The 144,179-nt window shown below is 39.3% G+C and overlaps 4 protein-coding genes and 1 long non-coding RNA gene across 8 annotated transcripts; 2 read left to right on the forward strand and 3 right to left on the reverse strand.

Annotated features, from left to right (window-relative positions):
• Positions 1–30,586: 30,586 nt before the first annotated feature.
• Positions 30,587–66,121, reverse strand: LOC121953280. Its single transcript, XR_006106499.1, has 3 exons — positions 66,060–66,121; positions 64,470–64,592; positions 30,587–30,794 (listed from the first exon to the last, which is right to left on the reverse strand). It is a non-coding gene; the product is annotated as an uncharacterized LOC121953280 (long non-coding RNA).
• Positions 66,122–70,636: 4,515 nt separating this feature from the next.
• Positions 70,637–90,296, reverse strand: wdr43 (WD repeat domain 43). The gene is made up of 18 exons (XM_042500920.1): positions 90,037–90,296; positions 88,994–89,128; positions 88,633–88,754; positions 85,290–85,410; positions 84,580–84,698; positions 84,344–84,446; positions 84,058–84,122; positions 83,427–83,586; positions 82,438–82,524; positions 82,140–82,265; positions 81,456–81,605; positions 81,018–81,104; positions 80,330–80,361; positions 80,061–80,124; positions 77,899–78,012; positions 75,489–75,558; positions 72,148–72,209; positions 70,637–71,727 (listed from the first exon to the last, which is right to left on the reverse strand). The coding sequence occupies exons 1-18, from the start codon at positions 90,241–90,243 to the stop codon at positions 71,593–71,595; spliced, it is 1,959 nt and encodes a 652-aa protein (XP_042356854.1). The 5' UTR covers positions 90,244–90,296; the 3' UTR covers positions 70,637–71,592.
• Positions 90,297–91,570: 1,274 nt separating this feature from the next.
• Positions 91,571–94,861, forward strand: trmt61b (tRNA methyltransferase 61B). The gene is made up of 7 exons (XM_042500083.1): positions 91,571–92,544; positions 92,621–92,723; positions 92,875–93,065; positions 93,202–93,293; positions 94,018–94,220; positions 94,303–94,386; positions 94,471–94,861. Exons 1-7 carry the CDS (start codon positions 91,837–91,839, stop codon positions 94,503–94,505), a joined length of 1,416 nt encoding a protein of 471 aa, XP_042356017.1. The 5' UTR covers positions 91,571–91,836; the 3' UTR covers positions 94,506–94,861.
• A 23-nt stretch (positions 94,862–94,884) lies between these two features.
• Positions 94,885–99,430, reverse strand: spdya (speedy/RINGO cell cycle regulator family member A). 4 transcript variants are annotated; one of them, XM_042500085.1, is made up of 7 exons: positions 99,371–99,430; positions 97,933–98,229; positions 97,747–97,805; positions 97,576–97,661; positions 97,276–97,447; positions 96,734–97,091; positions 94,885–95,477 (listed from the first exon to the last, which is right to left on the reverse strand). In XM_042500085.1, the coding sequence occupies exons 2-7, from the start codon at positions 98,183–98,185 to the stop codon at positions 95,416–95,418; spliced, it is 990 nt and encodes a 329-aa protein (XP_042356019.1). In that variant the 5' UTR covers positions 98,186–98,229; positions 99,371–99,430; the 3' UTR covers positions 94,885–95,415. The 4 variants fall into 4 exon arrangements, with proteins under 4 accessions (XP_042356019.1, XP_042356020.1, XP_042356018.1 ...); XM_042500086.1 differs by lacking the exon at positions 99,371–99,430 and adding an exon at positions 99,184–99,362; XM_042500084.1 differs by lacking the exon at positions 99,371–99,430 and adding an exon at positions 99,112–99,362.
• Positions 99,431–100,642: 1,212 nt separating this feature from the next.
• Positions 100,643–104,794, forward strand: pcare1 (photoreceptor cilium actin regulator 1). Its single transcript, XM_042500329.1, has 2 exons — positions 100,643–104,022; positions 104,671–104,794. Exons 1-2 carry the CDS (start codon positions 100,643–100,645, stop codon positions 104,792–104,794), a joined length of 3,504 nt encoding a protein of 1,167 aa, XP_042356263.1.
• Positions 104,795–144,179: the final 39,385 nt, after the last annotated feature.

The following is a 144,179-nucleotide window of genomic DNA, read 5'->3' on the forward strand; positions in this document are numbered from 1 at the left end:
TGTTCACCTCTTCCTTACAAACTGTCTTGTGAATTAGGTTTGAGTGAGGGCAGACGGGGGGTAAGGAGTGAGTCGGTGCAACAGGAGTTTATCCGGCAGTAGTTAAGAGTTCACGCAGGTCAAGTGGACGGCGCTTAATGGAGCATCGAGACTCTGACACTGTTTGTAATTTACGGGGTGGGACAAGTATTTGGATGCTTTAATTAAAGGGGCACTCACCAGATTTTACACATGAGTTTACTTGTCTCGAGGAGAACTACTCAGGCTTTGAAATGTCCTCTGTGGCCCTAGAGGAGGAGAAAATAATACTGTTGATGTCATCAGGTGATTGGGTGAGGATGCTATTGAGGGGCATTACAGAAGTCCAGTGTTTTGGAAGATTGACTCATATGACTCAACTTTTTTGGGGATGGCGGTGTTTGTTATCAACCCTCTGTTCCATCGCCATGGTCCAGACTAAAAAATCGAAACAAGTATTGGATGGAATGACATTAAATTTTGTGCAGATATTCATGATCCCCAGAGAATGGACCCTAATGACTTTGGTGATCCATTCACTTTTCCTCTCAGGCCACGATAAGGTTGAAGTCCTTTGGTTCAGAGTGAAATGGATGGATTTCCATGATTTGAGCTAGACATTGAAGTTCCTCACAAGATAATTTGTCATTCCTTCAGATCCCCTGACTTTTCACCTGGCATCATTGTGAGGTACAAAACTATTCCTATGGAAAATTGCTCAGTGGCACATGAAGCCAAAAAGTTTGTCTTCCTTCTGTAAAATTACACAGATCTTCCATTCCGTTTTTGCATTGCTGGTCCTGTAGATCAAAGTGCACTATTCATCAGCCATGTGGCTAACTAAATAATAATAATAAATCAAATCCCAATGGTAAAATAAGTCATTTTCTGGGAGTTGCTGACACGCAAAAAAATGTATCCAATGATTAACAAATGTCTCTTTTACAATGCAAGTGCATGGGACAACGCTTTTTAAAGTCACATCATGATAACCCTGGAAGTTGTAATTCCGCTGTTTACCACTATGTCAGACTGGCTTCAAGACACGGCACTCCTGGGGGGCTTAGTCTACACAGGAGGCGTTGAATGAGCACCAGAGGTAGATTGACAATAATACTTAGATACCAGAAGCCAAGATGGTGCCAATTCATTCTGATGCAGCTGCTCATCTAGTGCATACGCCAAAATAAAGTTTTCCTGGTTTATTTCCTTGGTATGTGTGCCACTAAATGAGCACAGTAGTGTTTCATAGCCCTGCTGTTGAGTTCCCACTCGGCTCATAGACTTCACATGGTGATGATATTGCAGAATTTTCTCAGCACAATGGAAGTTTTACAAATATAATATAAAAAAAATTTTTCCTGCAATATCGCGAGTTGCCACTGGAAAAAATTAGAGGCAAGGCTGGGCGCCTTTCCTGGGGTCCTCTTTCATGATGTAATTCTATGATAGAAAGTCTTTTTGGAGCCCAAAGCCACCATATACATTCCCAGTACAACCACTATGTCAAACTGTCTTCAAAGCCCAGCGCTGCTCCTGGGGCCTTGTACTACACAGGAGCTTGAACAGTAGTTTAGCAGAGAAGCAGCTTCAGTGCTCTGCAGGGTACGTTCAAGCACAGTTTAGAGAGTACGTCACCTGCACTTTGGCAACACTCAGAGGCCAATACAAAAGTGCTGTAGTTGTTCACGCACAACAGAAGAAAATAGATTTAAAGCGAAAAAATATAGGGTTGCGTTTAAACGTGTCTAGCAAAAATAAAATGCAAGCCATTAAGCAGCCTCGTCCGTAGACAGCTGTATCAATTATAATAGAAGTGCGTCTGTTGTAGGGAAAAAAAGAGTGAAGTACTTTACCCTGTACTAATATACAGTGCTTACAGTACTAAATATGGGAGGCTTTCATTTAATGTCCAGATGCGTCTGCCAGCTTTCCTGTCATAAGTAATGATTCTGTTCACAAATATCTGTATTCTCTGGTGTATTGAGAATAAAGAAATAATGTGTCTCCATTTATGCAATTTTTGAAGCAATTACCAGAAGCCCAGCTAATGTAAATGGGTTTAATATTTAGGGGAGCAATGTTTTTAACAACAGCCATTACAGAATGCCATTTGTCGGTTTGATTAATTGCTTAAATAGAGCCAAAGCAGAAGCTCCCACGCCAGTGAAGCTGCACATCCTGAGTGCCCTCCTGCTCGCAGCACAAGAATCCATGTCGTATATATTTTCCCCTGCTGAAAGTAGGCGTCATACATTCAGAACATTAAGCTGTCCTTTTCGGTATTGGTATGAGGAAGAAACTTTAATAAATGTAAAATGTTTCCATCAAAAACACAAGGTTACCAGTTAAATCAAACGCTTCAATGGTACAAAAGTGCTGGGAGGCAAGTTAACTGAGCAAGTATAAAAGCTTTTGTGTGATACTGTGAGGTCATGGTGGTGTACATTTTCTTTACTCAGACATTTTATTATGTCTGTGTGTGCCGGATTGTCCCTGATGCATTCAGTATGACCCTCATACTTGTATTTATTTCTGTAATTTAGGGCCACTCATCACAAAGGCTTTCAAGACATTGCGGAACAATACATACAGCTTTTATAGAAAAAAAAAAATAAATTAAATAAATTAAAAACATTCTGGTCTTTCACTCTTGGTCTTTTTTTACAGATACTTCATATTAACCCTATGACACCTAAGCAAATTGGCTAGATTTCTTTTAAAACCATGGGAAACAGTTATAGTTAGTTAAAAAGTTAGTTAAGAAAAAGGAAAGGAAAAGAAAAGGTTAATGAACAGAAAAGGTAACAAAACAAAATGACAAAAAATAAGTAAATATATAGAATACATAGTTAATAAATATTAATACTTTATTGTTTTATTTTTTTCACTCTTTAAAGAAATTATTTACTTCTAATAATATCTCCCTCAATCTCAATCTCTTTAAAACACCACAAAACATAACAAAAAAAAACTCATTTCAGGTCACATTCTTGTCACCTTTTCCTAATTTCTTTCTAATTTCATTTGTGGCACATGCTTAGGTTTCAAAGGTTTTAATGCACGTGAAAGGCGTCTCGTTGCAGCACAAGACGACTGATGTCATTCCAGGTTTGGAAGGGTTACAGTGCAATTGTATTATTTTTGTGCAGGACATCTTCAAAGACATTTGTGGATGCCATGAAAAACAAAAAGTCCTCGGTTTGTACGTCTACGTCAGGAGATCCATTCCAAAACGAAACACTGAATGAGTGTCTAGACTTAATTTGACCCCCTTGTCGTCCTGCTGTCCTCTGACTTCCTCTCAGTGGCTGCCTTCCAGGGCTAAAGAGGTTTTATGGCTGGACAGAAAGGAGATCTTTTCATGTTAACCGACTCTGATGGAGGTCGACTGCAACAATATCATTACTGCACAATGAAGTCAGATTGCGGGCGGGCTGTTTTCACTGGATACAGTTACTCACTTGGCTGTAAACCTTTTGTTGTCCCCTGAGGAGTCCCGCACTTAAGCTTTTACCAGAGTTGCATTAGGCCACTGTGTTCCTACAAGCAGACTTTGCATTGCAAGAGCAAGACCTGCAGACTTTACAAGGCTGACTCTGCACTTCTCCCCGGGGATTTAAGGGTTTTAAACTATAGCGCAGTCACATTCAAGCGTGATCCCTCCTTAGCCCCTGTAACAGCTCAGCCGCCTCTTATTTCACATCACGTTCCCCCCACGGGGGCGACTGTAAACAAGCCTTTCGGCATCACTCCACCCCAACACGAGCTTCCTGACAGAGAGGAAGACAGCCGCTAGACAGACAGCGTTCTCCACTGGGGGAAAAGGGAAAACAGCAGAGACCCGGGGAAGTACACCACCACCAGCATCCCTTCAGAAGCAACCCTTTGTGCACAGATGATAAGAGGTTTTTCATGCACGGGGTTGACACACGCATAGAACCTACACGGAGGCAATGAAGGCATGCCTCTTGCGGTTTGAAGATGCAACAGAAAACAGAAGAGTCGTTTGATCCGATTCATTTAACATCCCCATTTTGAAGACAGTCTCTCACATGTTTGCAGAGGAGTCTGTGTTGAAAGTGTCAAGTCGGCCTATTCCCACAGAGCATGTGTATAAAAATGGTAAAATAAAGTCAGTGGCCGCAGAATTCCTTCATACCTGCCTAAAAGACAGGTTCTTACCCAAAGTTTATACTTTTACAGCTTTGGAGAGATGACGATAGAGTACTTTTGGGAGTATTTTGACTTGATCCATGTAATCTCAGTCTCTCTATCTCACCCACATAAACTCCTTTAAAACCGCACTACGACAAGTCCATTCAGACCACTTTTCCCGAGCTATATCAACTTTCTTTCTATCACTTGCTTGTATTTTATAAAGTGTGAGACACTCTAAAAGCTCTGCTTGTTCCTCAAGAAGTCCAGAGAGCCTTTTTGGCACATTTTCAGCCTGTTTTCCCCTTCTATATATTTTTTTTTGTCCAATCACACTCGGCTATTTTTCTTATTTACTTTGAAATATTGCTGTCACCGTTTAAATTGAGCTATATCAACAAATCATTACCACATAAAAAAAAAGTTACAAAAACTCATTTAGTTTCATATTCAGCCTTTTTAAGACTTACTTTAATTAAAACACAGCGGGATATTCCATGTGTTTGCGGTGCAGTTTCTCGTGAGTCTTTTAGAAATGACAATCAAAAGCTTGAAACAAGATAGAAAAGGAAGATGACTGCACCGGTATCAAGAAAACAACACTTGATTTGACAGAAGTAATATAACTTAATTTCTTCTGAAATACAAAGGAAGTTATTTCAGTCTCTGCAGATATTAAGCACTTGTTTTTAAGTACAAGGCCTCAATAGATTAGACTTCTGGGAAATTTTTGCATTAAAGTTGACACACTTGTGTGCCGCACATCATTTGTGATATTTTATAAACAAAGCGACACTTTGTATGATAATGTCGGCCCAGCCTTCTTTCGAAGGAATCCTTTATACATTTCTGATGCAGCTGAAGTGTTTACATTCATCCATTCAGGCAGAAGTACAGAGAGTCGACTGAAAACATGAATAATTACCCAATCCAATAGTCCTGCAGTCAATTGGAGTTTGTAGTTGTTGCATTGGATTGCGTTTTACTGCAGACTGTTTGTTTTTTTGTCCATCCCTGTCTCTCACGCTTTATAGTTTAAAAGAAAAGAAAACAGTTTTGTCTCAGCAAGGCTTTATGTTTTTCCTATGACTTTAAAATGATTACTGTTTGGGAGTATCTTTTTTCTGGGATTTCTCACCACAACTGCAGACAGGTGATCATAAAATAGCATTTAGTTTATATTTCTTGGGGATCATTCTTTCATATTTGTTAGATTATGTCGTGATACTTTTATGAAAACAACACCTTTTTTTTAGTATACTTTGATGTGAATGCCAACCGTACAGAAGAACTGTTTTATTCTCTTTTTTCACTGCATATAATTTATTTTTCTAAGTCTGGCTACTTTTATTTTTCTGCCCTAAGGTTATTACTGCTGCAGTGGTATCCATGCAGCCTTTTTGAAATCATTTTATTCTTTCCCTGCTGAAAAAACCCATCTTAACCAGCTTAAGATGGCTGGTTCTGCTATACTTCCACATGGACTCATAATTTATTCTATTACATATGGTGGGAGTAACTTGAATAAATGATTGCAGATAGGCTACATCACCAGCGTTGATGTTCCAGTGATGTTCCCATAGGGTTAAGGATGAAATGCATGATACAATTTAACAATTAACATCCCATCATGCTCTGTGGCACGTATAAAAGGACTGAGTAGACCCAACTGACCTCAATTTTCTATCAAGATGGCAAGAGAAAGGGTCGCTGAACGGTGAGACGAGTGTGACAATTAATGGAATCGTGTGCTATGGCCTTCACAGTCACCACATCTCAACCTGACTGAACACCTACGGGAGACTTCAAGGTGCTTTCACACCGGTAACCTGTTCACTGTAGTTCTGAAAACATTTATTCTGAAAAATCTTATTTTATTGTCACAAACAAATTTCCAGTGTCGGAATAAAATCATGAGAGTTTTGCTACAGCTGTGGTGCACTCCTGTGATCTTGATCAGAAGGCGGTCGTAAAACTCAGTCTGTGCTTCCTTAAATCAGTCTTTTTTTGTCTTGATGTTTCAAAAAAAATCCAAAAAGTTATCATCGCGTTTTTAGTTTTGGCTCATGTATTGTATATAGTTATAGTTAGTTAAATTTCAACAACAAATTGAGAATATTTTTTAAAAAAAGTCTGGGTGAGGAGTGCTACTTCACACTTGTGGGTTTCAAAAACAGGTGTTCATTTGATTCAAGGGCATTACTGACCAAAAAAAGAGGGAGAGGTTAGACTTGTTTTGATAACAGAGCTTTTGTAAAATAGTGTGCCTTAGAAGTTTTTGATTTTGACTTGACAAAAGAAAAAACAACTCTAACCTCTCCCTCCTTTTTAGTACAAATTTATGCACTACAGAGTGCAAGAACATGGAGTCTTGGTTCTCTTGGACTACTGAAAGGAGAAGAAACTGGAGGACCTGTGGAGTGAACAAGAGCTGCTTTTTAGCATGCCCTTTCACTAAAGATATATATATGCACAAACTAATGTTGCCTTCATTTGTTGGGTTGGCTAGGTTTCGGCATGAGGAGTGAGATTGGTTAGCGTTAGGGTGAGAATATCTGGATAAGCCAATCAAAGGCAGAGTAAGGCGGGACAGTTAATGTATTTACCCTAATAAAACTTCTGCATTCAGGACTCTGGGTAGCTAATTAGGGTTAGCCACTTTGTCAGTGGACTTTTGCATCTATATATTATGCTCTAGGTATCTTCCTGCATCTGCTGTAGATGTTTCAGGATGCCGCAACCAATAGAGATGTCAACAAAAGCACATGTTAAGGTTTAGAAAAAAACCCCAAAAAACATCATGGTTTGACTCTACATTCATACGGGCAGCAATTACCAGGCTTCAAGGTGAAAGTCGAAGGTTTTTTGGAATGATCCACCACCACTCCTACCCGACCTAAGGGTACCTTACTGCTTCTTACATTATGTTGTTACTGGCAACCTGATGTCGTTCAGCGGCATATCATATGGCCACATCAGCTTCCATCCGGCAACATTATCAATTCAACAACACTATTTGTCATTGTATCATACTTCTATGCCAGGTACCATCCGGCTGAATGGCAGCATATCTTAACACAGAAAAAGGTTCTGTCCACCCTCATTACAAACTGACACCACCCGTCAGCATACCATGCTGCGGCAAAAGGTGTCTTTTGGCATCAAAATCGTTGATAAAGTGGTGGTAATTGATGACTTTGGATGGACAGTGGGTTGGCATACCCAAAGGCTGTAGCAATTTCTAGCCACTGTTTTCCTATTCCACTCCATCGGGTACCAATGGAAGGACAGGTCAAAGAGGCACTCTTCACTCCATGACTCCATCAGTTTCTCCTGCTTTTCTACAGTCCAAGAGAACCGAGATCTCAGTCTTTGCAGTATCTTATAGCCTATGACTTAACACTCTGCGACTTATGGCACATTGTCATTTGATGTGAGAGGGTGTCAGACTTCAGTCTTTTAAAAGTCTTTTCAAAGTCATCCAGTGTATGGTAGGCATTACAGGGACATTAAATATTGCTTTGTCCCCAAAGCTGTCACTCGTGTGTATTCCAGGTCTGTTGCACAGTAATTAACCTGTCTGTTTTATGTTTTATACAGCTGATTATTCTCACAAGTGTGTCATTGGGAGACAGGTATTAGTGTCTTTGGGACGAGGTCTGAGAATATGCATCATCATCATCAACATTTCTGTCCTGTGCTAACTCTGTGAAACAGCAGCTGCTCCGTGTTGTCTGACAGGCAGACAACTGATTAGCATTTACATCAGCTGTTTATTGCTCGAACAGCTAGATGATAGCTATTTAACTCCGATCTGTTTCTCTACCTTTGTAGTGCGGCAGCTGCTGGAGTTCACTGGCTGAGGGATGGTCGGAGAATGTGTGGTTGGAGTTCTATTTAGATATCTTTATTGCTAAAGGCGGTTGTCTTTTGGGTTTTAGTAACTTAACTCTGAATTATCACCTTAATTATTACCTGTAATCATAGCACACCCCCAGTTCCACTATCTTATTCTATCTGTAGACTAGAAAAATGAGGTTGTGTATCTGGTACAAAATTGTTCCCGGTCAGATGGCAAAAGTTGAAACATGCCCCAAAAAATGGACTCATGAAAATCAAGAAAGATGCATTTTAAACGCTTTCAAACCTGGATCGATATCAGTTTTCTAGAGCTGCATTTAGAAATCTTTCAAATGGTAATTAACCCTTTAAAACAGAGCAAATTAGTTTGATTCCTTTCAAAAACATGGAGAGAAAAAGGCAATGACCAACTTGACAAGAAATGTCCCACAAATTGCAATACATTAGTGAAAGGTGACAAGAAAATGAAAATGTGAAAATTATATATATATATGTGTGTGTTGGGGTTTTTTCAGGTCATTTTCTTGTTAGATTTTGGTTCATACTTTTATTTATTTATTTATTTATTTATGGGTTATTTACACTGCTCACTGCAGAAGTTGCCCATTGCCTTTCCCCATGTTTTTGAAAGAAATCAGTCCAATTTAATTAATGAATGTGTGCAAACTATTGGTTGTTGTATTTGGACTGATTGTTTTTGTAGAGTGGTTTTAAAATATATCTCAGTTTTTCTGAAGAATACCTATATGCATATCTAGTTGGATTTTTTCATACGAGAGGCAAGCAGAACGATTATATTTAATTATTTACTTTAACAGTTTTATTAAGACTGTTTGATTTATTTTAGGGAAACTTTAAAGCACTTTAGTTTTACACTGTTGTGAGATTTATCTGGGTTAATAAGAGGCTTGAATATTGAATCTCATAACTGGACTCCATTATTTTCTCATTGATGTTTGACTTCAACCGCCCTCACGAGAATGCGTTGCAGAGAGGAGAGTTGTGCCTTCACATAGTTGCATCAGCTTAGAGTTTGAAATGGGAAAGCAATAATATTGTTTGGTGGATGCGTTTTTATGTATTCTGTAATTAAGTTGAGTAATTTTAGAGCCTCTGTTTTCCCAACTAAGTTACAATGAGGACTGTTAGCAGCTGTTTGCTCCAGTTTCCATTGAGTCTCTGCAGCAACTCCAGCATAGTAAAGTACATCAGATTTAATTACGAGTGTTGGGATTGACAGGCATTGCTCTGTCTTAGAATATCTAAAAGCAACTGAACCTCTTTTATGATATTTTTAAAAGATTCAGTGAAATATTGTTAGTTGTGACTGGCTGTTTCTATAAGGATGATTGTGTATGTCTTATATTTCCAGAAATCACATGGGTGTGTGTATATATATCATAGATAGATTTTCATTATCTTACAAGGGGCATCTTGTTAAAAACACCTTCCAGATGTCTGAGTTAGACCAATTGGAAGACTCTAGAATAGGAATGGGCATTATATCAAATATACTTGATGTATAGCAACTCAAATAGTTACATAAAATAATATAAAATGGTAACAGTTTTAACTAATGCGTTCAACAATAGCATGAGCAGGTGAGGCATGTGTTGTATCAGCAGAGCTCCGATTGCGACTATTTAGTCAGATTATATGACCACGGAGTGCCAGTGCGACTCGCAAATCTTTGTAATATATAAGCAGCTCACAGTGGCTCTGCTGTCATGGTTTAACTTTCTGCTAACTGCTAAACTCTAACTGCTGACTGGAAGTTTCAGGTCCACAGCAAAAACATCGAAACATCTGGTCCTGGTAAAGCCTGGCGCTTCAAAATATAAGCATAATGGGTTATGCTTTGATTTATTAAACAATTTTTCTATTTAACAGTACTTTATTTCACTTTATTATAACAGTACTCTATTTAAGTTCATTATACAAGTACTTATAACAGTAATTTAAATTTATTATAATAGTACTCCATTTTACTTCATTATAATGGTACTTTATTATATCAGTACTTTATATAACTTTATTATAACAGTACTTAACTGTAGTATAATGATACTTTATTTAACTTTATTAAAACAGGTCTTTATTTAACTTCATTATAATGGTATTTTATTTAACTTTATTATATCAGTACTTCATTTAACTTTAACTTTTTTAAACGGCCCTTTACTGCATGTCATTCCCTCTCTCTCCCCCTTTCACACTTACTAATGTCATATCTAATAAAGGCAAAAGCCAAAATAATAATCTTTAAAAAACAAACTAAAATCCAAACTACTTTAGTCACTACTTTATTATTGTAACTGTAATGCATTTAAGAGTTTTGCATTTTAGTCATCTACTATAGTTTAGAGGAGTTCCAAAATTGAGATATAAATCATTCATCGCAATACAGCCTAAAAGTATCTCAATATTGTGTTTAAGGTATATCATCCAGCCCTATTATACATATTGCATATTAACTACTTAAAATGAATTTTATTTCTTCATAGTTTTCAATCCATTCATAATTGTGTCATACTGAAGTTTCAGTGTTAGACTGGACTGTTGCCTAATCGCTTCCTCCCTCTACACAAAAACCATGGCAGGAAAGAGATATACAGGCAGCTGCACGGTGACTAAAGGTTTTCTATTCCGCTGCCACATTAACCTCTAATCTATATAGCTCTCTCTATTTTTCAAGGCAGTCATGTAAACATGTAAACTGTCTTATTATCCTAGCCTCTATAAGTGTAAGTGCTTTACCTTCTAACACAGACTGGTATGGGCACTTGCAATTTAAAGTGAGGTAGAAAAAAGTGTATGTTCACATGTTATTTCCTGATTGAACACACCAGTAATCCATCTATTGTTTAAATGCACAAAAGAGGAAAAACACATGCTTAAGTTAAGCCTATCTGTGCACCCAGCTGTTGCATATGTATTACATGCCTTAACACTGGCTCACATTATGCCTGTCTTTCATTTAAATGTAAGCTGCAGTATCCTAGCTGAGATATATTCTCATTATTAAGCAGGGAGGGCTGACAATAAAGACCCCCTCCCTAATTTCCAGAGGTTTATACCTGGGATTGCAGGTTGAACCTGATTGAACCAGCTGAACCTATCCTGATCCTTCACTCTTCCTCCTACAGTGGCATTCAAGGTTCAGCACTGCCTTGTCTGCGCTACCCAAGCTGTAAATTGTTTGCACTTTCTACTTCCATTAATCGATGCCTCCATCTCCACAGACTGACATGCCCACCCACGAGAGCCCCACTGTCAGGATTCCACCACTCCTCTGTAGTACCATACACTGCATATGAAAAATTCATTACCTCCTGGCAACCAGCAAGGTTAGCCTATAGTGCATGTTGTTACTAAGACAGACACAAAACGTGGAGAGTGAGAGCGAAAAGATGACAATGGCGAGATCTGGATTATTGAAGATGTGTAGTGGACATAAATTCATAGTTAATCATCTTATTATGTTTTCCTGTCCAGTCCTGTTGAACTAAATATGCAGAGATTTGCCAAGATTGGAGATTCGTATTGACTGTCAGACAAAAAACTTGCAAGACCACAGGGACTGTCCTTTCTCTTTTTCCATAAAAAGTGAACATAGTGGGCCTTGGGAGGATGTTTGCAACCATAAATCACTGCAAACTGGACCAATGCACAGTTTCTCCGCTACAATAACTCAAAAAAACCCAATCTGCCTGTAAAATCTACTTTGACTTTATTATGTGTCGTTTTTAAAGCTGCGATTTAATGGGATACACTGTAATGAGTTGCTGTAAAAATGACATCATGATTTTACAGTAAGCTGGCTGCTTATCAAAAATACAGTAAATTGTTGTGAGCGGCAATGCAATGCATTCTAGACAATAATTCTAATACTTTTTTTTAGCAATATCCAAGGCATATAAAACTAAACAGAAATATGCCATGTGCTTTTAAGTGAGGATTGGCCAAATGCAATATTGTGTCCAAAAATTCCCACTCAAACTGGTTTTATAATGAGTGACAATCTGGAGCTTTGTCACAACTCTGCAGTGCTGATTTGACGATACCATAAAGAAAAGACTAAGCACAGTCTAACTGTTCAGGGAACAAGTGAGATTACACTTGTTACTTGAATACACACATACACACCGATATGTTGCCTGAAAATGCAGATGAAGATGTGTTTCCAAAAAATTCTGGCCCTGTTTTATCTCAAAATATGAGGCAAAATTGTTGCTTTCTTCATCTGTTGTTCAAGCTGTCATTTAAGGATTCCAGGGAAAACACAATATCAGACAGTCAAATTTGCTCAGTGAACTACAGGAAAAAGAATGGTCTTACTTGGAGTTCCTGGGGCAGATATAAAAGCAGTGATAGAAAAGGTTAAAATTGATGGTTTTTTTTTTGGGGGGGGGGGGGGTTGAAAGACTCAGTCATTCCAGTGTCTATCAGGGAGCACTACAAATGCACCATGACACAGACATAAATAAGGACACTTGGGAAGGCAAAGTCAAGCAGAAAACACTTTAATTCAGTGTCTTCTAAGCCATTGAGCTTTGGTTGGTTTATCAGGACTCATCTGGGGTAGTTGACCCATTAGGTTAGGAAAGAAAAAAAAGCACTTGCAGTCTACTTAACTTTACAGGACTTTTTTTTTTTTTGAGTTGATCGATTAAAAACTAAATTGTAAATTATTCTTATTTGCAGAGAGCAAGATTTTCAGTGCTTTGTTCAAGACTTGGGCATAATCCCAATGCAACCCTCACTTGGCCCTTACCTACCCCTTTTGCACATTTATGTCTTGCTTTAAGGTTTCTCAATTCTTGTTGGAGTAGAGGAATAGAGTATAAATGCTACATGGCCCATGGTTTTTCACATGCACACTTAAAACTGAATATTATGAGAAATCATTGGCAAGATTGCTGTGGAACAAGAAAATATCATTTCAATGTGTAATGGTTATTTTCTGATAACAACTATAACAAATGAAATTGCTAGTATTCCAATATCTCTGTAATTAATTAGCTAACTGGTTAGCTAGCAAATGTTAGCCTACAAAGACCCTACTAGTTGTCTGGCAATGAAGCTTTTTTTTTTTTTAATCTGATGACTTTTGTGATCAATTGTGAATGAATCACAAGCATCCTGACATAGTTTTCATACATGAATTGTAACTGGGCCTTGATAATGACACAGTTGGTCAAGGATCTCAAAGACCTTGAGGTCAGTGGCATCCAACTGATTTGGAAACAGACTGTATGTGTCATTGTGGGATATAATTTAGCTTCTATGCCGTTGGGAGTATCAGCATCAGTTTTTTTCTTTGTCAACTTCTGTAAAATATGTGGACCCACATTTGCAGCTGAGCTGCCTTAAAAGGACCCAACCAAACTGATCATTCATACAAAGATAATGTCCAGGAAGATGATGTGCACCAGAGCAGAGGGGAAAATTTGAATTTCTGATTCAGTGAGCTGTCTCACTACCATCTCTGCCAGCCTGGCTTGCCTCCTTGCATTAGGCATGATCTCTTTGAAGGTATTATGTCCTATGTTTTGGCTTCATGCATCAAACATCTAGTCACAGTTGAGAAACAATTCACATATTTAGACCTGCATGGAAGAATAAATCAAATCAAGTACCTTGGCAATGATGCATATGATAAACCACGTGGGGAATCTGCTGGGAATGACACACTGTACAGAACTGGTGTTTCCTAACATTGCTGCCAATTGGGAACAAGATTAGTAACCCAGCTGATAATGATGTGCAGCAACTTGTCTTGCAGCTTCGACAGATGGTGGAGTTCATTTATGCACCCACCAATTCTTCTTGACAGATCTGGACAGATCCCCTGCTTAATGGTAATAACAGAGGACTACTTTTCCTTTCAAAATAAATTATTCCCTGTTCCTCTAACGCCAAAGCACCATTACATCACTGAATACCCACAGCAAAAAGTCCAGTTTTAGCCACTTACTCCTCTGTGGACACTCAGGTTTGAGAGCATACACACAAATTTTACAAAGAAAGTGTGCTTTAACTCTTGCTAAAAGGTGTCAGCTACTTCAAAATCAATTGTGTGGTGGCACTCTGGTCCTGGACTGATTTTTTTAAAGCACATTACAAAGATGGTATCAGAGAAGCTCAATATGCACGAGTGAAAGTGACCAAATAGTCAAGCAAAGTGATGAGTGAATCATGTTTTGAAAAGCTATTCTTACTCAAGGAGATTCTGTCAGCTTCATCATAGAAAGTTCTTTCTCTCAAACGCTCACTGACCAAGGCCTTCATTGCCTTTGCGGGACAACGCAAGGAAAAAAATTGTGCTCTGTTAGTCATTTGACTATCCTTGCCCAAGTTTAAGTTGAGTGGTTGTCAGTACTTGCTCTTCACCACTCTTTTCATCTCTGTAAAATTATGTCATCAACTTTGGGGGAGGAAGTGAGTAACTTCCAAAGTACTGCCTGGTCTTCTTGGTGTAAAAATGGACCAGTTGCTGCAGAGATTTCTTTGCTAGAATGTGGAAATTATGGGTGATCCTCAGAACTGGCAGGTAGCACCTGGAGTTGACCTGGAGGCAGACTTACTCATGCCCAGATTTGTAACCTGCTCAACAGCAAACAACAAAATGTTGATAAAGTCTGTAGTGTATGATTTCATGAAGTGTTTTAAGTCATTATAGCTTAAATAAGCATTTTGCAGATCTGATTAATAGCAAGGAAACCCATTTCTACAACTTTTTTCATCTCTCTTGGCTGAGGAACAATATGAAACTGGTGTTATTACTCCACAAATGACATCCTCCTCTTCAGTACCTGTCACTTTGGACACCATGAGCCCACCGAGCTTTTCTTCACCTACAGCAATGACTTGGCCTGAGACATTTCATATTCCCTGGGACCGAATGCCAAATGAATTATGCAGTGCAGTAGCAAGTGAAAAAAGACAACTTCTCTCTGATTGCTGCAAAACAATTCTCAACCTCGTTGATGAAACATGAGGAAACATGAAAAGAATTGAAGTAAAGCAGAATGGCTTCACTGTCACTGTCAAAACTGTCAAACAGCCACCAAAGAGCTTTTCCAATTACAATTATAAACCTTAAAAAAATTAATGAAATCCAGCACTACTCCCTCTTGAGACAAATCTTGTGTTTGCATTGAGCATGTTAAAAGAGACAACAATCATGAAGGTGACGGACCACAGAAGCAACAGACATACCTTGAACACATGACACAGAGGACCCATTGTACACAATGACATCATGAACCTTAAACATGTTCTCATCCCAAGTCGTCACATATCGCCGCTTTGACTTTTTGTTTACATATTATGCTCTAGGTATCCTTCTGCATCTGCTGTTGAGGCCGCAACCAACAGCTGGATATCAACAAAAGCACAGTTAGGATTAGGCAACAAAAGCACAAGGCAATAAAGGCTGAGGTGGTTGGGTTTAGGCAAGAAAAGCATCTTGGTATAGCTTCTATCACACGGGAAGCAAATAGCAGGCTCCTGGGTGAAAGTTCAAGGTACCTTGGACCCATCCACCACCTTTACCGCTCGTAATATAGGGACCTTCCAGCTCCTCATATCATGTCATTACCAGCAGCATTTCAACCTGACACCATTAAGCGGTGTAATATATAGCCGCGACAGGCTCCGTCTGACCACGTTACCAATGACACCTGTCCGCATTTCAAACTTTCACACCAGGTGCTGTCTAGCTGACTGGTAGTGTATTATACCACCAAAAAAGGTGGCTTTTGGAGTCAGTACCCGACAGTTTTAAGGAGAGAGACACCTTGCGTCCCAGGGCTTCACTGTCAGTTGAGGGAGAGTCTAAGATCCTGAGCATCAACAGCCCAGCGTCAGGTGAGAGAGAGACCCCTACCTGGAGAATGGGATGATGTGTACTTGCAGAGCAAAGACAAACTTTAGACCAGAGAATGTGCACCAGCAGAATGAAACAAGTGGAGCTAACAGCTTTGTTTGCATGTCGATTATTTGCGAAAACACATGAATGACACAAAGCACCACCCTTCATAGACCTCAAAAACAAATGGCCTATTTGTGCTTAAAACCCCACTGTGCACATTTTGAGAAGCTTATCTTCACTGGTGTAAATAAAATGCTTCACCAATGAAGGAATACAGTAAAGCCCTAATTGATTTATTCAAGAGCAAACCCACTAATGAAGTTGTCAAAATAATCCTGTCACTTGAGTGACCAGAAAATGAGAAACACTTTGTACAATGTAATGCAATTTATTTCAACAGTGTGCGATAAATCCTAATGTTAAAATGATAACATTGCATTTTTGAGATGAGTTGATCACACACATCTCTGGGGTTTGTGGTTGTGTTAGAATGATTCACATTAACAGTGGTTATAATGTTGTGTTCTCCTCCAAATGGGAGTGGTGGTGGACTAAATATTAGAGACACCCATGAGTATAACGCAATGTAAGCTCACCAGCCCTCAAAAGGACAAGAGCTGGATCAACGCCTCTCTGACACAATCACAATGAAAAACTAAATCAAGCTTTATAAAGGGTTATCACTTGAGTATACTGAGGTGTCCGACTAGTATGCACAGGATGGTGAGCATTGAGGGTGAAGTTGTGTATGAGGGCACCCGGCCCACCCTTTTGTCTGGTTTCGCAATGCTTTTCACAGCCTACTCCACACTCAACCCCTGAACACCAGGAGGAAGCTGCATGTGCGGCAGAGTTCATTCAAAGGTAAGCGTTGAACTCTCATACACTGCTCCCTCTTCACTACAAACCATTATCTTTTATAGATGTGGATGTTGAGGTCAGCACTACACATATTCTCTGTACTGTGAACTGTACACATTCCCTGATCAATATTTTGGCACATCCAGCACAAATCACTCATGCACAGCTTTTGCATTCTTAAACAGTTATATCACAGATATTTCTTGGAGTTTTTTTTTTTTTAAATATATTTTTATTGTATCTTTTACACATTTATTTTCTTGACTTTTTTGTATCTCTATTATTTCTTTCTCTCTATCTCTCCATCATCTCTCTATCTGTATTTCTCAGTAGCACTGTACTGGCAAATGTGCCTCAGGTAAATTGCAGTTGCAACCTGGCTGCCAGAATTTTATTGAAAATGTTAGGGGTTTTTTTGGGGTTTTTTTTAACAACAGTGCTGACTTTTTTTTTATTATTGATTAAAACTCAGGTTGCTTTTGATAACACAATCATCTAATTTAATGTATTCTAAACTAATGGCCTGAGGCAGTATTTAATATGGCTATGAATAATATTGATGTCTGAATTCTTATCTATTCCGTAAACTAGCCAGCAGGTCAATGCTTTATACTAGCACATTAAATCTTTATATTTAAATGTGACCAAGTAATACTCAGACACAGGAGACCCAGATACAGCTCCTACAAACATACAGATGATATTTTACAATGCATTAAATCAGGGCTCTTTAACATTTTTAAGGTCAATCTCCCTTAGCTGAAAGATGGAGTAGGGACCCCCGACTACATATAATGTATAACACGGAGTTGCATATTAAATAAGCTGTGCCCACAAAAACAGGCAGTGTGACCTCAAGTGCCATGTGCAAACATAACCTTCGATGATGCATACAATACTAAGCTATTGCAAGAATAATTAGCAGCAGATTTATTTATTTATACACCATGTTTGTTTCTAAAGTAGACAGTATTTCAGAGTCTTTTGCTCAAAGAGTTACAAAACACTTAGCTGTGGCTCACAAGAATGTCTTGGAAAACACTTGGAATAATAATAATACAGCTACCTGGCCAATATGTCTTAATAGTATGCAACTGTTAGCTTTGTATACAAGTTAGCCCTGCTGTTATAGTGCCCCAGAGAAATTTAGTGTATGCTTGCTAACATGACTGCACAAGGACTCATGGATAACAGTTAGCTGCAATGTTGTGTATTATAAATCAAAAGTTTTTCTTGTTCTTATTATTATTATCATCATTATTATAATTATTATTATTATTGCATGTTAATCTGTATTTCTGATATATGTTAATTTTTGGAAAAAAACAACCAAACAAAAAAAACGACCACTCAAATTAAATCACCAAAACAATAATTGAATAACAAAATAACACTAGACTGAACCCTCTGGGAAGTCATTATACACATCATCCAATTTGAATCACACCACTCCACACTTACCCACACACAGTTAGCTGTGGTGACTCAAACTGCAAAGTAAGGCAAGCATTCAAAGTGGCTGCTCTATTACTCAGTCCCTCTTTGTCAGAAAGCCCCACAATATAATACACAAAAAAAGCCCATAGTTGAATTTGGAAAAAGGTTCACCATAAACTAAGAAACTTGGGAATAACAGTGGGTGGCTTTTGTAACAGTTTGTCAGCTGTTTTGAATACTTAATGACACACATTAAAAACACATGCCACTGACTGGATTTTTAAAAAAGGACTGTAGGTTAATGACATCACAAACTCAAAACCATCACTGTATGCTAAAACATACCGTGTTTCTTGGCTGATGTGCCTAAAAGCAGTCACTTTTAGTCCCTTACCAAACATGAAGAATCTAAAAAGTACAAAAAATGCATGGATAAGTAAGCCAAATGAAGTCTTAAAGTCATAATCTTAAGGAAAGTTAAAGGAGCCTACCATATCAAACACCAAACAAAGACTGGCCTCAGCTGCTCTCTCTTACATTTGTCACAATGCAGGAAGCAGATCCCAGGTGATACTCTTCCTCTTTATAGACTCCGCCCCTTGTCTGGGTCCTGGTATTGATCTAAGAACCGCCCCCTCCAGTAAAGGACCATTTCATCCAAATTAAAAATTATATATATATGGCATTTTGTCATTGTAAATGACCTCTGTCACACTGTCAGACACGTAGTAAAGTGACGTTTTGTTAATATAAAAATCAGACAATAGCAGCTTAAGTTGGAATGGAGGAGTACATTGTAGATGTGTTTAGGAGGTTTGATTGTCAATAGATGGACAATACTGAATATTATGCCAAAGTAATCAATCACTCTACAAAGTAACAGTAGAGAACATAATTGCAGTTGTGTCATAGTGACCCATTGTCCCACTTTAGCAAAAATAGAAAATAAAAAAAAAGAAGAAAACTCAGATGTCAACATATTCACATAATGGCATTCATTCTGTATACCTAAAATTCATTTTCCAGGAGGCCAAGTCAATGGATACATTCATGTCTGTTCTTTATTCCAGGTGACAGACAAATATATATTTATATATTTATCATGCATTTCATCCCATCCCTACTTGAGATAGACAGATGAGAAAAACAATGGTTTAAAGAATTTCTCAGCCATGGCATCAAACACAGCCTGACAGCTCCATAATTAGCAAAATAAATAAATTGATCAGCTTTTTGTGAGTGTACACTGTTAATTCAACCTGTTTGTCAAAATGTTGCAGTTGGTAAACACAGGTTACAATAATATAACCGTGGTTTGTTAACACAGGCAGAGCCCTCTACTGGACTCACTAGGTAATACTCCTCGAAACATGAGCATTTGCACACTGAGAAAGGTATAACAGTAGCTGGCCAATCAGGATGTGACTACATGAATATGCCCACACTATATAGGGATGCATATGAGTATTACCCAGAGTCCAGTAGAGGTTAGAGCTCACGTGAGATAGAACTACTTAGTTAGGTTTAGAAAAATGATCACGTTGGGGTTCAAGTAATTTATTTATGTAATGTTACAAAAAAAAAAAGTCAGTGTTTGACGACCATGCATAAGATGCGAACATTTCCGTTAAAACAATATTGACTTTTGGTTTCTCACAGGAGAAATCTGGTTTGGTTTGACCCATCCATTTCCCCTCTGGCCCACCCTACATGGATTGTTTTGCTGTTAGAATTAGAGTTAGCTTAGTGCGTCTCACAAAGACAAGACAAAGTGGCGTCAGTGTCATGTACTGAGGGGCATGGCAAAGCAGCAGCATTTGACACCAATGGGATGAGAACAGGCTGACTAATTTTATTTCAAGCAACATGTTGAGACAGAACAAAGAACAGCTCACTTATATTTAATTTCATATTTCATATTTGACATCTTGTGAAGAGAAACTATTTACTCTGATAATATGATTCTTATTTGTCACAGTGAGAAGTTTGATTAAAATGATGTTGAGAGTATTGTTATGTAATAAGACACCATAGTTGACAGGGCCACAGTTGGTATGGCAACAAGATATCACTAAGGGTGGCAGCTTTTGTGCACTCAATTGGAAATGCCAAATGAAACATCTAATTTGGATTTTACAATATCCTCAACTTTTGGATTTATGATACAAGCCAGTGTCATGATGCTGAAATCCAAGTCTGCATTACTTTCTTTGGCTTTACAATGCTTGTATTCATGTCATGGTCTTTTTCTATCAAAAGATATAAAACTCAGATCACAGAACAACCCCATGACCTCCTCCATATCTGATCTCTGTTAGAGTCCATCCAGATCCATCACCTGATGTGCGTGGATGAGAAGTGCAGCATTGGAGTTGTGACCACAGCATATGAATCAGTCCTTTCAAGAGCTTTTCTCTCTTGTGAAACACAAACATTTAAGGGGGACCTCTAGTGTAGCATGTAGCATGAACAACCTATTATGTGGCAGGTCATCCTCACATATTACCTGTTCACTGAACATATGGTTCCTTTTGAGCATGCAGCTGTGTGAGCTATGGCTGGATTTGAAAGTGTGCGCAGTTTATTGTAGCAACGCGGCTCGGAGCCAAAGGCCAAGTGATTAGGTGTTGCTGTGCTGTCATTGTCATGTTTATAAGTGCATTGCTTTGAGTTTTTATTATTTATTTTAGCGATGCACTTATTGGTGATATTGCGGTGTTATCAAGGCTAAGCTTTTGTTAAGGTTATTTTTAGCGCAGTGCAGTTGGTAGGACGCACAGAAAAAGATTTACTCTATTTTTGTACGTATTTAATGTGCTTGAGATCAGGGGCATCGTCATAGAAACAGTGCTCTAATTTCCTATCTACCAGGGGCTTTAAATGGAATGAAGGAACAGTTAAAAAAAAAAAAAAGCAAGGGTCAGTACATGAAGGTACGGAAGCGCTGAGGGGCAATGAAGGGAAATCTGATGTTGTATAAACCTGTAGTTGCCACTTTTGGCCACAGTGGCCGCTGTTTAGCAAAAGTTAGTCTCACTCTTGCATCTGTCGACATACAACGCAATATCTCTGCCTTTGGGAGGTAGTGCACATTAATTATCTGACCTTATCATTTATTATGTTCCTTTCCATGCTCTTAGATCACAGTGTGCTGCATTTTTGCATCATTGTCCTGAATCTAAAGATAAACTTTTGGAATCATCTCTTCCCTACAATCAGTGAGGCAAACTCTGTCACAGTCTTCAAATGAACACTCAAATCCTCTGGCTTGGGAACATTTTGGTCTCTTTTCCCAGATATATGAATCTACATTTGGGAGCCTGGTGGAAACTCATCCTCTATTTGCTGTGAGATCACACTAATCCAAAGTCTGCTATCTGCAATCAGTGTAAGCGTGTGTGTGTCGTGATTTACACACTTACCTGTCCGACTGTCTTTCTTCTGCCTAGACTAAGGACGACTGCTCCTATGTGTGTGGGTGCTGCCTCCTACATAGCAGTTGATATGAATGCAGCCTGTGATTCTGTGTGTGTTGAAAACTATCACCAACACAGTGCCTCTTCTTGACAGTTACATTCACAGAAGCTGGCACTGGCCAATGTCCCATCTGTCCCATTTGAAGCATATGAGACTGGAAAAACATGTCTAACTGGGTTTTTTTCTGCCTCATATGCTTTAACTCACACTTAACGTGTTCATTTAATTTTTTTGCTCTATCGTACACTTATTCATCATGGTAGAGAATCTGTCTTAAACACGTAAATTGCAATGTGTTTAAGCTCCTTAATGCGTTCTTTTTTTTAAAAAACACCAGTCAATGTTCCCTGCACTGAGTTTTAAAGCTAGAGTGATGATATTGTATCATATGAAATGAGAAGAGCCGAGGAATCCAGTGGTATAAAACCATGTGATGCTAGCTTCTTGGAAAGGAGGGCGAATAACGCTCCAAATTTAGGCTAAAGTTTGGCAATGGAAAAACGGTTCGGCCATTTAATAGGGATCCCTTGACCTCTGACCTCAAGATGTCTGAATGAAATTGGAATCTATGGGTACCCATGAGCCCACTTTAGTCCCATGCAGTTTTTTTTTTTTTTTTTTTTTTTTCTTTTCACTTCTAATCAAGAAAATCTAGTAAATATTACTTTACCTTGCCAAAACTGTTTTGTAATGCAATATAATGCATATGATGGAATTCAAAACATGTGATTAAAAAATGTAATTGATAGCAATTAATTATAGAAATTCTGCAATTACTTGCGATAAAAAATGTATTGTTTCCACCATTACTTTTTGCCCTATTATTTTTGTTGTGTATGCTTTATGTCCAAGGCTGGTACTTCTGTTTTTCTTTTTTGTGTGATTTGTTGGATCACATTATCATTTTCTTACTGACATCCTGGTACTTGCTTTTGATAAAAGGCTATATTGAATTATATTTGAACTTGAATTTCTGTAAACTTGGCACCTCCGTCAAGTGCACAATTTGAAGCAGAGCAGGTGGTTAGAAAATTATTTCACAGCTACACCTCCACATAAACTGGAGCTGATCCTAGAGAAACTCAAGCTGAGAGAGCCAAGAAGTTGATAACCAAAAGTTTGATTTATTAGAGCAGACTGAATAGGGTCTAATGGAGAATTCTTGTCAAGGTGTGCATTGTGTAAGCTTTAACACATATTGTGAATGTTGGCATCAGTTGATTATTTCTGGTGGCCCTTGGTCATTAAACAACATGAGTCAAAGTCCCAACTGATTCTTTTGATTGAGAGTTAATGACTTCCTGTGCTACACATGTGCAACTCCACTCTGCATATACATCATGCTCCTTACTCCTGTTGCAGATAATTATATAGCTATTTGTTAGCTGCATGGCTGCACTGCTTATTCTGCCTGACCTAATGTAACATTATGTTGTTATTTGTCAACTGTAGCATGTGTTCAATTATTGTTCTTCAGATTATTAACAATGGAAGGTACCAGTTTGAAGCATTGAAAAGCAAGGGACAGGTTAGTATTTAATCTCGCTGGTTTGTCTGACTAATGACGGCAGCTCATTAGATTAAATTACATCAGCTAGCTGACAAGGATTCCAGCAGCAATTGGCAGTAATGGATCATTACAGTTCCTGAAATTCCTGAGTTGAGCGATCATTAGGCTGGAGAGATGACCATAATCATTACATATTGTACATTATTAGCCATTGGCTGTAGGGATGGCAATGCTGGTCTGTCCAACAGTCCACACTGATGTTATCGTGACAGCTACTAGGCTAACATTTTATACAGGAATTAACTGCCCTGAGGATGAATCCCAATTACTTTGGTGATCTCCTGACTTTTCCTAGACTTGCGCAAACATGAAGTTGCCTTTATTGTGGTTTTAAGTGAAATGCATGAACAGCTTTTAGATGGTTTGCCATGTTTTTGTTTGAGCATTGATGTCCCCCTCGGGATGAATTCTAACAACTTTTGTGATCCCTTCTAGCACCATAACCAGGTCAATATATGTTCAATACTTCAGTTTGTCATCATATGCTTGAACTGTTAGCATGCCAACATGTTAAGGTAAGATGCTGACTATGGAGAGAGCCATTACCAAGGCTGAAGACTCTTAGTCTTGTTCTCTCGTGGATCGACAAGCTAGTAAAAGGGCTTTTTTATGGCACTTTCGGCTGCGGCTGGTCAGACAATGCCAATGTGTGTTTCCATTGTCAGTTCAAACACGCCAAGCCTGGATGTGCCCAGCTGTATAAATCATGCAACTGTGGTGTAATTCATTTGTAGCCGAACAACGTGTAAGTATCAAACATTTGCCAAAAAGCTTATTTTCTTCAGTAAACTAAAATCAAATAGAAAAATCCCATTGGCTTTTTGACAAGGGAACTGTTGAACAACAGAAAAACAACATCCTTTGGGCACTCTATATGTTACAGTAAACTGACTGCATTGCGAGAGTCACAAAAAATATTCTATGGATGGATACTTGAACAGACCTATAAAGAGGATGAATCTATGTAGATCACAGTTGTTGTAGGTCTCTACCTACCTACCAACCTACCTTTGTATTTCATTATAGTTAATACTGTCATTATATAACAATGCAGACATTTGAAGCAGAATGAGGTAATCATCTGTGGAGAAAGCTTAGTCATAAGATAATGAGACAATCCTGATTAATGCTTTAAAAACCAGTACTTTGTCAACCAGTGTTCCATTTTAAACACCCTCGCATCAGAGCGAAAAGGAGCCTGGACTTATTATGAATAAGAAAAAAAAAAAAACCTCTGGTAATCTCTCACCCCTGATGGATTTTAAGCACTGAAACAGAACCAGAGCAGCACATCTAAATGTGTTATGATAAAATCCCAACCCAGTGTGAACTGCTTTATTGTGTTTCATACAAGCACTGAGTGCTGATAAAATATGCAGGCACTGTCTATTGTCCTTTTGCAAAAGATTTATTAACTCCAACTCTTTATGTAGACTGCAACGGCCGCAGACAATATACCGAACCTATGGATTTTTCACTCTGCCCTTTTCCTTTCCCAGCATCGCTGTGCAGCAGTCCGTTACATTATTAAAACTCACTGCAGATGATAAAAGAAAAGCCACATCAAATGATCACTAATAAAGCGCAGTGCTCTAAATGGCACATAATTTGAGTAGGCAGCAGTTTATCCCTGGAAGCTGTATTAGTGTGTTTCTGCAAACAATGGGAGCTTGAGACTCGTGAGAGGGAAACCTGCAGGAAAACAGTCTGAGTGTGAGATCAGACTTTTCGAGGGCAATGATGGCGAGAAGAATAAAGTAACATTTTTCTGGTGCCGTACTGTGGATAAGTGCAGCTCATAATGCTTCAGAGTAAGGACGGGACCACAGGGGCTAAAGATAACACACTTTCCTGTGTCTACCAACTTAAAATGGAAACCAAATCACCTTCCTTTTTGTCCTGAATGGGCATAAAGCCACAAAACAACATTTTCTATTCAGGTACCTCTCCTCCTTTGGCCCACTTGTTATATATTTAGATATTATTTGCAAATCTCAAGTGGACCTCTGTAATGACACCAGCAGGCATGGCCAAGAGACTCATGACGCAAGCACCGAGCCTCTATTGGTGATGAATGTGGCAGGAGATGCTACTTTGTGTCTTCCAGCCCACTTCTGGCTCTCTGGTGACATAAACGCTTGAAAGATGATGAATATGTCTTTGTATTCAGTGTTTTACTGAGTCGTTACTGCTGAGATTTTTTTTTTAATGACATAGTTTAGTCTAAAATAAAAAGTCGGAATGGTTATATCATGCCTCCAAAATGGCCTACGCTCAGGCAATATTGCATTTCTCAGCGTAATATTTCTTCATTTATCACGCTGAGTGCTCCTCTCTACGGGCAAATCAATGAAGACCTCGTTGTATGCAGATCATCTTTTATTTTTTGCTAATAATGTTCCCCAGGAAGTCCTTACATGACAGAGGGATGCTATTCTATTGACAGCATGACCCAAATACCTCCATTATTCCAGAAATCGAAGGAGAGAGAGAGAGAGAGAGAGAGAGAGACAGAGAGGTGTTAAAATAGAAACAATATTGAGAAAGTCAATTTGACACATTTGGAAAGTCTGGCAAATAACAGCCATGGCACCAGATCAGAGAATTTTTCAGATGAATCAAGCATTAGATAGACAATCACATTACGCTGTACAGCCGTGACATATTTCAGGCTATAATCTATATGCAAATATTCTACATCTTTTTTTCACTGCGCCCTTTATGGGTCAGTGTGAATGTTAGCGAAGGACAGTTCTAACATTTTCCACAGAGGTGACTATACTGACCTTCAAGCCTTTAATACCAGTCTTCTCTCACTATTGACAATGCTGGCCAAGTTTCCATCTGCTGAATCATCACTGCTGCAGTATGTATTTTCATCAATTATATATCATTTTATCTCTGCACTTCTTCACGGCCGCCATAATAAATGTAAATGTCAGAGCGCATGAATAGCTTTCTTTCTCTGAAAAGTTGCTCTGTGAAGCATTAATCCTGTGATGACAAAGACTGAATCGATGTGTCAAATAAAGTTGCCCCTGTTGCCGTGTCTGGGACGACACTATCAGTGTCACATCGGGAATCTCACTGTCGCTAATCCTCTCTTGCAAGTGTAAATGTTTGATGAAAGCCACTTCGCGGGAGGGGGGGGGGGCTTCATTTTCACAGCAATTGCACATTAAACATCCAACTGTTTCCCAGGGTTTTCAGAGTCTCACTTTGGGTGTGTGTGTGTGTGTGTGTGTGTGTGTGTGTGTGTGTCGCTGTGGGTGTATGGAAAGCCAGCCTGTGAGTGAGTGCTGCTCACATTGGCAAGACTCTCCTCATTTGTATGAAATATGGCAGCGTTAATGATTCATGGTTTACAAGTTGGGCTCTTCACCGACACTCCGATCAAAAATTACTATTTTGAAGAACAAGTGCAGCACAAAAACAAGTCTACATGTGTAACTCTTATTCAAAAAGAAAACAATGCAATGCTTAAAAATACTTATAGTAATGATAGGGGATTTGTCAGTATCCCAATAAGTGTAGATACTGTAGAGTAGTGCTGTGTTTACGTGAAGCCTAAGGACAAGTTTGTTTATTCTAATGCATTAAAACCATAGCATATTTTCTGTAAACTCTAATGTTATTGACCCTGTCTTCAGTATGGATGCATGATAATATTGGCACATCAGCGGTATCGGCCAATATTGGCTTTTAAATTAAATATAAGCATCAGCCAACACGCTGATTTAATGCCAGTATGACAAACCAACATTTTATTTTATTTCTTCTTCTTCTTTTTTTTTAAAGGGAACATGTACAAATATAAAATATAAGTTGAAGATTTTTTCTTATTTGGCACAATGAATGAAAATTACAACATTAAAAAGCATTGTATTTCATGACCCCATCTGGTGGTGAGACATCATCACTAAAAAACAGACTTCATGATTACTAAAATTAGGTGGGAAAAAAGGATATATTGACAGTGGTATTGGTTATCATCCAATGAGTTGTTATGTACATATGCATATTGGATATTGGCAAAAATTCAATATCATGCAGCTTAGTATTCAGAATAACTCATATGTAGCATCTCTGGAATAGCAAACAAATTGCAAGAGCACTGTACATTTCTGCAAACCATAGATAAAAAAAACATTTGTACCTTATAATAAAGCAAATAAGTCAAAACTTGCTTTGTTTCATTGATCAACACTATGGTTAAAGTGTGGTTATGATAAGGCAGGTTAAGAAAATGTAATATTTTGGCTTTAAATGCCCGCTTTTTGTGAAACAAGCATGTTGATATGACACAGACAAAATGTACAAATGTATCTGTGGTTTGCAGAAATGTACAACTGCAACATTTTCTTCCAGAAGAATCCTGAAGGCTGTACAATATATTACTGTAAAGTTATTTAATATGATGTTGGCACTATCACAGAATAACATTTTTGCTTGGGCAAGACATTAATGTACGCTACCAATTTGCAGCATCAGGAAATAATGCGGTACCTTCACCTTACCCAAAGCTACTTTATGTTTTTTCTAACACGTTAGGACCACTGTGGTATTCAGTTTCTTGCTCTTTAGTATACAAACAGAATGCGCTGTGAGCTGAACTACAAACCCCACAATTAATTAATGAGCAACCTAATCTACCATGATGCCACTGCCAATAAGATGCTCCTGGATGTTCCCAGATCTAGACACAAAAACAGTGGCAACTGAAGCCTTGTGGCAGCATCCCTTAATCTCTGAAACACTGCTCCAGACACCTTTAGGTCATTGCTGAAGACCCACCTCTTCTTGTTGGTGTTCACCTTGACACCTTGACCTCATGTTCTGTTGCACTGCAACACAAATCAAGTTTGACTTGACTGAGATTTAAAAAAAAATCTCCCATGATAATAACCTCAATGCAACAACACCAAAGTGTTTTCATCTTTTGCATCTTAGTTGCTCTTTGCATTGCATTGTGGGTCTTGAATGGTGCATTAGATTACCATTGGCACTGGCCTCATTGTTGTAAGTTACTGGGTCTGTCCTGATTCCTGCTCATGCAAGAGTACTATTAGTGGAGAAAGGCAAGTGCATCTATGTCTAAAACGTGCCAACGCACAGTCCACTTTTCCTTCATATCCAAAGCCAAGTGTATCCCACACTTCACGGATTACAGCACCACACCAGTCTTGTTGTTGGCAGCAGTGAGCCTATTAGCTGCTTTTAGGACCAACAACAGACATGAAGAAGTTAAAGGTTAGGACATGATGGATTCAGCCTGAAAAATATAATACACAAACATTACGCAGTTAATGGCACAAACAGACCTAAAATTAAGTCTTTTTTAGGGTGGTAAAATGATATTGACTCTATGGCAATTTCAAAGCAAATTAGAGTAGTGGTGTGTAAGATTTAGAGGCATTTATTGGCATAGTTAGTATACAAAATTTATAACTGTTTTCATTAGTATATAATCACATAAAATAACAATTGTTGTGTTTTGTTACCTTAGAATGGAGTGTTTATTAATACATATGGAGCAGGTCCTTTTCCATGGATTATACTGTGTTGTTTTTACAGTAGCCCAGAATGGACAAACCAAACACTAGCTCTAGACAGGGCCGTTTGCATTTTTGCATCAGCCACACACAAGACCTTTAAATATTATGTTTTTATGAATAATTTTGAGAAATACATCCCTGCCCTAGAACTTTTATCAGTCTAACATTTGAAACAATATGATGTAATGTCTTTTTGATGCAGAATAGAGAACTTGATTGTACACAAGAGTAGAAGAGGCGTTGTTTGCAGCCGAACGCCGCCAGTAACATTTCCTCTCTCTCTCTCTGTCTCTTCTGTTGGATGATTAGGAGTTCAGATAACTACATAAATATAGTAAATTGACCGCATTACCACTTCACGCACAGATGGCCCTAGCAGGGATAGACACAGAAGTTAAATAGTGGAGACAGATGTTTGGAAATGTAATTTTTTTAAAGGTGGCTAAAATATGTGTTGCTGCAGCCTGGACCACAGCAGTACATTGCTTGGCTTTTGTGCCATTAAATTTGGTTTATTAAAGACGTAAGCAAAGCAACACAGTTCATAAAAAAAAAAAAAGCCCAACAAGAGACATAACTTTATATCTTCAAATGGTACTGTTATTGCCAACAACAGAAAGTTTGCTGATTTTACATATCTCTATAATTCGAAACAGTAGCCAATTTTATACCCAAAAGTGACTTTTCTTGTCAGCGCAACAACATTTTGGGGTCTACCTGCAACCACATCCTTTCTTTTTGGCTTCAAGTGTATTCTAATCTATATTGAACTGTAGCATACAGTGGCCAGCCCTTAAATGCAAAAGTCTGTCCCTGACTTAGACCCCTAAGACACCTGTGTTAAAATATTCACCTTTGCAACTGAAATAAACATGTTTACAGCCTGGCATTCGGACTTGGTCACTATAGCTAATTTCAACCTCAATGACAACTTTAGTAGGGGTGATTTTTTTTAATACCCATTTACATTTTTTGAGCCCCATATTTATGAACATGTAAGGGGGTGGTCGCTTGGGTGACAGGCCATCTGCAAGGTGTCACGACAGATATAGATATAAATATAAATGAGTTCAATGTGTTGTCTGATAAACAGGCACCTTCGATGTTCTGGCTAGCTGCTTCATCCCTCTGTCGTCACGTGCACATATTCAGAAATACAAACAAATTGGACACAAAACTGATAGACTTAACACTGTTTTGTGAATAAAATAAAATTGCTACTTATCAAATAATTGATAAGATGGAGATGGATAAAGAAAAGAATGGATCCAGGTCAATTGTGCAATTTAGGTGAAATGGCTCCTCCCAAATTCAAAAAATACCGCATGATACTGTTACTTTAGATACCATGAACGTTAGTTTAGCAGTTATGTGCTGTGTTTTAGGAATACATAGCAGTTTTTATAAAAAAAATCATTGGAGCGTAATTTAACAGTTTTTCTTGTATATTAACATTAAACTACTGTATTTTAAAATAACCTAATACCACTGAAAATCTGCTGTAAATTTACAGCAAAGGTTTACAGTGTACAATATGTATCCTGTATTAATGATAATTAAAGAATGTGATGATAATAATAATCATAATAATAATAATCATAATTGATAGAGATGACACAATATTCAATATTCATTTTCAAATATTTGTTAACATAAAAACACGTCACCAGTGCAACAGTCAGTCAGTGAGTGACTCAGTGAATGAGGGAGTTGGTGAGTGCATGTTTGAATGAGTGGCTGAGTGAGATAGTGGTGCATGTGTGTGTGTGTGTGTGTGTGTGTGTGTGTGTGTGTGTGTGAGTGTGTGTGTAAAAAAAAAAAATCATACAATGTCCCACTTGAAGTCACTGAGCATCTTGTTGAGTGTGAAGATGTGGATTCACTGGCGTTGCCTTCTTTTTGACCATCCCGCCACTCTTCTTGCTTTGTGCTGGGATGGCTTGCTTTAATGGCCCTCTCAGGATTGAAATCAATGCAGGTTCTAGGAGAATGAAGTAGAACACCAAAATACTCTTCTTTTAGGTCACATAACTCCATGAAAATGACATAAGTCAAAAGTCTTGCAAGGCTCTTTTTGTCAATTTGGAAAACACAGAGCTACTTCCAACCACATTACATTACACAGTTAAAATATCTTACGGCAAAAGCAAGTGTTTTAATATTAATGTAGGCTACTGAAACAAAATACCGAAGTGCTAATTTAAGCTAACCAGAATAATGCCTTTAATAAAAAAATAAAACCTTCAATGGCTCTTTTTTACCAGTGTTGAGAACAAAACACAGGTTACTCTCACTATCATATTGTCACTGTATTAGTCAGTGTAGTTGAATTATCTCTCAGCAAAAGTGAGTGTTGTTTTAATTTTAATGTGAACTGAGGCAAAATATTGACATGCATTTATAAGCCAATGTTAGCTTAGGTTAGCTACAGTTTGAACATTGAAAATACGAAGTGTTTCAGCAGCTTTGTACAACACTTATAAATGGCAGATAATTTTAATACGTATAATGCTATTTCCTAGCAGAATAAAAGTGGTAAAAAAAAAATGCTTTATCAGACATCAGTGATGAAAGGCTGTACGGGCTGATATCTCCTCAGGCAGAAATCCAGTGTTGTGTGACTCCCTTAGCTATGAAATGCGCCCACACTTTACTCCTCACATCAGTTAATTTTTAAATTTCAATTCCCTCCTTTTTTTCTTTCACCTTCTCATAATGCTTAGCTGTTAACTGTAAGTTTAACTATAATACATACATGGTAAGTTTACAGTACATTACTGTAAATAATGGCAGCCTCTTACACTGCTGTAGTTACATAAGAATATGTAACATATAGAACAAATGTGAAAGATAACACAAAGATGAAAAAAGGCGTACGGTGCATTAACAAAAAATACGAATAAAATATGTAAAACAAAGCATGAAACATTTCAAAATTTACTATTGTGGATCAAATAATTTGAGCCCTATTGAGACTTTTATCAAGAGCCACAGGATACCCTCATTAATCAAGAGTGTCCCAGTGAGCTTTGATAAAACATCCTCATGCTTGCAGTCTTACCTGGCACTTGAGCTCCGTGGTGGAAATGTGTCTCGCAAGTAGGCACTTGAACGTTCAAAAATACAAGTATAGTTGTGGGTGGAACTGGAAAATGTAAATGTGGGTGCAGAGGATAAAGTCAGTGTCAAACTGAAGTGAGATGAGCAATTGGAGATCAACACAGCCGAGCGTCATAGCCTGACATACCCGCTATCAATAAACTTTTTTTAAGCCTCAATATTCTCTCATTGAACCCAAGACATATCAGACAAAGTGAAGTTACCTTAAGACTATATTTTTCGGAATGACTGACTTTGTGTACAAAATCCAATCTAGTCTGAATCCAGCATCTTGCGATCATTAAAGAAGACTGCAGCTTTAGGCATTTTAATAATTTCTTCAGCATTCAGCTGTTGTGGATTGTGAATAGAGAAATGTCAGTATTACCTCAGATTTTGTTACTGTGCCCAGGAACCGATTGTCCAATCAAATCCAAACAACAATCGCAACAATTGTAACTTGCTTAAGGATTCCCTTGCCAGAGTGGAAATGTGTTTTTCATTGCAACCCAAGGCAAAGTAATGATAACAATGAGTCAGGGCTCATTTGAAAAGTGGAAATACAATGTAATTTCCTCTGTTGCGTTGAACACGGTGACGTATAACAGTCATCTAATTACCTTCAGCACAATTAGGCCTCAACACTTATACACCGCACTTCTTCATCTTTTAGTTTCTGTAATTGCGTCCTGTGTTGGCTTTCGATGTCATTTATTTGCCTTATGCTTCCCGTCTCTTTGGCCATGGGAGACGCAAATGAAAGCTAGCTGAAGATTAATTGTCAGGTTGTGTTCATTAGTTCCTTAACGATTTTCCAATCATCGCTACGGTGCAGTTTTACGACACTCAAGGCAATTGTGGCAGGATATTAATGTGGCGATGACTCAAATCGGAAGAAGTTGAGTCCTTCTTCTATAGAGCAAGAGTTAAGTTGTTTAAAGAAAGAGGTAGAAAAAGAAGTACAAAGGCCATTTGTATATCTAAAACCTCAAAGGTTTTCCTACCTTGCCTAGAGTAATGTCTGAAATAAGATCTTCTCTTACACGTAGCGCCAACCTGTCACCCCTGGCTGGATGTGACACAGTGTCGGCTCAAATTGCGTTGTCCTTGACTAGAGACAAGTCCATCATGCAGTACGTGAGGAGAGCAACATATTCTGCGTTAGTCCCCTGTCCTGTCTAAGTCTCCGCGGTGCCGCTTGTTCTGATCCCCCTCCTTCATCAAGCCTCTGCTTTGAGCTGTCACTCTCTCACTAAAAGCAGAAATGGGGGAGCTAAGTTGGACCAATCATGGCAGATAATGCGCTTAAATCAGCCAGTGGGTGTGAAAGCCGACCACTTGGGTTTCAGCTCCTCACTTCAAAGCCTCCAAATTTGCCCGACTCTCCTCATTAGCTCTGAAGTATATACTACAAATACTGCTTTCAGTGGTTAATCAATCGCATAATGAAAGCCTTAATGCCTTCTTGTGCCTTTCGGCAGTCTGGTACTTGTTTGTTGTAGGTGCTAGAAAAAAAAGAGGACCAAAACTTCAGTCTGAGTGCAAATGCACAGATTTTTTTCCATTCAGTCTTCATCCTAAATGTATTAATCTTTTAAAATTGACATGTACTATATAATCATACCTTTGTAATAGGACACAGCACAGCACGCAGATAAGATCAGGACTTTATAAAACATAGTGATCAGGTGTCAGACCATACGGCATGCATCCAAGAAGAAGCTTCGAAACCTTGACTTTAGGGACTGTTAACAAACTGTAATTCCTGCCCAGTATAACTTGGAAATTGTTCTGCTTTTACATGTTTAACACGGAACAAGAAAATAAATATTTCAAGTTTCTGAAGAGTGGGTATAAATCAAAATTGATGAATGTACAAAGAATTATGAATCTAAAGCACTGCATATCTTTTACAGAGCTTCACAATGGGATGTTAAGCTGTCTGGCCCGCAACTTCACAGTTCTGAATTCTGACTTCTCTAATAGCAGCTGCAGCAGGTGTCTGTTTTCAGCAAAAAGTTCGAAAACACTGTACATTACACATGTAAATTAACAAGCCAGCAAACTGGAAAGAAACACAACCTCAGCCATTTAAACCAAACTTGACAAAAAGAAAAGAACACACAAACAAACAAAAACACTGCTCGTATTCTCACAGGGACACGCCTTACCATTCCCTATGTCTAGACAGGTTTGCCACTCTCGGCCAACGCGAGCACGAACAGAGCTGCAGAGCAAAACCAATCATATAATCCCAAAACAAAGAAAAGAAACAACAAAAGTAAAACAACTTGCTGTAGTGACAGTGGGGTGTAGCGAGAGATTGAGACAAAAATATATAGAAACAAAACCTTGTAGAATTTAAAATAGCAGTTGCATCGGTGAGTAGGGGCAGAGAAATTCGGAGCGGACCTTCACTGTGATGCACAGCGTGGCCTAACAGTGCCGCAAAATGCACAAAATGCTAAAATTACATGTTTGGTGTAACATTGAAATTAATGCAAAATTGCATACCAGAAAACAGATCATGGTTTAGCAGTTTAGCAGCCAGACTGTGGCTTGACCTCAAGCAAGCAGAATAGAGAACAAGAAAAGAATTATGCATTAAGTGGCTTTAAGCAGACAGTACCACCCCAAATCTGCCAGCAGGAGAGAGTCAGCTCTGCTGCAGGAGTGTATGCAAGTATAACATCAATGACACACAATTTGAAAATACAGTGCAGTAGAACTACAAGCATATGTATCTTTCAATCACTTGGAACTGCGAACTCAAATTGACACAGTGTCAGCAATGTCAGAGTTAGGCATCCTTCTGCATCTGTTGTTTATGCTCCGGGATGCCACTACCATGATGTCAACAAGTGCACATGGTGGGATGATGTGGCAGGTGGAACTACGCATGCAACAACAAGGATGGTTAGATTTAGGCAACAAAGTCATGGATGGTTAGGATTAAGGGAAGGAGGCACATAGTAAGATCTAGAAAAAAATCATCACTTCCATACAGGAAACAAACACCAAACACAAGCGTCAAAGCATGTGTTTATGGGACCAATCTACCTCCCCTCCCGCCCCCCCTATAAATTTATTTGTGGTATATTGCAAACTGAAAAGCTGTATGGAAATGGTATGCAAATAGGGAGTTGGTGGAGACCAAAAGAGAGCTAAAAGAGTGAAAAATGGACCATCAACTGTCAGATGGCCATAAACACAACTTCAGATTAAACCTAATTATGTTGCTCCATGTCTGCTGGATGTGTAAATAGGCCACTGCTTGCTAACATTTCAGCCACAGCAACTTTAAAAGATCTAAAGCTTGTTGACCCCCAAACTGTCATCTCTTTAAATATAGATTAAGGAATTGCTCATTTCCTCTGGTTGTAGCTGAAACACCCTCAAAAGTGAGCAACATTTCAAAAGTCCTTCAACACTCTCTTCCTTTTGCTAGAACTACTAACTGTGGGGATGACTCATTACTTTCACCACTCTTTATTTGGCGTGCATTTTACCTGTCTGAAAGTGATGGTGAGTCAGTAATGTTGTCCACAGACCTTTGTGACAGCATAACTGTCATTTTTTTGGCTGCATGTTCTATAGAAATAGCTAGAGCAAATCATTCAGCAGCAACAACAATTGGGTCTAGTGAGTGTCATCAGTTCTGGACTAGATGAAGAACAAATCGAGCCATGTGGCCTCGGTGAGTGGATGATGAGGACACTCAGTGGCTATCATGGACGCGGAGTGGCACCTGGACGTTTGACTGCACAATTGTGGCGTGGGAGGTGGAGTAGTGGCCTACTGTATAGGCATGATTGTGTGTGTGGGTGTATGTGGGTGGGTGGGTGGCTAGTGAGGTTGATGGCAAATGGCAAAGACATTTATCACTCTAAGCTGGATCTCCGAGGTCACAGTGTAAGAAGGCAACTTGCTGCCCAGAGCTCATGTGCTTGTGTGTGTGTGTGTGTGTGTGTGTGTGTGTGTGTGTGTGTGCATTCATGCTTGTAAGTGTTTTACCCTTGGGTATATTATTTTCATGCTAGGCATTCAAAACACTGTATTTGAGGGACTTCAGTTTTTCTAATTACAATGAGTGTGCAGTTGTTACACACATATTGCATATTGTGGTTTTCATCAGTAAAACATATCAGAACTGTTATCAATTTCAGGGATGATAACTATTAATCTATGTTCAATTAATTGATTATTAAGAATGAAATGGAACATGTGAAATTCAATTCATCAATCAATAAGCTATACAATGCTGTCAGAGTATATGCATTATGTTGCTGTGAGCCTTGATCTGGTAGTGTTTGGAATAAGCATGTTTTTATGTTTTTGTTGTTTTTTTTTTTTCAATGAATGATTGACTTATTAATTTTACCAAAAATCAATTAGGAACAGTGCTTACCACCCTATTAACTAGTTTTATCATCAGTTCCAGTTGGATCCAGTATTCACTCTAAATGTCTAAATGGGAAAAACGTCATTCTCCAGTTGCATACTGTGAAATTGAGCAGCAACTGATCTTAGAACCATGATTACTGCTAAATTCTAGTAACTGGCATTGATAGCTGTGTCTTAGGTTTCAATGAACCAACAACCATGGTGCTGAGGGGCATATTATAAAGTATATAGTTTGATATAAGAAAAAAATCAAATATATTGTTTGCCTGTATTTTTAGATCAGTCATGCACACTAAGGTGGGACAGAAAAGGTTACAGCTCTAAAACTGAACTCCTGCAGGGCTGCCTGAAGGCATTTGTCTTGCCATTTCTTCTGTGACCATTCCACTTCAAAATATCTTTCCAGTGAAACTCCATCCTTTCAGTGCAGTACACACTGACCGCTCAGAGCACACACAAAACACACAATACAGACACAGCAAGTACTCAAGATACAGTAGCCAGGACATGCCTATCCAAGAAGCGGATCTGATGCCGAGATACCACTCAGGGGTGCTACACAGTATGAATTTGCACGCAAGACTATACAGGTGCATTTGCTCACAGGAGCTACAGAAAACTGTTCAGACGTACTCGCACTGGGGGAACCATCAGCCGCTAGTCCAAAGAATGTGCTCTCCCCCACCTCAGTTTGTCTCTGGACTACATGTTCCAAAATATCTAATATTTTGTTTGAAATGGTGTCGGACATCAAGTTGTCTATTTGCTGAAACCACTCACGCCCCTTGGGCAAATCACATGTCTGTTCATCATCCGCTCCATTATTATGCCCCTGCAGTGGAAGTCTTTAGTGTCCAAGGAATTATATACATTTAAAAAGCAGCTCCAAAACTGTCCTGGCAATTTTCTGCTATTTTTCAGCCTGTCATTGCCCTTTGCCCCCAACTATGGCAAATCTCTCCCAAAGTATAGCTCAGATGACCCTGACCTTTGCATTTTGACCTGACCTGTTGAAGTTGTCACTTCATTATAATAGGAATAAAAAATATAGGGCAAAAGGAATATAAAAATAAATTGGCATATTTTAAAGGAACAGTTTGCATGATTTAGGGAGATTAACTAGAAACTATTGGTGAGGATTACAAAATGTAAGCAACTAAAACTTATCCAGGTTAAAATTCTGTTGGTGTTTTACCTCCTGAACAAGGCCAGCCTCTTATAAAAACAACAGACAAGGTTATTAAAACTGGTGAAAAAAACAACAACTCTGAATGCGTGCTTTCCGATGCGCTTGTTGCAGAGGGGCTGCTAACTACTGTTGCTGACAAAAAATGCAAATGGCCCTATCTATATCTAGTGTTTGTTTTGTCCATTCTGGGTTACTGTAGAAACATGGTGATCTCCTAAGACGAGGACCCACTCCCCAGTGTAGGTATAAATGGCCCCTTCTGAGTTAACAAAAACATAATTTGTATTTCCAGACAATTATACGCAAAAGAAAACATATTCATGCACACTGGACCTTTAAACTTTTTTTTGTTGATCTGACTAAAGAAGCCAAGGACACTATTGGAAGACAGTCTGTCACTCAAAGTGACCCACCATTAATTTTGCATAACTGTAAGCCTTAATAAAATGTAAATGGGCAAGTAATCCAAAAATGCATATCCCGTGCAGATGTCATGATAGAGAACATTTGCTACAGAGACTAAAAGCATTTTTGTACCAGACGGTAAACTTGTATTTCCGCTGTAGAGTTTTAACATGGGGTCTATGGGAATTGACTCACTTTTGGAGCCAGCCTCAAGTTGCCATTAGGGAAAGTGAAGTTTTGGGGTTTTGTGTTTTGGCTTAATTTTTCAACCCTTGAGATTACTGCATAGTATTGGCACAAATCATATGCTGTCACATAAAAGAAACAAATCACATACTTCCCATGGAAAATAACTTAATAATGGTATTGCTGCCTTATGTTTTGCAACCCACTCATTGGGTCTACAACTTCAAACAAAGCTGTCGCTGGGCCAAAAAGAGGTAAAGCTGGCTCACTTCAACTTTCCTTTGGCTCGTACACGATAAAATCACTCCAGCTTTGTTAGAAAGCTGAAGTGGCAGCAAACCCAAAACAAGATGAATCAACCTCAGTTTTATCTAACACAGCTAACCCAGCATTCAAACGTCTGGTCTAGCAGGACCCTGGAAAAATAAAGGTGTGACTCTGCTTTGCGGAGACAAAGCATGGAGGGAGATGACTTAACTTGCACTTACATTTAGAGGGGTTTTTTTTGTTTGTTTTTTTTTTTGTTCAGAACTTACAATCAGAATCAGAACTTAACTTTGCCAGTTAGCAGAAGGTGACATCTAATTACTGTCTAGTTTGAGACCTGGCAAACTAGTTGACTGCTGTGAAAAGCTGCGATTGAACCAATGAGATCATCTGTGCCTCCAGAACAGATCTAAAATTTGTTTGTATAACTAAAACTCCAATCTGCTGACACACTGGCATCCCTCCAAATCAAACCAAAACAACACAGCTCCACAGAATGTGTCACAAACAAGACATATTACTAATGGTATGCAAAGAATTCTGCATTGAAAGTTATTTTCCAATTAATATTATTATCGTAACACATTCTGGCAGATGGTGGTTACTCATTATGTTTTATTTCACCAGCACAGAGAAGCCTCATGCAAAATATTTTAAACAATAATGAGAGAATAGTTTTGTATGTTTGGTATAGTGTGTGTTTTCGTGGATATTTCATTTGTTAACTAGGCTCAGTTGACCTGAGGTATAAAATTAAGAGCAAGATGGTGCAATTGCTCTCTTCCTCTTTATGAGTTCTACAATTGTTTGCCTTTTTATGTGCAGCACCAAGGGGATTCCCTACTGTTATACAGTAGCCCAATTTGTTAGCATTAAGGATTGTCATTTAAAATGTAAATTGGGATCATAGCTAAGGTTATGCTGCTGTAGGGAATGAATTAAAGATGAGTCTGCATGTTAAAGACGACTCTTGGAGCTTGAACAGAATGTAGTGCGGGAGGCTGTGATATTTTATTACTGTAACAACTGTCTCCTTTGAAACCCATTTAAGTTAAAGGGAGTTTTACCTCCTTTTTTCCCTTCAATTCATGAAATTTTCATGAATAGCAGCAAAATTGAGCTCCTTGCCAACGGAAGAAACGTTTTGGCCCAGAATCAAAAGGTGCCATCTGCCCGAGAGCCTTGTGTCAGCAGTTTAGCCGTATCACACTATCTACCACATCTCTGTGATCAAGACATGGCTGCAGCTAAAAACGCTCGCCCAGAATGACGGCAGGGTACAGAAACAGTGGGTGGAGAGAGATGCAATCTCAGCTCGGCGAGAGCTTTGATGTGAGCCAAGACGTCCGTCGATTACAGCAGCTCCGTCTTTTGTGGTAGAGGATGTTTTGTCCCTTTAGGGATGCACCCTGCAGAAACCAGCCGCTGTAGAAAAATCTGCTTTTTTTTTTTGTGACGCAGCACGGCTGGAAAATCTTGATGTATTTGATGGGATGTTTGTGGAGGGGGGGGGGGGGGGCTGGGGGGTCTAAATGCAGAGTGTACACTGTGGCTGCCAGTGTCAATGCATGCTGTCTGATGCTCTAGGCTGTCTGCCATTATCCCTGCCAGTATCATCGCTTTGAGTGGGCGTAATGAGAAATTACCATATGAACACAGACATACACATGATCATTATTTATCATGGTATAAGGAAATGATGCTTTTATTTTTAGCTACTGCTCTCTGGATGCTTCTCTGTCACTTCTTAACAGGACCCCTGCTGACAGATATGTAGGAGACAGTTTCAAAAGGAAACCGTGTAACAGGCAGACTTCATATTTACCACCAGCAGTGACAGCACTGCCCCGGGAGGTATTTGTCCCCGGCCCAAATAGTGTTAGTCGCCTGGAAAAACAACAGCAACACAGAGCATGTTATTACATTTTCGTTCGGGGCCAACACACAATGCTGACAGAGACAGTAGCGCTTTGGCCCGGAGCTAGCAGCACACTCATAAATAACACTTCTGAATCACTGACTTGCTGCTGCATGTTCTCCAGCTTTCACCACCACAACCAAGGCAATTGCGGTCCAATCATGGAGTGTATGAGTGTGTGTGTGTGTGTGTGTGTGTGTGTGTGTGTGTGTGTATGTTAGTGGTGGTGGGTAGAGGGTGTTTCGCGGTAAACTCCCCCGGGGAAAAACCTTAAATCGTTGCGGTTAATCCTGTCTGAGGCATTTAGGATAAGCACATTATATTTCATTTCAATATGTGAAAAGAAATGCCACATTGCCGTTGCATCTTCATATCTGCTTCAGCTCATGTTCAATTCAATTCAACTTTATTAATCCCCGTGGAGGAAATTGATTTAAAGGCAAGAAGAGTGCCTCAGACAACAAGATAAGAGACATAAAAATGGAGTCATGGTGGGTGAAAGAGAGGCGTAGCAAGTGTATTTTACTAAACTAACTTCATGTGAAGACCAGGGTGAAGTGTGCGGCCGCTGTTTTCAAGGATGTTAAAATCTTTTTTTTCCAAGCCAGCTGCCCAAAATAATGGGTTTCAGTCATGCTTTGGCATACGCAGATAGTATGTATGCATGTTTTTACTCGTGTTTGTATTACATCATTAAAACATGGTGAATTCAGGGTATTTTTGGAAAATAGCAGGCAAAACACTTGGTATTAAAGTAGATTTTTTTGCCTCCTGGTAAGTAATCACAGACAGTCTTTGAAATATCCTGTGAGAGACAGTGATTTAGCTTTTCCTGCCCAGCCATCATTGCTGTGAGGAAAGATTGGCTTTAGAAAAAGACATTTTTCTTTTCATGCCACCTCTTTGTGTAAACAGGAAACAAAGACACGGACAATCAGAGAACGCTGCCGTGGAAGTGCAGCGCGCTCTTGCTCGGTGCTTTGAAAGAACACAAAAACGAGTCCAGTTAGAAAGCCAATGGTACTCTTTTGGAATCAATGATACTCCATTTTACCCTAAGCTTTATGTATTTTTTTTTACAATAAAATCAATGTGCTTAAACTGTAATATGAGAGGATTCTTCCTGGTATTGAGCCTCTGTCAGAATTTACGCCTTTTGTGTATTTGTTATCTCAATCATCTCAAAGTTTAGAATCCTTCTGGAACTGATTATTTTAATTATCTACATCTCGTCAGAGATTGACATAACAGGAAAAATCAATAAAAGATAATGATCCGTATAAGCACACTGTACACAACCATGTTTAACGACCCAAGGGGTCAATTAGCCCAAATGATAGACAAAAACAAATGTATTAGGTAGCTAGTGGGATTTTATTTTTCTTAGTCTGTGGAATAAATTTAAAGTCATGTCTCAAAACCTTGGCAAAGGCAAACAAAATTATATACATAGCACCAGTATAGGATGGGATTTCTTAACTGTCATATTGACATAGTTTTCAACTAGCCTATTGCTTCAACTGCATGATAGAATACCTGAAATTTAGCTCCAGCATTTGTTTTTTTGTCTGTCAACCCAAGATTTATGGTGGCCCCACCTGGCCACCCCTATGAAAAATTGCGGGAGATGCTCCTGGAGTTTTTGCTCAGCACACAGGCAGAACATTTTTGCAGCTTATGATGAACGCAGTGAAGCAGTTAGTAATTATAGAGATGGATATTTCCAACAGGTGTTGGTGGAGACCAAAACTGAGCTAAAAGAGAAATTATTATTAGACTTACATTTGTCAGGTGGCCAAAAGTAAGACTCTAAATGAATGCTAATATAGTTTTGTGTTTGCTGGATGTGTCAATAGGCAACTGTCATTAACACATTCATTGATAATATAATACAGTGTTGTGTTTACAGATTGTTTAGAAGCCACCACCTGCCCAAAAATATAAATGCAGCTATAAATTTGGTTATTAGAAAGCTGTAACCAATATATCTAATATGTGATGAGCTAACATTAGACAATAATAATGGTCTTTTCTTTTTAACTGATTTTGTATGTTTTCACTGTTTCCAGTCTCAGGTGAGTGTAATTACTGCCTACCAGAACTGTGAAAATACAAGCTATTCAACAGATGTAACCATGTCAACATGTAGGACTAAATGCATCACTGCCTGCTGTGCCTGATCTTTTCTTCTGAACAACTACCCACATGTGATCTCAAGCTGTGAAGTCCCAACACCATCATTAATATTTATGAACATTTCAGTGCACTTTATTTAGACAACACTTGCAAATCCTCAAGGACCCAACTTTAAATGGAATATGTGATTCATCTGCTGACAATGGTAACAGCATGATGCCATGATATATCATTTAAATATAATGTAAAAAGAAACTTTGAACATGCGTGCAATGAGCAGGAGGGAAAGTAAAAGACAAAAGGCATATGTCCTATTTGGTCAATTTTACAAAAGAGCTAAAACTGCCAAAAAGTGTCAATTAAGACAAATTTTCTTTTAATCAGAATTACAAACAGCTTTAGTAAAAGATACCTGGCTTTAATCAATGTATAATTGTGTGTTTTCCTTACACACTGTATACTCTTCTGTAGATGATTGTTGTGACCTCCCACCAACACAGTTTTAACATCCAAATTAGCCGCTTTTCTATATAGGTCACAGAGCTCCTGGGAGCTTTGCTCAACCAGCGCCACCAGCATCGTGACATTTTTCTAAGCCACAAGGGAGCTCCACTGAAGAAAATGGGCTTCATCTCAACCAGTGCTGGACCACAAGGTAACATTAGGATTTACAACAAGGGCCATCAAGAGATCAATGATTCATCACAGTTTATTTCCACATGCATAACTCATGACCCAGGGGCTTCATTAGGCTCTTAGAAACTTTTACATTGTGTGCATAGACGTTCCACAAATAGTTCCTCATAAGAGCATTAAAGACTGTCACATGTGAGTTATCTTTTCTAGTCCTTACGCTTTAATTCACTATTTGTTAGAAGCTGTAACATTTACTCATTTACTGTCGGTGCTGTGGTGTTTTTTTATTTACTGTAAAAAAAAAACAACAACATGTGCTTAAGTCAAGGATTGAAAGCACATTTTAACTTTTAATTAAACAAAGCATTCATTCATCACAACCTTTACCTAATTATATAGGGGAAAACTGCAGACTAATTGTCAAACCCACTGTAATGTCAGTGTAAAGTAATGCTAAACAAGGGAAGAAAGAAAAAGAAGCTGCGAAATAGAGACAGAATCAGATGAGTATTGTGACTGACACAGCGAAGACTTGTTCCTACTATACCTCTGATTTGGAAAAATGCCTTACTGATAAACTGGCAAACCTGCTTCACTGAAAAGAGCTCTGCCAAAACCCACGGTACACTACCTGCCCAGCACCACACAGCAGACGGACACAGTCAGAGACTAGCTAGTGAACATAGTGGAGTATTTAGCAGCTAAAGAGCTGGAGATTTCCCACGGGAGTTGATGGAGAGCAAACAAAAAAGTGAATGTTGGACTTGCATTCAGAACATGGCTAAAAATGATCAATTAAAATGTTGTAATTAACCAGAATCATCCATTTGTCTTTGAGAAAAATAAATACTTTCTTTACTATGTATCCTAATAAAAATAATGGTACTATTCACAAGTTGAAGTACATAAAACATTTGTTACAAACATATATGTTTGTATGTATATCTATGAAAAATGTTGTTGAACATTAATATAGCAGCATTTGCTATGTAGTAATGTAATGACGTCCTTAGCAGAGAAAGAATTCACACAACCTCTCTGTGCTTTGTAATCCGAGCTTTTCTGTTTTTTGTTTTGGTAACTGAGCCAGAGATGCTTGCATGTTAAAGTGCATGTGAGTCCCTCCTTTCATGATCCACTGGCTAGCTAATCGTCCCCATTTTGAACTGCATTCATATAGCAGTTATCACGGATCACACCGCACTGACCCTCGGCGCTCAGAGGACAACCCCCAGGTTAACACTGTAAGCTCTGTTAGCACTTTTGCCATCGTTATCATTGTTCGCACTATTACAGTGGCTAGCACTGCTGGCCGCCACCATTTCAGCTCAGCCACCTCCATGTTCACTTGTGACATCAGAGGTGAGAGCCGTGTGCAGGCAATCCCGGCCCAGACTCTGCATGCCATTTAGCACCTTTAACTGATTTATTAAATGCATTTACAGAAATGTCTGGCCAGTGTCAGACGCCATTGTATGACGTACCAATGGCTGTGAGGTATTTAGACACAGTCCTGTGGAGATCTCTGACCTATGTGCTCCCTCTGGACAGCTGCTGTCTCTCCTTTTATGTGACTTCATCAATCCTTGCACTTAAGTCAGGAGCTGTGGCCACTCTCACGACAAAGGGGAGGTTTTAGTCTGCCCGCCTGGACCTGCAGGATGATTTGTTGATCGTCATCTTGGAGCACATTTGTTCACCCAGAAGGGTACTTCTGAATGTGCTCAGCACAAGATGGACCCATGGCATCGTGTCTGGGATTAAATGGACCAACTTGACCCTTTGCAGTTCTGATGCACTGTGACTCACAGGTTCCTCTTTGTCATCAGCTACAAACGAAGGGTTTCATACTCAGACTATGTGTGTCCATTTTGGAGAAACAACATTGTTGGCTGTTTATTGCAACTTGGAGACACTGCTGTAGATATAAAGTACACAGCACAATTCAGTGACTGACCCTGGATCAGTGTAGAGACTGTAAAATCATCTTATATACCTTCTGGGTGGATATATAAACTGTAGCCGTGTCCAATTTCAGGGAGCTCCTCATTAGACAGACTGACAGTCTGTAGGCTGAACCAGCACTTTGTCTCCAAATTAGTCGGTTTACAGTTTTAAGTGACTCAGCAACTAAATGAATGATCAGGATGATTCTCTGTGTCTAAAATACAAATGTTTACTTTGTTGTGAATTATTTCTATTTTGTAAAAAGTAAAAAAAAAAAAAAAAGCTCCAAAGAACCTCAGTAATTGATAATGACTTGTATCTTAATGCCAAGAGTCATTTTGCAGAGGCAGCCGCCACGGTTTCCACTGCTGCAACCTCAGAATACGACCTACCCAACCACTTAAAATGGATTTGTGATCATTTCATACTGAATTTCAGAGCCTTCAGGTCAGTTAAAGCTGCACAAAAAGAGAGCTACTCTGTGTTCAATTTGTGCACACACACTACCTAATTCTGCTTTTGGGAAAGTAGTGGTGGGAGGATTGTACTGTGTCATGCATATTCAAGAGCACCTGTTTGCATTGCAGCAATACACATTGAGGAAAGTGAGATTATCTGTTATGCCACACTAAAAAGCCAAAACACTGAGTGTAACTGCCTATCAGACTGATAACAGTTTTCCCCTTGAAGGCCATGAAAGAGCAGATTTCTCCATGCAGTTGGTAGAACTTTCACAAAGCTTCAATTCAGCTTAGCCAGCGCAACACAAAGAGATACATACACTTTTCTTTTCATTTAAAAGCCCTTTGACCAGCAGTGATCTGGAGGTGGTTTGTTATCTATTCAATGGTATCACATTGATTCCGCACTCAAGTTTGACAAGCTATACATACAATAGTACAAAGCATCAACACTATGATGCAGGCCATTGAAAAGATACTTGTATAGCAGTAACAGGACTGCATACTAAAGATAAGTGCTGTTAAGTTACTGCTAATAAAACTGTGACTAAGTGGGCGAGACCACCTGACATATTTCTAACCATGCTTGTTTGAACACTAAGTACCATCACAATCTGTAGCATTGCCAGCGCTCCCTAGCCCAGATTTCTTTGTGTTAAGCACTGATCTGGTGGCAGCTTTTGAATCTCTTGTCACACTTTCCCACAGAAACTCAACACGTCTCACAAATATTTCAGGTTAAAAGCTTACCAGTTACAAGAGGGTTCTTATCAACCTGATGTATGTTGTATGTATAATGTTTGTTTGAGTGTTTGTTTTTTTCCTATAAGTTCGGTGTCAGTTATTTGATGCCATAAAAAGGGATGTAACATTATGAATGACAGCTGCGTATGTCAGTCTGTGTGCTCATGATCACTGGTGCTGCATTTGATTGGTCGGGCGGCGGAAGGTCGATATTGTGGAGATCGTTACTGTGCAGACTCTAGCTCCAAATAAGGGCATCAGTGCAAGATGGCAGAAGCTGATAGCAGAAATTCTGGTGTTATTTTTGTACAGTGGGAGGAAGTGGAGACACGTTGTCCAAATTTTTTTAAAAAATCATTGGTTAAAATGACATGTAAGCATGACAGAAACAATGGAAGCTCAATTAGGATCCTTTGTTTTGGTGGACTTACGAATTCTGTGGTTCAGCTACGTCACACAATGAATAATGGTTAATGTTATGACCCCAGAGGTAGTATAAAGAGGACATTGGGGTGGAGGATGGATCAATAAAACTGAAGACTTTCACCTGGAAGACCTGTTTGTGTCCAATGAGAAACCATAAATTAACACTGAGTTATTTTACCTTCACATATCTGTCACATTACATATTTTACTTGTGTACAGTATACAACAAACTTAAATTATATTTAATAAAATTATTATCTCTTTTTCCAAAACTTAACCAAGTAGTTTTGGTATTCATGAAGCTATAGCCATTTCACTACATTAACTATGAGTTTGCGATTGTTCCAGCATGTACCTTGGTCACTTTACGTGCCACCATCACATATAGAAGGTGTGGTCATTTCACTTGTTTCTGCGAAATGAGGTTGGAAAAAAAAAAAGTGTACTGGAAGTATTGAGTTAAATGGACAGCAGCTTTTAGCAATCAAAAAACAAATAAAAAAGCTAAATAAAAGCGATTGGAAATAATTAGCAAATAAAAAGTACTGTTGAAGATTGATGTTTGACATGATTCTGTTGTACTCTTGAAAATACTTTTATTGAAATGTAAACTTAAAAAAAGGAAACCTTACTCTTAAAAAGTACAAATACAGCAGGATGTGTTGAATCAACAAACAGAATTATTAGTAAATGAAAAGTGCCAAGCCATTGCTCAAACAGCCCAAAATTCAGAAGCCACATTAGTCCCATTGGACTAGTTTTTCCCATTGGACCAAAAGCCCATTCCAAAGTCTCATTTTCTACAAAAATACATGCTACATGCATTCAGTTTACCAGCGGCATTTGAGCTTCTGGTGATGTTTTTCACTAACCCATCCCTGCTTTGCTAATGATTTTTGTGCCACATAACATGGGTGTTTTAAGCCAAAACATGATCTTTTATTAACCATAACCAAGTGGGCTTTATGTGTAAACCCAACCACACATTTACTACAGCAATGGGCCTGCAATTTGGGGGTAATGAGGTGTTGGAGAAATGGACTTTTGGTCCAACTGGACATTAATTGGACAAACGGGGATTCAGAATTTTGACCCTTTGGACAAACAGGCATTTCCCAAATGGAAATGGGAACAGATTTACTTTTTTTTAACAGTAAACTCTTAAGAGCTATGTTTTTTGAAGAGACTAAATTATGAGAGTGTTGGACCGGATCACATTACTGGAGTGCTTAATTTAACAAATAGGAGTTTCAGGCCCAGTCTTCTTCCATGTGGTAAGTACTTATATATGCTGTTTATCTTGGAGCACTAAAGCGTACATTTGGAGAATTCATGTCTTCAGTGCATCCAAGTCAGTTTTCTGAGTAAGAGATACATTTATTGATTCCAAACTTGTAGTGTTGCGATTGCTGATATTAAATGAAGCTTATCCTAAGTATACTCACTGCCTCCCTGTCACTGTCAGTTTAGGTTTTGTCTCTTGACACAGCTGTCTGCTTCATACAATCCTGGGAGACTTGTTCATGTTTTAGAAATCCTGACAAATGCTGACAAAACTTTAAAAGACATTAGAAATAGTATCCTGCAGTTCAGCTTCCACAAGGATTTTTCCCTTCAAAGTAAAAAAATTGGTACCGACCTCCGCAAATGCAGAGCAGTAGATGTGGGTTACCCACCGCTTAACCTCACTGGGAGCTGATCTCCATATCAGCTCCTTCATGTTGTACTTGCTGTTGTTGTGATCCAGAAGGTTCCAGGCAGTAAAGAAGGGATGAGCAGTGAGAGACTTAGTCCCACTCCTGCTGCTGTACATGGGGGCTTGTCAAACTTAGTTTACAGGCTCGCTGCTGACTGAGGTCTAGCCTTAAGCTAATAAAGTAGCTACAAAACCTTCATGAATATATAATTCACCTCCTGACTCCCAGTGCCTAAACCCATCTACGTATTGTGGTTAAATGAGAACTTCTTTCATTGTTCAACAGAGTTTAATTTAATAGTCTCATTTCGCCTGAACTTAAATTAAACATGGCAGTGCTGAGCTGCTCGTTGTCAGGCAAATATGACTTAATTCTGACCCAAAGGTCGCTGCCATCGTATTGAAATGGGATGCATTTTCAAAATGTCCCAGACTGTTTATCTCTTGTTTAAATACAAGAATATCTCATCACTCAGCCCTCACTGTGCATTCAGGCGAGCCTCATACTCCATCATACTGCATCCCAATTACATTAAACTGTAATTAAATGATTGGATGGCTCAGCCTGTAATCCCAGCTAAATGGTAACTTTTATCTTGAACCTGATTTTAATGTACAAAAGAGGCTAATGCTTATGCAACGTACATTTGCTTGGATCTCCAGCTTTTCCTAAATGAAGAAACAGCCTTGTTTTAAAGGGGCACTCTACTAACACCATACATAAAGTTCATTTGAACTGTCATGAACAGTTTAACATATCCTCTGAAAACACAACTTTGGGCCTCATTCACCAACCATCTTAAAGAAGCCATTTCTTCTTAAACCCACTGCTACGGCCACGACAATTCTGACATTCACCAGTGTTTCTGGAATTAGTTTTTTGGGTGAGAAGAGAACCTACTTACACTCGAGCACATTGCGCACATTTTCTGCTGCCATGTTTGTGAAAAATAATTATTTACAGTGATTACAATAATAGATTTTTTAAATAATTCATACTGTTTTTACAGTATTATTTTCATTATTTCACCAAAAGAATTATGCTCTGTTAAAATAAACTCAACAATTCAATTCACATCAGCTAAAGTTAATGAGAATTATGTCATATTATTTAAGAGTATTTTTATACAATGGTTTGTATGGTATCCTACATAAAGGCACACACAATAGTTCATATCATGTCCTACAAATCATGCCCAGCGATGGAGTTACATCTTCAACGCAAAGTTAGGTTATTAACAAAGTTATGGAGGTTAGATTTAGGCAAGTAAAGCTACTTTGGCTAGGTTTATGGGAAAGAAACATGCTGAAGATATTAAAATGACTCAAAGTTCAGACAGTTCTGAACACTGGTCTCCTGGGGAAATTCATGTAATCAAGGATCCATCTACTACCCCAACCCGACTCCTTACTTGATCCCTTGGGACCGCTTCCTTGTTTACTCCCATCAACACATGCATCATACAGCCTTCCAAAATACATGGCTGACAAACAAATCACTGGCTCATGTTTACGGATATGTAGAAATTTGGATCCATTACTGTTCATAATGGAAAGTTTATAAGAACAGCCTGATTAATAAGTGAATGAGCACACTAGAATTGCACGTGGCACAAAAAGTGACCAAGAAATAGTCCACCTTCCACCCACTCTCCCCCGCTCGCTGCCACTCTCTCAAACACATATTTGCACACCTTGAAGAACTCTGTGGTTCTTGTCTCTGTCCTTAGCCCTGACAACTGCACTACATACATAATTGTTTTGTTTTTTGTTTGTTTTTTATAAATATGACAGTTTATTTGGCATTCACTTCCTGCAGTGGTACCTCCCTTTCAGAACTACTGAAGTGATTCGAAGTGTACATTCTTGACTTCATTCTTTCAACTTTCCTTCTTCAGTTTCCGTGTGCTCACAGCCCTGCTGTCTCATGCCCTTTTATGGGGATTTGCAGGGCATTTAGCTATGCTAATTACGATCATCTGGCACATGCATCCTCTCAAGCTTCGGTAGTTATGGGATTCATCATTATAAAAACACAAGTGCATACAATTCTGTGGTTTAAGAACACACCATGAATATGACACAGAATTTCCTTAGGACCTTTGTTAAGAACAGAAAATTAAGAAAAACTATTAGTCCACATGTCTTAGACTGGACTCGAGACTACAACTTAGGCACTTTGTCAGCTAAGCAATTAGTTGCATAAGCTAGTTGCGCAGCATAAGATTCACATCATCTCAAACTCATCAAGCCATTCAGCCCCTCCTTGTGCCCTGTATGCACTTTCATATTTTCTTTCACTATTAAATCTCCGATATCTATCCAAGTCTGTTTTCCTCCTGACCTTCATCACTCATCTGGCTCATTCAGACTGGCAGGATTGAATGGTGACTTTTGTTTGCTTTGAGCCCATAATGAAAAAGATCATAATTATGTCAAACCAGGAGACTACTGTCTTTATGCAATTCATTCATTCATCCCTCGCCCCCTTAAACAAGCAGAGCATGATAGCTGCAAGCAGCTCTCCTCAGAAGTAATTTTGTTTGAACTAATGAGCGGAGAGAGAGGAGCCGCCTCGGCGTCTGCTTTTAAACGCCTTTGATGAATGACTCCTGTCCCAGTGGCTCGTGCTGTCATTAGCTTGACACCAGATAGAAGTGAAGTCCTAAAAGAAAATGGAAAATTGATTTACCTCAATTTTCATCCGGAGCAAATAGTTCATCCCCGTAATCCCACGCGACGGTGCACAGAGCGATTAGAAAACTGCCAGCGTGTGCTTCCTGTCGCGCTCATGTGGAAAGACACCATTCTAATCAGCAGTTATGCCATCGTTTCACCGTGCTGCACCACTATTAATGCGATATGAAAGACAGTCACCAAAGCTGGAGTCTAATTTGGGCAAGGTTTCAATGGGACTTATTTTGAAAGCGAGTTCTATTTTAATTGTATTGGATTTGAACATATGTTCTGAGCTTAGGTGAAAGAAACGATTGGGATTCATGAAAAACCTGAATATTTTATTTCCTGAGCCTGGACAAAGTGCTTGTATGATTCCACGGCTATATTTATCACATATGTAGAAAGAAAGGCCAACTTTCAGGCTCTGCCTCTGTCAGTACTTCCTTCTTTGGGCCTCTATGCACCAATGAAGCAAAATCAGACGGGATTTCAAATATCTCTTACTTAAATATTACATGGTGCAGGTCTGTACAGACTGTAATGAAAATTTGCACATATATATATATGTATAGGTGCACCTGGTCAGTCATCAGCAGCTTGATTCAGTAAACATGAAGTCAACTACTGTCAGGCTAAATCATTATAAGTCCAATAGCAAGCACTACAAAGTATACCCAGCTGGCAGGGAACATCCCTACAACATTGGCTAACATTACCTTCAAGTGGCAATGTTTTAAAGTGAACATCTAATGTTCAAAGAGCTTTTAAAGGGTGCTTATCATTTCAAATAATATTTCTTTAAGGTTAAAAGCTGAATGACTTTTTTTTTAATATATTTATAAAGATTGTTACCCTAACTTTAAGAAGAACATTCACGGAACTTAAAGAAAACTTGTCGAAAAAACGTTACTAAAACATTGCATTGGTTCCATTGTACTGTTCTCAGAACATTTTTAGAACCAAAATTTGCTAGCTGTGTAGTCTCAAACAAAAATGCAAGTATATATTCACACAATATTGGAATGAAAGGGGGGGGGGGGTCAGATCATATCCAGTTCTTCATTTAAGCTATTAGAATGGAGTGATTTAAGTTTAAAGATATATCTGCACTCACATCATGTCAATGCCACAGAGTGCCAAATCTGACATAGAATGACTGCCATCTGAAAAGTGTCTGGCAACAGCTGATTTAGGATCAGCATGACGGATGGCACTTTTATGTTCATGCCGTGCCTTATGCCTGTCCAGGTAAAGCCAGACATTATTAAATCTGCGTTTTCCATGCATTGCGCAAACTTAGGCTACATGTCATCAAAGACCACAGTGCAACCCAGGTCGCAGTCTGATGTTACCCCTGCAGAGAACTACATAAAGTTAAGACTGATCTGCCTAACCATTAAAGGGTTCTTTAACCAATATAGATTTTTCTCCGTCGATCTGATCTGAACAGCATATACTATACTATACTATATATTAAACAGGCATTTGTGAGACAAAATTTCATGCTTTCTCCAAAACTTCCTGGGAATATTTATTTGTCCAAAACTTTTCCAGGCCTGGAAATTGCTATTTACAAATTCTATGACTTCTATGACTCCTCATTTTGTTTGCATTGTACCGACAGATGAGAAGGGAAGGACCTGCCAACTTTTGCACACCATTTGGCTGATGAAGGCTTTGATGTGCAAAATGTTTATGAGTGACATCCTCAATAGCAACAGTGGTGGAAATAATACAAGCTTAAAGTTTCTATTCACATGTTTCAGTATATTGGGTTATGTGAGTGTGAATGACAGGAATACTTGACCCACAAGATGATTATTTATATATCCATTATTCATGCAATGTTACCTTGAATTTGTAAAGAAAACTTTATTTTTCTCATGTCTGACATTTTTGGACACTTGAGGGATGGCATCGTGGGTAGACAAGATAGTAGACCTTGTTTTGCAACACTTATTAATCCCATTGAGACTCTGCTAAAGGTTTATTTTAGCCTCGCAGGAGACGGCTTGTGAGAGTTTGGTTTACTAAGAAATGTCTTACTCATCTTTTCACATTGGCCATTGCATACATACTGGCTCTCATCCTTAATTGCCCTGGTCCAAAGGTCTAAAAGTATCTACCCTGTTTGCAGCAGAATGTTTTGAGGTTTTACCAGCTTTGAAAGAAAAAAAACTTCACTGCTTGAGTTGCATTTTAACAACCACCTCACTCATTAGGAATAGCTCCATCTGAAACTTTAGGTACAGACAAAAGTTGCATATAGATTTTAAGCATACACACATTTGCCTTAGGTCTGTCCCTAGTCGGAAAGTTCTGGGCTAGAAACCATTTGATGTGGGCGTTAGTAGTGGTGAGCTGGGTTGCATGAGGACAACAGATCAACAACAATGGAGGAAAACAGCAGCAAACAAGAAGAAGAAAAGAAGAGTGAGGCTAAATGAGCAGAGGATAACATCTACCATACAGCGACAAACACCACAATTGTTTTTTATTGCACATGGGCTGAATTCACCATCTGTTTCTTCTTTTCTGTTCTGACTTTATGGATGCTGGATATCTCTGCCTGAGGCGGGATGCCATTTCAGTGCAGACAGCTCATCAAGACAAGTGACAAGTGTTGAGGTGTGAATGTGACCAATGCAGAAAGCGGGGCTAAAAATATTCTCAAGTGTTACGATGTGAACTTGCACTTTTGCTTTGAAGAGCAAACGAGCGCTTACATAGTATTTGTAGCTCTAAAACAGCAGTGTGGCTTTTAATATCATGTTGATCTAGAAATTTCAACATTTTTTAGAAGTTCACAGTCTTCCATCTGCCTACTGCGGTGCAGTCTTCTCATTCGGCTAAATCAACCACCTTGCAAGATAAATTAGTGATCTCAAGACAGGCGGTTCATTTTTGGCAGCTTGAAAAGCTTTCAGCAAAATACTGTCAAAAGCAAAATGTCTGATCCATTAGCTAAGTCCAGTTCATTCAGTGTTAATGCTTAATATGATGCCTGTGTCTGTCTTGTTACAGAAATAGCCATGATAACTTCTCTAATGGAGCCTTGCTAAGTTTAATTTAACTTCTCACCTTCTTATTCTTTACTCCTTATTACTTTCGCCTCAAGTTCGTTTTTTCCTTCCTGTTTTCTTCTATTATCCAATTAGTCAAACCCATATTGGATTAAATCATCCAACCAATAAACCAACCTCTCTCTAATGTATGAGGGATCCAATAACTAAGCCATGTGTTCTTTATTATAATACAACTAATAAGCTGTTCACATAATCTGCTGCCTCCAGCACACAATGTTGTTACAGCCGCATGTCAATCACTTATTGTTTATAGTCATGCTTGTGTCAAGACTCCAGGAAAGGCACTGTCAGTCAGTCAGTCAGTCGATCCAACACTATCAAAACATATTAATCAGACTGCTATCAATGTCACTTTAAGCTGATAGGCGATTATGTTTAATGCACATAAAATTGCTTAATTAAGCTACTGAAATACAAAGACAAATACAAAAGAAAAGACATAAGTCCATAGTTTCAAGATGATGGTCTCACGTAGTAAATATTTCAGAGATTTCCATATTCTGCAATACTGTGGAGAGGTTCAGACTAATGAAAACATCACATCAGTAGATGAATTGGCTCATAGCAGCACATTTCCTATACAAGTAATTATTTAAAAAAATAATGGCCAACTTTAAAGTGGCTACAACTGTGCAACTTCTCCTATTTTAGATAGGTTAAAGTACCCAAACTTAGGCATACCTGTCCAAATAGGTAAGCTAGTCATTAGCATAGCGTGGTTCCAGCATAGATGTCTTAAGAGACCTGTATACAGCATTGAAGGCAAGGCCCCATTCATTCCTATGAAAGTTGCTCAGTGGCGCATGAAGCATAAAAGCCATTCGCTATTTCCCAAAGGATTGGTGCTTCTTCCACATCTCTGGGCCCATAGAGCAGGTGCTCTAAAGACTTCTCTAAAGTTTCTTTCCTAATATAAGTCTATGGCAAAAAAAATTGGGCCCAGTGGCATGACATGACCGAACCTTAGTACCACTGTTTGACCACTATGAGAACTGGCTACAAAGCTTGGCACACTTCCTGGGGACCTGGATTCCAGACACCTCACAGGTCTATTCTTAGATTTGTTCTGTTGTTCCACCAAAGAAGTGAAATAAAATGTTAATTCAGTCTGATTTTCAGGCTGGCTAGCTTAAAACAGGGTTATTCAAAACAACCCTGGTATAAGTCCACATCTGTAGTTATATATATATATATATATATATATTATATATATATATATTTTTTTTTTTTTTTTTTTTTTTTTCCAGGTAATTTTTTTGTTTATTTTTGGTTTTTACTTTTATTTCTCTCATTTCTTTAACTTATTGCTTTTTATAAGTTGCTCATTACTGAAGGTGCTAATTGCCTTCTCCCCATGTTTTTTGAAAGGAATCAACCCAATTTGCTGTGTGTGTGTGTTTTCAGCAAATAGAATTGCAAATGCTGCAATAAGCATATTCAGTCGTAATATTCTGTAGCCATATGCATAGTGCAAAAGTCTCACCTCCAGCCAATCTGAGCTAACTGTCACACCTTAACAAGTTTACTGAAGTGTTACTATTGAAAGTGTGTAGAAGAGTTGTTTTTAGTCTCTACCATCCCAAGTGCTAGCAGTACCATTACAAACTTGACTGAAAATATTATTTCAACATTGGCATTTTTTTTTCTTTTTATCATAAGTAGTGTTAAAAAAACATTCCATATAAAGTTAATTCAAGAGACCAGATTTGGAACATAAGAAGTGGTGCTGACAGTGATAGGACTGAGTGGGTATCTGACAGAATAGGCTGGGAAGCACAGCGATAACCTACTAAGACTGTGGAGGGCTGTGGATGAATGAAAATAAAACGTCACATGTATCTTTTCTGTTTTAGTGTTTCTTTGACATCCTAACTGGCAGACTTAAAAACTGGTTCTCTGCCCAGCGAGGTTTAACTGAACCAATTTCTGACACCCCACAGCTCTGCCTCTGAGAAATGTTTCTGAAAGTAAAAATCCAATTTTCTGTTTTCCTGGATGACAACATCTGCCCATCCTGTCTGTCTGAGAGAGAATTGAGATGACACTTCTAAATGGTATTTTCATAACTCAAGTTCAGCAAACAAAACTCACTGGAACACCACCTATCTAAATAATCTACATCTATATATGAGTCTCTGCGTGATTTATTTACACTCCACCTCTTCGACGTCTCCCCCCTCATCTGTCTTCTGTCTCATCTCCTATGGGAGAGTGAAGGGAACATCAAGCAGACATGACTGAGATGCCATATCTCAGCGGATTACAGAGTTTTGCAACCTGTCCACCCCCCCATCTGCTTCCTTAGTCTTTCATAAAAGATCAGACTAATCTCTTGTTAAGGCCTGGTTTGTACTCATGCATTTGACACAAACCCAGTTGATGACTGACGCTGCTGTCGCTGAGAGTTCCATTTTCTCCTTTGTCCAAAAAGATTTGCTAAGCCCTGTCCCCCTTAGTTACTGTTGCTATGCCTATCAAGCAGGCCTGTTGTTTCACTGCAAATAAGCAGTTTATAATAATAACGGTGATAGATTTACCACTCAAAATTCCACCACCACTCACGACTCATTTTTTAAACAACTGATTTCAGACATCAATTGTATAACAAAAGCTTGTTGCTGGTGGCTGTCGATTTGCCCGCTGGTAGAAGCACACCAGGTTGGGATTTGTAAGAGTAAGATTGTTAGGGTACGACAATCACGGGCAAAGTAAGGCAGCATAAGGCAGGCCATTCCTTTGGATCCTAGAATCTGCAAATTTACACCCTGGACAAGCCATCACACCTGAAGACATACTAGCTAAATGTAATGGATTATATCATGATTTTTTTTTTTTTTTTTTTTGGTGATAATCTAAAAGAATTGGCTCCATTTCTGATAACAGACTATAGTCCTCACCCTCTGCTGGTGATCCAGCAGACTATTTTTCAGTTATGTGTAGTAACGTGAGTGATGTCAACTTCTCTAGAGTTTTTGTGTGTTTTTAAAAGCAACATGATGCTTCACTTCAGCCAGTGTATGGTTAACATGGTTTAAGCATCGGCATTTCTCTGTAGAAATCAACAGTATTAAGAGACTTACCAACAATGAGCACTCACCTAATTGTTCACTCAGCAGTGCAGCCAAACCACAATAATGAAATACCACTGGCAGTTTTGTAAATTACAGTAATAAAATGGAAACTGGCATTGAGGTTACCAACAAGCTAGAAACACCAGCAAGCACAAGTGCAGCCATTACTGTACCATCTCTCCCGCCATCTGCTTTCTAATCTCCACCACTACCAGGGCCTAGGTCACCATTTTCATCAGTAGCAGCTAACAAGTCGACCTCTAGTGCATGGTACCAAAACAGGCAACGGCTTGAGTATGAAGAAATGCAACATAGGACCGAGGAGATTTCATTCATCTGAGAAACGACGGCTGCAGCTATATTAGGCCTAGCGCGAGCCACCAAATTGTAGTAAATAGGCCACAATAAAATTAGTCATAGAATTTGTAAGTCGTTTTCCTGAATCATTTTAGCTTTCAAGGGGTTAAAAATTATTAGGTGTCTTTCTCAGTATGTTTGACAATAACAGGTAACGGAATAGAAGACAAGAAGACAAAGAAAGTGCAATCTTTTATGCATTGCAGTGTAGAGCTATAGTACTAGAGTTTAAGTAATGAGGAAAAATTTCAGACTATTTCATGTTAACATAACCTCCAAACAGTATCTTTTACTTATAACATTACAAGAGGTAAGATTTTTAGGAAAACAGCCAATCAATGTGTTTGGCCAACATAACTCTACCTCAGGTTAATCTGGCATCAATTTCATAAAGAACAGAACAGATATGCTAATTTTACAGTAAGCTAATGGATTTACCAGACAGCAGATGTGCCAGATTTAAATGCATTTTTTTCTTCTTACGAAATCAGTAACTCCACCAAATGATGTAGTTTGCTAATGATGCACTCCTTGGCCCTTGAGGTAATGCAAGATTGCAGCCAGAATTACAACCCACCAAACCCATGCTCCAGAAGTCACAAACAACTCTCAAGTCTATGTGCTCGAATCCCAGTTCAAGTCCCAAGTCCTAAACTTTGACTTTTGAGTCTTAAAAAAAGTCATAAAGTGCTCTTCCCCCAAAATAATGCCACTTTACAGACAGAGCAATAATATATTCAATTTCCATTGATTTAGTAGGTTTCTGTCCTGTCTTGTATTCAGTTCATCCCATATTAAAAAAAGTTTAAATTTTCTTCCCACATTGGCTTGGTGAAACCTATCAAGTATTTTCAAGTCAAAAGGCTCAAGTCCAAGTAAACTCATTGGTGTTAAAGTCTAAGCCAAGTTGCAAGTCTTTGATTTTGCCATCTCCAGTCCAAAGGAATTACATTTGTGACTCAAGTCTGACTTAAATCCAGGTCATGTGACTCCAGGTCACACCTCTGTCTAGATCCCTTTGTCAATATATGATACTGAATGTCAAGGTGATTTGTTTTTTAAATGTGCAAAACCACACTGAGATAACCAAAGGGCTAAATTTGGTTATCATGGAATTGATGTCATAGATAAGAAAATACATTAAATAGAAAAAAGTAACAAAAAGAAACAGTGAATCCAGATTTCGAGTCACTCATGTTACATATATAATTATTTTATTCATTAGTCTGAAAAAAGTGTTGGAACTGAAATCTCTCATTTAGGTTTTTCACCTCCATCTGTCTGGCTGTGTATATATCACCTAAACATCTGCCCTGATTAGAATAGGAACGGACACGACACTTCAGATTACCATATGAAATACAGTAGATGCGTCGTTTTTGGCGCCCCTGTGACCTTTAATCACCCAGCCAAATGAGTGTTCCTAACACCTTATTCATATGTATGATTCCATCATTATAAATGAACAAAACTCTGTGCACATTTATGGTCCCGAACAAGTAAAAAAAAACTGTGGCCTCTCCTTTAGTGCCACCATCAGGACAAACTTTAGCAATCCCTGTATAAATATTGTCCTCTGCTGAGCATAATGTCATCTGTAATAGTAACAACCAGCCGAGATGATTAGACCTTGGTGGAGGTCTGTATTCTATTGAGTGCTTTCTTGCTTAGCTTGTAAATTTCTATCATGCGTCAGTGGTTTATTCTAAAAATGGTGGCAATTGAGGCTTGGTAAAAGTGGTTTCAATCAGCATTACTGCAAGGCACTGATGATCAGAATCAAATTCATGCAGTGATAACCATAGACCTTGTCTCTGGGTGATGAGCAGGACCAATAGAAAGCCACAGCAGGAGCTCACAAGGTTATTGAACCCTCCCCAACACACAAACACACACCGGGAGACACACCCGCACACCCACATGCACATCAATAGAGCGACATGTTGTTGGAGCTGTCCTCAGGCAGCTGGAGGAGAGAATCTTTTCATTCTGGTCACTGTGTAACTTGACCTTCTGCATTGTGGCAGCTGGTCTTTTTTTGGAGGCAGTGGCCTTGGGTATTGTGCTGGGACTGTCTCATAATGTTGTACGCCATTTAAATTAACTGTTAAACATTATTTATTTAAACTCTACTTTGTTCCAATCCAAGGGACATTTTTCCACACAGAAAACCGGAATAATATGGACATCTTCTGGTGTCTAATGAATTAATATACTGTCGAAAAACAGATTTTGACAACATTTATTTCAAGTTTTAGTATCCAGTTAGAAAGTAAAATGTTTGGTGAATATAAAATTACACCAAAAAAAAAACCCCAAAACAAAACAAAACAAAACAAAAAAAACAAAACAAAATAATAACATGAGAGCCTTTATCATAGACTGTATTAATAATGGATGGAGCTACTGTGATGTTGCCAGTTGGTTTGTGGACTGCTATGCTGAAGCCTGGAGTTTGGCTGTTGCCATCTTGGGGGTCTGTGGGAACTGACTCTGTTTTTGAGCCAGCCTCAAGTGGCCGTTAGAGGAACTGCAGTTTTTGGCACTTCCACATTTGCTTCATTTTTCAGTCTTGGAGGTTGCTGGTTGGTGCTCATAGTTACAATGCTAATGTTTAGTATACGTGCTTAAAACAAAGTGCGGCATCCTATGTCAGAGGTTGATGGGCACACCATTTGCTCATAAAGCACTAGACAAATTAAACCTACACCTGTGACTGAGCGACATTGTCATCCCTGCTATGCTACTAAATAACAAATGTTAAAAAGAATTTAAAAAGGGCATTTTCTGACAAATTGATTATGGCTTATGTAATTTTTGTTATGTGAAATGTAGCTTAAATGTATATCAGGAAAAAAGTTGGGGTAAGTAGTGATGGCTTCATTTTTAAATGAAGCCATCACTACTTAAAATTTGTTAATGTCATTCTGTGTGACCACCCTTATCTGATAAGCAGCCAAGGCAGCGAGAGCTGCTGTTTGCAGTCTGACAATGAGCTCAGTGTTTGAATAAAATAAACTGGACTAAGTGACGAGAGGGAGGAACGTGTGAGACGGTTTCAATATGAGATAAACACTTTAGAAAAATATAGTCTAGCACCTCACACAATGTGATAGAATGTAGTGTTCAGTAGTGTTCAGTAGTGTTCAAGTAGTGTTCAATTAAGATTAAACAATAAGCTTAATTCAGAGGTATGGAGTAGTTGATATCAGCCAACATTCATGTTTTATTTAATGAAACTTTTCCGATCTTCTCTCAGAGCTTCCAGGCTGATGGTGGTGACAAACACTGAAAAAGAGTGTGTCGTCACAGTTTGAGTTGGGGTGTAAAATCAGTGTAATTTTTGTGTCACCATGATGGTCCAACTTCAAATGTCAAGGGCCATCACTGAAGATTTCACTTTAACTTTGACACGGACAAACTTGCAACGTGTGTGTGTGTGTGTGTGTGTGTGTGTGTGTGTGTGTGCGCGCGCGTACGCACGCAATAAACACTTTTAGAAGTTTTTGAAAGTGTTTGCAGTTGCAGGAAATTACTTTTGGCAACATTTTAGCAGATACAGAAAAAGGGGAAATAAATTGGGTATGGTGTTGGACAGTTTTTGAGTGAAAGCTGAAAGCATGAGGTTAAGTAGGAACTAAGATGTTGAATTAAATGAGTAAAATTATTCACCTCTCTGCTGATGTAGTGTGATACATAATGTTATAAATAATCGGCCTTCAGACTGAAAGTAAATAATGTCAAACCTTTCCTATTTATGACCTTACGTCGGTACTACTCTGCATTACCAGAGAAATGTGATGAAATATGTAAGATACTCTTGTCAAAATGTCTCCGAGCACTAGATGAGATAAATTTCCCAGGTAGCGGGAGGCTGTTCTTTCTCAAGTCATGCATAATTCTCTGTGGACGGCGGGTGGAGTAAGTTTGCTGCAGCCACCATCGCTTGTCAAGACACTCAAGAGGCTATTTGTTATTCCTCGTCTGTGAGAGGGACTGACATTTCCCATTGGCAGTTGAAGCACATCTAGCGGTGCCCTCTGCCCCCTTCATCTCCTGTGGTTTGCTCAGCTGAAATGGGACAAAGCTCGCAGGGGCTTATAGAAATTCACAGGGGAACTCCGGCGGAGCCACATCCAGAGGTTTTCTGACAGATGTGCCATGGTATTGTAGGACTGCGATTGCCTCCGGAGACTGGTGGATCACCTTATTACATACATTTACACAGGAAATGTAAGCATGAAGATAATAATATTTGAAGCCGGCAGGCCAGTTAAAACTTTCCAGGCTTCCATTTGGTGCATGGATTGAAGCTGAAGACATCAAATATTACAGCCATATATACATATGGATTTATGCTTCTATAGGCTTTATTATTGAATAGGATTAAAGTTTTCCCATGACATGATCTGGGTATTGGTGCCAATTTTGAGTTTAATCTATTTTCACATTCACCCTGCTTAGTTCAGTCAGACAACTCATTTTTTAAAAAACTTTTATGGCCTTTATTTGATAGGATAGCTGATGTGTGATGTGTGATGACAGGAAAGAGGAATGAGAGAGTGGGGATGACATGCAGCATAGGACCGCCGGTCGCACTCGACAGGACATATGGTCTCAGATTATGGAGCGTGCGCTCAACTGAGCTACCCAGCGCTCATGTTTGAAATGTTTCTTTCAACAGCAGGGCATACTTATAGTTTGGGCACCAAGACTTTAGCCTCATCACTCCCCGCAGATACAGTACATGGACAAAGGATTGGGCCACCTACACATTACACCTACAGGAGCTTTTATGACATCCCATTCTAAAGCTATAGGTATTAATATGCCATCTAGTAACTAAGTCCACTATTCCAACAATCACCAGTTTGGTGAAATAAATCCTTATTTTACCTAGTATGATATAAAACACATGCAGTTATTCCCCACAGTCTCTCTCTGTCATTGCTGGCCACCAGCTGTTTATTTTTCAATGTATGTAATGTTCATTCATTGTGCAAAATAAGATAAATACTCTAATTTAGGGTTTAGGTTTTTATATTTGTTAATTTTGTCAATTTAAAAAAAAAAAAAAAAAGCTAACAAAAAATCAGCACGTTGGCCGACTGACATTTCGTCTTCAATCAATCAATCAAGACTTAATTTATATAGCACTTTTCATACAAGCAAAACTGTAACACAAAGTGCCTCGTACAATAAAACCAAAGAGGTTAGATAAAACCAATAATAAAAGATAAAATATATACATATAATATTAATCATGAATAAAATAAAAAAAAAAACACCTAATATTTGATAAAATGTTATTTTTAAAATAACTAAATAAAAAAAGGATAACATATTAAAAAATATAGATAAGAATGTTAAAATAATAATAATAATTAATGAAAAATAATAATAATAATAATATAGTGTCTGGTAAAACAAACTAAAATGTATAAATAGTCAATAAATAAATGGGTAAAATTGAATTAAAAGTAAAAAGGTAGATCTTGAGTTTTCTTCTGAAAATTTCAACGCAATTATCAGCCAATACCAATGATGTGCAGAAATTATTGTGCATTCCTATAAAGGGGACCATATACACACCTTTTTAAATCTTTTCTTTATTTAGTTATTTACCTAAAAGCACTGATGTTTCAGCCATGCATTCTCCTGTGCATGCCCCTTTTTTATCTGTTGGACTTTGTGATTTTTCCCTCTACATCAATATTATAAGTTAAGTTGTCCCCTGCCAACAACAGAAGATGAAATTTAAAAGCATAGACACACTGACAGCGGCCATGCAGTCACATAGACTATAGGGGCAGTACAATACCAGGTGCACTTCAGTAGACCACTTCAAGGAGATGGAGGACAGTATTCTCAAAAAGAAAGAGAAAACAGTACAGCTAGAACTTCATACAGCCATGCTAAGTGACAGTAAGCCTCCTAAAGAAGCAGCAAAGTCCTTCGAGATCTGTTGGCCCAAAAGAAATCCCTAATTGGAGGAAATTATGCTGAATTCTGAGTCTGTGTTCAATGGATCTTGTGCTTCTTGTAATAGACAACAATACTGAAAAATGCCATCCTCCCTGACTAGATTGTTGAACACAAAATGCCAAACACGTCAGTAAGACGAGAGCAGATAAACTGAAAAACTGTACATGGTGCACAGAGAGAGTGAGTTACAGAGTTTAACAGGAGCCCAGCAGCTTATTTTTTCCCTGAGGCCACCTATCAGGTAAATGTGGCCAAGTGTATCGGAGTACGCCATGTATTGGAATTGTCATTGGTTTAAGTGTTCTGCACCATATGGTGCCCATGCCTTTATGGTCCCTTAAGACATTTTACAGCAACAACAACCAATATGATCACATGGCAAATTATCATGAACAGATCCACAAAATTCAGAGAGAAAACATTTTAAACACTCTAATTAACATAATAGAAATGTCCTATTGTGAAGGACACAGGGCACTCATTTTCCCACAAAGACAAAACTCTCATTAAATGAGCCACTGAAAAATTGTTCCATTTGTCCATTCAGGGTGTTCGATTTCATTTGACATTTTTAGCTCTCTTTTCTTTTTTATGAAACCCTTTAAGTCCTGTAAGGTGATATTTTTCAGACTATTTTTTAACCTGAGTGTGTGTAATTTCTTGTGCACACAGGGTATTAACTTGTGGAGACAAGATAATGACCTCAAGGTAATAACTCTGACACAAGATGATAACTTTTTCCTGCAAGTTCATAAGTTGTGCACACAGTTACTTGTTCCCTCTAGATAAAATGTTGTTCCCACAAGATAATAAATTGTTTCCTAAATTTACACACACTCACACACAAGAAAAATCATCTTTTTGGACTTTATGGACTCTGTATTTTATAAAAGTACAGTACGTTCTCTTCATACCTGCATGCAATGTATCAACACAAGTGTTTCATTAAGCTCCAAGCTGTTACCTTGTTAGAAGGTCGGCTGATGTAACTCATCCAGATGCTTCACAGTGGCTGGAGTGATACTGTTCCTCCTTGATTAGACTTTTTGCATGCCATCAGCATCATGTCAAGAGGTCCAGGTCAGCTCTGTGACAGCGAGAGAAAAATGTGATGACAAAACAGCCTGCTTTAAAATGTCGTACAGTTAAAAAGTTTGAACTGTTGTAGCCGGGCATTGAATTATGCATGCATTCATTATTCATGCACACTCATAAATGCATTATTCAATGTGGAAAAAGTCTAGTATTCATTCACACAATTATGGCTTTAGTGGAACACTGACATTTTCTATAAGAGTTCATGAATGGTTAACCAATGATATTGGTGGCTGCGGGTAACCAGTCATCTCCAATCATTTGGAAAGCGGCATGGTTTTTTCTTCTCTCAGCTGAACTCGTCTAACCTCAGTTAGAGCAGGAGCTCTGTTAATAGGCCAGCATTTCGTCTCTCCATCATCTCCACACTCTCATGGGCCAAGAGGTGGTCAATAGCATGACAGGAAAACGTCTATCTTGGGGGCTTTAATCAATACATTGTACGGCTCTCCCTCATCATAGAGACCCTCAGGGCAAATCCAAGGTCAAAAAGTATGGAGCTACTACCCAGTAAATCTGACACCAGACGAGTCCCATGGTGATTTGCACCAAGATGAACTTATACAGGCTTGAACAAAGAGTCAAGGGTTTACATATGGATGCTGGCCACGAGAGCATTTCAGAAAGGATACAGAACAATAGCACAGGGCACATAAATTCACAGTGAAAAAAGAGATGTTAATAGCTACAGAAAAGCACATAGTAAAAATACTACCTTGAATAAAATAATAAAATAAATCCCTCCAAAATTACTGCAAAAAAAGCATATTAGAACTGAACAAATTACAGACCAACAGTGTGCTTACACTTTGGCAAAAGTTTGGCACAAATTTGTTTGTTTGTTGCAACACTCTGCTTGCAATCATGTCAAGCCATATATTAGTGGTATAAATAATATGTATAAGTGCTGAAAATTAATGTACACAATGTGCAAGACAAAACATGACATTACACAAGTCTGAAATATCAAATAGGACCTCAGCCAGATTATTTGTTTCACAGCAAGAAAATAATTAACATTTTCTAGACACCCAACAGCCTCCATATGGTGGAAATATTGTTTAATTACCTTCACAATGGCTGACTGCCCTACTTGTAATTTTTCTTCCTATCTTTGTGCGTCTGTTTTGTCAATTTTAATTGAGTTGTCTTTATAAAGACAGAGAAAATGGTGAAAATGCACAGACATGAGTTAAAAAAAACATCATCAATAGTTTCATTTTAATTGCTTTTAAAGGCACATGTGTTGAACGGAATACTGTGTAGATAGATACCTTTGAGTGACCAATTAAAGTACACAATAAGTGCAGACCGTGTCAATTTTTTTCAATATGATTTTGCAGTTCAGCAGTAAAGAAGTGTCACAGGTCACGAATAGAGGGTTTGACCTAAAACACAGAATGAATAGATGGGAGCAGCAGGATGATTTGGGTGATTTAATGTTAAAAAATAAACTTACAGCATCCAAAAACAGGCAGGCAACCAATGAAAATAAAAAAAAGTAACTTGGAAACAACAGGCAGGACTGACTATGAGCTGAACCAAAGAAAATGGGAGCACAAGGACTAAATACACACGGAGCACAGGGTGATTCCACACAGGTGGAGCTAATGACTGATGCAACACAGGTGTGGTAGAAAACGGGAGGGGGGGCACAAAGACAGGAAGTGAAGCGAGACATAACACATGAGGTGAGCAAAACAAAATGAGGCAGGAAGCACTAAACACTAACCATAATGCAACAAGAAAAAAAACCCAAACCTAGAATACAAATTCCTCATGACAAATGAATATGAGAAAACAGAAAACAAATGCAGATACTAATATAACCAACTCAGATATATTGTTGGTCCATGGAGGAAAAGTTTGAAGGACTGTGACAAAAAGAGCTGTCAGAAGGGAGCTTGGAAGGAAACAGTTAACCCTTTTGCACCAAGTTAGCTCTAGTTCTTTTATTATTTTTTATTTTTCTGTTATTATTACTATACTCAAATGTAGGCTATATTTAACATGTTACACATTATATATATACTTATTGTTAGTCTTGTCTATGTATATCTATGTTGTTCATTGTTGTAGCTTTGCATACGTATATTTTTATATTTTTAATTTACAAACTAGTTTTAGAAATTGTATTGTAGCAAATTTGATATTTTACACACTTTACACATAAACACATTATCCATATTAAAATTTAAATATTAACATATTAGTGCTAATTGTCAATTACTGTATTTCTTAGATTCATATTTTTACACACTTACATACTCAGCATACTATACATTGTTTTTAAATATTTTGATAAAAACAGCAAGACATGAACTATTAATGAGAACACCGCATGCTCTCTTTTTTCACAATTTCACTTCTTTATTATCTGTTGTTGATTTACTGAAATAACTGTGGCTCTCTGCGTTTGCTATAGTTGTTTGTTAGAAGTGAGAAGATCATCATTAACTGGCTGTGGCCATAGCTGTGGACCCCTGCCAGGGGAGTAAGAACTCCATGCTCCATCACCTCCATCATGGCTGACTCACTCAACTGTGTGCGCTCAGAGTGTAGAAAGCCTGGATGTGAGTTGCAGTGTAACTGCTGCACTTTCACATATTCTCTGTTGTGCTTATGACTGAAGATGGTTGCTATACAGCCCAGACTCTTTCAGGGAAGTACAGAGATCACCAGGTGAATGCATGATAGATAGTTGTCATATATTGTATGAAATGACCTGGGCCAAAGAGACCATTTGTTTGGCATTCGACACCTTCCGCTTGTCTTGTCAGCCTAAATCAAAAAGCGGTGCTGCATCACCAGAGAGCATCCTCTGATTCATAAATTCAGTCCATTTTCCAAATTAAATTCTGATATTGTATATGACCACTGGCAGGCAGGTACACTTACTAATAATAATGAGGTAAAATTTAGGAGCATACATGACCAGCAAAAACAAAGCCAACAACAACAACAACAAAGATTATTTCAAGGCACTAACTCTTTTTAATATTTTTCTCCCTCTGCACACATTAACCTTAACTTCACTCAACTGCAAACTTTTATTTCCTGTAAAACCTGTGTATGTAATTGTGGATGTTACTGTAAAAACCTGCCAATAATAAACCTTTTTTCACAGCAGACATTTTGATTTGTCACAGCAGGGAACTCAAAACGAGGAACTAACATAGCACTCATGATGGCTCTGCACCAAACACACAACACAATGAAATGCAGCAGTTATGTCCAGCTGTACTTTTCATGCTATTCAACATGTCAAAATGCCTCCTGTAAAAAATAATAGGTTAAAAAAACTCTCCATCTACAGTAGGTGTCAAATAAATCCTATCCTTAACTCCCAGATGTCTTTTTTAACTTTCTCGTCTAAGTCTTTTGTTCTAGAAACATTGAAAACTGACCCAATTTGGGAAATATCTGAATCAGGTCACGGATTCGCAAATTCTGGGATCGCAAGGTAATTGCCACCTTACTCTGCTTCTGATTGGCTTATCCTGACATTTTTACTTTAAACCTAACCGATCCCACTTCACTCGCCTAAACCTAACCAATCCAACCAACAAAGGCAACGAGTATTAGCCACTCACAGGCAGAGTAGGCAGGGTCAATCTTTTTCTATCCCAGTATTCTGAATTTGCTAACAGGCCTTTAGGTAGTCTTGGTTGCTTGTCTCAACCACCTCTTGGGAGTCAGTCCCGCATGATTTAGCCACATTTCGAAACACTTCCGTTATAGTGCCCTTTACAATGGCTCTATTGGTACCATTCACAACTTCTGACAATGGTAACATGAAATAACAATTTCAGTGTGTCAGGGTGGCTGAAGTAAAGCTCAGGAAAGCAACTGTTTGTTGCGCTTTATCTGAGGTAGGGCTAACCAGATGTACTTCTACCAAACTAACCGGTTAGTGTTTATCTTTGCATCTGTCCCCTCCGAAACCCCCAAAAAACAGTCTTTGAAAGCATTTCTGATAACAAGACTTGTGTCGCTTGAACGAGTGCCAAGTACTCCTTACTACAGGGTGCAATTTGCAGCGTTACTCAATATGGATGTAGTCAAACGTTCAGTGCCGCCCTTCCTATTTGATTTATTCAATGGCACCACCTGATGGCGGGCAACAATACTGCATTAGGTGCTAAATTAAGAATGCTTCACAATCACTCTAGTACATTTGTAATATAATAATTGCCTATGTATGAAAAATAAGGATGGAATTCCAATTTGACCTCTTGACTCTCTGGGTAAGGAGCAGAGCACAGCTCGACTTGCTGGAGGCCTCTTGGGAAATGCTGGATGGAGCTTGGCAGCTCACAGTCAATCACGGGCCCACAGACCACACTAGAGGGTATACTGGGGCTGGAGAGGTCGTCGTACCAGGTGCAGGGAAAGCTATGGCCCGCAGATCATGCTGAAGGCTTCACCGGGGCTTGAGAGGCAATCATAGCAGGTGTAGAGAGAGCAAGGGCCTGTGGAGCATGTTGGAGGCTCCACACAGGAGGACAGCCAACGGCGGGCACTTGGTTGTAGGCATGGACCTCGTAACCTCCTGCCCTTCTGGTTCTGGCTCTATCCCACAGCCCCTAATCAACCTTCAGTTGGGTTTACTGACCCAGGCTGTGCCCTTTTCCCCAGCCAGAGAACTAGAAGGAAGGCAATAGTGCAGCAGGGTTGTGCCCTTGGCGCAGACTATTGTCAAGTGTGCACATAACCCCTGGACTTGGCTCTTTGGACTTATCTTTTTTTCAGGGATTTCAAAGAGCAGGATTTGGCAAGAAAGGCAGTAAGTCCATAATAATGCATAAATGTAGCTTACATATTTTGCAGAGATCTACCATACTGCACCCCATGGTCCCCTGCCCCACTTCCCTATTAAACTACTTACCCACGAGGAGATCAGATAGCAGCCATCAAGACACATCCTTGTTTAGTGGCTGTAGCAACTAGAATTCAGCTTGTGCAAACCCAGACTCACCGCCGAATCAGCAAACTTTCTGTTGCCTTAGGTTAGGTCCAGTGTGGCACTGTGACCAGTCCTGGGTAAGTTCTGCCTGACTTTGAATTGCTAAAACAGATCCATTTCTGGAGGTACTGTCCGCGCTCCTCATGGCAAAGTAGTCTCATCGGCAGAGGGGGGATGCGGGGTGCACTCACTAGCACAGGTAGAGATTTTAACGCTGTAGGATCTTGCCAGTCAATGTGACATCAAGGCTTTCGTCAAATAGAAGTGAGTAGGAAGGGTGGCATTCAACATACATTGACTCGACCCATGTTAAGCACCGCCACAAATTGCACAATGCACTACGGTGCTTCTCAGCGACTGTGACAATACAGCCAAAGCTGTAGTGGGCTCGATATTGTTCCTCAAGGCATACACCTGCTGGTACTTGATCGTTTGGAAAATAGCATGGTTCATAGTGGGTGTTCTTCCTCCACCGGCCACAGGGGGAAACAATGAATCTTCTTGTAGTCTGAGAAAGCTAGAACAACATGACGGTACTGGATACTGCAATACAAAATAAATATATCCAGGATTAAGAGATTCTGCCACACCAGTTATGCTGTGATATCTAAAACCTTATAACATACCTAGCTACATTAGCCCTTTGTGAAAAGTACTGCAGAGCCACAAAATATTAGCTTCATGGCAATATTGATTTTTTTAAATCATTTTTTCCCCCAATCCAATTAAGAACCTTTGTTAAGTTTTTATTGGATTAGCCCAAAAATGCATTCTTTGGTAGTTTCTCAATTGATTTTTCAGAAAATAGACCATCTCACACAGTATATCAAAACCACTATTAAATGATAAATGAATTGGGAAACCTCATAGAGAATTGTATCCCTCTCATCCACTCACCATGTAAACACTTTAAACATGTGCATGACCTCAACAAGTTTCCCACAGGATATTGCTATGCCTGTAATGGGCACATTTTTAAAAAGCCTCAGTTTATTGGTCCCTTAGAGAGTCTCATTATTCAGCAAGGACTTCTCACCCGTGTGCCCCACTCCCATCAGACACAGCAAAAAAACTTTGAAAACCCATTTATTCACCTATTTGAGCAAAGTTCACATTTTCTTTTTTCTCAGTTGCCCCTGTGACTATGGGTTCAAGGCAGTGGACATCAGGGCATGCCCGGAAATTAAACACACAAAAAGAACAGTTAAAACAAGACGGCTGCAACAAATGTGGAAACAATTAAAAAAAAAAAAAAAAAAAACAGCATTCAAGAGACTTTACAGGAGTTCATTTAATCCCAAGCGTTTCTGGGGGATAGCTGTAGAGGGAAGAGCTCATACAAACACTTCACTGTACATAGAGATTTACATTGTGTGGGGACATGATGTATGGGCTTGGCTGGTAAGCCCGCCTCTGATCGAGCAGTATTCTGTACAAACAGTCGCGGGCTCTGCATCCCAACTCCACACCTGCACCGTGTCTGCACCTGTGGGCTCCTTTAAATAAAAGGTGCGTTCCAGATGGCCTACAGTGTTAGAATAAACCGATCACAGAGTGCTGTCTCATCTACTGTTAAGCTGCTCGTACATTATACTCTAATACTATTCATTACATAACATAAAAATTTGGAATGCAGATAGCTGTGTAGGCAAACTGGAACACCACCAAATGATCTTTGTAGTCATTTTAAATGCAAACTCATCAGGTTGTAGAGTTGGGATGCAGACTGACAGAAAGCAGAAGAGAACTTGCATCAATTTCATTTTGCTGAATGTTTTCCTCAAAATGCTGCCGCTGTTCCTCAGATGGGGAACAGACACGGGCCATGACATCACTGCCGTTGTGGCCGAGCTGAGTTGTGGCGAGGCGAGGGGGGCCGAGCTGCCCACATGTCGACACCATGTGTCCTTTGATTTTGTAAAACCATACTTTGTTCTGATAATAAAATCAAAAGCATGAAAAATAAAATGAAAGTATATATAACTCTTTCAGGTCCATTTTTGTAATGTATGATTGGCATTTGTTCTCACTCCTCTTCGCTCTCGTTTCCGTGATCCATGTCTTCCTCTCCGTTTGCTTTGGAATCTGTTCTGCTGTCGTCTGCTTGTTCCTCTTCGTCCTCATCCATCGCCTGCTCTGTAACCTCCTCCTCTTCCCAGTTCTAAGAAGGACCAAAAACATAACATCTCAGTAGGGGCTGGGCGATATGGCTATAAAATGATATTGCAATATTTTTAGGCTACATTGCGATACAAAATATATATCTAGATATTTTGAGATCCCAAAACTACTGTAGACTTACTAAATACAAAATAAATAAATGACCTTAAGTTAAATGAAGTAACTATATCTCATGTGGAACAAGCTGCGATACACCGAATATATTAGATATATCACCCGCCCTTATTCCCAGTGCCCAACTCAAAAACGGACAGCCTAATAAAATGTCTACAATTTGTAACACAGTGCAAACATTATTGTTTGGCCAGTTCTTCCAAACTGTTGCAGCAGCAGTTTTATAAACTACTTTGATCAGAGCACTTTTAGGATGTGTCTGACCGGCCACTTTCTCAGAACTTACATCAGAGTCTGCATCGTCAGGAAGAGCTTCATCACCAGAGGCCTCTTCTTCATCGGATGATTCTGTAAAGGGCACACAAAGCAAAACAAATCCATCAGTGCATACTGTAGAACTATTTTTACTACATTAAAGCTGGTACAACCCCTCCCACACGAGAACAGAAACAGAGTGAGGAAAAGGAAAAAGCCTTCTATGCTTTCATTTGTGTATAAATATCATGTGAGGCAGTAGATATTTGCATGTAAACACCATAGCAGGGCCATTTGGTTATGACAATACTGACTGTGTAGTGCACGAGAGAAGAATGCCAATTTGCTGAGGGTATTGGCCCCATTAGGTCAGCCACGCATCATCTGCTGCAAACAGGGACTTAAGTACAACTAAATATTCTATTGTATGTCATACCTGTAAATATGCTCATATGCTGTAGAACATAAAAATGAGGCAGAGGTAATTATCAAGAGCAGAAAGACTAAGAATTACATAGTTAAAGTGGATCATGTCATTTTTTGGTATTTCAAACCGCCTCAGGGAGGCGGACACTATGAATTTCTGGGTCACAATGAGAAATTCCATTACGCAGACTAACTAACATGAAAAGGGCAATTCGTGTTGGGAAACATGATTGGTTTGTAAAAGAGATGTACCATAACACAGTAAAGGATAAAACACTTTAAGTTAAACATATTATAGTTATTTTTGACATTTAAAAATCAATTCAATGCTCAACATCAGTTAGATTCAGGGACATAAAAAGAAGTGTTGCAGCATGTTGCAAAAAAGCTTTTTCTGGTACAACATGTACATTATTGTGTCTGGCAGCCTTACTATCTGCAACACCCCTGGGTGCCTACGGTTCATTTACAGAGGCCTAAATCTGATCCTGTGTTCTGAAAAGGGCTGTCGTGATAACCGCAGTATTGCAATACTGCACTTTTGACAAGTCAACCACATGGGGACGTCAAGCAACCGCCACGACTGCTATGTAAAGCTTTTTTTCTTTTTTTCCATCAGAGTGACGCAAATTTACACAGTTACAAATGCCAATGCCAGCAGCATGACGAGGCGCTGAGGGTCTATTCTGCTCCGAGTGCGGCACGTGTGCCGCATTTTTTCCTGGTTACAGAGAGTTGAAAAATATTTAAGTTTGGGTAAAATGCTGCAGCCGCTCATCACTGTCACTTTTTACACAGCTGTCCAAACACAAAGGAGGAGGGCTGGACAAATACCACAGAGCCCAACCGTCACATCGCTGGACAACACCAGCCATGGACAAATTAAATTAATGATGTAGAGAAATTCATACTCAACACACAAACGGTTCTGTCCTCTGTCTCTACATGCTTCAGTCTTCATTTTACTCAGAGCAGGAATTTTTTTCTTTTCTAAAATATTTTCAGAAGCATTTTAGTGTCCGGCTTAGCTGTAATAGCGAGAGTTTATTAATAGGAAGTGGGATCCACACTGTTTCCTGTGAGATCAGTTAAACTGAGCAGCGCTGATGGATTATAAACTCAGATTCGGTTTCTGCATTGCCTATCTCTCACCTCAGTTGTTTACAGAAACATGTTTTAGCTTACTGATCACTTACTGTCATACAAGGCTGCTACCAGCTGGCCTCCAATGTGTGAAACGGACAAGTCTGCATTGTGGCGTGCATCAGAGGGTGCATTTATTGCATCTGTTACACACTGCGACGCAGCGCATTCTATTAGTTGCAGGTTTTCTACCTGTTGAGCAAAAGCATCCTTTACTGTTTTCTTTGGTCATGTAGCACTAATACACAAGTATTTGCACACCTCTCTACTGCATTGACAGCCTAGTTTCATAAAAAGACAATTTTTCCAGCAGTGAAAGACTTCTTTAACCACTGCAGGGGAATTCTCTCAACCTGACTAATTCTGACTAACATTTCTGCAGCATCTCTTTGTGCCAGTTCATGCTACAGAATTCACAATTTGATAGTCTTCAAGAAATGCATTTGTGTCTGCATCCCCAGTGGTTTGGACCTACCAGTGTCCAGTGACGAGCTGCTGGCAGCGAGAGGTGTGGGTTAGGTGTGTGTGAGGACACCGAGAAGCAACGGTTCAACACAACAATGGCGGCTACTAAGTAGGTAAGATGCTGCAAGAAGCATCAGTTACATCAGAACTGGAGAGTATTTTTCATTGAAAGAAGAGAAAGGAATGACACTGAAGGCTTTTCTCGATGGAAAAGATGTTTTTGCTCCTCTCCCGACAGACTGCTCATCCAATCACCTGCCAAGTATTTTTTCACAATGCCTGGCCTTTTCCAAACAGCTTCCACTGACGGCTTCTCGGATGGTTCTTTGTAACAAACCATCTGGTGCTTCAGGTTACTACAGAACGGTTAATCAGTGTATAATTAAGCTAATTACCTATACGGACACAAAACAGTACAATTAGAGAGCGCAATTGTTTGCAACTGAAAACATCAATTAATCACACCCACTCTGAGTGTACGAGCCATCCACACAACCTGACCACACTGTGACTCTCTAACTGTCCTGTCACAACTCTGAGGCTTCCTGTCAGATTCCCATGTCAACCCATAATAAGCCCAGTGCACAGCAGCATCCACACAGGACTGTAACAACCTCCTGCTCATCAACTCTCTTTATGAACTTTTTTTCCCCTAAATGATCCTTCATATCCTGGACCACTGACAGGGGTATTGAAACTCAAAGCAGAGCTTAATTATTTCATGAAAGCCAATTTTCTACGTGGTTCAATAAAGCGTCTTATACAGTAAGGTAATGAGAAATGAGAGTGAACAGAGCAGGGCCTTGTTGTTCCGCTCAAAGGGGAGGATCTGAACGCTGCCGGTCAGGTTGCCAGGCAACAGGAGTCATGTTTGCGTGCGGTGCATCGCCAAGAGTGGCTGCATGATGGGCAACATTGGCTTCATAAATCTTAACTGATTCAGCCTGCATGGAGAGGCCTAAATGACTAAATTCGACAGGTTTATGAATGCCAGTCAAAATCATCAGAAAACAGTCTGTCAGGGGCGGTGACTTAAAGAGAGCATCAGTGTGACCTGTTGCTCCACAGTCGCTCCAGTCAATCACACATCTAAAATGTCAGAATGAGCTAGAGACCAAAACAAGATTATGTTTTTATTTCAGTCAGCTGCCACTCACGCTGCTTACCACACTCAATCATCACTGAGACCGATGCATTAACCAACGCTGTGATTCTGCATGAAATTCGATGGGCTTAAGAAACTGCTATGCCACCAAGGAAGAAGGTTTTAAAGAACAAGAGCAGCTGGGAAACAGACTGCACATAAAGAGGGACACGGCAAGAAGAACAAATACTTACCTTCCTCATACACCAGCTTAGCTGTGTGGTCAACATCTGTAACTGCCTTGCTGCTGTCACTTGTCGCCACCTAGTGGTGAAAGGGGAGATGGATATTTGAGATCCCGTGAAGGATCTGAACATTGTTGTTGCATTTTTAGTTCTTTTTGCACAAATCACTTTCTAACTCTTTAACTTGGCAACAGAAATGTTCCACCAGTGCCATCAATGGTATTTTTTGCTTATTATCATGTCATGTCTTGGAGTATCTTTGAATGCTTTACATCCCTAAAATCTGTTAACCTACGTTAAAAGATTATGTAAACCAATAAAACACAATAATTGATAAAAGTATTTAAAGAGTATCATTACAAAAACATTTTTTTTTATCAGACTCTACAAAATAAAAACACATATTGCATTTAGATGTTATTATTATTTCTTCACACTTCATAAGTTATTTCAACAATTTACATAATTTAGTTTTTGAGATTTGCTCATTTTTCTGAGCAGAGTGCAAAGCGCTCTGATGGATTTGTTTCTCTAGCACCATTGTGTGGTTTTGCACCACACGTGACGCAGCGCGATGACATCATTGGGATTGTACAACGTGATTACAGGAAAGACAGAAGCTTTAGCTTTCTGCTGCATGAAGACATTTTCAGCTATTATGCTTTTTCCCCCTTTATTTTAGATTGAAAGAGGATTATGCAAACAAGGAGCTCATTCTGGTGTAATTACGGCAAGATACCACATTTTCACTGCACGCAAGGTAAGGTAACATAGGGTGATGACAAAAAAATAAAAATGTTCAAGTTATTATGGTTCTACTTTTAGACCTATTTCAACAGGAACATGCAAACAACAATCTCCATCGGCAGCCCAGGAGATGTTCGTTTTGAAACGTTTTTTACTTGAATGCATCTTCACATAGAAAAACAACCATGTGAAACAATACGGAGACATGTTTAGTTTTTCAAAAGGACATCACCTTGAAACCTCACATTGCTGCATGTTGTGCTATTTAAATGCTCAGCAGCGAGACAAAAACTTGACTGGCCACGTGTCTACTCATCAGCCTCAGTCGTCAAAGCCCAGAGGCTCTCATCAGTCCTGCTGTTGCACACCTGATTCAATTCGGGACTCTATCATTTCATGACACCTTTATTTGATTACGTGTGTAAGAGCAGAAGTGGAGCAAAAGCACTGATGTCATTCCTTTGTGAAGGAGGGATAAATAAAGATCTTGTGAATCACTATCTGCCAGAGTTGCCTCCAGCGATGACTTCACTGATGCGAATGGCAATTTCCAAGATTTGTTGTCAGAATGACGCATCGCATTAAAAGGAACGCTGTGCTTTTATGCAGCAGGTTGGGGATTCTGAATTTGCACTCGGGCAATATACATCTGTGCCTGAATTCGCTATGTGGATGCGCAAAGCCGATCTGAACCTACGAGGAAGAGCGTCTGTTCACGAGCCGGCTCACTACCTTCTCCACAAGGTTAGAAGCTGTCAACTTTGCATTTGCAGAACTGATAATCGCCCCTGTAGGTCCTTGTCCTTGTAAAATCTGCAGAGGCATCTTTGTCTGAATTTATTGTGATGCTAATGTCAGACCAGGGACGTAGGTGAAAACCTGTTCAGAAGAATCTCTGTCCACTTTCATAAACAGATCACTCCATCTGAGGCGTAGCGGATTGAACTATCTCTGCAAGGTCACCAGTATAAACTTTGCATTGTTGGAACAGACAATTGCCCTTGTGGGACAGATGTGCCTGAGGACTGGTTTGGAAAACACAAATCGTAACTCAAAGTCGAAATAAATACCTGTAGAAATGTGTTCAGTTTTTCCTAGCTGAATTTAAATAAACCGTGTGCAGCTAGTCAAGAATTGGGGGGAAAAAAAAAAAAAAAACGTGCCGGAGATACTGTGTAAACTGTCATGTTTTTTAGTCATACATAATACATGGGACAAGGACCCTGTGGATTTTCCTCTCTGGATTCATAGTTGTTTGTATGTACGTATGCAAACACAAAATGATCTGCTCAATTTTCAAACCCCTCTCACGTTTGTCAGCATTTTCAGACTGAAATTTCTGGCAGCAGCAGAAGAGCACAGAGCTACTCACTGCACTCTGCACTGCGCTAGGTGAATGTATACTGAACATAACAAGAGAAAGACATTAATCTCAATCACTAGGTAGCAAAGATTGTTTTGATACGACAGTCCCTGATCTAAATGCCAGCACACAGCTGATGTTTTAGAAGAGTGTTTTGTACTTTCAAGGTGCTACTGGGAACTACATCATGACCAAGGAGGGAATCTAAGCAACCCCTGCCACCCAATCCCTACCTATAGCATCAAAGAGTCCGGTCATTGAAAAAACACTGAGGGGGAGAGACACTGTGCTTATTTGTGTACGTGGTACCTGTGTCATTAGGAGATACAGTTTCCCGTGCAGCTTTGTGAGCTTGTGGAACATCTTCACTCGGCTCTCAATCATGTGATAAAGCACTCCCAGCTGGGTAACCAGGTCTGGCAGCTGTTGGGAAACACAGATGGATCAGCTGGAGGTAAAAACATTTCCACAACAGAAAATACACAAATGAGACAGCACTCGATGATGAGCAGGTTTCCCTCTTTAACCATGGCTTTGTTTTCATGGAAACACAAGGTTAGACAGTAGACTTTACCTCACATTTGGAACTTTTTGCCTGATATCAGACAGAATAGTCAACTCATTTCACTCTCTTTCCACCTTCAGTTTGACATAGGACTGGGCAATATATCGACATGATATTGATATACAAGTCATTTGGCCGATAACCAGTACCAATGTATCCTTTTTTTTTTGTTAGACCCACCTAATCTGATCATCAAGTCTCTTCTGTAGCGGAATTAACATCATATTATGCATACTCTTATCATGATGGCCCACCAGCAGATGGAGAGATGTTTTTCAGTGTACCTAATATTCATTCATTTTGCAAACTAAGAAAAACACTTTTAGGGTTGATGTTTTGAACATGCCCACTTTGTCAATTAAATAAATCAACAGTTTGTGATATCAGTAGCAATTATTACTAATATATGAAGTACAATGACATGCTGATATTATTTTGCATCCCTCATTTTGTAAATTTTGTCTTTTCCTGGTTTTAAAGGTTATGTTATTTATTATGCAGTAAAGTGCAGTGAGTTTCTGAAAATCTCTTTGTATCAGTATTTTGTGAAAGCACTAATAGGCAACACCACAACATTGTCACACTGTTAATAGAAGTACTTGGCCAAAAATATTGTTATATTTTATTTTCTCCGTATATCCAGCCCTAGTCCGACACTGCCTCTGCCAATTTCCATTGGGGAGGGAGACACGATTAGAGACCAATGTATCCTTCTGAATCTGACATCAGGACATGTTCAAAACAAAGTATAAAGCTGAAATGTGTATTTAACCCTAGAGGGCTTTTATTTTGAATTACAGGTTCTAGGAACTGGCAGCGTTCATTAATCCACTGACTTTCGAGCACTTATTGTGATGGACCCACTGTTGTGGTCCAGGCAAAAAATGTATACATATACATGTTAAAAATACGGAATCAACACAATTACAAACAGCCACACAGCAGATGGGAGGTGCTTTCTCTCGAGCTGAACCCACTCATGAAGCTCTCCTCAACACACGGCCTTCACCCACAACTCCCCTCTTATCAGTGATGTAAGTTATGCGCAGCCATCGGCCACTATCTGATGCAAGTTCTATTGATATCCACAGTTTGTAAAATGTCCTATCGGCACTGACTATTCAGCCATGCAGAGAAGTTTGCCGACCTCTACTTGTAAACAGCTCAAGTCACCCTCTGCGCTCATTGGATCGATTTGTTTTCCACCGACAAATCAGTTGAGTCATGATGCCAGACTGTCAGCTCTGTGGAGTGGGGGATTCAAAGGTCTGGATCCAGAAAATAATACTCAGTCACAGACAATAGTTCATAAAAGGTTAAAGGGGAAATGTGCTGGTGACCAAACAGTTAAGTTTTTCTCTTGTTTAGATCAACTTGAACAACAAATGTTCCGTGTGTATGACCTTACAGGTCAGGGATATCTCACTTGAAAATCAAAATGTTAGCTGACTAACAGTGCCGTGGTAAAAGGTCACAGGGTGCCCAGAAATCAATAGATTTTCTCGTCTTTCCAGCATCAATGTAAATAGTACATGGCAGCTGGTAGCGGAGATATTTTGGTCGTAGTCACACAAACGCACAGACGGTCGGAGGCACTCGCATAATCTCTGCTGTGTGGCAGAGGCAATGGCTGTAGATCTAAATATGATTAAATATGAATGTCGACAAAGGGAGGAGATACGCACAGAAGGATGCCGTGTGTTTGTTTGTATGCTTGTGTTATTTAAACTGCCGTGTGCGGTGCTTAGGGGAATCACATTATGCACTGTTTAGACCGTGGAGAGCTTTAAGTGTGCGTCTGTGCAAAAAGCATTACAGTACAAGTCAAACAAGCACCAGCAAACTGGAGTCTGGTGGCTTCATGTCAGCAACGCAGGCAGAATGAGATGTTGGGTGGTGGACTCACCGATGCCAGGTATGATGTGTGGTGCATGAGTACAGCCTTGAGCCACCGCACCATTAAAACTGCCCTGTAGGGATGGAACAAATGAATATTCTGTCAAGTGGGAACCAGAACTGCATGACTGTATATATCAACATGATAGTGCTCATTGTTTTTATAACAGAATGTAGAAAGCATGAAAAATCAGTGCGTCTATTAGGGACTTTTATCTGACGTGTACAAATTACTGTCAACTGAAGCCAATGAGATGCATGCGTCAAGCTTCAACTTACGAAAAAGGGTGCCCTTGGAGCCTCTTTGTGATCTACAGGAAAGGAGATGAAGGGCTGATTAAAAACTGCAGTTAATCATTAGACAAAGTTAACACAACTTCACTTATAAATCCAGACAGTGGCAAAAGATCTGGGCAGCTTAATGCAGCTTAGAGAGGACAGATATCTTAAGATTAGACAAAACTAGAATTACTGCCTCGTGGTTGTATGCCTCTGGACCAGTCAAGTTTCACTTGCAGTCTAAACTGATGACACTTAATTACAGTCCTCAGCCAAACCTGGCTCCTGATAGGGTGCAGGGTGGCCATCCCAAGCCATTTTATAATTTGCGATAAAAACGTGGTTCACACTAAGAATTGTTTTTGTACTTTTAATATACATAAGGTGCATCCAAGATTAGTGTCACCAATTCAGTGTCCGACCAAATGTCTCCTCTTCAGTTTCTGAGTTATGAAGTTAAAGCAAAAGTGTTTTTGCAACGTAATGATGACACAGTGAAGCTGACCTTTGACTTTTAGATATATAATGTCAATGCTTCGTAAGCGTTTTTGAGATACCGCCTTCATAAGAATGAGACAGACTGACAACCCAAAAACATGATGCCTGTTGTGCTGAGGTATAAAAACTTTTAAAATATTACACATAGGAGCATGCAGTGGTTTGTGCACTGCACGGAAAATTCACCCACCTCTTCCACCAGAGGTAAAACAGCAGGGAGGGGTAACCGAGCAACTGTTTTCTTTATCACCATGTCTTTGCGAGTCTGAAGAACTTTCTGTTGGAGAGAAAGAGAAAAAGCTAAGTTAGGATTTGACAAATTTTAAGTAAAAGCTCGTGTTTACTCTGAGATCCAGGACATTCAGGTCTTGCTTAATTGTAAATGCTTCTACAAGTTTGAGGCTTCTGGAAGTCTAAACATTCAGACTGAAAGATGTCTTAGGGGGAACAAGAGTAAAATTTTCACACACAAATCAATTTAACTCTGCTGGTAAAACTAGTCTTTTTTAAACTTTGAATGGCAAATGAATCTTAGGGCAAAAAAAGCTAGGCTATTCACCTGGGTTTTTCATTTATCAAAACTGAAGGTTTTATTTCAGAGCTCAGACTCTGGAAAGAAAAAACTTACGTTTAGGATGTTGGCATCGTGGCTCTCCAGGCCCTGCACCAGCAGCACTGCAAAATTGTCTGTCTGTAAAGAGGCCTTCTCTTTAGGAGCCCCCTTCTCGCTGGAGACTGTAGACAGATCGATTTCACCGAGTCGCTCCGCTATCGACATCTACAGGAGAGCAGAGGTATTTTATGTTAACAGTAATCTGTTCACACATTAAATGCATCCATCTTGCACAGGTTTAACACTAACAACACATCACAGAGAACGAACCATAAAGCATGAAAAGCCAAACAGCAACATAACACTATGCTTTACGTGTTGTGTTCTCACACTTTAATAAGTCGGTTTTTATTCAGTGTGATCACATTTTGAAAAGGATTTTACACTGGACTTGAGGTTTTCTCAAGAAAATGAACTGTTTCTCAACAAAAACGACGGCAAAGAGGTCTCCAACTCTTGCAAAATAAAAGAAGTAAACTGATACAGCCATATATTGTCTCCAAACACGATGCTCTTTTGTCGTTCTTAACACATATCTATTAAGAACATCTACCTACTTATTATGACTGGTGTGTGACTAATCCTTGCACCGACATTGTGGTGCAAACATTTTGTGTTCATTGAGTAGTCTGAGCCAATAACCCAATCCTAGATGTAGTGAGCCACTATTTGGTGCGTCATCATTATCTGTGAACCCACCTCTTTGGTGTCTGTGTCTTTTTTCCTCTTCTCTGATCCCTGTGGGGTTCCCTTGATTGGGGCTTGGTGACCAGGTAGCCCTGGGACCAACACTTTGCTCTTGGTGTTGACAATAGGCGTTTTCACCTGGAAAACAAAAAAGAAATGTCAACTTTTTGATGTTCAGTCACAGCTATAGTTTTAATTTCTCTACAGTGCCAGTGGATTGGCAAATAAGAGCACATATAGTCTGGAGAACTTGCCGAGGCTGCATGTGTCGTGTTGCCTTATATTAGAGAAAGTAAGACTTGATTGTTACCTTGGTAACGGTGGTCTCCATGGAAAGGGATAAGCTGGTCTGAACATCCCGGGTCAAACAGATGTGTCTCTCTGCTGTGTTGATTTCCTGTACAGATAGGTGAAAGCATGGGAGGTAAATCAAGAGTTTGGCAAGCACAGTTTTTTCAAGGCTGACAGCATTATTTCTCTGAAGCTACAAAAGCTGATGGCTTTTAAATTTCTAAATTCACCAATGCAGACTAAAATCAAGAATTAGGATTGTACACTTGTTCGGGGCTACAAACTGAAAGTGCCAAAAACTTCATCCAACAGCTGACACAGACTATTATTATCCAATATGAGGAATACAAGTCACATCCTTATGTCTCCGATTTCCTGGAAAATGCAGGGTGATGTTTTTGTTCTGTTGCTAATAAAGTACAAGAACAAACACCAGGATAATCATGTCTTTAAAGAGGACATGGAGAAGAAGTGCCATCATATAAAGATACTTTCACACCGCCACATGGTAACTCACCACCTCCAGTCACTTCAGTGAGGGAGAGGCAGCAGAGGGGAAGCGGTTTCCAACGAGGTACAGATTTTGTTCTGGCTTTGGCCAATCAAGTAACGGATATGGAATCAGAAAGAAGATGGAGGAGCTGATAACGTTGGTGTCTGAATATGCAGAATTTTGGTGCTCGCAACTTATAAGGACTTGCAGAGGAAAAACTGGCCTCGGAGTAACATGTCCACCAAACTCTAATTAATTTCAGTGATTTCCATTGTCTTGTTACTGTATGCAGCTAAGAGCTACTTTGCACTTCTGCTAGTTTCACTAGAGCAGCTGCCTGTCATCCCCGCCAGCAGCCACTTTTAAAAAACCTTTTGGGGGAATGTTACTGCGCAGTGGTGTAAAAGCAGCTTAAGCTGTAAAAAAAAAAAAAAAACACCATGGCCGTCCAAGCAAATCTTCGGTGGTCTACTTCTCGTTCTTGTCAAGTCAAGTCATAATCCTAGTATCCTTACCACTTTCTCCATCACAGGTTGCAGATGATTGCCGTAGGCTAGCTGCACAGTCCGCGTATCAGCTCCAAGGGCAGCCGCTAGCAGTGGGATCGGCGCCGGAGAGTCCTTTGTGTCTGACATCTGCACCGTACACGAAGGTGACAACGGCTTCTTACAGGGCCTGCAGGGACACGTGTTTAGACGGGTAATAAAAAACTGAATAAAAAGAGTCAGATGAGATTTCCTATTGAAGACAAAAATTGAGAATTCCTGCAAAGAGGAGTGAATGTTCCTTTATCAGTGTCATCTGTTGGCAGTGTAATGTCCCCTAACAGCCATTAGGGGGCAAACACACCAAACATGAACAATCAAAATTGCTTTGGGCCTCCAAGGAGACGCATAAAAAATACATCTGTTTCAAGAATGCAATTAAAAGATGAGCTGTAACAGAGGAGCAGCCCAACAATTTCAGTTATGATGCTTGAGACTGGTTTAGTTATTTACATCAAACTTCAAAACAAAAGAGTGGACTACAAAAAGTTTCCTGAACAAGAGAGCATAATTGTTTTTCCCAAGTGCTCCAGTGTTTCATACAGTCACCTTACACTGCCATATGTTACCTGATACAGCACTTAGTGTTTTAAGGCCTTACCCATTTAAAAAGTGCTCAAAGAGATGCAGCTGCCCGTCCTTACACACCACCGCCAGCCTCACCGCCTGCGCAAATCAAATAACACACACAAACATTTGCATGAGGTAAACAGGTTACATAAAACAAGCAATATGTCAGTATAGCTCAAACATAATTACACCGCAGGGAGGAACATTTTAGCAGGGCTTGAAGCTAGTGCTTAAATCCCACTCTCTCTCAAAGAAATATACTCATTACACTCCCAATGTGCATTAAGACGTCTTAATTTAACATTAGGATATCTGACCTCTTCCTTGCTGCTGGACGTGACAAGATCGATGTGTTGTGGCTCATCCGTCAGAGTGAAGGACACCACTGAGTTCTTGTCCTTTCCGTCTTCTCGTACTTGCCTGCAGTGAGACAGTGTCATGTCAGTTCCGTGACGATAAACATGCAATCAAAGCCGGACATTTCAATTAATGTCCAACCACGCAGCACGACTAAAAGAGAAAAACGGCTTCTGGCTGTTATTTTTGCACTCACCAAACACTAAGCAGTCGATCATGTGCGGCACCAGACAGGAAATAAAGACCGTTGCTCTCAGGAGGTCGCAAGGTGGCAAAGCGCAGGGTCGTCACAGCCGTGGAGTGGCCTGTGAACTTCTGCAAAGGGAACAATGACAACAAGGAGCACAGTTGAATTAATTCAACTGGAAACGTAAGTTTGACTTGTTAATAACTTTTAGTAATGGGCGAAGGTTAATTATATCATTTTCATGATGTGTTAAATGTAATCTTGTAAAATGTAGTGTTTGGTGAGAAACTTGAATAAATACAGCTGTTCGCAGGGGAACCTTATTGATGTTTTCAAAGCAATATAAAATAGACATTTAAGAGGGAATTCTGGGATTTTATGTATAGTAAAAAGACTTTTAAAGCAGCTTTTTAAAAAAAATGCTTTTCTTGTGAAAGGTTATTTTAAAGGTTGTTTCACAAATGTGTACGATTGAACTTGTGCTCTTCAATTAAAACAGTTTAACAGTTTTTTTTTTTGTTTCCCCAACACAAAAGGGAAAATAAATAATGACAAAAATAAATAAATAAATAAATAACGACCAAAAAAAAACCCAAACATTTGTGTCAGTAGCAGCTATTGGCTAAATTGTTATTTTAAACAATGGTATCAGCCTAGAATTTTACAACTGGTGTGCCCCTTAAATCTTCATATATAAATGTCAATCAGCCGACACTCACCCTGTAAACCTCCTTGGTGTCCAAGTCCCACATCTTGATCACATGACCGGCTGAGAGCAGCAGTTTTCCATCAGGGCTCACACTCAAACTGGTCACTGCTGCCCGATCCGCCTTCCACTTACTGTGGAAATAAAGAGACAACTATTGGCAAATATGTTTATGCATTTAAGGGAAGCTTTTTCTTCTAACAGCATTTTTATGGGATTCCATTTCTTCCGTTGTTGACATTATAAAACAGGATCAGGAGCATCAAAAGAACCTGCTTTGTCCTCCATAGTCACATCCAAGAAGCACCTCCACTCCTGACTTTTTATTACGGCATTTTGCTCTTTTAGATTTGAGTGAGGAGCCTGAAACTTTACAGCTACAATCAACAGCTTGCTATTTACTATTGCACTCCAACTGATAGCGGTAAGAAACGTACAAAACACTCTGCAAAACCATTTTGTGGACCACAAATGGGCTTTAGTGAGCATCAAGTCAGGATTCATGGTGACATTACGACTCATGATTGTACCCGCCGACTGTGCCGCTACTAAATCACTGGAGAAAAGGCGTTTATGATGAAATACAGTGATACTAAATGCATGATGGTAAAGCCTTCAATGTTAAGGCTTGTTGGTGTATTTCAGTGTGTGAAAGTTAAGTTGTCAGCTCCTGGTGTCTGTGGCAGAGCTGTATTAGGCTGCATCCACATTCTGATCTCTCAAAGTGTGTTTTTTCTACATGAGGGGAAAGCTGAAACAAAGTAAGGAAAAGGGTAGTTAAGAGGTTACAACAGTTCCATATTTAAGAAAGCGACTTTTGAAAACATACACTCTTTTTAAGCCAGCTACAAGCACTTTTTTGTTTGAGAGGTGATGGTTTGACAGTATGAAAGTCGCTGAAAGTTCACAGCGATGATAACAAAAACTGATGGGAGCGCCAGGAGAAAAGTTGGTAGTTATTCATAGTTGAGACATCCTTTGTTTTTTGATCAAAACAGATATCGCTGTGAAAAAGAATAAGTTAACTCAATCAATAACTTATGGCACTCCATTCTGCAGAACTGACTTAATGAGAAATGTCTCCCAAAGCCAGTCTGTTCTTCTCTTTGAAGGATTTTCACCCACTGTCCCTTCCAGTACTTTAGAAACCCTGTGATGTTTTTCTCCTAAACATCAAACGGGTTTTGGACTTTTTAAAACAACTTTTATTAACACTGAACTTCTACTCAAGCAATCTCTGGAAGATTTGCTTATGTGCTAAGAAGTACTGTCTTGTTTGAGTACAAGCTTATTAGTATGCAGTCCTGTAACCATGTGTCACTAGCCCTTTCTACAGAGATCACACTATAGAGCCAGAACTGAATCCCGTATTTATACCTCCTTTGCATTTTCACACAGAACCACACCACGTCAGCATCATGCCGCTCCAGTGTGTGATCATTGCTCCACTGCAGTATCAAAAGAGGCATGATGGGCATGACATGTAACAACAGCGGCGGCCTCTAGTGTGCATGAATGTTAGCAACGCTTTCTAAACAATACCAATGGCATAACATGGCAATAATTATTGTTTATCTCGATCTCGTCCTCTGCTCCGAACAGCCGTTCTTCCTTTTTAAGTTACGCTAAAGCTATGTTTTAAATCTCCAGCAGTAGGTCGCATGTATAACATGTCATCAAAATCTCTCATCCTAGCCACCCACGATCCTTAATAATGTTACAACCTCTGAGGCAGCTTTAAGGTAAGACTACACCGTCCCCTCATTCTACATTTGTACCTTTTAAACAGAACGGCGAGGCAGCACAATAGTACAATATTCCTGCCCTCAACAGGCTGTGTGTGTATAAAGGGCTACAGAAAGGGTGTCAGTTTTTTGAGACATTTTTTTTTTTTAAACCTGGATGTGCTCAAAAAAAGCCATTTCCATTTGACAAATTTAATGATGAGGACACCTGCCAATCAGTGTGAAACAGGTATTTTGTAAAACATTCTCATAAATACGACAGAACCAAATTGTTACAAATTAGTGAGCTGCAGTTAAGCAGGAAGAAATAAAAACTCAGGGTTAAAATGGCTCACTATACCTCTAAGGTCTCTATTTATTGAAAGCTGCACTTGGATTTTATCTGTTGGTCCATGTTTGGGATGAACAGGGGTCTCACAAATACTGTTCTAAAGCTCTTGACAACAGCTCCAGACTAACATGCCTCCCTCCACAGTTATCTTACACACGTCTGTGACTGGTGAAGTTCAGTGTTTCTTCACTATTTTTTAATTAACTCCACTTGATTGAAGTGGAGTTCATTTTAAAAAAATGCCCAATATATCAAATTATGTTTCAGAATTGTGAAAAAAGTGTTCTCTGCTCTGAAATGCTGGGGACATGAGCACTGAACAAGCTCACATAAAGAACAAGCCGCAGTGCAGCTACAGACTCTCCTTAAACCAAGTCGGTACCGGCGTGTTTAGAAAGATTTTTTTCTCCACCCAGACTTTAACTGTACCATGCAGTGCACATGTGTGGATCTGCATTCATTATGTTTATCCACTCATTTATTCAGGTTGCTCCTTTGATTTGTCAACTGTCAGTACATGGCTCATAAGATGGGATGCATTAGGATCTGTCTGATTTCACACAGCCAGTTGATTGACAGATCAATCACATTGCACGTTTGCTATGCTGTTATTTAAAGCATGTTGTATTGCCGGGTAAAAAAAAAAAAAAAAAAAAAAAAGTTCTTTCAATTTAATCTGGCACTGTACTACAGACTGCAGCACTCTCTGGATGTGATTTTATTTCTCTCAATAAATCTAACAGCATCCTCTTTAGATTTTAAACTTTAACTTGATTTTTAACTTAAAATATACAACATAAAATAAAAATGTGACTCAAAATAGCAAATGTGCTTTAATTTAGTTGTGTCTGAACAGATCAGGAGAACACCTGCACCATTATTTTGTTATAAATATCTTCAAACCTTTCTAACATTCAACTAGGGTATACAGTATGATGGTAGTGTCAAACGGAGAAACAAATGTAAGTAGTTATTGTTCTCCTCTCTCTGATGTTGCTGACCAGATTTCAACTAGTCCTGTAACTTAACACTTGCCATCTTTCTCAATTTGGCTTCCTGTTCCACCAGTAGCTTCTGACCTCGAGTGCCGTGCAAAACACACCTCAATACAGACTCTCTGTTTCAGTTTCACAGAAAAAACTAAGCATCTGTATTTTTGACTGTATTAAATAACAAACAAACAAAAAAAACTTGCCCATGCTAAATACCCTGGTATTTTATAGTACTTTGATACTGCCCAAGTCTAAAACTATACCTTGTATAAAAAACTAGATACTGACCTTCTCGTCTTTCCCGTCTGCAGGTCCCACTCTATAATGTTTGTATCATCTGAGCCGCTGTATAATAAGCTGTCTTCAGGGTGCCACTGGACACAATTCACTCCTCCACTATGACCTCCATCCTGCAGAGACAGAAAATGATAGTTCAAAACTGGACATTAATGCAGAGCTAATGCTTGTCACACTGGCAAAAACAAATCATATTTACTCAAATTCTAGGTTCAAGATTCTCCACATGCCAGGGAATCCTTTTGGGATATATGACACAACTTTTCCCAGTCTGGAAAGTAGCATCTTATATCTAATTTCCCTTTTGTATGATGCAGGACACAAGCCAGAATGAGAGTATGTTACGACTCACCAGGGTACAATGCAGTGCTCCCTTTGCTGTGCTGTAAATGAGGACGCTGCCTGCGGCTGTGCCCATTGCCAAGAGGTCTGCTTTCTCCTCCACCTGCCCTGCTTCTGATTTCCTCTTCTTCCTCTGTGGCCCCTCCTGAAACACAAATCATATTCAAGTCATGTCTACCCAAACATTATGAGCTAAGTACAAGACTGGATGCACGGTTCATTTGAAGGCCATTTCTCTACTATCTTAATCACTAACCCAATGTCTTTATCACATGAAATTATATAAAGATACAAATCAAGTGATACAAAATAAGTTTGTTACAGTTTGACATTACACACCAACGCATTGACAGCTGATAAGAACAAATGTCTTTCTTATTTATTAACACCTCAAAAAAAAAAACGAATTTACTCAACTATTAAGTAATGTGAACTTATAATGTAAAATATGGTCACAAACACATGCCAGGCAACACTAAAATACATAGTTATGATTCAATGCTTAAAATGATTTCATTAACTTTAGAGATTTGTTTGAAACTGTGGTCAAACTGGCAGCAGATACACTGAGGTAAAACTTTTTGAACCGCTCCACCGAGAAGTGTCACGGTGGCACGCGCTTCTAACGCTTTGGTGGGCTAATGCTAAATTAAATAACACGTTTATTCGCTGTCCTAATAGTCCAAACGGAGTGGTAAATAATTAGTCGGATAAATGTAGCTGCTTTGTGTATAGTTTGGAGTTAGTTAACGCTGTAATAGCAAATTTAGACATTGTCCGTGTTTCTTGAACACCATGTGGGGCTAACATGTGCGTCCTGCGCAGCTGTTGGAAGCTAGCTAACTGCTAACGTGGCTAATTACCAAGTCCGTGTCGGATACATGAAAGCGCTGGCACACAGTCTAAGGTATGTAGCTTAATACACACTTTCGTTTGACAAAAGTGAGACTTTTGTGGTTTTATTATCTGCACTTGTACACGAGAGTCCCTCGCGCACAGCTTGCTCGGGCCTCACGAGCCTACTAAAGCTAATGCCAAAGCAGCTTCACGTACCTTGACTGTCCGGCATGGTCCCCAGGCTATGCAGATACAAGTGGCACTCAAATGGGCTGAAGGCACGTATTCTTGGTGAAGTGTTTTGCTATCTGTGTTCCAAATGCGCAGTCTGCCATCCTGGGCACACAGCGCTAAGTACTGTCGTGATTTTGGTGAAAAAACGCAGGGTAGCTGCAGCGAAGAGCTGCCACCATCGGCCGCCATTTCTGAGCCTCTGCTTGCGTCTGCGTGCGTGGTTTACACAAACCACGTGTGGAGCTCTGAGGACGTGCGCGTTAGCGACGTCAGCAGCATTGTCCTCCCATTGGCTGATGCGAGACAGCTATGGATGTATTGATAAAATCAAGCATCTTGTCAGTTCACAGTCAGGGTTTACTCATTACCCCTGAGGAATAGAAATCATAGTATGTACCCACAATGCTGAGTCTCGACTGGCATATCAAAGGGATACACTGTTGCATTAAAACTAATCTGGATCCTTTCAGGTTCATAAATAATGTTACTTGTTGCAGTCATAGTGTCCCTGCTATAAGAATTTAATGACCTTTATGATAAAGGTCACCCATTTCTTCCTCTCTGTCAGATGCAGATACAAACAAGCACACTGCAAGAAATTCCACTTTGGGAGAAATTTTGTGCCATTACTGTTTTATATATCCTTTGTACACTGTAACTGTTTTCATGGTGATGCTCTTGTCCATTTATATCTGTGTGTTATATGTTTTGAGTGTACAGACCGTGAAAACAAATTTCTTGTATAGAGGACAAGTTCATGTCTCACAGAACTCAATATTTACCATTTATGGCTGCTGTAAATATCGCATTTTATGTCACATAGTTTCAATAGAAATAACAAGACTGTCTAAAGAACTGATGCCATTATTCCAATGTGTTTTACAAGAAATAAATACTAAATAATACTATAAATAATAATACTATAAATAAACACTCTACAGGCATACACATCCCTTTGTTGGATGTCCACATTCCTACTTTTCAAAGACTTGCATCAACAACATACATATTATATGTACCCAAGGTGAAAACATTATTTTATCATGCACTGGTCAATTTTGAGATTAGATCTGTCGGGTGAAAAAAAGTTCAAACTACACATTAAAGTTTTATTTATGTTCTGGAAATTTATTCGGAAAAAAGTGCATATTTAATTAGATCTCATATTTGATAGAAAGACACAATTTCTATTTAAATATTGTGTGGTTTGCTTTCAACCTTGACATTTTTGCAGAGCCATAGCTACATTAGCCCTCTACAACTGGGCAGTTTCATAAGGTGTGTAATATTTATATCTGATCATGTACTGCCGGTTATTGGACAGAAAAATAATAACAAAAGCAACAGAGCGGTATGAGTGCTGTTTTTTCCAGTATAATGTCTGTTTGAGTGTGAAATGAGAAATATATCTTTTTAAAAAGCATAGTTACAATGTCGCCCTCTGCTGGTGGACTTTAATTACTACATGTGTCGCTCAGTTATGACGTCGATCACGTGTGTTTTCCAGCATGGTGACCTCCGGCTGAAAATATAGCCCCTATAGCCCGGCTTACTGGAAACGAAGACGAGCGAATTGGAAGTTGTTACTATATGAATGACTGGATGGAGTGACTGGATCCTCATCTAGGTTTGCCTATATGTTCACGTTGACTTGTTTATGTCGCAGAAATTCGTATATAACAACTACAGCTGTTATTTACTGGGTTTCATCTGCTGTTAATTCACTGGAGAGGAGATCAGGACACAGCCCTTATTTTATTTATTACGCTATAGTTTAACAGAATGACTGTGCAAATGCCCTTTGCTGGACTCCTGTTAATGCACAGACTGGTGAGAGTTAGCACACCCGCTCAGAGGCATCTCTGCAGCAGAGACATATTTGCAAAACTCCATAAATGTAGGATGGAGATCAGAGCTCTTTCAACTGCTTCTGTGAAATGTAACGAGAATGAGGGAGACAGCTCCTCACCGCTGACCTCCAGGCAAGGGCTGCTGTCTAGAGGGAGGCGTCCCCTGTCCCCACTGGAGAGGATCAGTAACCTGCTGCCTAAGGAAGCCCTGAGCCCCGAGGTGATGCAGCTCCGAGAGCAGAAGCAGCAAGAAGACGAAGAGGACACAAGCATCCAGCACACACAAGAGGATATTGGACCCCAAAAAGAGGATGATCATGCATCAGATGCAACCAAAAAGACAAAATCCTCAGACACTCAGTTGAACGTTCTTCCAGGGGAGAGCCTCCTTGTGTTCGGGGAGCTGCTTGTCGCTGAGTATCGTAAGAAAGGAGAGGTGGCATTCAGGAAGATGTTTGAACTTAAGACGAAGGCCATTTTGCACAGCAGCTGGGGGGTGATCGAGCACAATGACATAGTTGGAAAGCCTGCAGGTTGCTTCCTGAATACACACAGAAGGGCTCCCATCCTCATACGTCGGGCCACTCTGGAGGATTACGTGCTGTTAATGAAGAGGGGGGCGGCCATCGCCTACCCTAAGGTAGAGTTTGTGCGTCATCATCTTCCAGAGTTTTTGTCCAACACATACTTTGTTATGTCTCTTTCTCTTTTCCCAGGATGCAGCTACTATGCTCCTGATGATGGATGTCACAGAGGGAGACTGTGTGCTAGAGTCAGGATCTGGGTCCGGGGGCTTGTCTCTGTTACTGTCCAGAGCAGGTGTGCACCTTTCATACATCATCATCGTCCTCCGTCATTAAGACTGAGATGGAAGCATAGAGAGTCAGAGTTTAGATCTTGCACGCTATAACGACATGTCCGTCTGAAGGTAACAGAACTGACATCCGCAGTATGTTTTTGTTTCTCCCAGTTGGCTGTAGGGGCAGCGTGCTGAGTGTGGAGGTCAGGCAGGACCACCACAGGAGAGCGGTGCTCAACTACAATCGCTGGAGGTCGTCTTGGAGTCTGCGACGAGGAGAGGAGTGGCCTGACAACGTCCAGTTTCACCATGCCGACCTCAGCACTGCTTCCTCGCTCCTCGCTTCACAGGGATTCCACTCGGTCAGTGTCTGTAAACACAGACTGAGAGTGTTTAAACTAACCACAACACAGAAACACTTGATTATATGCTTTAAGAGTCCAGGAATTAGATTTTGTGTCACTTACTCATTCGTTGGATGGATTCTGTGTGTTGTAGGTTGCTCTCGACATGACCTGCCCGCAGCTGGTTTTACCCACTGTGATTCCACATCTGCACCCTGGAGCTGTCTGTGCTGTCTACGTCGCCAAGTGTGTATCTCCAGTGCCTCTCTGTCACCCCTTAAACCAGACCTAAAACAAATATGGGCGCAAACATACTTCAGACTGTTTGTACTCAACAAAACCACATTTCATTTTCACGCTGTATTTTGTACAAATTAAAGGTGATATAATGTGCAAATTAGAGCGCTTTGGAGTTACTGCTAAGTGATTATTTTTCAGCTGCTGGCTTCATATTTACCATTCAGACATGATGTCTCGGCAAGAAAGTATAATAACTGTATTGTTCCCCAAATGTCTTTAAAGTGTGATGTGTTTTTAATTAAAAAAAAAATAATTAAAGAAAAAAATGATCCTGCACACAATAATTGCATGTAAAGAGCAACATATTTGCAAAAAGAAGGTTGTCAAGCCCGAGGCATTCAGGCATATATATATATATATATACACACAAAATGCGTGAAATTCAAAGAAAAAGAAAACAGAAGGTATGACATCCCCTAAAACATTTATGGTGTTCAGCTGTGTGCATGCACACTCAGTAAAGTGCTGTCATTAATGGTGCAAGTTGTATTCAGATCATTTACAAGGCGCAAGTTAGATTTGTCATTTTTTAAATGTACGTAAGTAGAATTTGCAAATACTTAACTTAAAAACACTCCTTTATAAATAAAAGTCCAAAATTCTGTTTTAGATTGGGTTGTGATGCTGCAACAGAGCAGACCTAACAGCTCTCTGTATCTCTGTAACACAGTCTAACACAGGTCGTGGACCTGCTGGAAGGGCTTCGATGTACATCGCTCCCTTTGCTGTGTGAACGCGTCATTGAGGTTCCAGTCCGAGATTGGTTGGTGACCCCGGCCCTCCAGAAAAACGGGAGGTACTGCGTCAGGAACACTCCGGTGCAGGATAAAGACCAGAGGGAGAAGGGGGAGACATCGGATAAGTCTGACAAAGGTGATTTAAAGGAACGCGACAGGCCACTGTGCTTGTGTTTAATTCATTGATGTTTAGTTGAAATTTTACCGTCATATTTCAGAGATGATGACCAAAGACAAACACCCAGCCTTTGGGAGTATTCCATATCTTGGCAGACCTCATCATGAACAAAATAGCCACACAGGTCAGATATTAAAGCATTTCCACTCAGTCTAACAGTGTGTATATGATATGAATAAACACTCATTGTCTGCTTTTCCATTTTCAGCATTCCTGGTGAAACTGAGGAAGTTTGTGCCATAGCTGTTCTGCCCATGAGGAAACTTTAACAAAAATATTATGACATAATTAATAATGTCCTCACTGTAGATCATTTAAAAAATAAATGGTCAAAATGTTTACTGTGGTCTTTTTTTATTATTATTTAATGGCTAGATTGTGATTGCAAAGTCAAAATCCCAGACTGTAAATTATCAGTAAAATTAGTTAAATTTGCTCTGTAAATATAACTCAGTATGATCCTGCACACAATAATTGCATGTAAAGAGCAACATATTTGCAAAAAGAAGGTTGTCAAGCCCGAGGCATTCAGGCATATGTTTCCCGTTGCTGTAATGAAACTTAGCTGAGTGCATAAAAGCAGATTGTAATAAAGACTCAAAAACACAAACTTCAGCTCCAACCTTTATTGAAAACTCTAGAGGCGGTGTTGGGTCATTAAACAGGCACATTGGCAACAACACTAAAAACACACCCAGTAGAATCCCAGTTTTTTTAAGGACATGTATCAGAGGCTCAACTTTGATTCAAAATAAACTAAATTCTTGACAGTGTCATTTGTGAATAAGTGTGGAAAGAACCCGGAAGTGCTTCAGTACATAAATATAATAAATAAATATATAAATAAATAGCAAGAACTCAGTGCAGGTTAAACACATCTTTACAAAGGCTTTTTGGTGTTTCACATCAATCTTACTGCATGTTTCTGTCACAGTATAATGCATGAAATGACAATAGCTCATACTTTGATGGTAAACTTTGTTCATACCACGGTTATGTTGAATCAGTACCACGTTCACATAGAAAGAAGTGAACAAACTAGTGAGTTGCACTTGTGATTTAGACCTTTACTTCACCATGAAAGTGGTGTTAAAGAGGTGAGACAGCGACACACAGAACAGTTAGGTCAGTGCTGCTGAGGTAGTGCGACGCTCTACTCCTCGCAGATCCAGTCCATGGAGGGGTCATATGTGGACCCGCAGGGAGACTCATCCCCTGACACAGACAGAGGATAAAAAAAAAGTAGTTTAGCACAGCTGGAAACATGAAATATCTTCTGAAATTATATTATTAAGAGTCATCGCACTAGAATTAATCCTAAACCTCATTTTCAAGTTTCCTTTCAGTTGAAGTCTGTATCACACACACAGCATCATCTTTTCCACTTTCACTCTCTAATCCTGCTTTGTAAAATATCTGGCAGGTGTAATCCAGCTAAATCACATCTGCACATAATCCAGACACAGTAATTTAACAAAGTGACCTCTGATTAATAAAGCTGCTGCTTGAGACAGATGTCTTCATAAAACTACAAATCCATCACTGATGATTTTTTTTTTTTAAGCAAACAACATATGCACCATAAATATAAACTGTATTATGTTTTATGATCAAACATAAAAACGACATAGTTCTTGGCTATTCCTGCAAATTTCAGAGCCTCTTATAACGATTAGTCAAACAAAAGCAGTCATTTTTCAAGCAAAATGATAAACATTTGGCAGCTTAAATGTAGGGCTCTCACGTATTTTCACAGACAAAATTTCAAAACTTTTCCATGACTTCTCAAGGACCCATAGTAAAAATTTTAAAAAGTATTTCAAACATATCAGATTCAAACTCTTTTCAAACATAACTGCAGCTTGCTGGCATGCATGAGAGGACGGCAGGAACTCTGACGCTTGTACGTGATGGCGAACGTCAAAAAAACGTCACACATCGATGCATATTAGAGCTACGTTACGCCGACGGTTACAGAAAATACGTTTGCCGTTACGTTAAATGACGTGGAAGGTTATCCATGGAGGGTTCCTGTAACAATTTCATCACACACAACAAAGTTCAATAACTTTTTCAAAATTTTCACCAATTTCTTTACATTCCGTTACTTTACTAGGCCTGGGAAATGTGACTGTGAATTTGCAGGACTTTTCCATGACTGTGGGAGCCCTGTAAATGTAAATGTTTGCTGCTGCCTTTTATTGACATTTATTATTGTAAATGTAAATTATGATGAACCTTTTTAACATTTTCACATTTTATAGACTAAATAAATAATAGATTAATCACAAGAATAATCAGGAAAGTAGTTATTTATTGCAGTACTACCCTACTGTACAGGTGTGCAGGAGGTTCTTGTAATTTCTATTCTTTTAGTTATAATGCTTTCAGGAAACACCTCTTAATTTAAAAAGAGTCCTGAGATTTTATGATCATTTCAGCCTTTTGCTTTTGGGAAATATCATACCTACTGGGAACCTCCTCGGCACAGCAGCAGCGGGAATTCTGCGCCTGGCTCTTAGTCTCCATCGCCTTCCTGTGAGGGGCTGCAGCCCTCGGCGGGGTGAACTCCAACCTCAGTGTGGAGGTGAAAGGGTGTGGAAAGGGCGGGTTTGGACTCTGTGCAGAAGAGCGTCTGGAGAGATAAGAAGAGCCCGGGCCATTATCTATCCCGGAGCTGCGGTTACACAGGGAGCAGGAGACCGGAGAGGCCGAGGGCCCGCGGGGAATACGAGTGCAATCTCGGTCCCCGTACTGCCGCTGAGCGCCGCTGTGGTGCTCTGACCTCTCACGCTGCCATATAACGTGAGAGGACACAATGGCCATCACCTGGAGGACAGAGATAGGGAGACACAGATCGAGAAATGCATAAATACAGCTCCATCAGATGAAAAAAAAAAACCCAATGCCACTCTGGCATTTAGCAACATAATAAAAACTGCACTGTGCAGCAAAAAGACTCCCAGAGAAACAGCATTTATCAGTCTCCTCAGGCAATTACACTCGTGTGTACCTCCTCGCAGCAGCGCCTGCTGACACCAGCTCTGTACTCGACTCGTGCCCACAGCTTGTCTCGCTGCTTGAGGAAGCGGGGAAACTGCTTCCTCCAGTTCGTGCCCAGCGCCCATGGAAATATCTCGTACTTGCTCTCTTCATCATCCTCCTCCATGGTGTTGGCAAGATACCTAGAGATGTAACACAGGAGTCAAATTACAGTTTTTCCCAGCTGTTGTAGTAAAGGCAGTGACACACACTTTTATGAGAATAACAAGAAACAAAAGCAGATTTCTTTTTTTCTTTCTTTGAAACTCACAGTGCAATGAAAAAGTTCTTCCTGGTGTATTCAGCGAGAGTGAAGCGAGCCCTTTTGAAGTACACGAAGGTCATGGCTAAAAGGTACTGATGAAATAGGGAGAAAAGTTGTAGTGAGAAAGCATCTTAAAAATCATCTTACTTTTGCATAATCATTTGCTTAGCATTTTACCTTATCTGTCATTTTACAGCAACGGTCCATCCACAGGAAGTCATGGATCAGCTCATCATCTGTAACCAAACATAATTATTTAATATCAAATGCCACACATTTTCAAATTCTTTTCAAATTTAAATGTAAAACTGATCATTTTTGTGCTGCTGAATTAATGTTTTTTTACTGAGACTATTTATGTACCCAAAAGCCTGAAGAACGATGCCATTTCCTGCCGCTGGATCACGATTGTTGGGGGTAAGGTCATTTTAGCCAAACATGTCTCATCTCGATGCTGGCACGACTGGCTCTTCCCAGGTGGGCCCCGGGCATCTCGGCCATTGGCTCTTTTGAGCCGCAGACCTCTTCTGTTTGGGAGCGAGTTTGAACCATTGGGCTTGACTCCAGCATTTCTTGAGGGGGAAGGTTGGCACCAGCTATGTGTGTGCTTCATCATGCTTCAGTTTAGATCATCTGCAGTGGACAGGTGTATGGTGTGTTCTGAGGAGGAGAAGGAGGAGAGGCATGAGGTCGAAAAATGTACATCATCTGTGTATTTTATCTGTAATTTTGTTATAGTGCTTATCAGGGTTCTAAAGCTTAAAGACAGTGGGATTTAAGTCACTGAGAATTGAATTTAAGACCAATTTTACAACAGCCAAAACTGAAGGAAAAGAAGAACCAAGAACCAACATTTGAAACCAATAGTTACATAATATAAGGGAGGCTTTTGCCCAAATATTCATTGTAATATAAAACATGACTTTTTGGTGATGTTGGTGAAAAGGCATTCTTTGATATTTTGAAAAAAAATTCAGAAAAAAATGATGTCTTCTATGTCTTCTCCTTTTTAAGACTTTTGAAAGCTCTATTTGAGACACTTTAACACCAATAAGGCCTTATTTTTAGATTTGTGGATTTAATTCCTTGTTAAGACTTAATCTACGGAAACCCAGGGTTGTTCTATATACACCACATATATTGTTCCTGACGTGTCTACTATTTTATTTTATTTTTTGTCTGGGTGGCAGGGGTCCTTATCCAAAGCCAGGGCCAGAGAACAGAGGGTGCCATATGCTGTAAAGATTGTAATGTCCTTTGAATTTTGATATTTAGCTATATAAATAAAATGGGCTTGACTTGCTTAGCTACAAACCCAAAATAAGGTTCCTTCATTTTGCTTGTTCAATATACACACCATCAGGAGGTAATTTACAACTTACATTTACTCAGTACGTCTAAATGACAACCAGTTACTAAGATAGCTGTCAGCCACCAAGCAGAAAAGCTGACAACTCACAGTTCATAGGAAGCAAACTTAACAATAAACTTAGCAATGGGGTCTTAGATTAAAAAAAAAACCTGCATCAACTAGGTCCTCACCTCCGCGGTTCTTGACTTCGGCTTCAGTGAATAGCGCAGAGATGAGCAATTAGCTAGCTAACATTACGTTACCTTTAAATGAAATGTCCACAGACTTCAGTTTCACTAACACTTGTATTAGTGACGCGACGGGACCGAAACTAATAACACTCAGCGCGAAAGTATATATTTTCATTGAGAACAGGGGAGAATGCTAGCTATTACAACGCATTAAAAAAGCTAAAAAGTTATGAGCTATCATTCAGCTTTTCGTACTAACCAGAGAAGAAGGTAGTTTGGGAACGCGCTTCTGGGTCCGCGCCAATCATTCAAAGCAGTCCGCGTGCACGCGGAGGAGGAGACGCGTTCACGTTCTTCTTCGTCTTCTTTTGCTTCCTTCTTCGCCCCTCCCTCTCCAGTCAATGTAAATGATGACTTGACAGAGATGATAGAGACAGAGGTACAATAAACACAAAAAAGGAAAATGCAAAACGATCAGTAGTTTCATGATTGTAGTGCAAGAACATGTTGGGGGCAAATGGGTTACACAGGACATGGATGGTGTAAAACTGTCAGTTTCCTGTAACACTTCCTGTAGCACCTTGTTGCCATTCTAATTTAAACCATTTTAATTTTATTATTTCCTTTGACAGAATTATTAATAAAGCCCAGAGGGGAAAGATTGACTACTAAAATCTTCTTCTTCTTCTTCTTCTTCTTCTTCTTCGTCTTCTTTCATTTTAGTGTGTACTACTAAGAGGCAGGTTATTTTAGATATTGGCTCACTGTTCCAGTGCACTGATGCTAGATATAGAAGGTAAAAGAGGATCAGTAAATCCCCAAAATAACTTACTGTAGAAATGTATGACAAAGGTATTAAAGCCAGTTTTTAGATAATACATTATCAATGTTTATTTACATTAGGGGTATTGCATAGAATATAACTATTAGTAACTGGTATCTGAATAAAACTGTATCTGCATAAAGGCCTTATTTAATTGAAAATATTATTTTTCATTATTATTATTTTTTATTGTCTTTTTGCAATGGGAATGGCTAGGGCTAAATAGGGAGATATTGTTTTGCAGGCTATAAAAAGCCACCTGAGGCCAGCTCTCATTAAGTAAATAAGCTTATAGTCTTACAAGTAGGTGAGTGTTATATGCCTTTGCATGACATATGTGCACGCTGAGGAGTTCACTGAAAGCCTCAGTAATCCTCTCAGCTGCTTGTCCTTTGTAAGGTGGAGGAGGATGTATTTCTGAGCACGCTACAAGGATTTTAATTTTTTTTTTACAAACATGACCATCAATCTGTGGAATTATTTTCTATGACAAGTGGGAGAGATTTGCAAAATGGATGTGTCAGTGTTTTGTTTTGGTTGCATCCTTGTGGAGAGTGATCTTACACATCTCGACAACCTCGGCCATCTGAAAATGACAGATACAGCAGGTGGCTAAGGACCTTGGCTTTTCTTTGCATAATTCACTGCACTGCTGTGTTGGCGTCTTGTAGAAGACACACATATCTGCTTGTATTGAAAGCATTCAAAATGGGGTGCTCACCATCCAGAGGAAACAATTTTGGGACACTTGGTCCCATGAGGAAGGGAAGAATGCTTCCCCATGCACCTCAAGAAAGCCCCAGAGATTCCCACTTTGAAGAGGGAGAGAATCATACTTCAACTGGATCAACAGATGGAGATACAAAGGAGAAAAAGGCAGCTGGACAAAGCCAGGTATTTCAGAAAGAGGCTCATATGACACCGCAAAAAAAGAGATATGTGTCTGACCTAGCTCCTGAGGCAGTAAACATGGATAAAGTTGGGAGTCAAGGAATAGACAACAACACAACTTCACAGAGAAAGGACAAAACTGTTGACAAGCAGGATATAACAGAAAAAAAGCCTGGCAAAAAAACAAAGAAAAATAGCAGAGGTATTAAGGGTCCAAAAAAGAAAGACAAGGACAAACCATTTACAGAACAGAAGGTGGACTTCCCAGAACCTTTGGTAAAAGCTCACCAAGCTGCTTATGCCTTCTTGAATCCCAGCATAAACAAATATGATGATTTACTGGGACTTCTGGAACAGGCAACCCAAACACAGGTTTCTGTGCAAACTATGGTTGCTTTTATGGCTCTACGCTATGAGGAAATGATTCAGGGGCTGGAAGAAATGGCAGATGAGGGAGAAAAAGTTTTAAAAGAAAATGGAGAACATCTTGCATGGCCAAGTCAAATGAAAAACCTCTCATCTTCTCCACCTTTGAAGTCTGGCTGTGCTAATATTGAGCCCCCTCCGGATTTGTTGCAGCAGCTGCTTCAGTACACCACACAGAGAATGCGAAATGTGAGCCAGACGGTTGGTGGAATTGGGGACTCTGCTTTAGAGGAGGCAGTGGAGTACTTTGCCTCTGTCTCTGAGCTTTTAGAGGAGAAACTGAAAGTCAAACGTGCAGTAGAGACTAGGCTAATGCAACTCTTATCTCGCATTGAATTGGCCTCTCTGCGCAAGCCTGGGCCAGAGGATTCGGCTCTCTTTAGCGAGGACAGTGGTATTGGAGCTGAGAATGAATCCCTTGCTGGATCTGAAAGACGCCATAGACGAGAGAGTTGTGCCTCCACTGGGACACATAGAACTACTAGTGCCAGTCCTGTGGGATACACCTCGATGGACATTAGGCAAGAAATATCTACGCAAAAGCTTGCAAGTCAAATAAGTCCAAGTCTTTCCCTAACTTCACTCAACTCATTAGGTTCTGCATGTACCATAATGGCTAATTACCACAGAGACTCATTGCTAGGATCAGTCTCCTTAGATTATGGGGAGGAAGAAGACAATGATGACGATGAGGATATGGATAGAGACATGGAAGATGTGCAAGTAGGGTTTAGAAAGCGATCACATTCTTCACCTGTAGATCATGAACAACAATACCCACGCCGCCTACCCCCAAAGCGAATAGAGAATCCTCAAAATGTGGAAATGACTCTAAGAATGAAAAATGCTATAAGTGGTAGGATACAGTTTGTCCCATCACAGAATGCTAGTGCCAAAACAAAGGCAGTTGGGAGCCCAAAAACCAGTAAACGCCAGTGGACAGATGAGAAACAATCTCCAAAAAGGCCTCAAACAACAGCACCTGTTCGGAGGGCAGTGGTAAAAAAGACCCCAGTTGCTAGAGAGCGACGCTCCCAGTCAGCAGAATCCCTGCGGAGCAAAGGAGAGGATCCAACTCTGCTTGAACTAGAACGGACCCAGAAGGATTTAAACCACAGGTTGCAGAGGATGAGTAAAAGCAAGGCAGGTGGAAACATGAAGATTGCTCCTTCAAAACAAAATCAAGGAGCCTCACCGGCACAATCTCCAGCAATAAACCGCAAAAATTCTTCACCTAAGAAGAACAGCAATCCCAAACCACTTGATGACAAAGCAGCCCTCACAAGGCACAACGGTACAAAACAGGATGTACTCAGCAATGTGGAAAAAGATAAACTAAATGACAACAAAACATCCAAGGGTCCTATAAAAGCCACCCCACCCCCTAGCCCTCCTTCATCACCACGACCATCTTCGGGCCTTTACAGAGGCAGGAACTCAGTTAAAAGACTGATTGATACCTTCAGTCAAGGAATAGAAGATCTAGAGGGTCCTAAAGTTCTGGGGCCTCTCAAAGGAGTTCGGAAGTGTGGGGTGCCTGTGTTACCTGGTTTAGGGAATGTAGAAGCTGTCCTTAGTACTGGAGTAACCAGCTGTAGAACTGATTCCACTGCTTCTGAGAAAACCAGTGATTTAGATCTGGATAGTCTTCCTCCTCCTCCACTCGAAGTTTTAATGGACAATTCATTTGAAAGTGCCCAGAGTCTTTCAACTGGTGTAGCTGATGAAGGGGCAACAAAAATCGGAAAATCGCCCGTGTTAAAAAGGGCTGCTGTATCACAACGACTCAAGGCTTCAGTTCAGTCAGTGACAGTGCTGCCAAGTAAAGGAGGCCTGCCACAAGTTTCCAAAGTTTCTACCCTTGGTAGAGCAGATCAACAAGGTGCATCTGCTTCACCAAAGGTAAGTCAACCAGACGTCCAAAAGGAGGCAGACCCACCTGGGTCTGAAAAGGATTCCTTGTACCACCAAGACAGAAAAACCATACACCTAAGACACCCTTCAGACTCACAGAAATTGTCAACAAGTAATGTAGTAACAAATCCATCAGTCAGTCAAGAGGAATCAGCAGACATACAAGATGGTGGCAACCTTTCAGTGCCTGGATCTAACACGAAAGTGTCTACAGTGCCTCCTTCTTCAGTGGTCAGGAGTCAACCATCTGTAGCGGCACCTGTGTATAGGGGGCGGATGTTACCATCCACACCCTCTACACCAAGCAGTCTACATCGAAGACTTCCCAGTCCCCACAACTTCAAAAGACAACCTACTCCACCCTCTTCCTCTAGCCCCCCTGTTAACAGGAAACTCCCCACACCACCTGCAGTTCAAGGGAGGCTCCCCAGCCCACCTGTTGCAAAGCAGAATATTTTAAACTCAAATTCACCCTCCTCCTATCCTTTCAAAGCACCGTCTCCACCAGCTTCACCAAAGGTACAAAGATGGTCAAGGGAGAACAGCAGTGAAGACTTATCTAGTGCTAGGATGATTAGGAATGCACGTTCAGTCTTCTGCCCTGCATCCTCATCCCTATTTGAGGCTCAGCCTTGTCCAGTTCCCAGTCCCCCACAAGCATGGACCTCTGCTGGGGTTGCTTTTCTCCCACGTGCTTTGGGGAGTCGTGGAAGGTTTCCTGTATCTGTTCAAGGACCTCGACCCTTCATCCGACGTAGCCATTCAGATCGAAGGCCAAGCCTAGGTCTGCCACCAAGATCACCAGGCATCTCAGTGGCTGAGACTTGTGGGAGTGAGCCAGCAATATGCTCACAGGGGTGAGTGTTTACCATGTTTTTAAGTTAAACATCACAAATAAATATGGCTTTTTTTCCCATCTTTGGGAATTATTTGTTCTTTAACTGACTTTTTCTTTCTTTCTTTCTTTCTTTCTTTCTTTCTTTCTTTCTTTCTTTCCTTTAATAGCTGACACACACACATACAGTTAAAATCACCAGAGCAGATAGATTTGACTCTTAATAAACATCAGTATCAGACACGACTGAAATGAGCTCAAAGATGACAGAAAAAGCAACAGTATTATTCCACAAACATGATGGCCCATCTACCTGAAGTACACAACATACTAAATGAATAGACTGTTTTTACTGATTCATGGCTGGGTCAAATGTTGTTGCCTTACTCGGCTGAAGCATATCGAAAGATATAAAGCTAGTCTTTTATATCTTTTATATCTATCTGTGTTTAATTCTCTGCATTTCTGTGTTCAATGCTACATTATTTTAAATGATGAGAATATCAAGGACTACTTGTCAAAATAGTTTGTAGTGACACTCCAGATATCTAATTTTGGGGAGTTTGCACCTATGTGGTCTGACATGACTTCTTCCAGAGTAACTGAGTGAACTCACTTCCTGGCCCACATCCCAGTTGCTAATTACAACATTCTCCATTCATTCTGATAGGTTGGACGATGAACTGACCAGGGAAGAAGAATTATGGGAGAGCCAATCAAACCTTAGACCTACGCTACGCTCTGCATCACACCCTGACCTGTGTGTTGTTGGACAAGCTTTGCAGAGAGACTAACGGCGCCAATGACGGGCTAGTAGGATTATGGATTAGCAGGCCTTACCAAGGACTTAAGAGGACAGTGTTTATTCCAATACGAAGAGAGGAACAGCTAATTCTATCCACTTCGCTCTGGTAACACTGCTCCAAAATGCTAAAGTTTTGGGAAAATGGTGTTTACATTTTCACTTTTGGGGCATAATCAAGCTCCTGAATTTTATTTTTGTATAATATGTATATATTAGAAAGAAATACATATTATGCACAATTTCATGTTTACGGTATGGAACTCATAACCTGGCTTCATAACAAAACTACAGATACAGTTGTTTTGGAAATGAGCCGTGCTCGACATGTTGTATACTGTAAATTTACCTTCAGTTCATTCAGGTCAGAGGTTACATCCTCCATATTTAAAATATACTGTATGTGGTGTCTTGGCACAAAGGTATAAGGTGTCTTTCTTTTATTAATCAAAAAAAAGTCTATAAATACTATAAATATTAAAAGTATTAATAAATAGTTTCGTAGTTTTGCCCCATTACTGACAAATTAGCCATATTTTTGAATGAACTGAAAGTAACTTCATTGTAACAGTGCCATGAACCATTTGATGATTCTTATCTTATTACAAATCAAACTTCTGTTTTTTTGTGTTTTTTTTTTTTAATTATTAAACTGCGCAATTATATCATCATAAGTTATTAAATATGATGGTCATTCACCATTTTTTAATTATTTTAGTGAGATGTCATTTCTCTCCATATTGTCATATGCTAAAAAGTAAAATAACACCGCTCTCAACGAGCATTTGAAAGGTATTTTGAGTTTTTCTCAGTTGTTATTTTTCTGTACTCATGTTTTGTTTTTACAGTTTTTTTTAATAAAAAAAATGCACTCAGTCATAGACACCTTTGCATCTCTTTCATTACTTATTAATATTAATTGTGTCCTTTGTTACTAACTAATAAGCCAATTGTTTAGCTAATACCTATAGTGCTTCACTTTTCCCTAGTACGAGTAAAGCTCCAAATATTGGATACTTCAGCACTCACAATGCAACTCAGCAGTAATAGTCATTATGCTGCATTCCATTTAACTCAGGAGTCGGAGGTCAGAGCTGCGAATGACAGCACACCTGAGTTGACCGTGTTCTAGTACAACAAGCCAGAAACCAAGCTGCTGTTAGCAATACCAGTTACAAGGTTAGTCCTTGTTAGCAACACCAGTTGATAACAACTCATGACACTTTATTATTTTGCGTATTCAAACACCGAAGTAAGATGTCAACAGATAGAAGTTGGACAATTCTGTATGTATGACTCCTTTAATGAGATACATATAAGAAGTGCAAATGAATAGTTTATTGATTTAATGCAGGTTTAACTGTTGATATGTGGATTAACAGTATTTTTAGATTCTGAGGTCAGGGCAGGTGAGGTTTCTCCAATTTTTTTTTATTCTGACTTTAGGGAGAGCTCCAGTTGAAATTTTGAGCTGGGAACTCAACTTAGAGAAAAAAATCCATTAAATCCAATGTTAATGCACCGCTTTGGTATTAGACCCTGATCAGGTAAACCTGGAAATTAGGAAATTCGGACTTCCGAGTGCAAATGTAAAGCACCATTAGACCCTGCTCCTAAATTCTACCTCACCTTTTTAACTCCTGTTTGCATTGCAGGCTTGATAATGACACCATCTGAATTATTTTCTTAAATTTTAGTAAAGCCCTCTACAGAACCTCAAAATGCATTACTGACTAGTAGCTTGCTTTATAGCAAGTCATTTTTTTTTCGTGGGAAAATACTTTTTGGTTTTGAATACCCATTATTTGCTAACATTAGCTATTGAGAAGCAGGTGACAATTTCTAAAAAATATTTATGAACAATTTTATGTGTGAGGATGATTTGCCAACGGTGCAGTAATGTTACTCTCTTGTTCAAGCATATCAAAACATATTTATTCTGCCTGTGTTCCATCAGTCGTATTTGCAAATACCATTTGTTGTCAGCAGAAGCTTATGGAGGCTGAGGCCTTCAAGTGGAACAAATCCATGACGAGACACAGCACAGCCCCCTTTAACAACAACCAGTTAAATTACTGTCAGTGTTCCAGAGAAAAGGTGAATACAAGGGTCACCCTATTGTACAGGGAGAAGCAATGATTGTGATCCAGAAATTCACTGGGCAGTGGTAATTGCAATGCAGACCTTTAGTCCACTGACAAAATCCTCAGCTGAAATCCAGACATGTGGTTGCAGGAGTCTGTAAAGCTGGAGATGGTTTGTTATAAAATGTCTCTTGAGATGTTGTAGGGGAACATATCCAACATTTAAGTATCCAAAACATTTACAATCTCCAGTTATCTTGAAACCAGAAAAAACAACATGCCAAGTTGTTCTAAAAACATAATTGAAAGTGGATTACAATAATGTCAGTACTTTGTTTCAGGCTGATGAAGACACTGGAAGTAGAATTGTTTCCAGTCCAGCACCTCTGACTTTACTGTTTTTGCCTTTGAATAGAAGCATTATAAAGAGGCTGCACTAGAATGCTAACAGATGGAAATCCTTGAAATATAATTGCGTTGTTACACAACAGGAACTCCTCAAAATAATGAGTAAATCCCAAATTAAATAGTAACTGTCAAAGTTTTGAAAGGGAAATTCTCCCTGATTCTTGCTTGATATATGAATTCAGTTGCTCAACAGTCTGCCAGACTTTATCGTTATTTTATGCTTCATAATGTACCACACATTTCTAATGGGTGACATGTCTGTACTGTAGGTGGGTCAATAGTGCTTGCAGTCTTTTACAAGACAACATGCTGTTGTAACACATGCAGAAGATGGCTGGACAGTCTTGCTGGAATGAACAGGGACGTTCCTGAAAAGGATGTTGTCTGGATGTCAGCATATGTTGCTTCAAAACCTGTATTAACCTTTCAGTATTAATCGTGCGTTCACAGATGTGAGTAACACATGATGGTATGGGGACTAACACATCAAATGAGGATGGTCCTTTTCCTCTTTAGCCTGGAGGACACAGCACACTTTTTCACTTTGTGTCAGTCAGTCTCAGATGAGCTTGGGCTCAGAGATGTCGGCAGCATTTCTGGATTTTGTTGATATATGGCTTTGACTTTGCATGGTAGAGCCCTGAGACCATGTTGTAATATCCTTTATACAATCATGATGATTTTTAATGCAGTGGCACCTGAGAGATCAAAGGTCACAAGCATTCAATGCTGGTTGCAATGCAAAGAGACTACTTTTAAAAACGACATTAAGAACATCCCCCCCCCCCCCCCCCCCCCCCACACTTTATCTGGACACACTTCTCACCCAATTGCATTTGAAGCACTGTTGTGTGTGTTTGAGCTGACAGTTGCTGAAGAAAGCTGCAAAGATGATAAGCTTAATACAATCCTGTTGATAAGTTCCCATCATGGGAAATAAAGCTGCCAGATGATGAATACTGAGATGAATACAAAGTTACTGCCTGTGCACTGACTTGACCCCGGCAGTCATGATGCTCTCTCTGCCTGCACATGTCAGACACTGGAGCTGTTCCAAGGTGGCTTCTCCTTAGAAAAAGACTTCCCTCGTACAGCAGAGAGTTTTGTTGCCCTCCTCAATGTGGAAAAAACAACACATTACCTTAAGATCAGCCTCTGTGTTTATATTGAGAGCCAAGTGCAGTGTGATACATGCAAAAACACAAATTCTTTCTTTCTTTAGAATCAATCTTTTCTGTTGATAGTAAATTCTATCTTCATAAATGAAAATTTGAATTCCATAGTACAATTTAAGGTCCACTGTGTCAGATTTAGGGACATCTAGTGGCGAGGTTGCAGATTGCAACCAACAAAACTCACATGTGCCAAGCATGTAGAACTAAGGTGGCTGATGCTTAAATGCAAATGGCCATGAGAGGACCCGCTCTGCATGTAGATCTCATTCTAAGGTTACAAATACACAACATTTTTTTTAGATAGAGGTGATTATACACCAATGAGAATTATAAATTTTAAATTCCATTTCTGCCAGTACTATATCCTCATAAATTCTACACACTGGATCTTTAAGTCTGTACTGTTTAACACATTAGTTTACACATGGAGTTACATACATCCTAAAATTGAATTCAATGTTCTTTTCAGTATTTTAATACCCTAAAATTGTATTTGTTAAACATTTATTCATACAAGATGATAAAACAAGTTAAAAAAAAAACAACAGATAAAAACAACAAACAATTAAAAAACACAAGCCTGGAAAACACTAAAGGACTAAAACCTAAAAATTGATATCAGAGGGCAGAGGGTCAATAGCAGAAAACTCAACAGTAAAACAAAACTGCGGATAAAGTGCATCATAAGTGCATCTATGGAATGGAACACAATTCCTGTGCAAATAAGCCTACTTATGTGCAAGGTGCAAGGAATTAAATAATAATTATTTTTTTTTACTATAAATATAACTTCCACTAAATGTAAAAAGAACTTGTGAAAAAAACGACAAAAAAAACCCCAACAACTCATATTTGTCTTTACCTCAGCTAAAGCAACCCTAAATGAGCTGCAATAATCTGACTGCTTTTCTCAGTGTAATTCAGTAGACATCAGGACAGGCTGCATGCAGCTATGAGGTTTCACTGCATGCAATAGGACCTGTTCTCCACCAGAGGAGTATCTTGCCCCACAATCCATCTCCCATCATCCCTCTGCAGTCATATGAGACCTGGTTAAAATGCACACACACGGATTGAATGCAAATGTAATGCAGCATAATCTCACTTTGTTTGTTATGTGTAGATTATGTGACAACACACCATTATCTGTAAATTATCTAATGTGTCAGACAATACACTGAATTAGATCTGGTGTCTCTGAGGCACAATTCTCAAATGTAAGGATGACGTGGGTAAATAAATCTGCTGGATCTGAATCCTCTCCTGAGGGACAAGAATACAAACGCTGGGATTATACCAAAGGAATTACACAGAATACAACAATCCTTATACTGACCAGGGAATGTTGACATAATTTATTCATAATGGTGTTGGTTATATTATTTGTCTTTTTTCCAACTCTATATCTTTCCATATTTCCTCAGAGAGTCAGAGAGAGGGCTTTTATGATCATGTTGTGTTGCTTTTGATGAAGAATTATGCTTTTACTAGAATATGCACAAAGCTTATTTTCCATTTTATATTTGTTAATGGAGCCTTAGTGGTTCTGTATTTTACTACAGTGTGACAGTAGGTTAATATATATAGGTTATATTCTCGCCTTTGGAATGTCAGTAAAGATATTTCTCTTGAGGACTGATGACACATTAATTCATTTTGTTGGGTATGAATTTATTTATTTAGAATAAAATAATTTATCCACAAATCTCATAGATAAATTATAAATGTGCACACAAAGATCACAATTCCTCTCAAAACATAACGGATTTATAGATTTACTTTCATGCTGCTGCTTTTGACTCTGTGTGAATATGGCCCGCCAGTGTTCACTGGTCCAACTTACATTTATTGTTTCTGGGCTTGCGAGTCTCAGTGCTGTTGTGATAAAAGCACCCCACTGGTCTTCATTTATTGCCTTAAAAAAAATGTAATGCTGAAGGCAAATGAAATAACAAGTGGTGGGAGTTTAACAGCTGCTTTATGTGTGTATTACTCAACCCTTTCTGAATTTAAGCTGTTTTAAGACTGCCACTGGGATCTATTGTTGGTCCTTGTTGGGAAAAATGGGGGGGGGGGGGTAACACATCAGAGTGCAACAAAGATACACTCCTACAGGTAAAAATAACTTTCCACTTATGTGATCTTATTTATTAATTAATTTATTTAACATGTACCCAGGCTATTAGACTATATATTATATACTATAGACTAAGAATCCCAAACTGCGTCAGTAGCTCTGTGAGGCATTGCTAGCTAAATGCTAATGTCAGTGTGCTGACATAATGTTTGCCATGATTTTTGACTATGTTTAGTGTTTTTTTTTTGGTTTTTTTTGTGCGAATCAGCTCAGAGCAGAGCTGAGGCTTATGGAAATGTCATTAGTAGGTATCGGATTTTATTATCTCTTGTTTATGAAGTTTTTAACAGTGTAATTTTTCATGATGGTAGCCTATTACAAGTTATTCATGGAAATCATATTGTTGTTGAAACATATAGTAAATAAATAAATAAAATCACAGATAAAAGTTTAAGAATCCTATCAATTCATTTTCAGTTACGTAAAACAAGGCTTATTAATGCCATGCAAACTGTATTTGTGGCAGAGACCAAAGCAAAAGAAAATACAAGGGTTCTTGCCTAAAGCAAGAATATGTTAATTTTGCCAAACAGCAGCCACTTTTAGTCTGACATCATCATCAAATGCAAATGACTCTGTAACCTCTTAGATTATTTTCAATATCCTTGGGGTGTTATCAGTGACTTACAATGTGACATAGCACTCAGTGACTAGGTCTGCCTGGTATGGGCCCATCACAGCATGTAAGCGTGGAATAAGATAATGCCTCAGTGATGGAAAAAAGTAAATAGACTAGCACGCAGATATGAGCTTGTGTGATCTGGTATATTCAATTTTTGCCAAATCCTGTTGGGAGTGCGGCTAACATATCTTCTCAAGAAAAGCTTTATATGCAGTTTCTATCTTTTATCTTTAAGTGAAAAGATACCGTCCAGTTTGTTTAATACTGATGCGAAAACGGCTTCAATAGAAAGTTCCAAATCAGCTGCAACCATCTTGGTTGTTTTCTGAAAATGCCTCAATGGTGCTTTTCTTTACGGTCTTCATCTTAAACATGCTCACGGAAATACTACAATACCCATGAGTCTTGGTCTCTATTGCCATAAAAAAGCCAGTCAGAGCAAATAGTTTCAGAAAGCTGTTAAAATTGAGAATAAAACACAGTATCATCATTGCTCTGTAATCTAGATCTGACCCAGAATTTTAAAATCTCCTAAAATTGTATTATACAGTTGTCTTTTGCACTAATGATTCAACCAAGAGAGTTTCATGACCATCTAAGCTATGGAAGTGTTACCACTATCAGATAACATTGTCCATGGGAAAAATTAATGGGAACTTTATTATTCAAACCACCAAACTTCTATGGTGCATTTAGTGATGCAAGACAGATCCTGAAAGGATCAATGTAAAAATTCAATGTAAAAATTTAATGTCAGTGTAAAAATGTAAAAATTCAGCAATTTCCCTCAAAATGGTTGTACATGCTTGGAACAATAACTTGGAAAAAAAGCCATTGCCAGTGACTGGAGGTGCACTAGTTGTAGTATTCAATCTTTACTTAATATGGTTTACTGTTTAATACAATATGTGAACTGCAGTTTTTGTCTTCTACTGGGAGATGTAATATTGTACTTGCCCTCTTAATGCATTGCTGAATGGAAACAGTTTTCATTCCATCCAATATAAAATGCAGAATCTGCCACATTATCCATCAGAGGTAACTGATGAGTTAAATTATGTATTAATGCTGTCCATTATTTTGGTTTATTTCTCTGGTAATGAGATGAAGCTAAAGTGATATTTACTGAAGGGGTTCCTCTCATAATTGCCCACTCCACAGTGTTATTGCATGTTTGCACAGCCTGTCAGGAGGTGAAATCAACATTTGTCTTGCTCTCCAGCTCTTCAATGGATGTCACGGTTCCAAAATTTGCATTTGTTGTCTGGATCTGACTGGCTCACATCAGTTCACATAGGACAGCACCCACAATGCAAAAACAAACACAGAGGGTGCACAGACAGTGACTAGACATACAGGAAAAATAAATTGATAATGACATATAACAAGAATATTAATTATAATAATATTCGATTAGTAGAAGTTGGAATTACGCAAAAACATTTCTAAAATGGGCTCACATTGTACAGTGCATGCCCAGATTTACTGTAAATCAGTTGAAGTGTGAAAAAACAATAAAAGCTGTTGTTTTGTGGTGACTAGTCGCCATTTTCAGACCATTTACCTGGATATTAATGAACATCTGTTTCAGATTGGTCTTTTTTAATGTAATATAGCATTTAGCGATGGAAAACAACTGTGCACTCATGCTCCAATGAGTCATCCAAGATGGCATCAGCTATCATTACAGGAGATCTCTGACACAACAGTAAACCAAACAGTCACTTCCTCTACAACTCTCTCCATCTTGCTAAGCTGGCCCAGATTCCATTCATTACACAAAATCCGAGACCAAAGCAAATACATAAGTCGACAGTGTCTCTCTTTATCCCATTTACACAGCCTGAGTCCTCCGGCTGGCTCACAGCTACTGAACCCTCTGGTCCAGCGGGGCTGAGGAAAAACATGACCCACCAGCTGCCATGGATGCCTCTTATCAGGCCCTGTGTGTGCCCAGTGCTGGTCCGAACATGGCAGCTCCCAGATAATACTATCTGATAACTGTCTGTGTCAAATGGCCTTAACCTGAAGGTGAGCTCCAGCTGGGCTGCATGGATGCGGATGCAGAGATGCAGAAAACATGGCCTAATGGGAGGGGTGAGCATGGCGAGCATTCAGAGATTTTTTGGCAAGAGGGCTCGCTCAGACGAATCATCTGCAAGCCTGCATCACTGATTCATATCAGATAAAATAATTTTTGTCTATGCATCTACTTTGGGCAAAAGAAATACATTTTTTACATTTTTGACAAATTGATGCCATTACATATGCTGCAGAAATGCTGTAAAAGCTAAATGTAAACACATGGTCACACACTGGCAGGAAGTCTATCTAAATGTGAATACCTGCAGTACCCGTGTTTGTTGACGAGCAATTTACAGATTCAGCTGTTTATTTGTCAGCATATCAAGATCTCTGAAACTGGAAAAGAATAATTAAGTTACATTTTTGGCTCTGTTAAACAGTTTCACTTTTGCAAATGAAAACTCCCGTTTGGTGCCGTGTACAAAAAGGTAAGGCAATGTAACATAATCCAGTGATATGGATGTGGATGTAAGGGCTCTGACACACCAAGCAGACAGTTGGCCACCGGTCAATTTTAGGCTGTCGGTGAGCATTTGTCACCTTAGTTTTTGCAATGTGTCCTGCCCTGTCAGCCCTTGTAAGCTGTTTTTCGGACAATCAACTGACTGAAGTTAGTAGGTTTCGAGATTGAAACAAACATAGAGAGATCATACTTTTATCCATTGAGCTCTTAAGCAAAAATGTTTGTAATTGTTTGTGTTTTTGTTCATTAGCACACAGTATCCCTTGTTCTTTCAATATTGGGTTGTGTAGTATTTTTTTTTTTTTTTTGAATGATGAATACTGCCTCCCGCCACCTGCTGGTATAGAGAGTTATTTCCTCTAACACAGGCACAGAACATACATGCTAGTTAGCTGTTGGCTGTAGTCTTTGTGGTGTGTCCAAGTGCAACTTTTCCGCACAGGCAAAGGTGTATCAATAGTTTTCCTCGCCACTAGTTCTTTAATGTTGGTTTGGTGTATATGGGCCTTAACAGGAATGTAGCTCTTGGTTGGCTATCTTTCATGTTGATATCGGGAGGAATAAGAAAGTTCAAGAATTATTGTTCAAAGTCAACCATCCTAAGCTAGGTTTAGATCAGATATGCCTCTTAGCGGGTGTCCTATGTGTAGGTTTTAACCTAACCCTCCTCCCTCCTTATGTCGTACTCTGCCTCTGTTTGGCTTACCCTGATATTCTTACCCTCACCCTAATTGATCTCACTCCTAATGCTGAAACCAACATTTACTAAGCAGATGGAAGTTTGGGATATTAACAAGTTGTCATTAGGACAAATCTGCATAAAAGACCAAAACATGTCCTTGTTTCAACTGTCTCAGCTCATGTCTGGACAACCATCCCCGTAGAAAGCATAATAACTGTTGCTTTAGTCTTCCTTTAGATGTTTGCTAATAAAACATGACTACATTATCTTATGTTTTAGCTTCAAGCTAAGCTCAGTGGAGCTAAGAGCATGTTTGAATCTGAGGATGGAAGACCCCAATAACTAAATTTATGTAAAACCCACTAAAATCCTAATTCTAACAAAATCACACTAGTAATATTCATCCCCTCAACTGAGCACTAGTGGTTGAAATGTAGGAAGCAGTAGTTGTTTTACATAACAGTGATCCATGAGACTTTTTCATTCACAAATACAAATGAATGGAGGAGGTGAGATGATGCAACATCTTTGAAATATTAATTCTATTATGTAAACCACATAAACAAGAACATCAGTGGCTTTTAAAATCGGAATACATGTCTGTCTTTTCAAAGCATGTCAGTCTCAAGCTTTTATTATATTAATATGCGAAAGCATTCACCAGAGAAATCTTCATACTACTTGCATATACCACAGTCTTTCATCTACTGTATCAGCTGCTTCTTGTTTTGTTATCTGCGCGCCCTCAGGCCCCGACACTCTTTCATCTCTTAACAATGTAGCTCACACTGAGTCTCATCATGTTAATTTTTGCTGATTGCTTGCTTGGGAACATTCAAACTGGTTTGCCCCATGTGTTGATGTTCATGTAAATGACTTGATTATTAGATTATTTTCCTGCAAGTATCAGGTAGATGCATGCATTTTAGAGTTGTTAGGGACTGTACAAAATGATAAAGGTTGGAGGGAAAGTAAAAAGAAAAGGAGGGGTTATGTGCTTTTTGTTTACCCAAAATTTACTTTGGTGTGTGCAGTGGATTGGTCAACAGCTAATTAGGACTAATGTGTCAGTTTTGACAAACCCAGGTATTTTGATCTATATGGAAATTTATGATCAAATGCTCTTTTTATCTGTGCATTTGATATGCATAACTTGCTACTATTATAAAATGTATGATTCATTTATTTGAGTTTAAATTAGAGTACGCAATGATAAATATGACTATTTTTGAGAAGTTGCATTTTTTTCAGAGTGAAATAATGATTTAAAAAAGAAATGATAAGTAAAAAAAAAGCATGCTAAATGATATCCAAAGCAGAACTTAAAAAAAAAAGGGGTAATTTTTTGACACTTAGTAAGAAGTCTGGCCTCACTCTCAGAGCATCAAAATACATAATATGCTAGGGCAGTAGTTAAATTAATACATAATTTAACTCATCAGTCACGAGTCTTGATGTCTTTATAATGTCCCCAGTGTTGACGGCGAGGCACCTTAAGCTACTGTGTGAGACGCACTAGGCTTTCCACCAATCTCATTATAAACCCATGTGTTTCAGACAGACTCAGAGCATCAAACATTGTTTCTATATTATAATAGAGTTGCTCAGGGGGGGCGGGAATGAGAGTTGGACAGACATTGACAGAAGAGAGCAGTGTTTGCGACCAACTGTCACAGTTTAAAGACAAGAACCTAAGCAAGGAATATTTACTGGGCAAAAATGCAAGACTTAAAAGAATCCAGGCAGTCAACAAAGTATCAAGGGGTGGCAGGGAGGTGGTGAAAGTGGACCAATATATATACCAGGGGGTAATGGCGGAATGAGGAACAGGTGAGTGATGATGAGCAGTTGAAGTGAATCTACTGATAAGAGGGCCGGCAGTGGGAGTGGCAGGGTCTGAAATGGCAGCAGAGTTAGAAAACAATGTACAAACAAACCAGGTGAATAAATAAATGACAAATAAGAGACGCATAATTCAAAACCATGACACCGACATTTTTGATCTTTTCCGAGCTGAAACCAAATACTTTTGTTGACTTAACCTGACCACTGACCCATACTCAGTGCCACATTTGTGCCACTCACAACCAGTCGGCACTTTTTGTGACATTTGTGATCTTTTCCAAAACATAACCACCAAGTTTTGTTGTCCATACATAACCGCAGACCCCTTCTGTGTCAAGATACGATGCAAAAGGCCACCCTTGTTGTCAGTTTCATAACATCCAGGGCATCTGTCCAAGTGTCAAAATAAAACAAGCAGTGATGAGACCCAGCTGTTATTAAAGGTGCAACTCATTCAGATGATTTGGGATATTAGTTACAGACACTTTTTGTATTTTTCTATCTGATGGTCTTTAGTGTTTCATTTTTCAATTTTAAAATTTGTCTGAATCATTACACTCCAGGAGTATGTCTAATAAATACAATGTTTTTTTTGTCTTTTTCTTTCCAAATGCCACAAAAATCTCAAAATGCTATACAAACAAACAAACCAAAAAAAAAACTGAAAACCTGAAATGACACAATCTTGGGAATCTCTTACTTAAAAAAACATGTATAAATACTATATTTATTGGATTCAGCCCTCCTCCACACTCCGATAATTTTGGTACAGTTCCTTAATCACCCTAAACTGGCTTTAATTAAAGCCTTGGGAAGTCTATATCAAGCCAGAAGACACTCTTGTTAGAAAATTTAAAGCAGACTTTAATATTAAGACCATCATATGACTGTGAGTCTAAAACATTTTTCACTCCTCCGCGCTTGTATAAGTTACATATATGGTCCTGTGATTATTGAACGCTCAAAGCTGGAATTTTAAATTGCATTAAATTTGATTACTATGTTAATGTTACTCATCTCCGTGTGTGAGAGCCAATCACGTGTCACCATCTTGTGGGAGATTTGCAGACTCTGCTTTAATATGTACTGTATATATGCACTCAGATAGCGCTGGGAATCATAAAGCTTCTAGTAGAGAAAGCACGGCTGGGCACATTCAGCAGCCAGGCAACTGTAAATACACACACACACACACACACACACAGACACACACACGCGCGCGCTGTGTTGACTAGATTTTGGCTGAATGTTGTTATTACAGTTATGCGAGGCTCCTGCAAATAAATGAAAATCTAACCCCAGAAAGCTTCTTTCTAACTTATGCAATATGTGACTTGTTTTTTTAATAGATGGTGCTGAGTTCCACGGGTTTGTTGGTACAGAGTTCCCAACAAAAAGCCTGCTGTATACCGAGCCAGTGTTGAATTTCGCGGGTCATTTGCATATAGATAGCACAATCAAAGATCCACAATGACATGAGAATCTGAATTTCTAGATTGCTTAAGTGTCAAAGTGATGATTGGATAAAAGCTGATGATTAACAGAAACAGGTTCAATCAGATGGCTGTGCGATAACAAGCAATGATGAACACAAATTTCAGGGAAAGAAAAGGGCAAACAGGTCAGCTTTATTGGTATTCAGAGCAATGAGGAATCGGCACATAAGGAATAGATCTCTAAGCTTTAAGATGCCCTAACATCCTTAAAGACAAATTGTGTGTGTGTGTATGTTGTAGAGGCTATTAGTTCAGAGCGTGTGCATACATCTCTGGGCTTTGTACTCACTCACTGCATGAAGGCTGAGGTCCCAGCACAGTGCTGGCATGCTCTGCATCTTAATAATACCATTAGCATTCAAGGTCTGTAAACTCTGCTGGACTAAAAATACTGGCAGACTAAGAGTGAGCTTGATTAGGTAAGTGCAGTTAAAACAGTTTACTTGCATGCTTCTTTCTTTGGATGAAGCCTCTAGGTGCTTATCTTTACAGACTGAATAAAGCGACTCAGCTTTGGCATTGCAGAGAATCTACATTGTGTTTATTTTACCACTGTGCTATTCAAAGTGGTACCATAACCTTGCAGGAAAATGGGTGTAGTAGTTTTCCTGTGCACCGGGTGGCAGTGTTAGCAAAGTGATTTTTGTCATGGCATCTTACACATCTTTAATGTTGATGATTATTTCCAGGAAATTATTTTCTGCTCCTTTTTGCTGCAAGTCAAGGAACATATTAACCTGCCCCCTTGTAAGGTATAACAAGCAAAGCCAAGATGGAAGTTTTTATCATTAAATAGCCCTTATAACATCTTCACTCATCCATATTATTTTTTACAGACGATGTGCAAGACGGTCAGTAGATGGCAAATGAAAGAAAGTTGCCATTACACCTTCACTCCAGAGCACCAATTGAGTTCTTGTTAGAGACTGCGTCGTCTGCGAATGCAGTTCAGTGCAAATCTGCGGTTCCTCCCAATCCAGTGTTGCGGGAGCCTTTGTGAAAGGTCAGGTAAGCAGCTGTGACATTGTTCTACTCACCAAATGTCACAATGTCCCAGGGGTCGATGTGACTGACAGAGGACCTTATCTAGTGGGATAACACCACTACTGGTGGAGGATCATGTGAGGGTCGCTGGTGGTGGAGTGGGAGATAACAGGTGCTGTGTGAGTGGTGAAGACAAGACCCCCAGGTTTATGATACACTATCATTTGACCAGAGATTTTGTTTGCTAGTAATAGTATAGTATACAATTAGTAGACAATGTTTTTTTTTTCATTAAATTTATCTGAATTTGAATTCTAATCACCTTTTGTGTAAGAAAACATAAGATATAATTTCAATGGAAGATAAAACCATTTTAGGATATATTCAAGCTTTATTCTCTGGGTACTGCCTCTTTTGCCTAAACCTAACCATCCATGACTTTGTTGCTTTATCCTAACCATGGCTACGGTCGGTCAGAGTTGTTTCCCATGTGCTAATGATAGTAAGCATAAGGGCCATGCAGCATCATCCCATCATGTGTATTTGTTGACATCAGGGTGGGCATAAACAGATGATGCAGAAGGATACCTAAGTAGACTCGGAAGGTCGCTGACAGAGCAGCACCATGTGATGAGCTGGGATGAGAATGTGTTGGTATGGCATGACTCTACTGAATTTGATTCACTTCTCTACTGTTTTCCATTCCCAAATGTTGTGGATAGTACTTAGTACTACTTTTTTTGGTATCACCTCTTTTTAGGTTCACCCAAGCAAACAATGCTAATGTCCACATTAAAATGCTCACAACAACATTGCTAAGATTGTTATGTGAAGCTGATACAACATTAACCAAGTTCTACATCCAGTTAAGTGTGTTAGCATGCTTATTGCCAATAAACATGAAGTACTGCTGTGGTTGATGGGAATATAATTTCCATCAGGAGACGTATGTTTTGGACTGAACAATATTTTTTTAGAAAGTGAACAATAAAGAGGAATAGTGGAAAGTTCTTTGGCTATTAGACCCCATCGTAACATGTATGTTTAGGGGCTACAGATGCGATGAGTAGTTTAGGAATAGTCCCTCTGGATTCTAAACACTGGTGGTGGAGGTGAGGAGAGGGATGGCTGAAAGGTGAGGATGATAGGATAGGGAGCTGGACTGGGTGGTGATGTGCTGAAGACCAGAGGTGGAGGAGGGTCACATCTGTTCTTCCTGAAATGACAACTGACAGCAGAGAGGAGAATGGTTGGTGACAAAAAATTGACAGCAAAGATATGATTGGCTATGGAAGATCATGGCAAAATGTGGCTTTGGTTTGCCAAGTCATGTTGTTTAACATAATTAGTTTGTCCAAATGCTGTTGGTTGACATCTGTAGCATGCATAGGTAACATAGTGTGATTCTTGCAAGATGGTGCCCTGTCAAAAGAAAAAAAAACTAACCTAATGTGATACAAACTTCACATTCTCCATTAGTCATAAACCAACATATTAGTATTTCACAAATTCACAAATTAAAATGTTAACCTGATGATAACAGTAAAGTAAGTAAGCAAGTAAGTACATAAGTGAAATTAATTTGTATAGTGCTTTTCACAGACACATGTCACAAAGTGCTTCACAAAGGCAACATACAACATGTAAAAATAAGGCACAGAAGATCAGGTGACTACAAAGCCACATAGTTAAAAGTGCAAAAAATATTTTCATTTTTCAAAAAAAAACCCCACAATACACAACAAGAAACACACAAAAACACCAACAAAGTACAGAGCAAGTGCATACAAGTTCCCCAAACGCCTGTTTAAACAAGTGTGTTTTTAGCTGACTTTTAAAAGACTAAAAGGTTTACCAAAGCTGTTTCGAATTTTTCCCAAAGGTGGAATCTCATAGCAATCCTTGAATTAGTTGTTGAGATATTTCCGTTGTGACCAAAGTGGTGGAATAGCAGACATTGCTGTCCCCAGAGCTATGTAAACAAGCTTACATCTCAACACAAACACCAAGGATATACTGGTTTCATAGCAATAAATAAATGAATAAATATATAGGCTATCATTTTTCAAGTACATTGAATATTGTGCAGTCAGAGTTATGCACCGTTAAAATGAATTTCTCCAGCAACAAGCTCTAAAAGCTGCAATAAAATTTAATTTTGCTCACACATTAACTTTTTATTCAGTGTAATGTTACCCAAAGAGTTAGTCCTTGAGGAACTGCTGCTGCAAGGATTTCATTATTTTGGCTTTGAATAGGGACTCTTAATGGACTCCGGTGTAAAAATTTTTATTCCTAGAAAGTATGGTTCTAGGGGAGCTCTGTACCCTTGAAAGTTTTTGTGCACAAAAATACTGAAATATAGGAAAATATAAGAACTACTGGCAGATGCAGGTGCTAGCCATCATTGTCCTTGATTAAACCCAGTAACACGTTAATGAACAGTGAATCATGCAGAGCTGGATCACCAGCATGTCCTCTTCTTCCTTCAGCTTGTCTCAAGTAGCTGTCGACCCTTTGTGCTTCTTCTGTTTCCGCTCACCTGTACTGTCACCATTAAAACAATGTTCCAGAGCATGTGACTTCCTCCTCTCAGCTGTGTGCATTCTCTCAGTATATTTGCATTTGAATCATGTCTCACCACTGAATACCTCACGAGGAGGTAAAAGGGGAAACAGGAAACTAAAAATTTAACACTCTGGTGGTTTAAAACAAATGATCTCAAGTTCTTCATCCATTTTGTCTTCTTCAAATAATCGGTCTTTAGTTCGAGGCAGTTATTCAACCTTTAGCTGTATGGCTCACCTCTAGCCTCAGGGCATTTAATTCATATATAGCTGCTGGGTGGTACACAGCATTTTATTGTCATTGTGTCCCCTCTGGATACCTGCGAGGCATACAGGGCTTTCGGTTTCTTTGACTCCATCCTGTAAATCTGGACAATATATACTGTGTCAGCATGTTGACTGTTTCTTTTCTGTTTCTTGCCTTATCATGTTCGAATATTAGATTTTAAAGCTGCATTCATGAATTTATTTTGTCCTCGGGGATAGCGCAAAAAGCTTGAAAAAGCTGATTTGGGTGGAAATTCTCGTTGGGTTTGTTACTTTAAGCAAACCTTTTTACATTATTATTTGACCCATTGTTACTATAAAAGTTTTGATTAGTGCAGTTTTTTTTTTTTTAAATCAACATTACCTAATACCCTAGCAGTGCCGTTTATGGAACATCTGATTTGGTGATGATATCACAGTTACAGATCAAGTGATCAGAAAAATGCTCAATTCAGAAGAAGTTCATAAGCAACCAGCTGGTGCTTTGTGACATTACTTTCTGTTAATTATACTCAGAATCCAAGTATAAGCTAAAATAAACCAAACTAACAAAATGAGCAACTGCTGCCACTCAGTTATCAAAACAATATTATTATACTATAATAGTGCTATTTATTTATTTAGTAATAATGGTACTAAAAATAATGAAAAAAAGAAAAATGAAAAACTAAAAGCTTATATTTTGCATGTTTCTGATTGGACAAATAAGAGCTGTTGCAAATGTCCCAAGTTTCTGTTATCTGTTAGAACTGACTTACTGTGTAGCACTGTTTTCACCATTCATCAATATGGAAAACAACACCTTGACCAATTGTTTCATCTCCCTTTATTTCTCAGATATTATCATGGAATACCGCCATCTCTCCTGAGTGTAATACTTGCTTAAAGAGTGGCCATTTCTTGGTGCTTCACATGCCATTTGAAGCTGAAACAGCCAATCCCTGAGATCTAAAGCGTAGAGAAAATATGGCACTAAAACACATATTTGCAGATGGGCACACATGAAAAAGTAGAGTAATTTCTATGATATGCTCTAATATTGTTTACAGGCTAAACATTCCCCCATAGACCAGCCGGTGGGGTTTTCTGTCTGGTAATATCATAGAAACAAACATGAAATATCATTGAATTACAAGAAGGATAAATAGCAAACATCTAAATGAATTAGAATGGTCAGATTGTTACTAATCTTTCATCAAAACCCTTTAGAGTTAAAGTATTTGATAGTGAGTCCTATAAAAATCAGCAGTGTTGTTCCTACACTTGACCCAGCGTGTAAAAGTTAAATATTTTATGTGGACAATGGGGAGATACATCAATGAACTGAATACATTTCTGTTTATAAGGGCTCAAAACAAGTTTGAACTAAACAACTCTCAGACCAAGCTGTAAAAATAAAAAGTTTACCTGAGGTTGAAAACAGGCAAAAGTCAAAAGGCAGGCAGGGGAGGTGAAGCGAACTTATCCAATAGGGATCAGGTTAGAGAGCAGGAGTGCAAAAGGCAGGCAGGGGGTCTAAACAGACAAAACTCAAGCAGCCAGAGGAAATGCCTGGACCACTAAGGCAGAAACACAATAGAATATATGGCAGGGAATGAATGGAAATGGGCTAGTATTTTTGCTACAGGGCTGAACAGATGGGCGGGGGAGGTCAGGTGATGAGGGAGGTGGGAACAAAAGGGGGTAAGTGCAGGGCAAGTGCGAGTGGCAGGATTTGAAATGACAGGAGAGTTAGTACAAGGTGGGAGAAACTAGAATTACTGCCTTGCTGACTTTGCCCACATGTCAAGTCAGTCTTTTTTTGGTGCACAGTGACCTTGACCTTTGACAACCAAATTCTAATCAGGTCATTAGAATGAGATGGATGCAAGGTAACAGTGATCTTGACCTTTAACCTTGAACTACAGAATTTTAATCAGTTAATCCTTGACCCAGAGTGGATGTTTTTGCCAAATTTGAAGAAATGTGTTCATGGTGTTTTTGAGATATAACAATCATGAGAATGAGGTGGATGGAAGGTCATGGTGACATTGACCTTTTACCACCAAAATCTTGTCACTTCATGCTTAACTCAAAGTGATTGTTTGTACCAAATCTGAAAAAAACAACAACAACAAAACAACTCAAGGCCTTCCTGAGATATTATGCTCATAAGAATGAGACAGATGAGGTCACAGTGACCTTGACCTTTGACCAGTGACCACCAAAATCTATTCAGTTGTTTTTAAATCCCAGAGGACAACTGTGCCAAATTTGAAGGTCCAACTAGCAGTTCTTGAGATATCGTGTTCACAAGAATGGGCCGGACGGACTACCCAAAAACATAATGCCTCTAGCCACAGATATCGCTGTCGCTGAGACAAGGAATTGACTGACATTGTGACAGTGTTCAGCAAACAAAATTGCTTCAGAAAACAGGGATGACAACCATGATAAATTTCCCCTGTGACATTTTAAACCCTCCCCTCTGTTTACTGTTAACAGACTTAAAAAATTCTTTAATCACAAATTAACCTCATCAAAGATGATTATTATGTTTACATAATCAGAGTTGTGGTTCCTGTTCAGCATGCGCTTCCTGTGCTCTGTGATCCACCTGTAATCCCTTCGTTTGAGACATTCTCCCCAGACAGTATCGCTAGATACCTTCAAGAAATTAGTACTTGCCACTAAACAAACATGATGACTATTCTACACGCTCAATGCCAAGCTCATTATGGTCCTCCTCTTCTCATTCTCATTAATACTTCTCTCTCCACTGGTATTGTGCCCTCAGACTGTTAAAGGAGCAAAGATTAAAACCCCACTTATCCTTGTTCCTGAAATCCTTAACAATCACAGGCCCATTTCAAATCTCTCTTCATCTCTGCAGTCCTATGAAGACACTCACTTAACTGATGACCTATCCAGCAAACGAGGATCTTCTGCAGATACGATCTTGTGTGCACTCTCCGATTACCACACTAAATTTGCAAGTTTAAAAGTGTGGTTATCTGTAGTCAAACATTGGACAATGCAGAGGGAGAGTAACAGCAGTTGTGAGTGGAAAGAACAGCTGCAGCTTATCAAGATAAAGAGAAAGTGACAGAAAGGCAGAGTTCAGATTATCCAACGATGGGCAGTTTTCAAAAGAAAAGGATAAAAAATCTATGCAGCTGAAAGACTTTTTTGTTCCATGCATTACTTGCCCTTGTCAAAACCTGGTGCCTACATTTCCCATGACAGCCAGTTAAATGTGAGATTTGGATGTGTTATGAAACGCTTGCAGTTTTGTAAGGTTTTCATCTCCAAAACTACTTTGTTACGTAGGAAAATATGTTGGTTTGAGTAAAACTAATTACATCTGTTACGTTACATTATGTCAGGTACATGACCGTAGTTAAGTTCATTATGTATGCAACATAAGTTAAGAATGTTTTGAAGTTAAGTTATTAATGCCAACTGAAATAGGTTAATGTTGACTTTTGGTCTCACACTTAACATAAACCTTCTGGGTGAAAGTCTTATGATTGTTTGACCCATTCCTGACATGAATGTACAAAGAGAACTGGATACAGTGTTGGAGGCAGGGCTTCATTTATTCCCATGAAATGTATTCAGTGGCGCATGAAGCCAAAACACTTTCACTTCCGTGGTATGAAATTACAAGAATTGTGAGGCCAATAGAACAAGTGCACTTGAGACCTGTGGTGGCCGAGTTGCTAACTTTGGCCAGTCCAATGGCCGACTTTTGCAGCTGAGTGGCCAACTTCTGAAGGCACAGCATCTGACATCTGGTTTATCGCTTTGCTAACCTGAATGGTAAAAAAACTTTTAGTTGTGCAGACCATGTGCATCAAATCCCAATAGTGAAATTAATCGTTTCATAGGTGTTGTCGCTCCAACACCCATGTCGCACCAGAAAAGTGTATCCACTGATTTAGCAACATCTAATTCACAATGTAAGTCTATGGGAAATAGTCTCTCTGGGCTCAGTGGTTTCTCATGACCAACCAGGAAGTTTGGCTACTGAATCAATTTCACTTTAAAGCCTAGCACTGTTCTTGGGGGCTGGGTGTACTATCCTGACCTCCTTTGTTTGAGGATCTTGTGGCTCTTCATAATGCTTCACCTGACTTCCTCCTTTCACTTATGTTATAATTACTATGGCCAATGGAGGGTGCCCCCTATACCCCCGATGACAACAAATAACAGCCAGTTAATAGACTGATAACATTCAAAGTGGGTGATTCAGTTCAGTTTTGAAACAAATGTGTTTGTATAACTGCTGTTTGCACGAGGTCTAATGTGACAGAGTGGGAACAGAACTGATGTCACCCCACTCTGCCAGAGCCAGTAAACTAAATCATTTTCCCAGATCATGGTACACTTATTTCAGGATGCCATCAAGTCATTAATGCAATCAATAAAATGGCAAATACCGTGGCTGTGATAATTAGTAATGGATCTATTTTTGGGACTGAGATGTTAATTACACTTTCCAGGATTCAAACATTAGGCTATGTTTCTTTCACAGCACTGACTAAGAGAAAATTTAAAGCATAAGCCTGTGGAAGTTATGAACTTGACCACATTTAGTGTGTTTTCAGCAGCATGTCCTCAGCCCTGGAACAGCAGAGAACAAACAGGAATAACAGAGGATGGCGTAGCCTTCCCCAGGGCACCGCTCTGTAAAACACACACAGAAACAAAATGTTAGTTTGGGCGCTCCATTTGACTCCAAGCTTAAACTTAGATGTGTTTTGTAAATAAATTGACACCCACTGATCTGCAGTTTTGTCAACCGCATGCCTGGAAGACATGACTGTTCGATGTTTGTTTTCTGTCTATGGAGATATTGCTTGTGTTGTTGCGTGGCTGACTCTGAGAAAGTGGTGACTCCCGGACAAAAGAATGCTTCAAATTTGCCATGAAAGATGAATTAATTCATGAGTGAGCCTCCGGAGAATTCTGCTTTATATCAAAGAGTAAATGAGAACAAATGTGATTAACATTTCATTTAATCTACAGTATAAACATCAACATGTTAAGTTTGCAGCAAAGTAAAATAAGATTAGGTCACACTATCAAATGCATACTGTCAGAAGCATTACTTTTTCATTTTTCAACATAAAAACCAAACTGGATATTCAGTGATATCTCCAGTTGAGACTGCAGGCGATTCAACATTTCTTGCTTCTCACAAAGAAGCTTAGTGTATTGCAGTGCCAAGCCTTAATCTGTTTATTAAAATATCAGACAGGTTTACAGCTGCTCTGACTGCAGCTGGTTGATCTTTCAGGTAGATCAGCAGCATTTCACACAGTGGAAAGCAGAGAGCCCAGTCTGAGATGTCAGATAATCCCACAGCAGAGATGGACTGTATTAGTTACAGATAACATGCTTCATTTCTCTGTTTGGCACTGTGTTCCAATGGCTGTGAAAAGGACTGGCAAGCTCTGATGGCAGGTGCTGCCAAAATGACTCCCCATGTGACCTCACAATGTGAGAAAGACAACTGCTGCCAAACCCAGAGGTAGGGTCCTCAAGAAGATGAGGGGAGGCAGCAATAGAGGCATCAGCATAAATGGACAAATAACAGGCTTTCGGATATTTCCTGGATACATAGCATATTTTAGAGACTTGCAAACATTTCCTACGGCAGACAAAACAAGACTGAGGGTCTACAGCCACGATGTGAATTATGACTCCTGTCCATCGAGAGCAAAAGAGGAAGTTGGATGATATTATTATAGAGCCACAGAGGGAGGAAGTCAGGGCAGATGGTCTTGTAAAAAAACAAGGGATTTTATGGCTTAAAAGAGATAATTTTTGGAAATATGATGACAATTCTTCATTTTAATTTTTAGCCAAACCAAGATATTGGTAATCTTAACAAAGTACTTGTTTTAACCCAAATCTCGCTTTTGCCTTAAACACAACCAAAATCTTTTTGTTCTTAAACCTAGCCAAACCTCAGCCATAAGATTGCCAGATCATAAAACAAATGTATTTTTTAAAGGAGATGAAATAGCTTTGAAAGGCACAAACAAATTACGTCTTGCCGTAGGCTGTTCTCATTCACTGTGCATAGTCATATCAATAAAAAGTAATTTGTACCCATGAATTGTGAGCCATGAGGCTGTGATCACATGACCTATGCGACTCAGGCTGTCCTATTGGGAGCTAAGAAGGAAGTACATTTATGTAGTAGTAGAAAGAGCAAGAAACTCTTTGAAGGAGGGAAGGTCTGGATGGTGGACTGACAGGTCAAACAAACACAGGACTTTGACCCATGTGACCAGGGTTTATTTCCCATGTGAAACCAAAAGCCAGTGTTAAATTATTTTAGGGTACCAGTACGTATCTAATGGCATGCCAGTGCATCAAATTACGTTATGTTAAGTACTGACCTGATGACACCTAACCATAATTCTTATCCAAAACCTATAGGGCACTAAATCATAAAATATCATTCAAAAGATATGCATAACTTTTCGTAAGACATCATTTGAACCCTTTTATGAGGATATGTTGCCTGCGGAGAAATAATAAAGGTCTGGCACTGGGCATGGGCAGCAACATATTTTGACATGTAATTTAGAGGACTTGTCAAGATCAGAGAAGATTATTGTTGATAGTGTACAGAAAGTACTTTTGGGCCAGTGTGTGTCCATTGATCGTGCAGAGAGCTGACTGAGGCCACTTTTCCAATACTGCCTCACAGTCCAGCACTGTCTCTGGGGGCTTGGTTTTTTACAGTAAACCAAAGCATTGGACAAACTTTAACTATATGGTGGCATTAGATGAAAAGTCAGGTGATCACTAAAGATATTACAATTTATCTTGAGGATGACATGGATATCTGTACCATAATACATTCCATTTAACAGTTGTCAGAAAAAAACAACAACAACTAAAATGCCAACCTTATGTTGGCACAGTAAGAGTCAGCGGATCACTTAAATAAGTAGGATTCATCCTCTGGGGACCAAGCATATCTTCTCCATACAAAATTTCATAGCAAGCTCTTGTATGTACTCATGTAGTAGATAAATTTTTTTTAAAAAAGTACAAAGCCAGCAGAAAATGTACAGGTGGCCTGAGGAGTAAGATGAGCTTTGGCTCCTCTTCACTGCACTTCACACAGGACTGCAAACTACCAGAAATGGTGATTTTAGTGCAGTAGATAATGAGGATGCAGATATTATAGAGTATATATAGAGTTCTATTCAAGAGTTTTCTCTGTGCTGCCATTGCAGTCTCAGCTGTCTAGGACAGTGTCTTCCTCCTCCTGCATCTACGCAGCCACAGCTCATGGCCAGCAGCAGACTAATGAAAAGAACGACGCAAGACAGGAGCCCAGAAATTCTCAACGGCTTGACAAGTTAATGCAACTTTGCAGCTGCTTCATAAATGTCCAGGACCCCTACCTGGCATCATCATTGAGGTCTGGGGTAGAAGTGGTTATGTTTAAATCAAAATTAAATAAATCTGGCCTATATATGGTGTATCCCTTCCAATTATGTCCATTCGGAACACTCCACACCTTACATACAGGTTTTTCAAAGACCGGAAAGATAATACTGCTTTCCTATTGCAAGTAGACCAGAGCCCAGTACATGACTCTGCAGCAGATGAGTGTGCCTTTATGTATCATTGTTCTGGTGTGTCACTTTTGACTTAATGTTTTGGCTAGGAAACTGGTTAGTAAATAGTAGAGTTTTTCCACATGACCTACGCTCATGAGCTATGGGTACTGACAGAAAGAATGTGATTGCCGTAGCCAAAATGTATTTCTTTTCCCTGTTAGGGACATCTGATGGGACCCTTGAGTAGAGCCACTGTTCATTTTTAATGGAGCCTGTTGGGGTAGCTCATGCACCTGGAGGTATTCTGAGCATGTCTAACAGACAGGAGAACCAGGGAAAACCCAGACCCTGGAGAGATCACATTTCCCATCTGGCCTGGCACTATGTTACGATCCCTCAAGAGAAGCATTAGGGCGTGGGTGGGGAGAAGGACATTTGGCCTACCTTTCTCCTGCTGCCATAATGACCTCATCTATCAGCTGGGAAAAAGGATTCAAAACAGAATGTAAATTTTCAGCCACTTTCGCCTGAAGAGTTGGACTTCCCAGATAGCGGCCAGGGGGTGTGTAACTACACTTGAATAAGCCCTCTATTTCTTTTACTTATGCACTGTTGCTCTCAGCAGGTTCAGGGACTGAGCCAATGACCTGCCAGAGGCCAAGACACCATCGCCACTGACCTGAACAGCATCTCCTTACACTCTGCCGGAACACGAGAATCAGAGTGATGAAAACATACAATGAAACAGACGTTTTATTAAAAATTACAGGCTGGTGAATGGCTATTTTTTTCATCATAGCTGATTTTGTGCTTTCATATATTTTGTCATGTTCACATAAACCAGACACATTTTCTCTTATCTCCCTCTTTGCCTCAAACACAGGCACATTGCTGATGCATTGCGTGCTTCCAAAGACAACTTGATTGCACTGACTTATTGTGTGCATGTATGTGTATGGCATTCTATTTTAGTATGCGTGTAAGTCAGTGTTGTCAGGGTTTTGCAAGCATGCCATTTTCACTGTGCTTATCCCTTGCCTCATTCGCAGTAAATCAATAAATCCACTCCTATTGTTTGTACAAGTGACCAGATAAATGCGCACCTCAAATGTGGCTGGCTGCTTGGCTGACTGGTGTGTTTATCAGTGTACAAAAAGAAAGAAAGCAGCCCTATTGGAGTCTTTTCAGTGGCCTGTAATAAAGCTGTTCCAAGAATGTGCCAAAATCGTTATAGTGATTGAAGCTTCTGTTAGCTTGAGTGTCCATTCATTCCAGTCTAAGTGTATTAAGAAAATGTACTTCAATATAATACCCACACTGTATTACTTGGAATATTTGTTAGGAAATTGACATTTTCTGGAGAAAATATATCCTTTCTGTTGAAAAAATTCTAGTTCAAATAATTGAGACTACACAGGGATAATGTGACATCATTCTCTGCTCAGGATGCCATACATCCACTCTATCTTTACATAGCAGTGTTTTGTTGTTAATTTTCTGAATGTTGTATATAGCTGCTCTTGTGTACAGCTTATCTGAAGGAAGTGAAGTCGTGCATGCAATTCAGGCATGGCTGAAGTAGCAGTTGCAACAGAATCAGTGACAGAAGTTAAAGTGGATGGAAACAAAGCAAAGTTGAAAAGAGTTAAGTAGAAGTATTTTGAAGGAGGTTTAAGTATACGTTTACATAAGCACAATTAAGTCTAAGTGCTGGCCCGAGTGGCAGCTGAAAGATAAGCACTTAAATGAGCTGGATGGCAGTTTGTCTTGGTATAAAGCGGAAGCAGCTGATAAAGTATGTGATGATAAAAACACTATTCTGTTGCCGACTGAGGACTATACTTAAGGTTAAAGCGAGGGTAAAAAAGTATGAACACTAATTTTAGAGAAAATTTCATAATAGTTTTCCATTTGACCTCTCAGAGTCAATGGATCACGTGTTGTAAAAATCTATTGACTTCACTCCCTGTTTCTCGAATAGTGGAGTCGTTGACACTTCTCACCTCTAGTTCTCCTTCTGTAAATGTATGCTCTTTCATTCTGAGGTGCCAGCCTCTTGAAGTTTAATTAATTAAGCTAACTCTAAAAGCAGTGATAACAGTGACATTCTGTACAAAGTGTACGTGTGTTGTGAGAGAGACTGGGGTGAATGTGAAGGAGGCTGTTACAGGGGTGAACCAGAATGATGAGTGTTAAAGTAAAGCATCTTTAATAGAGAAGCACAAGTAGGCGTTCAATTCAATGGAAATGTGTGTGTGCAATGTGTGTACGACACAGAGGACGCCTCCCTCCTTACTCCTGCAAGGTACAATCACACTTGGAATCACACTTCCCCAGGGAGACACGACTTCCAGCAATGCAGGTTACTTAATTGCCCCCTGGATTTATAGTCCTGTCACCTGGTGTGGTAAAGAAAGCTGGAAGCATCTAAATCAGCGGTAGACAAATTGGAGGTTAAGATGCCCCATAGGGTCACATGATAAGCCAGAGGGGTCATGAGATGAGTAATAACAGAAGAGAAAAGAAAGATCATATTTCTGCTACACTAAATTATCATGTATCAGCTTTTGCTTTTCTCTGGTAAAGTAGTGAATCATTTTCAGCCTCAGGGTCTCCGATAATTAATCAAATGAAACATCTTTAAGAGGGTGAATCATTGCTCACCTCTCATGGGCGTATTAAGCCTGTCATGCGAGGTCGCAAGTGGAGATGGCTTCGTTTCAAGGAGCCAAAAAGGTTGACAGCAACTGTTAAATTACAAAGACACAGCTCATCCAGCCATAGCAGAGAAACTTATTTTGCCGCAGGAAGTTACAGCTCTGTTGTTACTTATGAAACAGGTAACGTCACTTTTTGGTTATTTCTATTTTACAGAACAGCTGAAGTCATAGCTTTACAGAGTTTATGCTTCTCTGTGATTTCTGAATGTTCTCTGATCTCTTGTGCTTTTGAAACACTTTCAAAAACCAAGTCAACCCTTTCAAAACTCAGGATAACTAGGGGGGCAGGGGCAGTTTTTTGTTGTTGTTTTGTTTTTATTCTTTCTTATATTTTTAGTGAACAAACGCAAAGGAACATAGGGCACAGTGGTAGAACATTTACATATGTTTTCCTTTTAAACCAAGTAACAAATAGGCCTCTTTATCCCATCTCCTCAAGACCTCCATATATACTGACAGTGGCGATAACAGGTGATAGCCAATTTAAAAATATATTAACACACTTACGGAGAGAAAAGGAAGAAAATAGAAAGACAACAGTCACAAGGCATTGCAATAAGTAGATGCATAGATAAATTAATCTTCCTCTTGGAGTCCTATGGTCCAATACTTAAATGATATCAATTATCTTACAGACAAAATCAGTTCTTTGTAGAACACAAGTTCTTTTTCTCAGGTGATTTTGATGTGTGATGTGTCCACTTTTGATGTGTATATTCCTACAAGAAATGTTTACCATACTGTAGCCAAGAGGGAAAATAAATAAATGGAAAAGAAGAACAAAGAAAGGTAGCAGCACTATCCCAGAGGCCTGAATTCCAATAAAGAATCCTAAATACAAGAACAGAGACACACCAACATTCTTGGAAAAAGATGCAGAACTCCAAATGCTTTGTTCTTCCAGTGGTATATACCTTCTTCTTCTACTTTATATGCTATACTTCATACTATACATATCACAACTCTGCTTAGAATGTAGAATGATTTAAAGTGGGGAAAAAGTGAAAAGTGTGAACACTGAACACCAGTAAACATAGACCCGAAACCAAGCGCAGTGAGGGCTCTATTTTGAGCCATTATTGAAACAACACAAATGGAGCACCATCTTACTCTGATGTGATGTTGGCAATAGGTCGATAATGAAAAACCAAGCTTTTTGAGGTGACTCAAACAGATATTGCCACTATTATGAATGGATGATGCCAGGTGCACCTCACAGAACTGTATCTCTATCCTGTGGAGTGCTTGTTTGACATCTTTGAAAGACGTAGCATCACATCTGGGTACTCCCTATAGTACTACATAGTAGGGAATAGTATGGTACTTGACATTATGTTGTCTGGATACTCTTACAGCTCTCTTTCTGTCTTTTTTTCCTCTTGAACCTGACAAATACACACCACAAAGGCTCCTGGCGTAGGGGAGAACCCCTGTCCAGGTTCAGGGCCAGTGGAGGGATGCACACTGTCGATCTCCTGAGACTTACCAAACATGTTCAGACTCATAGTTTTCAAAAATTCCCCAGGATCCTCACCATCCTCAGGCATTTTACAATGTACAGATTTGCCCTTTATTATTAATTTTTCCAGCATTTTCACATGCCTTATCAGAATTTTGCTTTAAACCTAACATTGTTTGCTGCAGCCTCTGAACATTCATTGTCCCCAGAAGATGAGGCCTATTGCCTTGACCTGCTTGGTGATTCCCAGACTTTTCATCAACCACAACCATGAGGTTGACTTTCTTTTTAATGCCTAAACAACTGTCGGATGGATTTCCAGGCTGGTGCCATTCATGGTGCCCAGAGGATGATATTGAATGACTTTGGAGATATCTTGACTTTTCATGTAACACCAACTCTAGGTCAAAAATGTCCCCTTATCCAGTAACAACCTTGACAACTTCACCATGGATTGCTACAAATTTTGGTACAAATATTAATGGTTTTTAGAGGATGAATCACAAAGACTTTAGTGAACTTCTGACTTTGTGTCTGTCACCACAAGCCTGTCAAATGTTTGACTTGTCTTAAATTCTTTTTTATTTTTTAGATTAGCAACATCGTTTTGTACAAACATTCATGGTCCCCAAAATGCTTGTTCAAAAGACAAAATTTAAAGGATAAAAAATTTAGTGATGTCTTGACTATTCATCAAACAACATGGTCAGGTCAAAATTACAGCTTACAATACAGCTTGCATGTCTGTAGACTCTTAGTCTTGTTAAATTAATCTTTTATGTCACAACAGTTCAAGTCACAAAAGAGTCACGCCATTCCAAATTACACACAAAAAGGTCAAAGTTACATTTGAATCTTAACATTTACGAGTACAAAGAAGCACATATAATAACAGTTATGAGTCATACATCTCAAAAAGCTCTTCAGCTTGTGGCAACTGTTGACAGAGTTTAAAATGGGCATGTTATGAAAGCTTGCAACAAGTGATGTGTTTCTTTTGGCTTCACTTAATAAAAATGCAGCAAGAATCCTGACAGTAGCTTTTCCTCGGAGACTCATTGTCAGTTGTTAAATAAGTTGTCATTGTAGCTGTGTATAATTAATATTGATAAAATATGAACAGAAATGTAAAGTCATCAGGGAGTGAATAAGGTGACACGGTTGCAGGGGGCTTTTCAGGCGATATAATTAAGCTTGTGTTAAAGTGTTAAATTTAACTATGTCATAAGCAATGTACTGTTTGAGCTAATTGTCTACACTATGGCCTCGTGTATTAGCCTCATGTTCCAAAACAATCCAGCCAAAAGCCGATTTTTATGCCTTCACTGTGATGATAGCCATGGCCAGAGGCATTATATTTTTGGTTGTCCTTTCATCCGTCCATAGGTATGTCCCATTCTTGTGGACACAATATCTCCAGAACACCTTCACTGATTTCTTCAAAATTGGCATATGCGTTCACTTGGACTCAGTGATTAACAGATTAGATTTTGGTGGTCAAAGGCCAAGGTCTTTGTGACCTTGCATCTGCTCCTTTTCATGAACAAGATATTATCAAGAACACCTTGAGGGAGTTTCTTCAAATCTGACACAAATATCCGCCTGGACCAAACAATGAACTGAAAACCCACAAATGTCTAACAGGATATAATGATGACATTTCATTTCCAAAAAGTCAAAGATCAACTTCACTGTGAGATTAAAAAGTCCTGTAAAAACACTGTTCTGGCCAGTATTCAACATTATTATTCAGGAACAGAAGGGGATATATTTGGTTGGATACTGACTTTATGTGTGTGAAGCATTCATATTTTCATAGAAATTGATGTACACTGTAAGTACAACTTCAACTGATGTTGTAATCACTGGTAAAATGGCAACTTGAGTAATAGTAACATTAGAAGCAATAAGGTTAGACTCCATGAAATAATGCAAACACCCAAAGTTAAATCCAAATCATCATGGCTAGCACTGGCTAAATTAAAACAAGTCAAGCTTATCGGGCTAAATTATAGTCAAAGATTTACATATTGTCACATAAGCCAATTAAAGTCATCAGAACACTACTGTAAGAGATTCTTACTTTAAGGCATTTGGGCGGTCAAAAACCGACCCTCCTAATTTCAACAATTCATTGGCTCTACACTGTTTACACAGATTCAAAACAGTAGGTGACAAGGTGACAAGTTTGCACCACAGATGAATGTTATGGCTGGTGGCAGATGACTTCAAATTAAATGTGAAGTCTGGCCAAAAACTTAAGGAAGTGTCTGTTAACAACTTCCAAAAGCAGGTAAGAAGATCAGGAGGCACTGCTATGACTCACCTACAGCACTGCTTCATTATTTTGGAATATTTTTAGAGATAAAGCTTGCATTCTTCTCTTACTTTCATTTGCCGGTGGCTAAGGTCCTAACTTGAAGACTGCATGCAAGGTCTGTGTGCAAGACTATTTTTTGCCCCACTTCTAGTTTTTTAAAAGTCATTTTACATTTTTCTCAGGTATTTCAGGAACGGACGTCTGTCGCACCATTCTCTTTTATTCCTGTGCCATCAAAACGCAGCTCGTTTCTCACTGCTTTGCCTCAAAGAAAGGCTTGTAGAAAAAAAAAATATAATTCAGATCCCGGTCCAAAAAATGGAAAACAGTTGTTTTATCTATAACTGCTTTGAATTCTGTGAAGCTCATGACTCGTTCTCCTCACTATGTCTGTCTGCTGTTATGTGGGAGGAGTACTTTCCCACTTCACAGATTTCAAAACATAGTTTGTTGGTTTTGTTTGTTTTCCCTCAAATAATGTGAAGCACACAGCACCTGTCTGCAAGCAAGTAAATAATGTCTGTCTGGCTAAGTGGATGATGGAACCCACATGCATTGTTAACTGCTGTTTATAGATACCATAATGGATGTCTGAGGCTGATTAAATGCGTGCTATAGGAAATGTGTTGACTTATTAAATTAGTTATATCATATGGCATTGAAAGTATATGTTTTGTGTCATATGATGCAGATTATGCAGTCCAGTACGTGTTTAAAGTATTGTAAAGTATGGTATTGTAAAGGTGCTTATCGTGGCAACCTTCTGGAAGTGCTTTTGTCTGCCCGATATACCCAGAAATTCAAGGTTCTAAATATACTATCTAAAATCCAAAACAAATGAAAAAAATACCTTAAGTTAAGATTTCCTTGCCAAAATAAAGTCCAAAATACATTGCACAAAACTCCCTCAAGTCTTCTCTTGTGTGTTCATTTAAGTATTTAAGGTTTTCTCTTTGTCTTAGGCTTATACTTAAGAAATCCCTTTAAGTTAGTTAAACCATTGCACAAAAGACTTTATGGTGGTAGCATGGTAGTAACGAGCTCCGTGGTAGACTACCTGTTATGTCTGACTGGGGCTTTAGGGTTGGGTAAACCAGTTAAAGCAAAGAAAGCCTGGCACTGTTGAACTGGCTTTGTGGCTCAAGCACAACAACAAGCAAAGTTCCCCATGGAAACTTTAGAATTTTACTGCTGTAAAATCTCTTTAAGTGCTATAAAGGCCCTCATGTTCTGCCTAGCTAAGGTATTCTATGCAACACCTGTAAGTCCCTTAGCAAAAGGGAAAACTTAAGGTATTTCGGGCAAGCATCCCCAGGTTTTCAGTTGTAATGGATAGAAAAAACATAGATATCTCCATTTAAGTATCGCTAATGATCTTAGTCACGCTGCTCGATCTTAACCACAGAAATAGTGATCATGGTCTTTACTTAGCATGTGAGTATATTCACTGAACCAGAACCACACCTTAATCGTAATGTAGTTGCCATGTGAGGATATTATTGGAGTATCCAATTAAAAAGTAATGACAGAGAACATTCAGGATGTTCAGTCATGCAAAAATAATTCCATAAAAACATAATTTGTTTGAATTAGGCCATTGCTCACTCTGTCGCCGTTGACTGTTTCTTTTGAATTTGATGGCATTTTCAAGCCTCCTGGTGTCACACAGAGTAGCACTTACTCGTTGCAGTCTGCTCCAGAACCCAGAACAGCCCACGCTATAAAACTCTCTGCCACAGACTGACTTGGTTTCTGTTTCTGTCAGGTAGCATCTGGCTGCTCTGCGCTTCTGCCCGGCCAAAGCAGCCTGTGCATCTGCCTCTCTTTGTTGCATTTCCTCAGCAGTGCACTCTGGCTCATAAAAACGTGCTTTGACTCTGACAACATGTAATAAAATGTGAAATAATTCATAATATCCTCTGAGCACATATACTGGAAAGTCACTTTCAGTGCCCAGAATGCCCCTCTAAACCTTCACAGGGAAGTAGGTAATAACAATGCCCTCTTGCATCACTTTCCCAGCAGTTCCTGCCATCTACCGACATAAAATTCACGATAGAAGTAAACTGGATTTCACATCATATTTTTCTCAACTGAAAAACAATCTGTTTCTGTGTAGTTTTTTTAAGAAACTCTGATCCTTATTTAAATTCTGCTTTTACTCACTGGCCCCCGTGTAAAGCTGTGCATCAGCTTGTCAGTTGGAGTTTACCACTTAAAAACACTGATGACTGTAAATATAGAATGCTGGGATCTCTGCCAGCTCCCAGCAGGGATTTCAGCTTATTGTGGTGCTGCTGGAAGCCTCTAGCTATGTAGGTGCTGCATACCAGAGTGGATGTACCATCTTTATGATGTCTTCTGGGTGCATTTGGTCAGTTAGCGTGAAATACTTGTGGTTGATATTTCTTACTAAACTGGCAACAATTTATGTAACCTTGAGCTTTTTTATTATGTTCAATGCACTAGGATGGATTCAGAAATATATAAATAGAAATAGAAAATGTAAAAATAATAAAAAAAAGTGCCACAAACTATGCAGAAGACAGAGAATAAGATGATATATGGCTCCTCCTCAGGAATTGAATGAATGTAATTAACTTTTCCTTCAGCCTTATATGACAAGCAAGTGACAATATTCATTACGTTTTTTTTTTTTTTTTTGCTTTCCTTGCTAACTTACCCATGTCACCTCTACTACTACTACTACTCTTGTTATTTCAATGATGCATCTTGAATGACATGACAGGCTTGCAAATCGATTTCTCCACATATCAAAACACTGGAGAGCATTATTTAGCAATTTAAGAGTTTTGAGGGCTTTGTCTATTACATCACCTTATCTACACAAAAAATCTAAGGAGTAAAATTAAACAGAATTGACTACAGAGTATGTTTGACCACTCTAATATAAGCTGCAACAGCTATGGCTTAGCATATCATGAGCTCGCTACACTTGTTGTTTACAGAGAAACAACTTCAGTTCAGGATTGAAACGGTCACTATGTGGAAGCTCAATATGTACTCATCCTAAGTCATCACACACTGCCACTTTACAATGGACTTCCATGTCTACATATTACTCTTTATGTATCCTTCTGCATTTGCTGTTGACCTTCCGGGATTCTGTAACCGTGATGTCAACACAAGCACATGGTGGGATACGCTGCATGTGTGTGAACACCAGACTTCTGCATGAAAGTTCAGGGTTTGTTTGATCCATCCACCACTGTCCCCGCCTTTGAAGCGCCCTCATTGGTTTGTGTTTGTCCTCAATTTCTTTTCTCACACATTATTGGAAAATTAATTCATTTCCATCTTTTAATCGGGGGTTTAGGGGACAACAGGCTGAGCAATGCTCTCCAGAAATCCTTCTCAACAGCAATATTTTCCAGCACCTCGGGGACCCTAAGGTGTTCCCAGGCCAGATGATGGGTCTACCTCAGGGCCTCTTGCCATCAGGGTCAGGTGCATTGTAGCCATGCAGCAAGCAAGAGCAAGGATGTAGACATGCTGGTCCTTGACATTGCAGAGAGTATTGAAAATGTTCCATAAATCAAACATTTAACCAAATGATACTATGACCCATAGACTAGTGCCTAATTCCCAATTAAAATAACTTGATTCACAATCAGAATTAAATAAGGTGTCAGTGTACATAAAAGACATCAAAATCGTGCTTGTTTATATCGAAACATGTGCTCCCAACAGAGGTCTTGGCTATTCAATTGTATATTCATTATTAATGTTTGTTTATGAAGTGGCCCCTGGCCTTCTGTCATTTTGCAAAGCTGCCCCCCGGCAAAGGGAGTTGAATATCCCTGATCTAACTTTTGTGTGGAAAGCATTTCTAGAGTAAACATTTTAACAGGGTTTTGTTAGGAAGATTTAGCAGTCTGATATAACATTTTTTGTCATAGTTTTCTATATTGCATTGGATAACTGGTTCTGTATTGCAATAACAACGCCAGTTCTTAATTTTCCAGGTTTTTGTAGATGACATGTAAAACTAGACGAGGATGCTGACTTTTTGCTTAAAACCTGTTGACTTTAGTGTTCTCTGCACAATTATATTGCACCAAATTAGTATCATAAAATGTAAACCAGGGAATCAACATCAAGGGAACGGCTGCAGAGCATGAACTGGGAAACTGAATGAGGGAGAAAAACTGAGCTTTAAATACACAAAGGCTGATTACTGACTTCACACAGCTGAGTGGAACAAGACAGGGGTGAAACACATGAGGTAATTAACAAAGGCGGCAAAACTCAGGAAGTAAAAGTAACACTAAACACAAGGAGAACACATTTCAAAATAAAACAGGAACTAGACACAAACACATGAACATAAACTTGACAGACTATCCTACATTTCAGTTGTGATTGCTAAAAATGAGAGGCCTGTGTATACCTCTTTAGGGATCCATTGTTTTAAACATGAACACACATTACACATGAGCCATAAATCTGCCAAAGTTATTGTTGGAAACTGTGATAGTGCTAGTGCTAGGGGCTTCAAACATAGAAGAACATTAATTCCATAACCACAGTGGCCTTGCTTTTCACAGCTTTACTTCATTGCTGTTCAAAGAGAAACTGCCAGCTGAGGAATATCAATGATAGCTGTTCATCCTCTCCATCATCCAAATGTTATTCTAGTTTTGTTATTCTGGATCATGAAACCTTTAACCCCCAATCACACTTTTCAGTCAAATCCATCAATCAGCTAATTACTTCACAGCCGATCACTATGTCCATTCTTTTTCCAATGTAAATCAGATTGGAACTCTATAGTTCCTGAGGGAGGATGAGCCCTAGCAGCAGACATATTGCTCCACCCATGCCCTCCATTGCAAAGATACCATATTCTGTGTGACAACCACAGCAGCAAGCCATAACAGACACTTGCGTTCATAACTGTAAACAACTGCAAAGCTCCAAGTCACGGTGCCCTTACAATTTTCTGTGAGCACTGAACTGCTGTATAAGTGAAAAAAAGTACCAGGAAAAGAAAATAAGCAACAAGAAGAACAGGAGGGGAGTTTTTTGAGAAGGATTAGAGTGAGCAGAGGTGAAAAGAGGTGACTCAGAGAGACTGACGTATGATACTTGTTGAAAAAAAAAGAATCCTTAACCTACAACAGAGAGGGGGTACAGACACTATACTGTTCTAACTGAAGAGGAAAGGTCAGTCCACCATTGGGGAGCAAATATGTTGCAGAGCGGAGCCTGTTAAGGAGGGAAAGAGGATCTAAGAGTGTCAGAAGCTGCTGCAAAAGTTCATGTTTTGTTTGAATGTAGTGCTGGAGTTATTTTAAAATGGGCTGCTATTCAATTAACTCTATTTTTTTATGCCTCTTCACCAACAATAGCCGTGGCTTGAGGCATTATGTCTTTGAGTTATCCAACTGTCCGTCCGCCCCATTCTCATGAACACAATATCTCAAAAACTCCTTGAGGTAATCAAATCATGATGAACTGATGAGATTGTGGTGGTCAAAGGTCAAGGTCACTGACCTTACATCCATCTCATTCTCTTGAACACAATATCTCAAGAATGCCTTTAAGGGTAAAACAAAATTCCTGTGAAGCCTCCATGTTTTAACAGACATGGATGCGCACTGTAAATTCAGTTTGACTAATGCATGGAGGCATACACCAGCAAGGTGGTAATTCCAGTAAACTTTTACTATGATAATTGTACAGTACAGCTACTATCTTAAGGTCCCCCTACAACATGAAATCTCTGACCTTGTCTATACTGACTTGTCTCGTACAAAGTTTGTCTGGAGAAGGTATTTCCCATTTCATCGACTAAAGGGGACAATGTGAGGGCACTTTCCTAAAAATTAATATTCAACAGTATCTCAGATAAGTAAGAAAGTAAGCAAGTAAGTGAGTAAGCAAGCATGTACATAACACATAATGGTGCACACTGCTCTTTTAACAGTGAACTGAGCATGTTAAAAAAAAGCAGAAAGCGAATCAGTAACAAAGTACAGGACAAGCAAATAAGGTTAATAATATCAAATTTATCAAATAGAAGTTGTGTCACAAGTTTATGTTGTGCAAAATGGCTCTTTAGCAGCCATGTTTCACCTGAATAAGTGCCAAAATTGGTGTGAAACTTGTGCAATGTCAGTTTACCCAGACTTTTGATCAGGCTCTAACTTACAGTTAAACTCTAGCGTTACTTCCCTCCAGGCTGACAGACAGAAATGTGAAATCATTTTGCAGGTCGGTACAGCAGCACAGGGGTTTAGAATTTAGCAGCTAGAGGCCATCACTGGAGGAGAGGAGAGTGTGATAAGATAATCTTTAGAGGGAGACAGGAAGGTGGTCTGCAAAGGTCTCAATGAGCTGTGGGTCAGTGTTTCAGGGGGCAGTTGCACTTTAGATTTAAGACGGCTAAAGCTGGAGGTGTGGCGCAGACTGTCTGATGATTAGATTTCGGCTGCACTTTAAGCTCTGTATGGTGGCTATAAGTCATACCATGGAGAAAAAAAAAAGAAAAGTGTTTTAAGCATTGTTGCTATAAGTATTGTATGAAAAATTGGGGATGACATTGGAGAGGGATAAATGTTGTGGATTCAGGATCCAATTAAATGAACACAGAGAGGGAGTTTAGCCTGGAGGGCTCCCAGTGAAATAGATGTGGAGACATTTACCACAGCATTTGATGCAACAATGCTTTCCACTGTAAGCTTAGTGAGAATTCACACAGAAGCCTGATTCAGATGTCAATAGGATAATTTACTAACCCACGGTAGTGACAATAGAGAACATCAGGGTTTGCCATCATCAATCTGCAGGCCCATTAAACAGACAGCGCCATTCAGCAGTCACCTAATGTAAATGTTACTAGGTTGAGTGTGTGAATGCAGGTATCACAGATGTTTTATTGAATTAGACCCATGACACCTCCACTATAGGCTCAGCAGTGATTTCTGGCGCTACAGACAGGCAGCGACAGCACAGAGGCTGCTGTGATATTGGCAGGACTGATCAAATGGGGGGGCTTGTGTTGAAGAGAAAAGAAAGGAATGATTTGGAGGTGTAGATCCAAGCTAGGCTGTGAACGGAGTGGAGGTTAAAAATGCAATTATTCACAGGAGGAGTGGCTGCTTTGAAGCTGTATAGATGTTTGCCCTCGGTCTTAGACCGTTGAAGGGATCAACACAGCACTGGTTTGCAGAGGAACAGTGCAGATGGGCCTGCTGGTTCAAGGAATTTATATAAATAATCCCTTAAACCTGCATTAATAGATTTATTTGGGCACTTAGGGACAGCAGATCAAGCTGTAAACACAGCAGTGGCATAATCATGAGTTGCAGCAGCTAACATGTTAGCAAACAGTTGCCCATTTAAACATCCAGCAGTTACAGAGCAACACTATCATTGATTAGAGACGTATTTGTGTCCACCTTGTGAATGTAAGTCCAGTATTCAACCTCTTTTAGCTCTATATGCTTGACGATGTGAGGAGCTGCAGCTCTATCTGGACCATAGACTGTTTATAAAGATGGATGCCACAGCCCCACTTACCTCCGCGATGCTTGAGTGAGGTTAAAACATCCAAGATACGAGCATTGTCATCTTGTGATGATGATGTCACTGAGAGCCGGATACTGCGCAGTACCAATATCTGCAGAGGGGGAGTTCCTGCCAAAGCAACCCCTCGACCAATTGCGAGCAGCCCCATTGAATGTGAGCGCACGGATTGGCTGTCACAACTGTCAATCGTGGTGGAAAATTCCCCTTTTGTATTTCTTGATAAGTCATTAAAACCAAACTTTTCATAAAAACAAACACTTGAACAAACATATGGGTGATAAGAGCTACCTTTAATGACAGATACCATATTTGGGAAAAAACTTGTTTGGCTTGCGCTTGTTTTTAGTTTAGCCTATGTCCATTCACTTACATGGAAGGGCAGACTTAATGACCTATACTGCAGACAGACACCAGGGGGCGATCGAGACTGAAAGTCACACTTCGGGGGAACTGTCTTGTTGTCTATCTTTACATACAGTCTAAGATCAGGACTTTCAAAACCACCTTGAACTGACAAATAAAAGCTGCTCTGCTCTGTATTTACTGACCTTGAACTCTGGACTTTATAACTTGGTTTTGATTTCATAGGCATTCAACTGTGATGTACTATTGTGTGTAGCTTTTTTATTGTGATTGGTATGTCATGTGCTTTTTGTGTAGTTTCATGTTCGATCTGTCTTGAGTCTTCTTCTTTCTTCTTCTGTATCACTTAAAATGTGCTATTTTGTGTATTATTTGTCTTGTGAAAAATCTGGGGCCAGCCTCAAGTTGACATTCTAAGAACTACAGTTTTTGGCACTGCTGTGTTGGCTTAATTTTTCAGATACAGAGGTTGCGGCTTGGTAACATGACATACTACATTATGAAGTTAAAATAACTCTGTGTTGACTTTTTGTTTCACATGCAGCACGGACAGTAGTCCACCACCACCCTTACCT

The sequence above is a fragment of the Plectropomus leopardus genome, chromosome 14 (assembly GCF_008729295.1).
Source record: "Plectropomus leopardus isolate mb chromosome 14, YSFRI_Pleo_2.0, whole genome shotgun sequence".
Classification (NCBI taxonomy): domain Eukaryota; kingdom Metazoa; phylum Chordata; class Actinopteri; order Perciformes; family Serranidae; genus Plectropomus; species Plectropomus leopardus.

Bases quoted from the DNA above. Each gene is read 5' to 3' on its own strand.
- wdr43 (XM_042500920.1), bottom strand. From the start codon at position 90,243: ATGGCGGCCGATGGTGGCAGCTCTTCGCTGCAGCTACCCTGCGTTTTT. The intron at 81,606-82,139 runs GTGGGTTCACAG...GCTCTCCTGTAG, and splicing joins AAGACACAGACACCAAAGAG to ATGTCGATAGCGGAGCGACT. The intron at 78,013-80,060 runs GTGAGTCCACCA...GTTTCCCAACAG, and splicing joins ACACATCATACCTGGCATCG to CTGCCAGACCTGGTTACCCA.
- trmt61b (XM_042500083.1), top strand. From the start codon at position 91,837: ATGACTGTGCAAATGCCCTTTGCTGGACTCCTGTTAATGCACAGACTG. The intron at 92,545-92,620 runs GTAGAGTTTGTG...CTCTTTTCCCAG, and splicing joins CGGCCATCGCCTACCCTAAG to GATGCAGCTACTATGCTCCT. The intron at 93,066-93,201 runs GTCAGTGTCTGT...TGTGTGTTGTAG, and splicing joins CTTCACAGGGATTCCACTCG to GTTGCTCTCGACATGACCTG.
- spdya (XM_042500085.1), bottom strand. From the start codon at position 98,185: ATGATGAAGCACACACATAGCTGGTGCCAACCTTCCCCCTCAAGAAAT. The intron at 97,806-97,932 runs GTACATAAATAG...GTTTGGTTACAG, and splicing joins ATCGTTCTTCAGGCTTTTGG to ATGATGAGCTGATCCATGAC. The intron at 97,448-97,575 runs GTGAGTTTCAAA...TTACATCTCTAG, and splicing joins AAGAACTTTTTCATTGCACT to GTATCTTGCCAACACCATGG.
- pcare1 (XM_042500329.1), top strand. From the start codon at position 100,643: ATGGGGTGCTCACCATCCAGAGGAAACAATTTTGGGACACTTGGTCCC. The intron at 104,023-104,670 runs GTGAGTGTTTAC...TCATTCTGATAG, and splicing joins CCAGCAATATGCTCACAGGG to GTTGGACGATGAACTGACCA.